The sequence below is a fragment of the Petromyzon marinus genome, unplaced genomic scaffold, assembly GCF_048934315.1.
Source record: "Petromyzon marinus isolate PM22_M1 ecotype Great Lakes invasive population unplaced genomic scaffold, UKy_Petmar_22M1.pri1.0 PM_Scaffold_96, whole genome shotgun sequence".
NCBI lineage: Eukaryota > Metazoa > Chordata > Hyperoartia > Petromyzontiformes > Petromyzontidae > Petromyzon > Petromyzon marinus.
Genome location: NW_027423706.1, coordinates 1 through 112,211, shown reverse-complemented (window position 1 = coordinate 112,211; position 112,211 = coordinate 1). Strand labels below are relative to the sequence as shown.

General features: G+C 52.3%; 3 protein-coding genes across 3 annotated transcripts; all 3 read left to right on the top strand.

The window, feature by feature from the left end:
- The first annotated feature begins 784 nt into the window (after positions 1 to 784).
- LOC116938354 (uncharacterized) lies at positions 785 to 85,312 on the top strand. Its single transcript, XM_076064983.1, has 11 exons — positions 785 to 812; positions 1,113 to 2,488; positions 2,525 to 2,754; positions 23,608 to 23,732; positions 26,979 to 27,335; positions 41,364 to 41,573; positions 43,968 to 44,105; positions 46,293 to 46,394; positions 48,132 to 48,406; positions 58,628 to 58,728; positions 84,975 to 85,312. The coding sequence occupies exons 1-11, from the start codon at positions 785 to 787 to the stop codon at positions 85,084 to 85,086; spliced, it is 3,054 nt and encodes a 1,017-aa protein (XP_075921098.1). The 3' UTR covers positions 85,087 to 85,312.
- Positions 85,313 to 93,490: 8,178 nt separating this feature from the next.
- LOC116938478 (uncharacterized) lies at positions 93,491 to 109,479 on the top strand. The gene is made up of 4 exons (XM_032945594.2): positions 93,491 to 93,684; positions 99,751 to 99,847; positions 105,254 to 105,338; positions 108,733 to 109,479. The coding sequence occupies exons 3-4, from the start codon at positions 105,300 to 105,302 to the stop codon at positions 109,471 to 109,473; spliced, it is 780 nt and encodes a 259-aa protein (XP_032801485.2). The 5' UTR covers positions 93,491 to 93,684; positions 99,751 to 99,847; positions 105,254 to 105,299; the 3' UTR covers positions 109,474 to 109,479.
- On the top strand, positions 109,479 to 112,074 carry LOC116938477 (uncharacterized). The gene has a single exon (XM_076064990.1). It carries the CDS (start codon positions 109,676 to 109,678, stop codon positions 110,471 to 110,473), a length of 798 nt encoding a protein of 265 aa, XP_075921105.1. The 5' UTR covers positions 109,479 to 109,675; the 3' UTR covers positions 110,474 to 112,074.
- Positions 112,075 to 112,211: the final 137 nt, after the last annotated feature.

Here is a 112,211-nt window from a genome sequence, read left to right as displayed (position 1 = left end):
AGTTTCAGAGTGGCGGTGGGTCACGTGGGACACCCAGAATCCACGTGGTCTACTGGGAGTCTTGAGAGAGATCTACAGGTGACAGTGGGAGAGTTTCAGAGTGGTGGTGGGTCACGTGGGACACCCAGAATCCACGTGGTCTACTGGGAGTCTTGAGAGATCTACAGGTGACATTGGGAGAGTTTCAGAGTGGTGGTGGTGGGACACCCAGAATCCACGTGGTCTACTGGGAGTCTTGAGAGAGATCTACAAGTGACAGTGGGAGAGTTTCAGAGTGGTGGTGGGTACGTGGGACACACAGAATCCACGTGGTCTACTGGGAGTCTTGAGAGAGATCTACAGGTGACATTGGGAGAGTTTCAGAGTGGCGGTGGGTCACGTGGGACACCCAGAAACCACGTGGCCTGCTGGGAGTCTTGAGAGAGATCTACACGTGACAGTGGGAGAGTTTCAGAGTGTCGGTGGGTCACGTGGGACACCCAGAAACCACGTGGCCTGCTGGGAGTCTTGAGAGAGATCTACAGGTGACATTGAGAGAGTTTCAGAGTGGCGGTGGGACAGAGAGGGAGCTGGGGAGACTTTCGGCGGGGAGTGGAGGAGGGGTGGTGAGTGGGGGTCACGACACATTTATAAATAACGCGATCTAAGCCAAAAACCTTTATTATGAATAACATTGGTGGCGAAAGCCTACGTGTTAAACTGATTTAAATTATTATTTTTGTTATTTATTATTTTTTTATATTTTTTTTCATTATTTTCCTTTCTCCGTGGACTTGACTTTAGGATGGCGGAAGATATCTTCCGGAAGATAGGTCATTGTTTTATTTAGTAGGTCAATTGGACGTGTTTATGATTCCGGAAGTGTCTTCCGGATTATCTACCGGATCTTCCGGAAGATCGTGCCAACTGGTGCTCTGCCGGAAGATCGTTATTACCGTGGTGCTCTATCTTCCGGAAGAGATCTTCCGGAAGACGTCTTCCGGAAGACTACTTCCGCTTCCGGAAGACGTCTCGCGCTCCCCGAGCGTCACGGCGGCGAGAGTCTCGCGGCGATGACGTCACCGCGATGACGTCACCGTCAACACTCCCCAAGTCGGCGGCTGCGAACTGAGGGGCGCGCGGCGCAAAGTTCCCGCTCGGAGACTTCCTCACCAACACCTCCTCACCCTCACCTCGTCATCATCCTCACCACCTCGTCATCATCCTCACCACCTCGTCATCATCCTCACCAACACCTCCTCACCCTCACCTCGTCATCCTCACCAACACCTCCTCACCTCGTCATCATCCTCACCACCTCGTCATCATCCTCACCACCTCGTCATCATCCTCACCACCTCCTCACCACCACCTCGTCATCATCCTCACCAACACCTCACCACCACCTCGTCATCATCCTCACCAACACCTCACCCTCACCAACACCTCACCCTCACCACCTCATCACCACATCGTCATCCTCACCAACACCTCCTCACCACCTCCTCACCAACACCTCCTCACCCTCACCACCTCCTCACCACCTCGTCATCATCCTCACCAACACCTCACCCTCACCACCTCCTCACCAACACCTCCTCACCCTCACCACCTCGTCATCCTCACCACCTCCTCACCAACACCTCACCACCTCATCCTCACCACCTCACCACCTCCTCACCACCTCCTCATCCTCACCACCTCCTCACCACCTCCTCATCCTCACCACCTCCTCACCACCTCACCCTCACCAGCACCTCACCAACACCTCACCACCTCCTCATCCTCACCAACACCTCATCCTCACCACCTCCTCATCCTCACCAGCACCTCACCCTCACCAGCACCTCACCAACACCTCATCCTCACCACCTCATCCTCACCAACACCTCATCCTCACCAACACCTCATCCTCACCAACACCTCACCAACACCTCATCCTCACCAACACCTCACCAACACCTCATCCTCACCACCTCATCCTCACCACCTCACCAACACCTCACCAACACCTCACCAAAACCTCATCCTCACCAACACCTCATCCTCACCAACACCTCACCATCACCTCACCAACACCTCACCAACACCTCATCCTCACCACCTCCTCATCCTCACCAACACCTCACCAACACCTCACCAACACCTCACCAACACCTCATCCTCACCACCTCCTCATCCTCACCACCTCCTCATCCTCACCAACACCTCACCAACACCTCACCAACACCTCATCCTCACCAACACCTCATCCTCACCAATACCTCATCCTCACCAACACCTCACCAAAACTCCTCACCAACACCTCATCCTCACCAACACCTCACCAAAACTCCTCACCAACACCTCATCCTCACCAACACCTCACCAAAACTCCTCACCAACACCTCATCCTCACCAACACCTCACCAACACCTCCTCACCAACACCTCACCAACACCTCATCCTCACCAACACCTCACCAACACCTCACCAACACCTCATCCTCACCAACACCTCATCCTCACCAACACCTCACCATCACCTCACCAACACCTCACCAACACCTCATCCTCACCAACACCTCACCAACACCTCATCCTCCTCTCCACCTCCTCACCACCACCACCACCTCAATTTCCTCACCTCAAACTCCTCACCTCCTCTGTCTCCTCACCACCGCCTCTTTACCGCTCACCTCCTCACCCCTCACCTCCTCACCCCTCACCTCACCGCTCACCTCCTCACCTCGGCCGATGTCGCCGTTCCTGCGGCGAGCGCTGAGACCCTCCTGAGGTGAGGCCTACAAAGACAGCCTCGCCTGAGGAGCTCAACAACCACCACTACTCACAACAACAACCACCAACAACAACAACCACTCACAACAACAACCATTCACAACAACAACCACCACTACTCACAACAACAAGAACAACCACCAACAACAACAACCACCAACAACAACAACCATTCACAACAACAACCACCACCACTACTCACAACAACAACCACTACTACCAACAACCATTCACAACAACAACCATTGACAACAACAACCACCACTACCAACAACCACCACCACCACTACTCACAACAACAACAACAACCACCACTACTCACAACAACAACAACAACAACCACCACTACTCACAACAACAACAACCACCACCACTACTCACAACAACAACAACCACCAACAACAACCACCACTACTCACAACAACAACCAACAACAACAACCACCACTACTCACAACAACAACAACAACCACCAACAACAACAACCACCACTACTCACAACAACAACAACCAACAACAACAACAACCACCACTACTCACAACAACAACAACCACCAACAACAACCACTACTACCAACAAACACCACTACCAACAACAACAACAACCACCACTACTCACAACAACAACCACCAACAACCACCAACAACAACCACTCACAACAACAACCATTCACAACAACAACCACCACTACTCACAACAACAACAACCACTCACAACAACAACAACCACCAACAACCACTACTCACAACAACAACCACTACCAACAACTACCAACAACAACAACCACCACCACTACCAACCACCACCACCACTACTCACAACAACAACAACCAACAACAACAACCACTCACAACAACAACCATTCACAACAACAACCACCACTACTCACAACAACAACAACCACCACTACTACCAACAACAACCACTCACAACAACAACCACCACTACTCACAACAACAACAACCACTACTCACAACAACCACAACCACCACTACTCACAACAACAACCACCAACAACAACAACCACCACTACTCACAACAACCACCACCAACAACCACTCACAACAACAACAACCACCACCACTACTACCAACAACCACCACTACTCACAACAACAACCACCAACAACAACAACCATTCACAACAACCACTACTACCAACAATAACCACCACCACTACTCACAACAACAACCACCAACAACAACCACCAACAACAACAAACACCACTACCAACAACAACAACCACCACTACTCACAACAACAACAACAACCACCAACAACAACAACCACTACTACCAACAAACACCACTACCAACAACAACCACCACCACTATTCACAACAACAACCAACAACAACCACCACCACTACTCACAACAACAACCACCACCACTACTACTCACAACAACAACCACCACCACTACTACTCACAACAACAACAACCAACAACAACAACCACCACTACTCACAACAACAACCACCAACAACAACAAACACCACTACCAACAACAACCACCACCACTACTCACAACAACAACAACCAACAACAACCACCACCACTACTCACAACAACAACCACCACCACTACTACTCACAACAACAACAACCACCAACAACAACCACCACTACTCACAACAACAACCACCACCAACAACAACCACTCACAACAACAACCATTCACAACAACAACCACCACTACTACCAACAACAACCACCACCACCACTACTCACAACAACAACAACCACCAACCACAACCACCACTACTACCAACACCCACCACTACTCACAACAACACCCACCAACCACAACCACCACTACTACCAACAACAACCACCACTACCAACCACAACCACCACTACTACCAACAACAACCACAACCACCACTACCAACAACAACAACCACTACCACCACTCACAACAACAACCACCACCACTACCAACCACCACCACTCACAACAACAACCACTCACAACAACGACAAACACTCACAACAACAACCACAACCACTCAAAACAACAACCACCAATACCAACCACAACCACCACCACTACTACCAACAACAGCAACAACCACTACTAACAACAACCACCACTAACAACAACCACTACCAACACTCACAACAACAACCACCACCACTACCAACCACAACCACAACCACTCAAAACAACAACCACCACTACCAACAACAACCACCACCACCACTACCAACAACAACCACCCTCACCACTACCAACAACAACCACCACCACTACCAACAACAACAACCACCCTCACCACTAACAACCACAACAACAACCACCCTCACCACTAACAACCACAACCAACACCACTACCAACAACAACCACCCTCACCACTACCAACAACAACAACCACCCTCACCACTACCAACAACAACAACCACCACTCACCACTACCAACAACAACAACCACCACTCACCACTACCAACAACAACAACCACCACTCACCACTACCAACAACAACAACCACCCTCACCACTACCAACAACAACAACCACCCTCACCACTACCAACAACAACCACCACTCACCACTACCAACAACAACCACCACTCACCACTACCAACAACAACCACTACCAACAACAACAACCACCCTCACCACTACCAACAACAACAACCACCCTCACCACTACCAACAACAACAACCACCACTCACCACTACCAACAACAACAACCACCCTCACCACTACCAACAACAACAACCACCACTCACCACTACCAACAACAACCACCCTCACCACTACCAACAACAACAACCACCCTCACCACTACCAACAACAACCACCACCACCACTCACCCCTAACAACAACAACCACCCTCACCACTACCAACAACAACAACAACCACCCTCACCACTACCAACAACAACCACCACCACCACTCACCCCTAACAACAACAACAACCACCGTCACCACTCACCACATTCACTACCAACAACAACCACCCTCACCACATTCCACTACCAACAACAACAGCAACCACCCTCACCACTTACCACTACCACCACCACACTTACCACCACACTCACCACCACCCTCACCACCACTCCCACCACCACCACCCTCACCACTCCCACCACCCTCACCACCACTCTCACCACCACCCTCACCACCACCTTCACCACCACCACCCTCACCACTCCCACCACCGCCACCCTCACCACCACCACTCTCACCACCATCCTCACCACTGCTACCACTACCCTCACCACTACCCTCACCGCCACCACCACCACCCTTACCACTATCACCACCCTCACCACCACCCCTCTCACCACCACCACTCTCACCACCACCACTCTCACCACCACCACCCTCACCACCGCCACCACCCTTACCACTACCACCACCCCTCTCACCACCACCACCCTCACCCTCACCACCACCACCCTCACCAACATCACCACCACCCTCACCACCACCCTCACCACCACTACCACCACCCTCACCACCACTACCACCACCCTCACCACCACTACCTCCACCCTCACCACTAACCACTATCACCACCACCACACTCACCACTTACCACTACCACCACCACCCTCAACACCACCACCACCCTCACCACTACCCTCACTACTACGACCACCACCCTCACCACTACGACCACCACCCTCACCACCACCACCACCACCCTCACCACCACCACCACCCTGACCACCACCACCACCCTCACCACCACCACCACCCTCACCACCCTCACCACCATCACCACCACCCTCACCACCACTACCACCACCCTCACCGCTAACCACTACTACCACCACACTCACCACTCACCACCACACTCACCACTCACCACTACACTTACCACCACCACCACCCTCACCACCACCACCACCCTCACCACCACCCACTTACCACCACCACCCTCACCGCCACCACCACCCTCACCACCACCACTACCCTCACCACTACCACCACCCTCACCACCACCACCATCACCACTACCACCACCCTCACCACCACCACCATCACCACTACCACCACCCTCACCACTACGACCACCCTCACCACCACCATCACCACTACGACGACCACCACCCTCACGTGGAGGGCCTCACGTGGAGGGCCTCGCGCTTTTAAGTTTAAAGTTTTAAACAAAACGAAACAAGGAACAAGTTTACTTGTTAACAATTACGGGAGTGGTTGGTGGTGGTTGTTGTTGTTGTTGTGGTGGTTGTGGTGGTGGTTGTGGTGGTGGTGGTGGTTGTTGTGGTAGTGGTGGTGGTTGTGGTAGTGGTGGTAATTGTGGTAGTGGTGGTAATTGTGGTAGTGGTGGTTGTTGTGGTAGTGGTTGGTGGTGGTTGTTGTTGTGGTGGTTGTTGTGGTTGTGGTGGTAATTGTGGTAGTGGTGGTTGTTGTGGTAGTGGTGGTTGTTGTGGTAGTGGTGGTAATTGTGGTAGTGGTGGTTGTTGTGGTAATGGTTGGTGGTGGTTGTTGTAGTGGTGGTTGTTGTGGTTGTGGTGGTAATTGTGGTAGTGGTGGTTGTTGTTGTGGTGGTTGTTGTGGTTGTGGTGGTGATGGTAGTTGTGGTAATTGTGGTAGTGGTGGTTGTTGTGGTAGTGGTGGTGGTTGTGGTAGTGGTGGTAATTGTGGTAGTGGTAGTTGTTGTGGTAGTGGTTGTTGTTGTAGTGGTGGTTGTGGTGGTAATTGTGGTAGTGGTGGTTGTTGTTGTGGTGGTGGTTGTTGTGGTTGTGGTGGTGATGGTAGTGGTGGTAATTGTGGTAGTGGTGGTGGTTGTCGTGGTTGTGGTGATGGTAGTGGTGGTATTTATGGTTGTGATGGCGGTGGTGGTTGGTGGTTGTTATAGTTATAGTGATGGTGGTGGTAGTTGTGGTCGTAGTTGTGGTAGTGGTGGTAGTTGTAGTGATGGTGGTGGCGGTGGTGGTAGTTGTAGTGATGGTGGTGGTTGGTTGTGGTAATAGTTGTGGTGGTAGTTATAGTGATGGTGGTGGTTGGTTGTGGTGATAGTTGTGGTGGTAGTTGTGGTGGTAGTAATAGTGATGGTGGTGGCAGTTAGTTGTGGTTGTGGTGGTAGTTGTAGTGATGGTGGTGGTTGGTTGTGGTGGTAGTTGTGGTTGTGGTGGTAGTGGTAGTAGTTGTGATGGCGGTGGTGGTAGTGGGTGTGGTTGGTGGTGGTTAGTTGTTGTGGTGGTAGTTGTGATGACGGTGGTGGTAGTGGTAGTAGTTGTGATGGCGGTGGTGGTAGTGGGTGTGGTTGGTGGTGGTAGTTGTGGTAGTGGTTGTGGTGGCGGTGGTGATAGTTGTGAAAGTGGTGATAGTTGTGGTGGTGATAGTTGTGGTGGTGGTAGCTATGGAAGTGGTTGTGGTTTGTATCGTTATAAGTTCAAGTTACAGGCTGTGAAGTTTGGACCTCTGTAAGGGGAGCTGTGTGTCGCATCGTATTACTGTGGTGTGTGTGTGCACCTAGCCTGGCACAGGTGATGTGGTGATGTCATTGGTGTTAAGTGTTGTGTGTGTACCTGTGTGTACCCGTGTGTGTGTGCCTGTGTGTGTGTGTGTACCCGTGTGTGTCTGTGTGTGTGCCTGTGTGTGTACCTGTGTGTGTGTGCCTGTGTGTGTGTGTACCTGTGTGTGTGTACCTGCAGCGCCACACCTATTACCATCATTAGGGGAAAAAACGGTGATCCAATCTCCGACCCCCAGGAACAGGTTCGCAGATTTGCTGAGCATTTCTGTGAGGTCCTGGGGGAGGGAAAATCCCTCAGCCAGGAAAACACCGTGGCACAAAGTGAGGATGACCCTGCTGAGGCTGCGGTGCCTCAAATATTGGAAGAAGTCACCCCCTGTGAGTGGCTGGCTGAGGTGCCATCTGCTGAGGAAGTATTGAAGGCGATCCGGAGTCTGAGACCAGGAAAGGCAGCGGGCAGAGATGATCTCCCAAGCGAAATGCTGAGGGAGGGTGGCGTTTGTGCACAGACTGCCCTATATGACATCATAACAACAGTCTGGACCACTGGACGGGTTCCGCAGGATTGGAAGGATGCCCTGGTGGTCCCCCTTTTTAAGAAGGGGGACCGCACAGACTGTAACAACTACAGGGGCATCTCACTCCTCAGTGTGCCGGGAAAGGTCCTGGCAAGGATTATTCAGCATCGCCTTGCCAGGCACGCTGAGGAGAGGCTTGCGGAGCCCCAATGCGGTTTCAGGAAAGGGCGGTCCTGCACAGATGCCATATTTTCTGTCCGTCTGCTACAGCAGAGGTGTAGGGAATTCCAACAAGACCTACATCTCTGCTTTAATGACCTGGTCAAGGCCTATGATACCATCAGTAGGCCTGGGCTCTGGATCGTTCTTCGTGCTTTTGGAGTACCTGACCCTCTGCTCACGATCATTAAGGACCTTCATGATGGTGAGCGGGCCCGGGTAAAACTACGTGGCCGGGAGTCAGAGTCATTCCCTGTACACCTTGGGGTGCGACAGGGATGTCCTCTGGCTCCCACATTATTTAACATTTATTTTGACCACGTAGTTCGTGAAGCCTTCAATAGCTGTACCGGGGGAATCTCCATATGGTACAGATATAATGGGAGGCTAATCGATGCCCGGGTGCGGTCAAGGGATGGCTCCCTATTGCTCAACCACGTTATGTATGCTGATGATTTGGTAATAGCTGCTCAGTCAGAGGAGGAGTTGGAGACGCTGCTGCTGAGACTGGAGCGTGCCACTAAGAGGTGGGGCCTTACCATCAGCCCCACCAAAACTAAGCACCTGCCTGGGTATTTTGTACCATCGGACACTCTACCCCCACAACTCCCAATCGGTGATGGGGCAGTTGTGGAGAGAGTGGAGAGTTTCCCATACCTGGGCAGTGTGCTTATGACTGGCTCCAGTTTAACAGCAGAGGTCTCACTCCGAATCAGTCGAGCGGCAATATCTTTTCATCGGTTGCGTAACGCTGTGTGGAAGCTACCTGGTCTGTCGCTCCGCACTAAGCTTCAGGTCTTCTCGGCCACGGTCATTCCCTCCCATCTCTACGCTTGCGAAACGTGGACCCCCCTAATGGAACATTTTCCCCGGTTAGAAACATTTAGGCTGGCCTGCTTACGATCCATCCTGGGTTTAACCAGAATGGATTGTGTGAGGAGCTCACAAATCCTTGAAAGATCTGGGCAGGGTCCCATCGGTGAGCTCCTCCGGCAGGCAAGGCTGCGATGGCTGGGTCATGTAGCCCGCATGCCCAGCCACCGCATGCCGAAACAGCTTTTGTTTGGCCGGATTGAGGGGGCTAAGCGGGCGCGGCACGGGCTAGAGAAGAGACGGAGTGATGTGGTACAGGAGGACGTGGAGCTGAGTGGACTTGCCGATGACTGGTACCAGCGGTGTCAAGATCGGCCTCTGTGGAGGAGGCTCGTGAAGGATGCTACTGGGCAGTTGGAGGCAGTCGCCCTCCAACAACAACGGAGGGCGGAGGAGCGATGCTCAGAACAACGAGCGGAGCGCCGGGTGGCTAAAGCACAGCAGGTTGGCACAGTAGGGGGTACAGGTGGTGCATCAGCCAGTCATCTCAGTCAGTCGACCCGTGGCACCTGGGTCTGCCCCGTGACCTCCTGCCGGCGGGCGTTCGACACTTCACGTGGCCTCAGGGTGCACATAGCCTGGCACAAGCGTCGTGGTGACGTCACCGCCACTTAGTGGCGAATGGCGGTTGTTGTTTGTGTGATTTTGTGTCTGTGTGAGTGTGTGTATGAGTGTGTGAGTGTCTTGAGTGTGTGTGTCTGATTGTGTGTGTCTGAGAGTGTGTCTGAGTGTGTGTGTCTGAGAGTGTCTGTGTCTGAGTGTGAATGTCTGTGTGTGTGTCTGTCTGTGTGAGTGTGTGTCTGAGTGTGCGAGAGTGTGTGTGTTTGTGTGAGTGTGTGTCTGTGTGTGTGAGAGTGTCTGAGTGCATCTGTGGGCAGAGCGCCGGGTGGCTGAGGCACAGCGATCTGGCACATCAGGGGGGGTCACAGGTGGTGCATCTGACGGTCGTGGATATCTCGGTCGGTCAAACCCACGGATGCCCTCCGGCTCCCGAGTGACTTGAGCGGTCATCTCGTTAGTCCGCGCAGTTCGTGAAGCCTTCAGTGGCTGCACCCGGAGGAATTTCCATCGGGTACACATACAAACGGGAGGCCGGTCGATGCCCTATTGCTCAACCACGTTACGTACGCCGATGATCCGGTAATTTGCCGCTCACTCGGGAGGGCGGAGGAGCTTGGGGCGCCGCCGCTCAACGTGGAGCGTGCCACTGAGAGTTGTGGGGCTTTTGCACGGCAGCTCCGCCGGGCGTTTGAAGTCGTCAAACACCCCACCCAATTAATGAGCCGTGCAGCTGCCACACCTTTGCGGTGTGAGAATGAACAGCTCCGGGGTTTGGATGCCGAGTCGGCGTTAGATCGTCACTCGCTGCTTGCCCACCCATTCGCCCACTCGCCCATTCATCCATCCACACACCCAATCAATCACTCACCCACTCACCTACTCACCCACTCATCTCACCCATCCACTAACACACCCATTCACTCACTCGCCCATTCATCCATCCACACACCCAATCAATCACTCACCCACTCACCTACTCACCCACTCACCAACTCACCCATCCACGAACCCACCCATTCACTCACTCACCCATTCATCCACCCACCCAATCAATCACTCACTCACCCACTCACCTACTCACCTACTCACCAACTCACCCATCCACGAACCCACCCATTCACTCACTCACCCATTCATCCACCCACCCAATCAATCACTCACTCACCCACTCACCTACTCACCTACTCACCAACTCACCCATCCACTAACCCACCCATTCGCTCACTCGCCCATTCATCCATCCACCCACCCACCCAATCACTCATCCACTCACCTACTCACCCACTCACCAACTCACCCATCCACGAACCCACCCATTCACTCACTCACCCATTCATCCACCCACCCAATCAATCACTCACTCACCCACTCACCTACTCACCTACTCACCAACTCACCCATCCACGAACCCACCCATTCACTCACTCACCCATTCATCCACCCACCCAATCAATCACTCACTCACCCACTCACCTACTCACCTACTCACCAACTCACCCATCCACTAACCCACCCATTCGCTCACTCGCCCATTCATCCATCCACCCACCCACCCAATCACTCATCCACTCACCTACTCACCCACTCACCAACTCACCCATCCACGAACCCACCCATTCACTCACTCACCCATTCATCCACCCACCCAATCAATCACTCACTCACCCACTCACCTACTCACCTACTCACCAACGCACCCATCCACTAACCCACCCATTCACTCACTCACCCATTCATCCACCCACCCACCCAATCACTCACTCACCCACTCACCTACTCACCCACTCACCAACTCACCCATCCACGAACCCACCCATTCACTCACTCACCCATTCATCCACCCACCCACCCAATCAATCACCCACTCACCTACTCACCCACTCACCTACTCACCCATCCACTAACCCACCCATTCACTCACTCACCCATTCATCCACCCACCCACCCAATCACTCACCCACTCACCTATTCACCCACTCACCTACTCACCCATCCACTAACCCACCCACCCATCCACTCACTCACCCACACATTCATCCACTCACCCACCCAATCACTCACCCACTCATTTACCCACCCATTTACCCACCCATGCACCCACCCATTCACCCACCCATTCACCCACCCACCCATTCACCCATTCACCCACCCACTCACCCAACCACCCATTTACCCACCCACACATTCACCCACCCACACATTTACCCACCCACCGATTCACCCACCCACCTAACCACTCACTCACCCAACCACCCATTTACCCACCCACCCACACATTCACCCACCCATTCACCCACCCACCCATTCACCCACCCACACATTCACCCACCCACACATTCACCCACCCACCCATTCACCCACCCACCCACCCATTCACTCACCCACCCAGCCGCAGGCCCAGCAGGTGCCCACGGGGTCGACTGACTGAGATGAGTTGGGTCGATGCACCGTCAGCTGTGCCCCCGACTGTGCCAAACTCGCTGCGCTTTAGCCGCCCCGGCGCTCAGCTCGTTGTTGTGAGCAGCGTCTCTCTGTGGGGCTGGACGATTTTTGGTGAAAACAGCCGATTGCGATTTTTTTTTCTGACAGATATTGCAATTTGATTTGCGAGCACATTTTTTTTAAGTCAAGCCTCAGTTCAACATTCGCTGTGTAAATAGATTTAAGACGGCGTGTTTGGAGCATTGCCACGTGATACCATCAACATACGAACTCCTCTGTATAATCCAAATGCAAGCGTAACGGTGTTATTGGGCCAAGATGCGCCGTTCCCCGTGCAGTTGCCCGCAGTACCGGCCAAACGCCGATAGGGGGCAACGGAGGGGCTGAGCCCCGGGACTGAGAGACTATGGGCCATAGGGCCCAGCGGCTAGGGGATCACATCACCCCCGGATCGTTCTCGAAGGCATGGCCGGAGACGGGGGGCGAAACACGGGCCTGCATACAAGCCGGACCCCTGAACGGTCCGGGTGAAGATTGACGGGGAGAGCCCTGGGGGCAGAGAGGCGCCCCCCCCCCCCCCCCCCGGCTAGGGACGGCTCTAAGCTCTGGCGGCGAAGACTGAAGGGGAGAGAGAGCCCTGAGGGCAGAGACACGCCCCTGGCTGGGGACGGCTCTAAGCTCTGGCGGCGAAGACTGAAGGGGAGAGAGAGCCCTGGGGGCAGAGAGGCGCCCCTGGCTGGGGACGGCTCTAAGCTCTAGCGGCGAAGATTGAAGGGGAGAGCCCTGGGGGCAGAGAGGCGCCCCCTGGCTGGGGTCGGCTCTAAGCTCTGGCGGCGAAGATTGACGGGAAGAGCCCTGAGGGCAGAGAGGCGCCCCTGGCTGGGGACGGCTCTAAGCTCTGGCGGCGAAGATTGACAGGAAGAGCCCTGAGGGCAGAGACACGCCCCTGGCTAGGGACGGCTCTAAGCTCTAGCGGTGAAGATTGACGGGAAGTGCCCTGGGGGCAGAGAGGCGCCCCTGGCTGGGGACGGCTCTAAGCTCTGGCGGTGAAGATTGAAGGGAAGAGAGAGCCCTGGGGGCAGAGAGGCGCCCCCTGGCTGGGGACGGCTCTAAGCTCTAGCGGTGAAGACTTAAGGGGACAGCCCTGGGGGCAGAGAGGCGCCCCCTGGCTGGGGACGGCTCTAAGCTCTGGCGGTGAAGACTGCAGGGGAGAGCCCTGGGGGCAGAGACGTACCCCCTGGCTGGGGACGGCTCTAAGCTCTAGCGGTGAAGATTGACGGGGAGAGCCCTGAGGGCAGAGACACGCCCCTGGCTAGGGACGGCTCTAAGCTCTAGCGGTGAAGATTGACGGGGAGAGCCCTGAGGGCAGAGACGTGCCCCTGGCTGGGGACGGCTCTAAGCTCTAGCGGTGAAGATTGACGGGGAGAGCCCTGAGGGCAGAGACGTGCCCCTGGCTGGGGACGGCTCTAAGCTCTGGCGGTGAAGGCTGAAGGGGAGAGCCCTGAGGGCAGAGACGTGCCCCTGGCTGGGGACGGCTCTAAGCTCTAGCGGTGAAGATTGACGGGGAGAGCCCTGAGGGCAGAGACGTGCCCCTGGCTGGGGACGGCTCTAAGCTCTGGCGGCGAAGGCTGAAGGGAAGAGCCCTGAGGGCAGAGAGGCGCTCCTGGCTGGGGACGGCTCTAAGCTCTGGCGGCGAAGACTGAAGGGAAGAGCCCTGGGGGCAGAGACACGCCCCCTGGCTAGAGACAGCTCTAAGCTGTAGCGGTGAAGACTTAAGGGGACAGCCCTGGGGGCAGAGAGGCGCCCCCTGGCTGGGGACGGCTCTAAGCTCTAGCGGCGAAGACTGACGGGGAGAGCCCTGGGGGCAGAGAGGCGCCGCTTGCTGGGGACGGCTCTAAGCTCTGGCGGTGAAGACTGACGGGAAGAGCCCTGAGGGCAGAGACGTACCCCCTGGCTAGAGACGGCTCTAAGCTCTGGTGGCGAAGACTGAAGGGAAGAGCCCTGGGGGCAGAGACACGCCCCCCCGGCTGGGGACGGCTCTAAGCTCTGGCGGCGGAGACTGAAGGGAAGAGCCCTGAGGGCAGAGAGACTCCCCCGGCTAGGGACGGCTCTTAGCTCTAGCGGTGAAGACTGAAGGTCAAGAGCCCTGGGGGCAGAGAGGCGCCCCCCTGGCCGGGGACGGCTCTAAGCTCTAGCGGTAAAGATCCCAAGTTTCACTCATCAAGGTGGACTCGTAGATTGGCCAGTGAGAGGCGTATTAGTCTGGAGGAGCCACCCCTCCATAGCGTGTCGGGGTTTGACGGGCCGTTACCACCTCTGTGTGCAGTGTTCATTGTTAAATAAAAACTGCGTTGCCTCATGGAAGTTCTCTTCAAGTAATTCAACCGACTGCGCAAGGATGATAACTTGTATTTATTAAAATGTTTTAATTGAAACTGAACAATCAGACATTAAACGATTGTTAAGTTAAATGCAGTTAAAACCTCGGATTGCGAGCATAATTCGTTCCCGGAAACTTGTGTGTAATCCAAAGCACTCGTATATCAAAGCACTCGCATATCAAAGCACTCGCATATCAAAGCACTCATACATCAAAGCACTCGCATATCAAAGCACTCGCATATCAAAGCACTCATACATCAAAGCACTCGCATATCAAAGCACTCGCATATCAAAGCACTCGCATATCAAAGCACTCGCATATCAAAGCACTCATACATCAAAGCACTCGCATATCAAAGCACTCGCATATCAAAGCACTCATACATCAAAGCACTCGCATATGAAAGCACTCGTATATCAAAGCACTCGCATATCAAAGCACTCGCATATCAAAGCACTCGCATATCAAAGCACTCGCATATCAAAGCACTCACAATATCAAAGCACTCGTACATCAAAGCACTCGCACATCAAAGCACTCGCATATCAAAGCACTCGTATATCAAAGCACTCGCATATCAAAGCACTCGCATATCAAAGCACTCGCATATCAAAGCACTCGCATATCAAAGCACTCGCATATCAAAGCACTCGCATATCAAAGCACTCGCATATCAAAGCACTCGTATATCAAAGCACTCGTGTATCAAAGCACTCGCATATCAAAGCACTCGTACGTCAAAGCACTCGCATATCAAAGCACTCGCATATCAAAGCACTCGCATATCAAAGCACTCGTATATCAAAGCACTCGCATATCAAAGCACTCGCATATCAAAGCACTCGCATATCAAAGCACTCGTACGTCAAAGCACTTGCACATCAAAGCACTCATACATCAAAGCACTCGTATATCAAAGCACTCGTGTATCAAAGCACTCGCATATCAAAGCACTCGTACGTCAAAGCACTCGCATATCAAAGCACTCGCATATCAAAGCACTCGCATATCAAAGCACTCGTATATCAAAGCACTCGCATATCAAAGCACTCGCATATCAAAGCACTCGCATATCAAAGCACTCGTACGTCAAAGCACTTGCACATCAAAGCACTCGTATATCGAAGCACTTGCACATCAAAGCACTCGCATATCAAAGCACTCGCATATCAAAGCACTCGTACGTCAAAGCACTCGTATATCAAAGCACTCGTATATCAAAGCACTCGCATATCAAAGCACTCGCATATCAAAGCACTCGCATATCAAAGCACTCGCACGTCAAAGCACTCGTACGTCAAAGCACTCGTACGTCAAAGCACTCGCATATCAAAGCACTCGTACGTCAAAGCACTCGCATATCAAGCACTCGTACATCAAAGCACTCGCATATCAAAGCACTCGTATATCAAAGCACTCGCGTATCAAAGCACTCGCATATCAAAGCACTCTTATATCAAAGCACTCGTACATCAAAGCACTCGCACATCAAAGCACTCGCATATCAAAGCACTCGTATATCAAAGCACTCGTACATCAAAGCACTCGCATATCAAAGCACTCGCATATCAAAGCACTCGTATATCAAAGCACTCGCATATCAAAGCACTCGCATATCAAAGCACTCGCATATCAAAGCACTCGTACGTCAAAGCACTCGCATATCAAAGCACTCGCATATCAAAGCACTCGCATATCAAAGCATATCAAAGCACTCGCATATCAAAGCACTCGCATATCAAAGCACTTGCATATCAAAGCACTCGCATATCAAAGCACTCGTATATCAAAACACTCGCATATCAAAACACTCGTATATCAAAACACTGGTATATCAAAGCACTCGTATGTCAAAGCACTCGTATGTCAAAGCATATCAAAGCACTCGCATATCAAAGCACTCGTATATCAAAGCACTCGTAATATCAAAGCACTCGTATATCAAAGCATATCAAAGCACTCGCATATCAAAGCACTCGCATATCAAAGCACTCGTAATATCAAAGCACTCGTACGTCAAAGCACTCGCATATCAAAGCACTCGCATATCAAAGCACTCGTATATCAAAGCACTCGCATATCAAAGCACTCGCATATCAAAGCACTCGTATATCAAAGCACTCGTATATCAAAGCACTCGTAATATCAAAGCACTCGTATATCAAAGCATATCAAAGCACTCGCATATCAAAGCACTCGTACGTCAAAGCACTCGCGTATCAAAGCACTCGTACGTCAAAGCACTCGCATATCAAAGCACTCGCGTATCAACGCACTCGTATGTCAAAGCATATCAAAGCACTCGTATGTCAAAGCATATCAAAGCACTCGTATGTCAAAGCATATCAAAGCACTCGCATATCAAAGCACTCGTAATATCAAAGCACTCGTACGTCAAAGCACTCGCATATCAAAGCACTCGTAATATCAAAGCACTCGTATGTCAAAGCACTCGCATATCAAAGCACTCGTATATCAAAGCACTCGTATATCAAAGCACTCGCATATCAAAGCACTCGTATATCAAAGCATATCAAAGCACTCGCATATCAAAGCACTCGCATATCAAAGCACTCGTATGTCAAAGCATATCAAAGCACTCGCACATCAAAACACTCGCATATCAAAACACTTGTACGTCAAAGCACTCATATGTCAAAGCATATCAAAGCACTCGTATGTCAAAGCATATCAAAGCACTCGCATATCAAAGCACTCGCACATCAAAACACTCGCATATCAAAACACTCGTACGTCAAAGCACTCGTATGTCAAAGCATATCAAAGCACTCGCATATCAAAGCACTCGCATATCAAAGCACTCGTATGTCAAAGCATATCAAAGCACTCGCATATCAAAGCACTCGTAATATCAAAGCACTCGTACGTCAAAGCACTCGCATATCAAAGCACTCGTATATCAAAGCACTCGTATATCAAAGCACTCGCATATCAAAGCACTCGTATATCAAAGCATATCAAAGCACTCGGATATCAAAGCACTCGCATATCAAAGCACTCGTATGTCAAAGCATATCAAAGCACTCGCACATCAAAACACTCGCATATCAAAACACTCGTACGTCAAAGCACTCGTATGTCAAAGCATATCAAAGCACTCGTATGTCAAAGCATATCAAAGCACTCGCACATCAAAACACTCGCATATCAAAACACTCGTACGTCAAAGCACTCGTATGTCAAAGCATATCAAAGCACTCGTATGTCAAAGCATATCAAAGCACTCGCATATCAAAACACTCGTACGTCAGAGCACTCGTATGTCAAAGCATATCAAAGCACTCGTATGTCAAAGCATATCAAAGCACTCGCATATCAAAGCACTCGCATATCAAAGCACTCGTATGTCAAAGCATATCAAAGCACTCGCATATCAAAGCACTCGCGTGTCAAAGCGAAATAATGGAAACTCAGATGACTCGTTTCCACAACCCACAGACATTCGTGTGAAAACGATGAAAGCAAAATAACTTTTCAGTATTTTTATTATTTCAGTTTAATAGAAAGTAATCAAATTCATGAATTAAATGTAACCTTGGCTGGTGTGAGGGAGACGAGAGGGAGCAGAGGAGGAGGAGGAGGGTTATTGTATAGGACGACTTTCACTTGCAGTACAGTTACTAAAGAACAGTCACTGCAAGAATAATAGGGGCTTTCCCCCTTCTTATCTGGCAACGAAACTGAAACATTTTTACTACGAGGATTCACATTCGCCGCATTAACCACAATACCTGCAGTCAAAATGCAAACAAAAACACACACACTATGATAATATGTACGTGGCATTGTCCTTGAAACTGATTGGCCCACGCCAAGGGACGGCTTTCTTTTGAGCCTCATCTGGTCGAGCACCAATTTGGGGTCGAGGCTCAATTAAGAAAGCCGTCTCTTGGTGTGGACCAATCAGTTTCAAGGACAATGCATCAATTATTATCATAGTATGTGTGTGTTTTTTTGTTTGCATTTCGACTGCAGGTATTGTGGTTAATGCAGTAACATGAATCCTTTTAAAAAAAGGTTTCAATTTTGTTGCCAGAAAAAAGGGGAACAACCCTATTATGATTATGATTACATTTTGGTAGTGGCAAAGGTAGGTGTAATGATGATGTAGATACTCACCCCGAGGCCCTCATTACTGTTATAGCGGCGTTGTCTTTGAGCTGTGTGGACGTCTATTGGCGTCGTCTGGTCGAGCACCAATTTGGGTCAAGGCTCAAATAAGAAAGCCGTTTCTTGGTGTGGACCAATCAGTTTCAAGGACAATGCATCAATTATTCTCATAGTGTGTGTGTGTGTTTTTGTTTGCATTTTGACTGCAGGTATTGTGGTTAATGCAGTAAACATGAATCCTTTTAAAAAAGGTTTCAATTTTTTTGCCAGAAAAAAGGGGAACAACCCTATTATTATGATTATTACATTTTGGTAGTGGCAAAGGAGGTCACAACACTATAGTACTGTAGTAAACAGTACACACGTGGTCACAACACTATAGTACTATAGTAAAGTACACACGTGGTCACAACACTATAGTACTATAGTAAACAGTATACACGTGGTCACAACACTATAGTACTGTAGTAAACAGTATACACGTGGTCACAACACTATAGTACTATAGTAAACAGTATACACGTGGTCACAACACTATAGTACTATAGTAAACAGTATACACGTGGTCACAACACTATAGTACTATAGTAAACAGTACACACGTGGTCACAACACTATAGTACTGTAGTAAACAGTATACACGTGGTCACAACACTATAGTACTATAGTAAACAGTTTACACGTGGTCACAACACTATAGTACTATAGTAAACAGTACACACGTGGTCACAACACTATAGTACTGTAGTAAACAGTATACACGTGGTCACAACACTATAGTACTATAGTAAACAGTTTACACGTGGTCACAACACTATAGTACTATAGTAAACAGTATACACGTGGTCACAACACTATAGTACTGTAGTAAACAGTATACACGTGGTCACAACACTATAGTACTATAGTAAACATTACACACGTGGTCACAACACTATAGTACTATAGTAAACATTACACACGTGGTCACAACACTATAGTACTATAGTAAACAGTACACACGTGGTCACAACACTATAGTACTATAGTAAACATTACACACGTGGTCACAACACTATAGTACTATAGTAAACAGTATACACGTGGTCACAACACTATAGTACTATAGTAAACAGTATACACGTGGTCACAACACTATAGTACTGTAGTAAACATTATACACGTGGTCACAACACTATAGTACTATAGTAAACAGTATACACGTGGTCACAACACTATAATACTATAGTAAACATTACACACGTGGTCACAACACTATAGTACTATAGTAAACAGTATACACGTGGTCACAACACTATAGTACTATAGTAAACAGTACACACGTGGTCACAACACTATAGTACTATAGTAAACATTACGCACGTGGTCACAACACTCTAGAACTATAGTAAACATTACACACGTGGTCACAACACTATAGTACTATAGTAAACAGTATACACGTGGTCACAACACTATAGTACTATAGTAAACAGTATACACGTGGTCACAACACTATAGTACTATAGTAAACAGTACACACGTGGTCACAACACTATAGTACTATAGTAAACAGTATACACGTGGTCACAACACTATAGTACTATAGTAAACAGTATACACGTGGTCACAACACTATAGTACTATAGTAAACAGTATACACGTGGTCACAACACTATAGTACTGTAGTAAACAGTATACACGTGGTCACAACACTATACTGTAGTAAACAGTATACACGTGGTCACAACACTAGTACTGTAGTAAATAGTATACACGTGGTCACAACACTGTAGTACTGTAGTAAATAGTATACACGTGCTCACAACACTATAGTACTGTAGTAAATAGTATACACGTGGTCACAACACTATAGTAAACAGTAAACGCTCACACAGACCCACAGACTCGTCACACAGAGACCCACAGACTCACACAGAGACCCACAGACTCATCACACAGATCCCCACAGACTCACACACACAGACCCACAGACTCACACACAGAGACCCACAGACTCACACACACAGAGACCCACAGACTCACACACACAGAGACCCACAGACTCACCCCACATAGACCCACAGACTCACCACACATAGACACAGACTCACACACACAGAGACCCACAGACTCACACACAGAGACCCACAGACTCGTCACACACACACCCACAGCCTCACACACAGAGACCCACAGCCTCACACACAGACTCACACACACAAACCCACAGACCCACAGCCTCACACACACAAACTCCCACACACAGAGACCCACAGCCTCACACACAGAGACCCACTGACTCACACACACAGAGCCCCACAGACTCACCACACAGAGAGACCCACAGACTCACACACACAGAGACCCACAGACTCACGCACACAGAGACCCACAGACTCGTCACACACAGACTCACACACACAGAGACCCACAGACTCACCACACACAGAGACCCACAGACTCACACACACAGAGACTCATAGACTCACACACACAGAGACCCACAGACTCATCACACAGAGACCCACAGACTCACACACAGAGAGACCCACAGACTCACACACACAGAGACCCACAGACTCACACACACAGTCCCACAGACTCACACACACAGAGACCCACAGACTCATCACACAGAGACCCACAGACTCACACACAGAGAGACCCACAGACTCACACACACAGAGACCCACAGACTCACACACACAGAGACCCACAGACTCACACACACAGTCCCACAGACTCACACACACAGACCCACAGACTCACACACACAGAGACCCACCGACTCACCACACAGACACCCACAGTCTCACCACACAGAGACCCACAGACTCACCACCACACAGATACCCATGGACTCACCACACAGAGACCCACAGACTCGTCACACAGAGCCGCACAGACTCACACACACAGAGACCCATAGACTCACACAGAGACCCACAGACTCACACATAGAGAGACCCACAGACTCGTCACACAGAGACCCACAGACTAACACACAGAGACCCACAGACTCACACACAGAGACCCACAGACTAACACAGAGACCCACAGACTCACCACACAGAGACCCACAGACTCACACACAGAGACCCACAGACTCACCACACAGAGACCCACAGACTCACACACACAGAGACCCACAGACTCACACACAGAGACCCACAGCCTCACACACACACAGACCCACAGACTCACACACACAGAGACCCACAGACTCACACACACAGAGACCCACAGACTCACACACACAGAGACCCACAGACTCACACACACACAGATACCCACAGACTCACACACACAGACTCACACACACAGAGACCCACAGACTCATCACACAGAGACCCACAGACTCACACACAGAGAGACCCACAGACTCACACACACAGAGACCCACAGACTCACACACACAGAGACCCACAGACTCACACACACAGTCCCACAGACTCACACACACAGACCCACAGACTCACACACACAGAGACCCACCGACTCACCACACAGACACCCACAGTCTCACCACACAGAGAACCACAGACTCACACACACAGAGACCCACAGACTCACACACACAGTCCCACAGACTCACACACACAGACCCACAGTCTCACACACACAGAGACCCACAGACTCACACACACAGACTCGCACACACAGACCCACAGACTCACACACAGAGAGACCCACAGACTCACACACACAGAGACCCACAGACTCACACACACAGTCCCACAGCCTCACACACACAGACCCACAGACTCACCACACAGAGACCCACAGACTCACACACACAGAGACCCACAGACTCGTCACACAGAGACCCACAGACTCACACACACAGACCCACAGCCTCACACACAGACTCACACACACAGACCCACAGACTCACCACACATAGACCCACAGACTCACACACAGAGAGACCCACAGACTCACACACACAGAGACACACAGACTCACCACACAGACACCCACAGACTCACACACACAGACACCCACAGACTCACACACACAGACCCACAGACTCACACACAGACTCACACACACACAGACCCACAGCCTCACACACACACAGACCCACAGACTCACACACAGACTCACACACACAGAGACCCACAGACTCACCACCACACAGAGCCCCACAGACTCACCGACGATCACCTCAGCGTGCGTACTAAGCGTGTCTCCCGGACCTCTGTTTCTGTGACCCCGGTGCGTCTCCCGTCCCCGTGTCTCTAACCGGACGGTGCCGCGGTGTTTCACCGGCGTCTTTGACCAGGAGGAGGAGAGGCGAACGGACAGGGGGGGAGAGGTGGGACACGCGGAGTGAGATGGACGCCGTGCTTTCAGATTTTGTGATCGCAACTGGAGCTGATCCGGGCTTGGCGCGGGACCTTCTGGAAGGTTCGGCATGCCCCACCATCACCACGAACATCACCAGCATGGCCACTAACATCACCACTGTGGTCACTAACATCACCACTAACATCACCACTAACATCACCACTGACATCGCCACTAACATCACCACTAACATCACCACTAACATCACCAGCATGGCCACTAACATCACCACTAACATCACCACTAACATCGCCACTGACATCACCACTGACATCACCACTAACATCGCCAATGACATCACCACTAACATCACCACTGACATCACCACTAACATCACCACTAACATCACCACTAACACCATCACCATGGCCACTAACATCGCCACTAACATCACCACTAACATCACCACTAACACCATCACCATGGCCACTAACATCGCCACTAACATCACCACTAACATCACCACTAACACCATCACCATGGCCACTAACATCGCCACTAACATCACCACTAACATCACCACTAACATCACCACTAACATCACCACTAACATCACCACTAACACCACCACCATGGCCACTAACATCACCACCATGGTCACTAACATCACCACTAACATCGCCACTAACATCACCACTAACATCGCCACTAACATCACCACTAACATCACCACTGACATCGCCACTGACATCACCACTAACATCACCACTGACATCACCACTAACATCACCACTGACATCACCACTAACATCGCCACTAACATCACCAGTAACATCGCCACTAACATCACCACTAACATCGCCACTGACATCACCACTAACATCACCACTAACATCACCACTGACATCACCACTAACATCACCACCATGGCCACTAACATCACCACTAACATCACCACTAACATCGCCACTAACATCACCACTAACATCGCCACTAACATCACCACCATGGTCACTAACATCATCACTAATACCATCACTAATACCACCATCGTCACCGTCACTACCACCATCATCACTACCACCATCATTAACATCACCAGCATGGCCACTAACATCACCACTAACATCACCACTGACATCACCACTAACATCACCACTAACATCACTACCATGGTCACTAACATCACCACTAACATCACCACTAACATCATCACTAACATCACCACTAACATCGCCACTAACATCACCACTGACATCGCCACTAACATCACCACTAACATCACCACTAACATCACCACTAACATCACCACTAACATCACCACTAACATCGCCACTAACATCACCACTAACATCGCCACTAACATCACCACCATGGTCACTAACATCATCACTAATACCATCACTAATACCACCATCGTCACCGTCACTACCACCATAATCACTACCACCATCATTAACATCACCACCATGGTCACTAACATCACCACTAACATCGCCACTAACATCACCACTGACATCACCACCATGGTCACTAACATCACCACTAACATCACCACTAACATCGCCACTAACATCACCACTGACATCACCACTAACATCACCACCATGGTCACTAACATCACTAATACCACCATCGTCACCATCATCGTCACCATCACCACTACCACCATCACCACTACCACCATCATCACTACCACCATCACCACTAACATCACCACTAACATCACCACTAACATCACCTCCATGGTCACTAACACCATCACTAATACCACCATCGTCACCGTCACCACCACCATCATCACTATCACCATCATTAACATCACCATCATTAACATCACCATCATTAACATCACTAACATCACCACTAACATCACCACCATCGTCACTAACATCATCACTAATACCACCATCGTCACCGTCACTACCACCATCATCACTACCACCATCATTAACATCACCATCATTAACATCACCATCATTAACATCACCATCATTAACATCACCATCATTAACATCATCACTAACATCACCACTAACATCACCACTAACATCACCACCATGGTCACTAACATCGTCAATAATACCACCATCGTCACCGTCACCACCACCATCATCACTATCACCATCATTAACATCACCATCATTATCATCATCACTAACATCACCACCATCGTCACTAACATCATCACTAATACCACCACCGTCACCACCACCATCATCACTACCACCATCATCACCAATACCATCACCATCATCACGAACATCCACCATCATCACCACTACCGCCATCACTAACACACACATACAGACACACAGATACAAAGACACAGACATACACACAGACACACAAACACATACTCAGACACATACACAGACACATACACAGACATACACACCGACATACATACATACAGATACATACACACACAGACACATAGATACATACACACACAGACACACATATACACGTACAGACACACATATACACTCAAAAAGACACACACATAGACAAAAAAAACCACACACAGACACGTCAGCTACCCCTGTGCATTAGCCTGCTGCTAGTAGTAAAGGCTGTGTGGGGAGTTGTCACCCCCCCCAGTGGCAGCTGTCCCTGTCCTCATCCATCTTTCACCCCACATCCCACTCACCCACCCACTCACTCACCCACCCACTCACCCACCAACCCACTCACCCACCAACCCACTCACCCATTCACTCACTCGCCCACCCACCCACTCGCCCACCCACCCATTCACCCACCCACCCACCCACTCACTCACCAAACCACCCACCCACTCACCCACTCACTCACCCAATCACTCACCCACCCACTCACCCACACACCCACACACCCACTCACCCACCCACTCACCCACCCACTCACTCACCCACTCACACCCCCACTCACTCACCCACTCACCCACCCACCCACTCAACCACTCACTCACCCACTCACCCACTCACTTACCCACTCACTCACCCAATCACTCACCCACCCACTCACCCACCCACTCACCCACCCACTCACTCACCCACCCACTCACCCACTCACTCACTCACCCCCCCACTCACTCACTCACCCCCCCACTCACTCACTCACTCACCCACCCACCCACTCGCTCACCCACTCACTCACTCACCCCCCCCACTCACTCACTCACCCACTCACTCACCCACCCACTCACTCACCCACTCACCCACCCACCCACCCACTCACCCACCCACCCACTCACCCACCCACTCACCCACCCACTCACCCCCCCACTCACTCACTCACTTACTTACTCACCCACCCACTCACCCCCCCACTCACTCACCCACCCACCCACCCACTCACCCACCCACCCCGTTGCCGCTGCAGGGAAGGGCTGGGACATGCGCGCGGCGCTGAAGTACTACGAGCAGCTCCACTCCCCCTCCTCCGCCACCTTCGCCCCATCCTCGTCGGCTTCGGCATCGACGTTTGCACTCACGGAGGTTGCCCGCGGCCCCGTCCCGAGGGGGGCCGCCGGGGTGGCTGCGGTGGGGCGGGCGTCGGCGTCGTCGTCGGCCCCGCCCACGGGGTCGGCCCCGCCCACGGCGGCGGCGACGCCCACGGGGGCGGCGACGCCCACATGGTCGGCCCCGCCCACGGGGGTGGCGACGGCAGCGGCGTGGGGGAGAGGCGGAGCCAAGGCGGAGAGGCCTCCGCTGACACGGCAGAACGACCTGACCACGGGTGTGTGTGTGTGTCACTGTGTGTGTCACTGTGTGTGTGTGTGTCACTGTGTGTGTGTGTGTGACTGTGTGTGTGTGTGTGTCACTGTGTGTGTGTGTCACTGTGTGTGTGTGACTGTGTGTGTGTGTGACTGTGTGTGTGTGTCACTGTGTCACTGTGTGTGTGTGTCTGTGTGTGCGTGTGTCAGTGTGTGTGTGTCTTTGTGTGTGTGTGTGTCAGTGTGTGTGTCACTGTGTGTGTGTGACTGTGTGTGTCACTGTGTCACTGTGTATGTGTGTCAGTGTGTGTGTGTGTCACTGTGTGTGTGTGTGACTGTGTGTGTGTCACTGTGTCACTGTGTGTGTGTGTGTCTGTGTGTGTGTGTCACTGTGTGTGTGTGACTGTGTGTGTCACTGTGTCACTGTGTATGTGTGTCAGTGTGTGTGTGTGTCACTGTGTGTGTGTGTGACTGTGTGTGTGTCACTGTGTCACTGTGTGTGTGTGTGTCTGTGTGTGTGTGTCACTGTGTGTGTGTGACTGTGTGTGTGTGTCACTGTGTCACTGTGTGTGTGTGTCAGTGTGTGTGTGTCAGTGTGTGTGTTTGTGTGTGTGCTTATGACTGGCTCCAGTTTAACAGCAGAGGTCTCACTCCGAATCAGTCGAGCGGCAATATCTTTTCATCGGTTGCGTAACGCTGTGTGGAAGCTACCTGGTCTGTCGCTCCGCACTAAGCTTCAGGTCTTCTCGGCCACGGTCATTCCCTCCCTTCTCTACGCTTGCGAAACGTGGACCCCCCTAATGGAACATCTTCGCCGGTTAGAAACATTTAGGCTGGCCTGCCTACGATCCATCCTGGGTTTAACCAGACTGGATTGTGTGAGGAGCTCACAAATCCTTGAAAGATCTGGGCAGGGTCCCATCGGTGAGCTCCTCCGGCAGGCAAGGCTGCGATAGCTGGGTCATGTAGCCCGCATGCCCAGCCACCGCATGCCGAAACAGCTTTTGTTTGGCCGGATTGAGGGGGCTAAGCGGGCGCGGCACGGGCTAGAGAAGAGATGGAGTGATGTGGTACAGGAGGACGTGGAGCTGAGTGGACTTGCCGATGACTGGTACCAGCGGTGTCAAGATCGGCCTCTGTGGAGGAGGCTCGTGAAGGATGCTACTGGGCAGTTGGAGGCAGTCGCCCTCCAACAACAACGGAGGGCGGAGGAGCGACGCTCACAACAGCGAGCGGAGCGCCGGGTGGCTAAAGCACAGCAGGTTGGCACAGTAGGGGGCACAGGTGGTGCATCAGCCAGTCATCTCAGTCAGTCGACCCGTGGCACCTGGGTCTGCCCCGTGACCTCCTGCCAGCGGGCGTTCGACACTTCACGTGGCCTCAGGGTGCACATAGCCTGGCACAAGCGTCGTGGTGACGTCACCGCCACTTAGTGGCGAATGGCGGTTGTTGTTGTTGTGTGTGTGTGTGTGTCAGTGTGTGTGTGTGTGTGACTTATTAGTTACATATTTCAGTTTAACTCGTGGTTTCGTGGTAATTAATTGAAGGTGGAGGGGTTACCAGCCCCTCACACCCGTCCAGAGCCCCCGTTTAGCCCCTGTGGTGGACACATATGCCATGAGGGGAGGAGCCAATCAAGATTGGATCTCCCCCCACAGCACTGTCCACGACAGAGTTGCCCGTCCGGCACTGCGAGGAGGTAGGGGGTTGTTTTGGGCTCGCCTTCCCATCAACCGGAGGCGAGGAATGGTGGTCGTGGTTACTTATGCCCCCACCGAAGATGAACATCCGTGGAGGGATGCAGGCAAAGCCGATGAGTCAGATGCCTTCTATGACCTCCTGTCACAGGTGCTGGCTAAAGTGGCCCCTCGGGATAGAGTCATCATGTTGGGTGACTTTAATGCCCGAGTTGGTCATGATACTGGCACCTGGTCTGGAGTGATTGGAGGGCATGGGCCAGATCAGCTCAATAACAACGGTAGGAGGCTGCTAGATTTTTGTGCAGCCCATGGGCTTGTAATTACCAACACGCTGTTCCAGCATCGGCGCATCCACACAACATCATGGATGCATGCCGGGTCCAAGCAAGAACATCTGCTGGACTACATAGTGACGGACCAGCGGATGCGAGCCCATGTCCTTGACACCAGGACCTACCGTGGAGCTGATCTGCCCTCTGACCATCGACTAGTCATCTATAAGATGCGCCTGCCATTCTTCCACTCCGGTGGTGGGTGTACACCCAGGACCCCATTCTGACCTAAAGTGGCCTGGTCTCAGTTATCTGATGAAAGTTGCAAGCGAGAATTTCATCATCGCTTGCGGCTGGGATTGGCATCGTCCCCGACTCCTCCTGATGTCGATGGTAAATGGGCGAGGTTTAGGACTGTGACTCATGCAGCTGCAATGGCTGCTTTGGGTACGCGGTCCAGACCTCCCCAGAGACCCTGGCTGACAGAGGAGGTGTTCAGGATGGTTGAGAAAAAGCGACAGGCCCACTGTCATCGGCTACAGAATCCCACGTCAGAGAATGAGGAGGCTTACCGCAGCCTTCTCTCGGAGGTTCGGAGAGCCGTGAGGCGCTGCACGGATGGGTGGTGGTCGCGGGTTGCTGAGGAGATGGAGTCTGCCTCAGTGGCCCATGATCACAAATCTCTATTTAACTCCAAAAAAGTAACCTGCAGCGCCACACCTATTACCATCATTAGGGGAAAAAACGGTGATCCAATCTCCGACCCCCAGGAACAGGTTTGCAGATTTGCTGAGCATTTCTGTGAGGTCCTGGGGGAGGGAAAATCCCTCAGCCAGGAAAACATCGTGGCACAAAGTGAGGATGACCCTGCTGAGGCTGCGGTGCCTCAAATATTGGAAGAAGTCACCCCCTGTGAGTGGCTGGCTGAGGTGCCATCTGTTGAGGAAGTACTGAAGGCGATCCAGAGTCTGAGACCAGGAAAGGCAGCGGGCAGAGATGATCTCCCAAGCGAAATGCTGAGGGAGGGTGGCGTTTGTGCACAGACTGCCCTATATGACATCATAGCAACGGTCTGGGCCACTGGACGGGTTCCGCAGGATTGGAAGGATGCCCTGGTGGTCCCCCTCTTTAAGAAGGGGGACCGCACAGACTGTAACAACTACAGGGGCATCTCACTCCTCAGTGTGCCGGGAAATGTCCTGGCAAGGATTATTCAGCATCGCCTTGCCAGGCACGCTGAGGAGAGGCTTGCGGAGCCCCAATGCGGTTTCAGGAAAGGGCGGTCCTGCACAGATGCCATATTTTCTTTCCGTCTGCTACAGCAGAGGTGTAGGGAATTCCAACAAGACCTACATCCCTGCTTTATTGACCTGGTCAAGGCCTATGATACCATCAGTAGGCCTGGGCTCTGGGTCATTCTTCGTGCTTTTGGAGTACCTGACCCTCTGCTCACGATCATTAAGGACCTTCATGATGGTGAGCGGACCCGGGTAAAACTACGTGGCCGGGAGTCAGAGCCATTCCCTGTACACCTTGGGGTGCGACAGGGATGTCCTCTGGCTCCCACATTATTTAACATCTATTTTGACCACGTAGTTCGTGAAGCCTTCAATATCTGTACCGGGGGAATTTCCATATGGTACAGATATAATGGGAGGCTGATCGATGCCCGGGTGTGGTCAAGGGATGGCTCCCTATTGCTCAACCACGTCATGTATGCTGATGATTTGGTAATAGCTGCTCAGTCAGAGGAGGAGTTGGAGACGCTGCTGCTGAGACTGGAGCGTGCCACTAAGAGGTGGGGCCTTACCATCAGCCCCACCAAAACTAAGCACCTGCCTGGGTTTTGTACCATCGGACACTCCACCCCCACAACTCCCAATCGGTGATGGGGCAGTTGTGGAGAGAGTGGAGAGTTTCCCATACCTGGGCAGTGTGCTTATGACCGGCTCCAGTTCAACAGCAGAGGTCTCACTCTGAATCAGTCGAGCGGCAATATCTTTTCATCGGTTACGTAACGCTGTGTGGAAGCTACCTGGTCTGTCGCTCCGCACTAAGCTTCAGGTCTTCTCGGCCACGGTCATTCCCTCCCTTCTCTACGCTTGCGAAACGTGGACCCCCCCTAATGGAACATCTTCGCCGGTTAGAAACATTTAGGCTGGCCTGCCTACGATCCATCCTGGGTTTAACCAGACTGGATTGTGTGAGGAGCTCACAAATCCTTGAAAGATCTGGGCAGGGTCCCATCGGTGAGCTCCTCCAGCAGGCAAGGTTGCGATGGCTGGGTCATGTAGCCCGCATGCCCAGCCACCGCATGCCGAAACAGCTTTTGTTTGGCCGGATTGAGGGGGCTAAGCAGGCGCGGCACGGGCTAGAGAAGAGATGGAGTGATGTGGTACAGGAGGACGTGGAGCTGAGTGGACTTGCCGATGACTGGTACCAGCGGTGTCAAGATCGGCCTCTGTGGAGGAGGCTCGTGAAGGACGCTACTGGGCAGTTGGAGGCAGTCGCCCTCCAACAATAATGGAGGGTGGAGGAGCGACGCTCAGAACAACGAGCGGAGCGCCGGGTGGCTAAAGCACAGCAGGTTGGCACAGTAGGGGGCACAGGTGGTGCATCAGCCAGTCATCTCAGTCAGTCGACCCGTGGCACCTGGGTCTGCCCCGTGACCTCCTGCCAGCGGGCATTCGACACTTCACGTGGCCTCAGGGTGCACATAGCCTGGCACAAGCGTCGTGGTGACGTCACCGCCACTTAGTGGCGAATGGCGGTTGTTGTTGTTGTGTGTGTGTGTGTCAGTGTGTGTGTGTGTCAGTGTGTGTGTGTGTGTCACTGTGTGTGTCTGTCACTGTGTGTGTGTGTGTGTCACTGTGTGTGTGTGTCACTGTGTGTGTGTGTGACTGTGTGTGTGTGTCACTGTGTCACTGTGTGTGTGTGTCACTGTGTGTGTGTGTCACTGTGTCACTGTGTGTGTGTGTCACTGTGTGTGTGTGTCACTGTGTGTGTGTGTCACTGTGTGTGTGTGTCACTGTGTGTGTGTGTCACTGTGTCACTGTGTGTGTGTGTCACTGTGTGTGTGTGTCACTGTGTGTGTGTGTCACTGTGTCACTGTGTGTGTGTGTCACTGTGTGTGTGTGTCACTGTGTGTGTGTGTCACTGTGTGTGTGTGTCACTGTGTGTGTCACTGTGTCACTGTGTGTGTGTGTCACTGTGTGTGTGTGTCACTGTGTGTGTGTGTGTGTGTCACTGTGTGTGTGTGTCAGTGTGTGTGTGTCACTGTGTGTGTGTGTCACTGTGTGTGTGTGTGACTGTGTGTGTCACTGTGTGTGTGTGTGTCACTGTGTGTGTGTGTGTCACTGTGTGTGTGTGTCAGTGTGTGTGTGTGTCAGTGTGTGTGTGTCAGTATGTGTGTGTCAGTGTGTGTGTGTGACTGTGTGTGTGTGTCACTGTGTCACTGTGTGTGTGTGTGTCAGTGTGTGTGTGTGTGTGTCAGTGTGTGTGTGTCAGTGTGTGTGTGTGTGTCAGTGTGTGTGTGTGTGACTGTGTGTGTCACTGTGTGTGTGTGTCACTGTGTGTGTGTGTCACTGTGTGTGTGTGTCACTGTGTGTGTGTGTGTCACTGTGTGTCACTGTGTGTGTGTGTCAGTGTGTGTGTGTGTGTCAGTGTGTGTGTGTGTGTCACTGTGTGTGTGTCACTGTGTGTGTCACTGTGTGTGTCACTGTGTCACTGTGTGTGTGTGTCACTGTGTGTGTCACTGTGTGTGTGTGTCACTGTGTCACTGTGTGTGTGTGTCAGTGTGTGTGTGACTGTGTGTGTGTGTCACCGTGTCACTGTGTGTGTGTGTCAGTGTGTGTGTGTGTGTCACTGTGTGTGTGTCAGTGTGTGTGACTGTGTGTGTGTGTGACTGTGTCACTGTGTGTATGTGTCAGTGTGTGTGTGTGTGTCACTGTGTGTGTGTGTCACTGTGTGTGTGTGTGACTGTGTGTGTGTCACTGTGTCACTGTGTGTGTTTGACTGTGTGTGTGTGTCACTGTGTCACTGTGTGTGTGTGTCAGTGTGTGTGTGTCAGTGTATGTGTGTGTGTCACTGTGTCACTGTGTGTGTGTGTCACTGTGTGTGTGTGTCACTGTGTGTGTGTGTCACTGTGTGTGTGTGTCACTGTGTGTGTGTGTCCACCACAGGGGCTAAACGGGGGCTCTGGACAGGTACGAGGGGCTGGTAACCCCTCCACCTTCAATTAATTACCACGAAACCACGAATTAAACTGAAATATGTAACTAATAAGCTTGTGCCGGAGGCCCCGGGGGGCCAAGCGTCTATGACGTCTCCTGGCCAAACCCCAATTGGCGGAGCCAGGAGATTGAATACCTACCCTCGGGGCTACTCCAGAAACAACGAAAAGCCACTACGGGTGGCCACGTGGAATATTCGAACGCTCACTGCAGAGGAGAGGCTGCCACTCCTCTGTCGGGAGCTGGACCGGTACCGCCTGGATCTATGTGGCATTCAGGAGGTCCGGTGGACCGGCTCTGGCTCCTGCCACCATGAGGGGTGGACAGTCCTCTACTCGGGGCAGCAGACTGCCAAACAACAGGGTGTGGCTCTTCTTTTGAACAAAAGAATGAAGGGGGCGTGGGAACATGGCGGTGAGGTGTGGGAAGCTGTAAGCCCCAGGCTACTTTGGGCTCGCCTTCCCATCAACCGGAGGAGAGGAATGGTGGTCGTGGTTACTTATGCCCCCACCGAAGATGAACAGCCGTGGAGGGATGCAGGCAAAGCCGATGAGTCAGATGCCTTCTATGACCTCCTGTCACAGGTGCTGGCTAAAGTGGCCCCTCGGGATAGTCATCATGTTGGGTGACTTCAATGCCCGAGTTGGTCATGATACTGGCACCTGGTCTGGAGTGATTGGAGGGCATGGGCCAGATCAGCTCAATAACAACGGTAGGAGGCTGCTAGATTTTTGTGCAGCCCATGGGCTTGTAATTACCAACACACTGTTCCGGCATTGGCGCATCCACACAACATCATGGATGCATGCCGGGTCCAAGCAAGAACATCTGCTGGACTACATAGTGACGGACCAGCGAATGCGAGCCCATGTCCTTGACACCAGGACCTACCGTGGAGCTGATCTGCCCTCTGACCATCGTCTAGTCATCTGTAAGATGCGCCTGCCATTCTTCCACTCCGGTGGTGGGTGTACACCCAGGACCCCATTCCGACCTAAAGTGGCCTGGTCTCAGTTATCTGATGAAAGTTGCAAGCGAGAATTTCATCATCGCTTGCGGCTGGGATTGGCATCGTCCCCGACTCCTCCTGATGTCGAGGGTAAATGGGCGAGGTTTAGGACTGTGACTCATGCAGCTGCAATGGCTGCTTTAGGTACGCGGTCCAGACCTGCCCAGAGACCTTGGCTGACAGAGGAGGTGTTCAGGATGGTTGAGAAAAAGCGACAGGCCCACTGTCATCGGCTACAGAATCCCACGTCAGAGAATGAGGAGGCTTACCGCAGCCTTCTCTCGGAGGTTCGGAGAGCCGTGAGGCGCTGCACGGATGGGTGGTGGTCGCGGGTTGCTGAGGAGATGGAGTCTGCCTCAGTGGCCCGTAATCACAAATCTCTATTTAATTCCATCAAAAAAGTAACCTGCAGCGCCACACCTATTACCATCATTAGGGGAAAAAAACGGTGATCCAATCTCCGACCCCCAGGAACAGGTTTGCAGATTTGCTGAGCATTTCTGTGAGGTCCTGGGGGAGGGAAAATCCCTCAGCCAGGAAAACATCGTGACACAAAGTGAGGATGACCCTGCTGAGGCTGCGGTGCCTCAAATATTGGAAGAAGTCACCCCCTGTGAGTGGCTGGCTGAGGTGCCATCTGTTGAGGAAGTACTGAAGGCGATCCGGAGTCTGAGACCAGGAAAGGCAGCGGGCAGAGATGATCTCCCAAGCGAAATGCTGAGGGAGGGTGGCGTTTGTGCACAGACTGCCCTATATGACATCATAGCAACAGTCTGGACCACTGGACGGGTTCCGCAGGATTGGAAGGATGCCCTGGTGGTCCCCCTTTTTAAGAAGAGGGACCGCACAGACTGTAACAACTACAGGGGCATCTCACTCCTCAGTGTGCCGGGAAAGGTCCTGGCAAGGATTATTCAGCATCGCCTTGCCAAGCACGCTGAGGAGAGGCTTGCGGAGCCCCAATGCAGTTTCAGTAAAGGGCGGTCCTACACAGATGCCATATCTTCTGTCCGTCTGCTACAGCAGAGGTGTAGGGAATTCCAACAAGACCTACATCTCTGCTTTATTGACCTAGTCAAGGCCTATGATACCATCAGTAGGCCTGGGCTCTGGGTCGTTCTTCGTGCTTTTGGAGTACCTGACCCTCTGCTCACGATCATTAAGGACCTTCATGATGGTGAGCGGACCCGGGTAAAACTACGTGGCCGGGAGTCAGAGCCATTCCCTGTACACCTTGGGGTGCGACAGGGATGTCCTCTGGCTCCCACATTATTTAACATCTATTTTGACCACGTAGTTCGTGAAGCCTTCAATATCTGTACCGGGGGAATTTCCATATGGTACAGATATAATGGGAGGCTGATCGATGCCCGGGTGTGGTCAAGGGATGGCTCCCTATTGCTCAACCACGTCATGTATGCTGATGATTTGGTAATAGCTGCTCAGTCAGAGGAGGAGTTGGAGACGCTGCTGCTGAGACTGGAGCGTGCCACTAAGAGGTGGGGCCTTACCATCAGCCCCACCAAAACTAAGCACCTGCCTGGGTATTTTGAACCATCGGACACTCCACCCCCACAACTCACAATCGGTGATGGGGCAGTTGTGGAGAGAGTGGAGAGTTTCCCATACCTGGGCAGTGTGCTTATGACTGGCTCCAGTTTAACAGCAGAGGTCTCACTCCGAATCAGTCGAGCGGCAATATCTTTTCATCGGTTGCATAACGCTGTGTGGAAGCTACCTGATCTGTCGCTCCGCACTAAGCTTCAGGTCTTCTCGGCCACGGTCATTCCCTCCCTTCTCTACGCTTGCGAAACGTGGACCCCCCTAATGGAACATCTTCGCCGGTTAGAAACATTTAGGCTGGCCTGCCTACGATCCATCCTGGGTTTAACCAGACTGGATTGTGTGAGGAGCTCACAAATCCTTGAAAGATCTGGGCAAGGTCCCATCGGTGAGCTCCTCCGGCGGGCAAGGCTGCGATGGCTGGGTCATGTAGCCCGCATGCCCAGCCACCGCATGCCGAAACAGATTTTGTTCGGCCGGATTGAGGGGGCTAAGCGGGCGCGGCACGGGCTAGAGAAGAGATGGAGTGATGTGGTACGGGAGGACGTGGAGCTGAGTGGACTTGCCGATGACTGGTACCAGCGGTGTCAAGAATGTCCTCTGTGGAGGAGGCTCGTGAAGGATGCTACTGGGCAGTTGGAGGTAGTCGCCCTCCAACAACAACGGAGGGCGGAGGAGCGACGCTCACAACAACGAGCGGAGTGCCGGGTGGCTAAAGCACAGCAGGTTGGCACAGTAGGGGGCACAGGTGGTGCATCAGCCAGTCATCTCAGTCAGTCGACCCGTGGCACCTGGGTCTGCCCCGTGACCTCCTGCCAGCGGGTGTTCGACACTTCACGTGGCCTCAGGGTGCACATAGCCTGGCACAAGCGTCGTGGTGACGTCACCGCCACTTAGTGGTGAATGGCGGTTGTTGTTGTCACTGTGTGTGTGTGTCACTGTGTGTGTGTGTCAGTGTGTGTGTGTGTGTCACTGTGTGTGTCTGTCACTGTGTGTGTGTGTCAGTGTGTGTGTCTCCGTGTCTCACCGCTGTAGACAAGCCGCTGTGCCGTGTGTCTCTGTGTCTCTGTCTCACCGTGTGTCTGTCTCACCGTGTCTCTGTCTCACCGTGTCTCACCGTCTCACCGCTGTAGACAAACCGCTGTGCCGTGTGTCTCCGTATCTCACCGTGTCTCTGTGTCTCTGCCTCACCGTGTCTCTGTGTCTCTGCCTCACCGTGTCTCTGTGTCTCTGCCTCACCGTGGCTCTGTCTCACCGTGTCTCTGTGTCTCACCGTGTCTCACCGTGTCTCACCGTGTCTCTGTCTCACCGTGTCTCTGTCTCACCGTGTCTCTGTCTCACCGTGTCTCACCGTGTCTCACCGTGTCTCTGCGTCTCTGTCTCACCGTGTCTCTGTCTCACCGTGTCTCACCGTGTCTCACCGTGTCTCTGCGTCTCTGTCTCACCGTGTCTCTGTGTCTCTGTCTCACCGTGTCTCACCGTGTCTCTGTGTCTCTGTCTCACCGTGTGTCTGTCTCACCGTGTCTCTGTCTCACCGTGTCTCACCGTGTCTCAACGTGTCTCACCGTGTCTCACCGTGTCTCACCGTCTCACCGCTGTAGACAAACCGCTGTGCCGTGTGTCTCTGTCTCACCGTGTCTCTGTGTCTTTGTCTCACCGTGTCTTTGTCTCACCGTGTCTCTGTCTCACCGTGTCTCTGTGTCTCTGTCTCACCGTGTGTCTGTCTCACCGTGTCTCTGTCTCACCGTGTCTCACCGTGTCTCACCGTGTCTCTGTGTCTCTGCCTCACCGTGTCTCTGTCTCACCGTGTGTCTGTCTCACCGTGTCTCACCGTGTCTCACCGCTGTAGACAAACCGCTGTGCCGTGTGTCTCCGTGTCTCTGCGTCTCTGTCTCACCGTATCTCTGTCTCACCGTGTCTCACCGTGTCTCACCGTCTCACCGCTGTAGACAAACCGCTGTGCCGTGTGTCTCTGTCTCACTGTGTCTCTGTCTCACCGTGTCTCTCTGTCTCACCGTGTCTCACCGTGTCTCCGTGTCTCACCGTGTCTCACCGCTGTAGACAAACCGCTGTGCCGTGTGTCTCCGTGTCTCTGCGTCTCTGTCTCACCGTGTCTCTGTCTCACCGTGTCTCACCGTGTCTCACCGTGTCTCAACGTGTCTCACCGTGTCTCACCGTGTCTCACCGTCTCACCGCTGTAGACAAACCGCTGTGCCGTGTGTCTCTGCCTCACCGTGTCTCTGTGTCTCTGCCTCACCGTGTCTCTGTGTCTCTGCCTCACCGTGTCTCTGTCTCACCGTGTGTCTGTCTCACCGTGTCTCACCGTGTCTCACCGCTGTAGACAAACCGCTGTGCCGTGTGTCTCCGTGTCTCTGCGTCTCTGTCTCACCGTATCTCTGTCTCACCGTGTCTCACCGTGTCTCACCGTCTCACCGCTGTAGACAAACCGCTGTGCCGTGTGTCTCTGTCTCACTGTGTCTCTGTCTCACCGTGTCTCTCTGTCTCACCGTGTCTCACCGTGTCTCCGTGTCTCACCGTGTCTCACCGCTGTAGACAAACCGCTGTGCCGTGTGTCTCCGTGTCTCTGCGTCTCTGTCTCACCGTGTCTCTGTCTCACCGTGTCTCACCGTGTCTCACCGTGTCTCAACGTGTCTCACCGTGTCTCACCGTGTCTCACCGTCTCACCGCTGTAGACAAACCGCTGTGCCGTGTGTCTCTGCCTCACCGTGTCTCTGTGTCTCTGCCTCACCGTGTCTCTGTGTCTCTGCCTCACCGTGTCTCTGTCTCACCGTGTGTCTGTCTCACCGTGTCTCACCGTGTCTCACCGCTGTAGACAAACCGCTGTGCCGTGTGTCTCCGTGTCTCTGCGTCTCTGTCTCACCGTATCTCTGTCTCACCGTGTCTCACCGTGTCTCACCGTCTCACCGCTGTAGACAAACCGCTGTGCCGTGTGTCTCTGTCTCACTGTGTCTCTGTCTCACCGTGTCTCTCTGTCTCACCGTGTCTCACCGTGTCTCCGTGTCTCACCGTGTCTCACCGCTGTAGACAAACCGCTGTGCCGTGTGTCTCCGTGTCTCTGCGTCTCTGTCTCACCGTGTCTCTGTCTCACCGTGTCTCACCGTGTCTCACCGTGTCTCAACGTGTCTCACCGTGTCTCACCGTGTCTCACCGTCTCACCGCTGTAGACAAACCGCTGTGCCGTGTGTCTCTGCCTCACCGTGTCTCTGTGTCTCTGCCTCACCGTGTCTCTGTGTCTCTGCCTCACCGTGTCTCTGTCTCACCGTGTGTCTGTCTCACCGTGTCTCACCGTGTCTCACCGCTGTAGACAAACCGCTGTGCCGTGTGTCTCCGTGTCTCTGCGTCTCTGTCTCACCGTATCTCTGTCTCACCGTGTCTCACCGTGTCTCACCGTCTCACCGCTGTAGACAAACCGCTGTGCCGTGTGTCTCTGTCTCACTGTGTCTCTGTCTCACCGTGTCTCTCTGTCTCACCGTGTCTCACCGTGTCTCCGTGTCTCACCGTGTCTCACCGCTGTAGACAAACCGCTGTGCCGTGTGTCTCCGTGTCTCTGCGTCTCTGTCTCACCGTGTCTCTGTCTCACCGTGTCTCACCGTGTCTCACCGTGTCTCACCGTGTCTCTGTGTCTCTGCCTCACCGTGTCTCTGTGTCTCTGCCTCACCGTGTCTCTGTGTCTCTGCCTCACCGTGTCTCTGCCTCACCGTATCTCTGTCTCACCGTGTCTCTCTGTCTCACCGTGTCTCACCGTGTGTCTCACCGTGTCTCACCGTGTCTCCGTGTCTCACCGTCTCACCGTGTCTCTGTCTCACCGTGTCTCACCGCTGTAGACAAACCGCTGTGCCGTGTGTCTCCGTGTCTCTGCGTCTCTGTCTCACCGTGTCTCACCGTGTCTCACCGTGTCTCACCGTGTCTCACCGTGTCTCTGTCTCACCGTGTCTCACCGTGTCTCTGTCTCACCGTGTCTCACCGCTGTAGACAAACCGCTGTGCCGTGTGTCTCCGTGTCTCTGCGTCTCTGTCTCACCGTGTCTCTGTCTCACCGTGTCTCACCGTGTCTCACCGTGTCTCACCGTGTCTCACCGTGTCTCACCGCTGTAGACAAACCGCTGTGCCGTGTGTCTCCGTGTCTCTGCGTCTCTGTCTCACCGTGTCTCACCGTGTCTCACCGTGTCTCACCGTGTCTCTTTCTCACCGTGTCTCTGTCTCACCGTGTCTCACCGTGTCTCACCGTGTCTCACCGTGTCTCACCGTGTCTCTGTCTCACCGTGTCTCACCGTGTCTCACCGTGTCTCACCGTGTCTCACCGTGTCTCACCGTGTCTCACCGTGTCTCTGTCTCACCGTGTCTCACCGTGTCTCTGTCTCACCGTGTCTCACCGCTGTAGACAAACCGCTGTGCCGTGTGTCTCCGTGTCTCTGCGTCTCTGTCTCACCGTGTCTCTGTCTCACCGTGTCTCACCGTGTCTCACCGTGTCTCACCGTGTCTCACCGTGTCTCACCGCTGTAGACAAACCGCTGTGCCGTGTGTCTCCGTGTCTCTGCGTCTCTGTCTCACCGTGTCTCACCGTGTCTCACCGTGTCTCACCGTGTCTCTTTCTCACCGTGTCTCTGTCTCACCGTGTCTCACCGTGTCTCACCGTGTCTCACCGTGTCTCACCGTGTCTCTGTCTCACCGTGTCTCACCGTGTCTCACCGTGTCTCACCGTGTCTCACCGTGTCTCTGTCTCACCGTGTCTCACCGTGTCTCACCGTGTCTCTCTGTCTCACCGTGTCTCACCGTGTCTCCGTGTCTCACCGTGTCTCTGTCTCACCGTGTCTCACCGTGTCTCACCGTGTCTCACCGTGTCTCACCGTGTCTCACCGCTGTAGACAAACCGCTGTGCCGTGTGTCTCCGTGTCTCTGCGTCTCTGTCTCACCGTGTCTCACCGTGTCTCACCGTGTCTCACCGTGTCTCTTTCTCACCGTGTCTCTGTCTCACCGTGTCTCACCGTGTCTCACCGTGTCTCACCGTGTCTCACCGTGTCTCTCTGTCTCACCGTGTCTCACCGTGTCTCTGTGTCTCTGTCTCACCGTGTCTCTGTCTCACCGTGTCTCACCGTGTCTCACCGTGTCTCACCGTGTCTCACCGTGTCTCACCGTGTCTCACCGTGTCTCACCGTGTCTCTCTGTCTCACCGTGTCTCTGTCTCACCGTGTCTCTCCGTGTCTCACCGTGTCTCACCGTGTCTCACCGTGTCTCACCGTGTCTCACCGCTGTAGACAAGCCGCTGTGCCGTGGAATCTCCCACGCCAACGCCTCCATTGTGCAGCTCGCTCGGCAGCAGCTTTCGGGCACCGATGCTCGCTCGGCACTCGCCACCACCGGCACCACCGCCGGCACCGCCACCGGCACCGCCGCCGGCACCGCCACCACCGGCATCACCGCCGGCGCCGGCACCGGCACCAGCGGCACGCACGAAGAGCAGCCCGGTGCGTGATCGGGGATCGAGTGTCTCCCCTTCTGTGTGTGTGTCTGCGTGTGTGTGTGTGTCTGTCTGTGTGTGTGTGTGTGTGTCTGTGTGTGTGCGTGTCTGTCTGTGTGTGTGTGTCTGTGTGTGTGTCTGTGTGTGTGTGTCTGTGTGTGTCTGTGTGTGTGTCTGTGTGCGTGTCTGTGTGTGTCTGTGTGTGTCTATGTCTGTGTGTGTGTGTGTCTGTGTGTGTGTGTGTGTCTGTGTGTCTGTGTGTCTGTGTGTATGTGTGTCTGTGTGTGTGTGTCTGTGTGTGTGTGTCTGTGTGTCTGTGTGTGTCTGTGTGTGTGTCTGTGTGTGTGTGTGTCTGTGTGTGTGTGTCTGTGTGTCTGTGTGTGTCTGTGTGTGTGTGTCTGTGTGTGTGTGTCTGTGTGTGTGTCTGTGTGTGTCTGTGTGTGTGTGTCTGTGTGTGTCTGTGTGTGTGTCTGTGTGTGTGTCTGTGTGTGTGTGTGTCTGTGTGTGTGTGTGTGTCTCTGTGTGTGTGTGTCTGTGTGTGTGTGTCTGTGTGTGTGTGTCTGTGTGTGTGTGTGTGTGTGTCTGTGTGTGTGTGTGTGTCTGTGTGTGTGTGTGTGTCTGTGTGTGTGTGTGTGTCTGTGTGTGTGTGTGTCTGTGTGTGTGTGTCTGTGTGTGTGTGTCTGTGTGTGTGTGTGTCTGTGTGTGTGTGTCTGTGTGTCTGTGTGTGTGTGTGTGTGTCTGTGTGTCTGTGTGTCTGTGTGTGTGTGTCTGTGTGTGTGTCTGTGTGTGTCTGTGTGTGTGTGTCTGTGTGTCTGTGTCTGTGTGTGTCTGTGTGTGTGTGTCTATGTGTGTGTCTGTGTGTGTGTGTCTGTGTGTGTGTCTCCCTGTATGTGTGTGTCTGTGTGTGTCTCCGTGTGTCTCCGTGTCTCCGTGTGTGACTCCTCGTGTCTCCGTGTGTCTCCCCGTGTCTCCGCGTGTCTCCCCGTGTCTCCGTGTGACTCTCCGTGTCTCCGTGTCTCTCCGTGTGTCTCCGTGTGACACCCCGTGTCTCCGTGTCTCCGCGTGTCTCCCCGCGTGTCTCCAGCGAGTGAGGACGTGGTGATGGAGCTCCCCGTGTGACTCCCCGTGTCTCTCCGTGTCCCCTTGTCTCCCCGTGTCTCCGTGTCTCCGTGTGTCTCCGTGTGTGTCTCCGTGTCTCCCCGTGTCTCCGTGTCTCCCCGTGTCTCCCCGTGTCTCCGTGTCTCCGTGTGTCTCCGTGTGTGTCTCCGTGTCTCCCCGTGTCTCCGTGTCTCCCCGTGTCTCCCCGTGTCTCCGTGTCTCCCCGTGTGTCCCCGTGTCTCCCCGCGTGTCTCCGTGTGTCTCCGTGTGTCTCCGTGTGTCTCCGCGTGTCTCCGCGTGTCTCCAGCGAGTGAGGACGTGGTGATGGAGCTCCCAGTCTGCACGTTCCAGCTGCCTGACATGGCCCTGTCTCCGTGTGTCTCCGTGTGTCTCCGTGTGTCTCCGTGTGTCTCTCCGTGTGTCTCCGTGTGTCTCCGTGTGTCTCTCCGTGTGTCTCTCCGTGTGTCTCCGTGTGTCTCCGCGTGTCTCCAGCGAGTGAGGACGTGGTGATGGAGCTCCCAGTCTGCACGTTCCAGCTGCCCGACATGGCCGTGTCTCCGTGTGTCTCCGTGTCTCCGTGTGTCTCCGTGTGTGTCTCCGCGTGTCTCCGTGTCTCCGCGTGTCTCCAGCGAGTGAGGACGTGGTGATGGAGCTCCCAGTCTGCACGTTCCAGCTGCCTGACATGGCCGTGTCTCCGTGTCCCCGTGTGACTCCGTGTCTCCCCGTGTGTCTCCGTGTGACTCTCCGTGTGTCTCCGTGTGTCTCCGTGTCTCCGCGTGTCTCCAGCGAGTGAGGACGTGGTGATGGAGCTCCCAGTCTGCACGTTCCAGCTGCCTGACATGGCCGTGTCTCCGTGTCCCCGTGTGACTCTGTGTCTCCGTGTGACTCTCCGTGTGACACCCCGTGTGTCTCCGTGTCTCCCCGTGTCTCCGTGTGTCTCCGTGTGTCTCCGTGTCTCTCCGCGTGTCTCCAGCGAGTGAGGACGTGGTGATGGAGCTCCCAGTCTGCACGTTCCAGCTGCCTGACATGTCCCTGTCTCCGTGTGTCTCCCCGTGTCTCCCCGTGTGTCTCCGTGTCTCCCCGTGTGTCTCCGTGTGTCTCCGTGTGTCTCCGCGTGTCTCCGCGTGTCTCCAGCGAGTGAGGACGTGGTGATGGAGCTCCCAGTCTGCACGTTCCAGCTGCCTGACATGGCCGTGTCTCCGTGTCCCCGTGTGACTCCGTGTCTCCCCGTGTGTCTCTGTGTGTCTCCGTGTGACTCCGCGTGTGTCTCCGTGTGTCTCCGCGTGTCTCCGCGTGTCTCCAGCGAGTGAGGACGTGGTGATGGAGCTCCCAGTCTGCACGTTCCAGCTGCCTGACATGGCCGTGTACAGCGAGGACTTCCGCTCCTTCCTGGAGAGAGACCTCATCGAGATGGCCACACTGCTCGCTCTTGAGAACTCTGGTGGGGCTGCGTGCACCTAGCCTGGCACGGAGAGAGAGAGAGAGAGAGAGACGGGGTGTACCTAGCCTGGCACGGAGAGAGAGAGAGAGACGGGGTGTACCTAGCCTGGCACGGAGAGAGAGAGAGAGAGACGGAGACGGGGTGTACCTAGCCTGGCACGGAGAGAGAGAGACGGGGTGTACCTAGCCTGGCACGGAGAGAGAGAGAGAGACGGGGTGTACCTAGCCTGGCACGGAGAGAGAGTCGCAGCGTGTTGCCCAGCCTGGCACGGTCACTGAGTGTGCCTCTGTGTGAGTGGTGTAGTGGCGGTGTGTAGTGAACATCGTCGTTGGGGGAGAGACAAAGGCGGCCGGGCGTGGTGGTGGTGCTGGTGGCCACCCCCCCCCCTCGCTCTGTGTGTGTAGCCACAGTGCCGGTAGCCTTCATAGGTGCAGCACTTGCCCCTACAGGCCTGCTAGAGGCTACCTGGGGGAGCTTTGTCTGTGTGTGTCTAACACTGCACTTGCCCCTACAGGCCTGCTAGAGGCTACCTGGGGGAGCTTTCTCACTGTCTCCCACCCGTGTCTCCCTCTCCCCCCGTGTCTCCCACCCGTGTCTCTCCCCCCGTGTCTCTCCCCCCGTGTCTCTCCCCCCGTGTCTCTCCCCCCGTGTCTCTCTCCCCGTGTCTCTCTCCCCATGTCTCTCTCTCCCCCCGTGTCTCTCCCCCCGTGTCTCTCTCCCCGTGTCTCTCTCTCCGTGTCTCTCTCTCCCCCCGTGTCTCTCCCCCCGTGTCTCTCCCCCCGTGTCTCTCTCCCCGTGTCTCTCTCTCCGTGTCTCTCTCTCCCCCCGTGTCTCTCCCCCCGTGTCTCTCCCCCCGTGTCTCTCTCCCCGTGTCTCTCTCTCCGTGTCTCTCTCTCCCCCCGTGTGTCTCCCCCCGTGTCTCCCTGTCTCCCCCCGTGTCTCCCCGTGTCTCCCCCCCGTGTCTCACCCCCCGTGTCTCTCCCCCCGTGTCTCTCCCCCCGTGTCTCTCCCCCCGTGTCTCTCCCCCCGTGTCTCCCCCCCGTGTCTCACCCCCCGTGTCTCTCCCCCCGTGTCTCTCCCCCCGTGTCTCTCCCCCCGTGTCTCTCCCCCCGTGTCTCTCCCTCCCCGTGTCTCCCCCCCCCGTGTCTCTCCCTCCCCGTGTCTCTCCCCCCGTGTCTCCCCCCCATGTCTCTCCCCCCGTGTCTCTCCCCCCGTGTCTCCCCCCCCCGTGTCTCTCCCTCCCCGTGTCTCTCCCCCCGTGTCTCTCTCCCCCCGTGTCTCTCCCTCCCCGTGTCTCCCCCCCCCGTGTCTCTCCCTCCCCGTGTCTCTCCCCCCGTGTCTCTCCCCCCGTGTCTCCCCCCCCGTGTCTCCCCCCCCGTGTCTCTCCCCCCCCGTGTCTCCCCCCCCGTGTCTCTCCCCCCGTGTCTCTCTCCGTGTCTCTCCCCCCGTGTCTCTCCCCCCGTGTCTCCCCCCCCGTGTCTCTCCCCCTGTGTCTCTCTCCGTGTCTCTCCCCCCGTGTCTCTCCCCCCGTGTCTCTCCCCCTGTCTCCCCCCCGTGTCTCCCCCCCCGTGTCTCTCCCCCCGTGTCTCTCCCCCCGTGTCTCTCCCCCGTGTCTCCCCGTGTCTCCCCCCCCCGTGTCTCCCCCCCCGTGTCTCCCCCCTGTCTCCCCCCCCGTGTCTCCCCGTGTCTCTCCCCCCGTGTCGCTCTCCCCGTGTCTCTCTCCCCGTGTCTCTCCCCCCGTGTCTCTCCCCCCGTGTCTCCCCCCCCGTGTCTCTCCCCCTGTGTCTCTCTCCGTGTCTCTCCCCCCGTGTCTCTCCCCCCGTGTCTCTCCCCCTGTCTCCCCCCCGTGTCTCCCCCCCCGTGTCTCTCCCCCCGTGTCTCTCCCCCCGTGTCTCTCCCCCGTGTCTCCCCGTGTCTCCCCCCCCCGTGTCTCCCCCCCCGTGTCTCCCCCCTGTCTCCCCCCCCGTGTCTCCCCGTGTCTCTCCCCCCGTGTCGCTCTCCCCGTGTCTCTCTCCCCGTGTCTCTCCCCTCCCCCGTGTCTCTCCCGCCCCCCCCGTGTCTCCCCGTGTCTCTCCCCCCGTGTCTCTCCCCCCGTGTCTCTCTCCGTGTCTCTCCCCCGTGTCTCCCCGTGTCTCCCCCGTGTCTCTCCCCGTGTCTCCCCCCGTGTCTCCCCCCCCGTGTCTCCAGGCCGGCTCAACTGGTGGACCAAGGTGGGAGTGAATCTCCAGCGGTTGCTACCGTTAGCCACCACTGGTGATGGGAACTGTCTACTGCACGCAGCGTCTCTCGGTGAGACACGGGGAGACACGGGGAGACACGGGGAGACACGGGGAGACACAGGGGGAGAGACACGGGGAGACACGGGGAGACAGGGGGAGACACGGGGAGAGACACGGGGGGACACGGGGAGACACGGGGAGACACGGGGAGACACAGGGAGAGACACGGGTGGACACGGGGAGACACGGGGAGACACGGGGAGACACGGGGAGACACGGGGAGACACGGGGAGAGACACGGGGGGAGACACGGGGAGACACGGGGGGAGACACGGGGAGACACGGGGAGACACGGGGAGAGACACGGGGGGACACGGGGGGGGAGACACGGGGAGACACGGGGAGACACGGGGGGAGACACGGGGAGACAGGGGGGAGACACGGGGGGAGACAGGGGGGAGACACGGGGAGACACGGGGGGAGAGACACGGGGAGACACGGGGGGAGAGACACGGGGAGACACGGGGGGGAGACACCGGGGGAGACACGGGGAGACAGGGGGAGACAGGGGGAGACACGGGGAGACACGGGGGGGGGAGACACGGGGAGACACGGGGGGGAGACACCGGGGGAGACACGGGGAGACACGGGGAGACACGGGGGGACACGGGGAGACACGGGGAGACACGGGGAGACACGGGGAGACACGGGGGGACACGGGGAGACACGGGGAGACACGGGGGGACACGGGGAGACACGGGGGGACACGGGGGGAGACAGGGGGGAGACACGGGGAGACACGGGGAGACACGGGGAGACACGGGGGGGAGACACCGGGGGAGACACGGGGAGACACGGGGAGAGACACGGGGGGACACGGGGGGGGAGACACGGGGAGACACGGGGAGACAGGGGGGAGACACGGGGAGACACGGGGAGACACGGGGGGAGACACGGGGGGAGACACGGGGAGAGACACGGGGGGACACGGGGGGGGAGACACGGGGAGACACGGGGAGACAGGGGGGAGACACGGGGAGACACGGGGAGACACGGGGAGACACGGGGGGAGACAGGGGGGAGACACGGGGAGACGGGGGGAGACACGGGGAGACAGGGGGGAGACACGGGGGGAGACAGGGGGGAGACACGGGGAGACACGGGGGGAGAGACACGGGGAGACACGGGGGGAGAGACACGGGGAGACACGGGGAGACACGGGGAGACAGGGGGGAGAGACACGGGGGGGGAGACACGGGGGGAGAGACACGGGGGGAGAGACACGGGGGGGGACACGGGGGGAGAGACACGAGGGGAGAGACACGGGGGGAGAGACACGGGGGGGGAGACACAGGGGGAGACACGGGGAGACAGGGGGGAGACACAGGGAGACACGGGGAGACAGGGGGAGACACGGGGGGAGAGACACGGGGGGAGACACGGGGGGAGAGACACGGGGGGAGACACGGGGAGACACGGGGAGACAGGGGGAGACACGGGGGGGAGACACGGGGGAGAGACACGGGGGGAGAGACACGGGGGGAGACACGGGGGGAGAGACACGGGGGGAGACACGGGGAGACACGGGGAGACAGGGGGAGACACGGGGGGAGAGACACGGGGGGAGACACGGGGAGACAGGGGGGAGACACGGGGGAGAGACACGGGGAGACACGGGGGAGAGACACGGGGAGGGAGACACGGGGGAGAGTGACACGGGGTAGACAATTTAGAGACATAACGTCCCACTCAATGTGCTCCTCCCTCCCTCCCCTCTCACCCCCTCCCCCCCTCCCCCCCACCCCAGGGATGTGGGGCTTCCACGACCGTAACCTGGCCCTGAGGAAGGCTTTGCACGGCCTGGTGCATGGCACGGCACCGCCAGACTCCGGCGACAACCACAACCACCACCAGCAGCACCACAACCACCACCACCAGCACCAGCAGCACCACAACCACCACCAGCAGCAGCAGCACCACAACCACCAGCAGCAGCAGCGTGAAGCTGGCGACTGGCAGCGCTGGCGAGTGAGGGCGCTCAAGTCCCGCTGGAGGTGGCAGCAGGCGATGCAGAACGAGGAGGTGGGACTAGCGGCAGCGGTGTGGTCATCATCATCATCAGTAGTAGTAGTAGTAGCGGTGTCATCATCATCAGTAGTAGCGGTGTCATCATCAGTAGTAGTAGCGGTGTCATCATCAGTAGTAGTAGCGGTGTCATCATCAGTAGTAGTAGCGGTGTCATCATCATCAGTAGTAGCGGTGTCATCATCAGTAGTAGTAGTGGTGTCATCATCATCAGTAGTAGTAGCGGTGTCATCATCATCAGTAGTAGCGGTGTCATCATCAGTAGTAGTAGCGGTGTCATCATCATCAGTAGTAGCGGTGTCATCATCAGTAGTAGTAGCGGTGTCATCATCATCAGTAGTAGTAGCGGTGTCATCATCATCATCAGTAGTAGTAGCGGTGTCATCATCAGTAGTAGTAGCGGTGTCATCATCATCATCAGTAGTAGTAGCGGTGTCATCATCAGTAGTAGTAGCGGTGTCATCATCATCAGTAGTAGTGTCATCATCATCAGTTGTAGCGGTGTCATCATCATCAGTAGTAGCGGTGTCATCATCATCAGTAGTAGCGGTGTCATCATCATCAGTAGTAGTAGCGGTGTCATCATCAGTAGTAGTAGCGGTGTCATCATCAGTAGTAGTAGCGGTGTCATCATCATCAGTAGTAGCGGTGTCATCATCATCAGTAGTAGCGGTGTCATCATCATCAGTAGTAGCGGTGTCATCATCATCAGTAGTAGTAGCGGTGTCATCATCATCAGTAGTAGCGGTGTGGTCATCATCATCAGTAGTAGCGGTGTCATCATCATCAGTAGTAGCGGTGTGGTCATCATCATCAGTAGTAGCGGTGTGGTCATCATCAGTAGTAGCGGTGTCATCATCATCAGTAGTAGTAGTAGTGTCGTCATCATCAGTAGTAGCGGTGTCATCATCATCAGTAGTAGTAGCGGTGTCATCATCATCAGTAGTAGTAGCGGTGTCATCATCATCATCAGTAGTAGCGGTGTCATCATCATCAGTAGTAGTAGCGGTGTCATCATCATCAGTAGTAGTAGCGGTGTCATCATCATCAGTAGTAGCGGTGTCATCATCATCAGTAGTAGCGGTGTCATCATCATCAGTAGCGGTGTCATCATCAGTAGTAGTGGTGTCATCATCATTAGTAGTAGCGGTGTCATCATCAGTAGTAGCGGTGTCATCATCATCATCAGTAGTAGCGGTGTCATCATCAGTAGTAGTAGCGGTGTCATCATCATCATCAGTAGTAGCGGTGTCGTCATCATCAGTAGTAGCGGTGTCATCATCAGTAGTAGCGGTGTCATCATCATCAGTAGTAGCGGTGTCATCATCATCAGTAGTAGCGGTGTCATCATCATCAGTAGTAGCGGTGTCATCATCATCAGTAGTAGCGGTGTCATCATCAGTAGTAGCGGTGTCATCATCATCAGTAGTAGCGGTGTCATCATCATCAGTAGTAGCGGTGTCATCATCATCAGTAGTAGCGGTGTCATCATCATCAGTAGTAGTAGCGGTGTCATCATCAGTAGTAGCGGTGTCATCATCATCATCAGTAGTAGCGGTGTCATCATCATTAGTAGTAGCGGTGTCATCATCATCAGTAGTAGCGGTGTCATCATCATCAGTAGCGGTGTCGTCATCATCATCAGCAGTGTCATCATAATCATCATCAGTAGTGTCATCATCATCATCATCAGTAGTGTCATCATCATCATCAGTAGTATCATCATCAGTAGTGTCATCATCATCAGTAGCAGTGTCATCATCATTAGTAGTGTCATCATCATCATCAGTAGTGTCATCATCATCGTCAGTAGTGTCATCATCATCAGTAGCAGTGTCATCAGTAGCAGTGTCATCATCATCAACAGTAGTGTCATCATCATCATCAGTAGTGTCATCATCATCATCAGTAGTGTCATCATCATCAGTAGTGTCATCATCATCATCAGTGTCATCATCATCATCATCAGTAGTGTCATCATCATCAGTACTGTCATCATCATCATCATCAGTAGTGTCATCATCATCATTAGTAGTGTCATCATCATCGTCAGTAGTGTCATCATCATCAGTAGCAGTGTCATCAGTAGCAGTGTCATCATCATCAACAGTAGTGTCATCATCATCACCATCAGTAGTGTCATCATCACCATCAGTAGTGTCATCATCATCATCACCATCAGTAGTGTCATCATCATCAACAGTAGTGTCATCATCATCAGTAGTGTCATCATCATCATCAATAGTGTCATCATCATCAACAGTAGTGTCATCATCATCATCATCACCATCAGTAGTGTCATCATCATCAGTAGTGTCATCATCATCATCAGTAGTGTCATCATCATCATCATCAGTAGTGTCATCATCACCATCAGTAGTGTCATCATCATGAGTAGTGTCATCATCATCATCAACAGTAGTATCATCATCATCAGTAGTGTCATCATCATCATTAGTGTCATCATCATCAACAGTAGTGTCATCATCATCATCAGTAGTATCATCATCACCATCAGTAGTGTCATCATCATCAGTAGCGGTGTCGTCATCGTCATCATCAGTAGTGTCATCATCAGTAGCAGTGTCATCATCATCAGTAGTGTCATCATCATCGTCAGTAGTGTCATCATCATCATCAGTAGTGTCATCATCATCAGTAGCAGTGTCATCAGTAGCAGTGTCATCATCATCAACAGTAGTGTCTTCATCATCATCAGTAGTGTCATCATCATCATCAGTAGTGTCATCATCATCAGTAGTGTCATCATCATCAACAGTAGTGTCATCATCATCATCAGTAGTGTCATCATCATCAGTAGTGTCATCATCATCAGTAGTGTCATCATCATCAGTAGTGTCATCATCATCACTAGTGTCATCATCATCAGTAGTGTCATCATCATCACTAGTGTCATCATCATCAACAGTAGTGTCATCATCATCATCATCAGTAGTGTCATCATCATCATCATCAGTAGTGTCATCATCATCAGTAGTGTCATCATCAGTAGTGTCATCATCATCAGTGGTGGCATCATCATCAGTAGTGTCATCATCATCATCAGTAGTGTCATCATCATCATCAGTAGTGTCATCACCATCAGTAGTGTCATCATCATCAGTAGTGTCATCACCATCAGTAGTGTCATCATCATCAGTAGTGTCATCATCATCATCAGTAGTATCATCATCAGTAGTGTCATCATCATCATCAGTAGTTTCATCATCATCAACAGTAGTGTCATCATCATCATCATCAGTAGTGTCATCATCATCATCATCAGTAGTGTCATCATCAGTAGTATCATCATCAGTAGTGTCATCATCATCAACAGTAGTGTCATCATCATCAACAGTAGTGTCACCATCATCAGTAGTGTCATCATCAGTAGTGTCATCATCATCAACAGTAGTGTCATCATCATCATCATCAGTAGTGTCATCATCATCATCAGTAGTGTTATCATCATCAGTGTCATCATCACCATCAGTAGTGTCATCATCATCATCAGTAGTGTCACCATCAGTAGCGTCATCATCATCATCATCATCAGTAGTGTCATCATCATCAGTAGTGTCATCATCACCATCAGTAGTGTCATCATCATCAGTAGTGTCATCATCATCATCAGTAGTGTCACCATCAGTAGTGTCATCATCATCATCAATAGTGTCATCATTATCATCATCAGTAGTGTCATCATTATCATCATCAGTAGTGTCATCATCATCATCAGTAGTGTCATCATCATCATCAGTAGTGTCATCATCATCATCATCAGTAGTGTCATCATCAACAGTAGTGTCATCATCATCAGTAGTGTCGTCATCATCAACAGTAGTGTCATCATCATCATCAGTAGTGTCATCATCATCATCAGTAGTGTCATCATCATCATCAGTAGTGTCATCATCATCATCATCAGTAGTGTCATCATCATCAACAGTAGTGTCATCATCATCATCAGTAGTGTCATCATCATCATCAGTAGTGTCATCATCATCAACAGTAGTGTCATCATCATCATCAGTAGTGTCATCATCACCATCAGTAGTGTCATCATCATCAGTAGTGTCATGTGTGTGACTGTGTGTGTGTGTGTGTCTGTGTGTGTGTGTGACTGTGAGTCTGTGTGTGTGTGACTGTGAGTCTGTGAGTCTGTGTGACTGTGTGTGTGTCACTGTGTGTGTGTGTGTCACTGTGTGTGTGTCACTGTGTGTGTCACTGTGTGTGTGTGTCACTGTGGGGAGCGATAGTGTAGCGGTTAGCGCTACGCTGCGCTATGAACCTGGCGACCCGGGTTCGATTCCCGCTCACGGCCAACACCGGTGACGATAATCTGAACCGGTCCCGGGCCTCCCCTAGGTCGACTCAGCCTCAAATGAGTACCTGGTGCGGTGTGTAAACATTGCCACTAGGGAGACAAAGGCGGTCGGGCGTGGTGCTGGCCACCCACCCCCTCGTGTACCGTTCCGGCCTTCATAGGTGCTCGCTAACAGCACTTGCCCCTACAGTCTGTTAAGGCTATACGGGGGATCTTTGTCTTTTGTCACTGTGTGTGTCACTGTGTGTGTGTGTCACTGTGTGTGACTGTGTGTGTGTGAGTGTGTGTGAGTGTGTGTCACTGTGTGTGTGTGTCACTGTGTGTGTGTCACTGTGTGTGTGTGTCACTGTGTGTGACTGTGTGTGTGTGAGTGTGTGTCACTGTGTGTGTGTCACTGTGTGTGTGTGTCACTGTGTGTGTGTCACTGTGTGTGTCACTGTGTGTGTCACTGTGTGTGTCACTGTGTGTGTGTCACTGTGTGTGTGTCACTGTGTGTGTGTCACTGTGTGTGTGTGTGTCACTGTGTGTGTGTCACTGTGTGTGTGTGTCACTGTGTGTGTGTCACTGTGTGTGTGTCACTGTGTGTGACTGTGTGTGTGTGAGTGTGTGTCACTGTGTGTGTGTGTCACTGTGTGTGTGTGTCACTGTGTGTGTGTGTCACTGTGTGTGTGTGTCACTGTGTGTGTGTGTCACTGTGTGTGACTGTGTGTGTGTGAGTGTGTGTCACTGTGTGTGTGTGTCACTGTGTGTGTGTCACTGTGTGTGTGTGTCACTGTGTGTGTGTCACTGTGTGTGTGTCACTGTGTGTGTGTCACTGTGTGTGTCACTGTGTGTGTCACTGTGTGTGTGTGTCACTGTGTGTGTGTGTCACTGTGTGTGTGTCACTGTGTGTGTGTGACTGTGTGTGTGTGTCACTGTGTGTGTGTGTGTCACTGTGTGTGTGTCACTGTGTGTGTGTCACTGCGTGTGTCACTGTGTGTGTGTGACTGTGTGACTGTGTGTGTGACTGTGTGTGTGACTGTGTGTGTGTGTCACTGTGTGTGTCACTGTGTGTGTGTGTCACTGTGTGTGTCACTGTGTGTGTGTGTGTCACTGTGTGTGTGTCACTGTGTGTGTGTGACTGTGTGTGTGTGTCACTGTGTGTGTGTGTCACTGTGTGTGTCACTGTGTGTGTGTCACTGTGTGTGTGACTGTGTGTGTGTCTCACTGTGTGTGTGTGTCACTGTGTGTGTGTCACTGTGTGTGTGTCACTGTGTGTGACTGTGTGACTGTGTGTGTGTCACTGTGTGTGTGTGTGTGACTGTGTGTGTCACTGTGTGTGTGTGACTGTGTGTCACTGTGTGTGTGACTGTGTGTCACTGTGTGTGTGTCACTGTGTGTGTGTGACTGTGTGTGTGTGTCACTGTGTGTATGTGTCACTGTGTGTGTCTGTGTCTGTGTGACTGTGTGTGTGTCACTGTGTGTGACTGTGTGACTGTGTGTGTCACTGTGTGTGACTGTGTGTGTGTGACTGTGTGTGTGTGAGACTGTGTGTGTCACTGTGTGTGACTGTGTGTGTCACTGTGTGTGACTGTGTGTGTGTGTGTCACTGTGTGTGTGTGTCACTGTGTGTGTGTGACTGTGTGTGTGTCACTGTGTGTGTGTGTCACTGTGTGTGTGTGTGTGTCACTGTGTGTGTGTCACTGTGTGTGTGTGTCACTGTGTGTGACTGTGTGACTGTGTGTGTCACTGTGTGTCACTGTGTGTGTGTGTGACTGTGTGTGTGTGTCACTGTGTGTGTGTGTCACTGTGTGTGTGTGTGTGACTGTGTGTGTGTCACTGTGTGTGTGTGTCACTGTGTGTGACTGTGTCACTGTGTGTGTGTGACTGTGTGTCACTGTGTGTGTGTCACTGTGTGTGTGTCACTGTGTGTGTGTGTCACTGTGTGTGTCACTGTGTGTGTGTCTGTGTGTGTCACTGTGTGTGTCACTGTGTGTGTGTGACTGTGTGACTGTGTGTGTGACTGTGTGTGTGACTGTGTGTGTCACTGTGTGTGTCACTGTGTGTGTCACTGTGTGTGTGTGACTGCTGGACTACATAGTGACGGACCAGCGAATGCGAGCCCATGTCCTTGACACCAGGACCTACCGTGGAGCTGATCTGCCCTCTGACCATCGACTAGTCATCTGTAAGATGCGCCTGCCATTCTTCCACTCCGGTGGTGGGTGTACACCCAGGACCCCATTCCAACCTAAAGTGGCCTGGTCTCAGTTATCTGATGAAAGTTGCAAGCGAGAATTTCATCATCGCTTGCGGCTGGGATTGGCATCGTCCCCGACTCCTCCTGATGTCGAGGGTAAATGGGCGAGGTTTAGGACTGTGACTCATGCAGCTGCAATGGCTGCTTTGGGTACGCGGTCCAGACCTCCCCAGACACCCTGGATGACAGAGGAGTTGTTCAGGATGGTTGAGAAAAAGCGACAGGCCCACTGTCATCGGCTACAGAATCCCACGTCAGAGAATGAGGAGGCTTACCGCAGCCTTCGCTCGGAGGTTCGGAGAGCCGTGAGGCGCTGCAAGGATGGGTGGTGGTCGCGGGTTGCTGAGGAGATGGAGTCTGCCTCAGTGGCCCGTGATCACAAATCTCTATTTAACTCCATCAAAAAAGTAACCTGCAGCGCCACACCTATTACCATCATTAGGGGAAAAAACGGTGATCCAATTTCCGACCCCCAGGAACAGGTTCGCAGATTTGCTGAGCATTTCTGTGAGGTCCTGGGGGAGGGAAAATCCCTCAGCCAGGAAAACATCGTGGCACAAAGTGAGGATGACCCTGCTGAGGCTGCGGTGCCTCGAATATTGGATGAAGTGACCCCCTGTGAGTGGCTGGCTGAGGTGCCATCTGCTGAGGAAGTATTGAAGGCGATCCGGAGTCTGAGACCAGGAAAGGCAGCGGGCAGAGATGATCTCCCAAGCGAAATGCTGAGGGAGGGTGGCGTTTGTGCACAGACTGCCCTATATGACATCATAACAACAGTCTGGACCACTGGACGGGTTCCGCAGGATTGGAAGGATGCCCTGGTGGTCCCCCTTTTTAAGAAGGGGGACCGCACAGACTGTAACAACTACAGGGGCATCTCACTCCTCAGTGTGCCGGGAAAGGTCCTGGCAAGGATTATTCAGCATCGCCTTGCCAGGCACGCTGAGGAGAGGCTTGCGGAGCCCCAATGCGGTTTCAGGAAAGGGCGGTCCTGCACAGATGCCATATTTTCTGTCCGTCTGCTACAGCAGAGGTGTAGGGAATTCCAACAAGACCTACATCTCTGCTTTATTGACCTGGTCAAGGCCTATGATACCATCAGTAGGCCTGGGCTCTGGGTCGTTCTTCGTGCTTTTGGAGTACCTGACCCTCTGCTCACGATCATTAAGGACCTTCATGATGGTGAGCGGGCCCGGGTAAAACTACGTGGCCGGGAGTCAGAGCCATTCCCTGTACACCTTGGGGTGCGACAGGGATGTCCTCTGGCTCCCACATTATTTAACATCTATTTTGACCACGTAGTTCGTGAAGCCTTCAATAGCTGTACCGGGGGAATCTCCATATGGTACAGATATAATGGGAGGCTAATCGATGCCCGGGTGCGGTCAAGGGATGGCTCCCTATTGCTCAACCACGTTATGTATGCTGATGACTTGGTAATAGCTGCTCAGTCAGAGGAGGAGTTGGAGACGCTGCTGCTGAGACTGGAGCGTGCCACTAAGAGGTGGGGCCTTACCATCAGCCCCACCAAAACTAAGCACCTGCCTGGGTATTTTGTACCATCGGACACTCCACCCCCACAACTCCCAATCGGTGATGGGGCAGTTGTGGAGAGAGTGGAGAGTTTCCCATACCTGGGCAGTGTGCTCATGACTGGCTCCAGTTTAACAGCAGAGGTCTCACTCCGAATCAGTCGAGCGGCAATATCTTTTCATCGGTTGCGTAACGCTGTGTGGAAGCTACCTGGTCTGTCGCTCCGCACTAAGCTTCAGGTCTTCTCGGCCACGGTCATTCCCTCCCTTCTCTACGCTTGCGAAACGTGGACCCCCCTAATGGAACATCTTCGCCGGTTAGAAACATTTAGGCTGACCTGCCTACGATCCATCCTGGGTTTAACCAGACTGGATTGTGTGAGGAGCTCACAAATCCTTGAAAGATCTGGGCAGGGTCCCATCGGTGAGCTCCTCCGGCAGGCAAGGCTGCGATGGCTGGGTCATGTAGCCCGCATGCCCAGCCACCGCATGCCGAAACAGCTTTTGTTTGGCCGGATTGAGGGGGCTAAGCGGGCGCGGCACGGGCTAGAGAAGAGATGGAGTGATGTGGTACAGGAGGACGTGGAGCTGAGTGGACTTGCCGATGACTGGTACCAGCGGTGTCAAGATCGGCCTCTGTGGAGGAGGCTCGTGAAGGATGCTACTGGGCAGTTGGAGGCAGTCGCCCTCCAACAACAACGGAGGGCGGAGGAGCGACGCTCACAACAGCGAGCGGAGCGCCGGGTGGCTAAAGCACAGCAGGTTGGCACAGTAGGGGGCACAGGTGGTGCATCAGCCAGTCATCTCAGTCAGTCGACCCGTGGCACCTGGGTCTGCCCCGTGACCTCCTGCCAGCGGGCGTTCGACACTTCACGTGGCCTCAGGGTGCACATAGCCTGGCACAAGCGTCGTGGTGACGTCACCGCCACTTAGTGGCGAATGGCGGTTGTTGTTGTTGTTGTGTGACTGTGTGACTGTGTGTGTGACTGTGTGTGTGTGACTGTGTGTGTGTGTGACTGTGTGTGTGTGACTGTGTGTGTGTGTCACTGTGTGTGTCACTGTGTGTGACTGTGTGTGACTGTGTGTGTCACTGTGTGTGACTGTGTGTGTCACTGTGTGTGACTGTGTGTGTGTGTCACTGTGTGTATGTGTCACTGTGTGTGTGTCACTGTGTGTGACTGTGTGTGTCACTTTGTGTGTGTGTGTCACTGTGTGTGTGTCTGTGTCTGTGTGACTGTGTGTGTGTCTGTGTCTGTGTGACTGTGTGTGTGTGACTGTGTGTCACTGTGTGACTGTGTGACTGTGTGTGTGTCTGTGTCTGTGTGACTGTGTGTGTGTGACTGTGTGTGTGTGTGTGTGACTGTGTGTGTGTCACTGTGTGTGACTGTGTGACTGTGTGTGTGTCACTGTGTGTGTGTGTGTGACTGTGTGTGTGTGTGACTGTGTGACTGTGTGTGTGTCACTGTGTGTCACTGTGTGTGTGACTGTGTGTGACTGTGTGTGTCACTTTGTGTGTGTGTGTCACTGTGTGTGTGTCTGTGTCTGTGTGACTGTGTGTGTGTGTGACTGTGTGTCACTGTGTGTGTGTGTGACTGTGTGTGTGTCTGTGTCTGTGTGACTGTGTGTGTGTGACTGTGTGTGTGTGTGTGACTGTGTGTGTGTGTCACTGTGTGTATGTGTCACTGTGTGTGTGTCACTGTGTGTGACTGTGTGTGTCACTGTGTGTGTGTGTCACTTTGTGTGTGTGTGTCACTGTGTGTGTGTCTGTGTGACTGTGTGTGTGTGACTGTGTGTCACTGTGTGACTGTGTGTGTGTCAATGTGTGTGTCACTGTGTGTGTGTGACTGTGTGTGTGTGTGACTGTGTGACTGTGTGTGTGTGACTGTGTGTGTGTGACTGTGTGTGTCACTGTGTGTGTGTTACTGTGTGTGTGTGTCACTGTGTGTGTCACTGTGTGTGTGTCACTGTGTGTCACTGTGTGTGTCACTGTGTGTGTGACTGTGTGTGTGTGTCACTGTGTGACTGTGTGACTGTGTGTGTGTGTCACTGTGTGTGTGACTGTGTGTGACTGTGTGTGTGTGTGACTGTGTGTGACTGTGTGTGACTGTGTGTGTGTGTAGTCTGGCCTGGTGTTCTCTGACGAGGAGTGGGAGCGTGAGTGGGAGGAGCTGCTGCAGCTGGCGTCCAGCGAGCCTCGGGGCTCCTCACTCAGCGCCCCACGGTGCGTGTCTCACTCTGTCTGTGTCTCACTGTGTGTCTCACTGTGTGTGTGTCTCACTGTGTGTGTCTCACTGTGTGTGTCTGTCTAACTCTGTGTCTCACTGTGTGTGTCTGTGTGTCTCACTGTGTGTGTCTCACTGTGTGTGTCTGTGTGTGTCTGTCTAACTCTGTGTGTGTGTGTATCACTGTGTGTGTGTCTCACTGTGTGTGTCTCACTGTGTGTCTGTGTCTCTGTCTCACTGTGTGTGTGTGTATCACTGTGTGTGTCTCACTGTGTGTGTCTCACTCTGTGTCTCACTGTGTGTGTCTGTGTGTCTCACTGTGTGTCTCACTGTGTGTGTCTCACTGTGTCTCACTGTGTGTGTCTCACTGTGTGTGTGTGTCTTACTGTGTGTGTCTCACTGTGTCTCACTGTGCGTGTCTCACTGTGTGTGTCTCACTGTGTGTGTGTGTCTCACTGTGTGTCTCTGTGTGTGTGTCTCTGTGTCTCACTCTGTATGTCTGTGTGTCTCACTGTGTGTCTCACTGTGTGTCTCTGTCTCACTGTGTGTCTCACTGTGTGTGTCTGTGTCTCTGTCTCACTCTGTGTGTCTCACTCTGTGTCTCACTGTGTGTGTCTCACTGTGTGTGTCTCACTGTGTGTGTCTCACTCTGTGTCTCACTGTGTGTGTCTGTGTGTCTCACTGTGTGTCTCACTGTGTGTGTCTCACTGTGTCTCACTGTGTGTGTCTCACTGTGTGTGTGTGTCTTACTGTGTGTGTCTCACTGTGTCTCACTGTGCGTGTCTCACTGTGTGTGTCTCACTGTGTGTGTGTGTCTCACTGTGTGTCTCTGTGTGTGTGTCTCTGTGTCTCACTCTGTATGTCTGTGTGTCTCACTGTGTGTCTCACTGTGTGTCTCTGTCTCACTGTGTGTCTCACTGTGTGTGTCTGTGTCTCTGTCTCACTCTGTGTGTCTCACTCTGTGTCTCACTGTGTGTGTCTCACTGTGTGTGTCTCACTGTGTGTGTCTCACTCTGTGTCTCACTGTGTGTGTCTGTGTGTCTCACTGTGTGTCTCACTGTGTGTGTCTCACTGTGTCTCACTGTGTGTGTCTCACTGTGTGTGTGTGTCTTACTGTGTGTGTCTCACTGTGTCTCACTGTGCGTGTCTCACTGTGTGTGTCTCACTGTGTGTGTGTGTCTCACTGTGTGTCTCTGTGTGTGTGTCTCACTCTGTGTGTCTGTGTGTCTCACTGTGTGTCTCACTGTGTGTCTCTGTCTCACTGTGTGTCTCACTGTGTGTGTCTGTGTCTCTGTCTCACTCTGTGTGTCTCACTCTGTGTCTCACTGTGTGTGTCTCACTGTGTGTGTCTCACTGTGTGTGTCTCACTGTGTGTGTCTCACTGTGTGTGTCTGTGTGTCTCACTGTGTGTCTCACTGTGTGTCTCACTGTGTGTGTCTCACTGTGTCTCACTGTGTGTGTCTCACTGTGTGTGTGTGTCTTACTGTGTGTGTCTCACTGTGTCTCACTGTGCGTGTCTCACTGTGTGTGTCTCACTGTGTGTGTGTGTCTCACTGTGTGTCTCTGTGTGTGTGTCTCACTCTGTGTCTCACTCTGTGTGTCTGTGTGTCTCACTGTGTGTCTCACTGTGTGTCTCTGTCTCACTGTGTGTCTCACTGTGTGTGTCTGTGTCTCTGTCTCACTCTGTGTGTCTCACTCTGTGTCTCACTGTGTGTGTCTCACTGTGTGTGTCTCACTGTGTGTGTCTCACTGTGTGTGTCTCACTCTGTGTCTCACTGTGTGTGTCTCACTGTGTGTGTCTCACTGTGTGTGTCTCACTGTGTGTGTCTCACTGTGTCTCTGTCTAACTCTGTGTGTGTCTCACTGTGTGTGTCTCACTGTGTGTGTGTCTGTGTCTCTGTCTCACTGTGTGTGTGTGTCTCACTGTGTGTGTCTCACTGTGTGTGTCTCACTGTGTCTCACTGTGTGTCTCACTGTGTCTCACTGTGTGTGTCTCACTGTGTGTGTCTCTGTGTGTGTCTCACTGTGTGTGTCTCACTGTGTGTGTCTCACTGTGTGTGTGTCACTCTGTGTGTCTCTGTCTCACTGTGTGTGTCTCACTGTGTGTGTCTCTGTCTCACTGTGTGTGTCTCTGTCTCACTGTGTGTGTCTCACTGTGTGTGTCTCACTGTGTGTGTCTCTGTCTCACTCTGTGTGTGTCTCACTGTGTGTGTCTCACTGTGTGTGTCTCTGTCTCACTGTGTGTGTCTCACTGTGTGTGTCTCACTGTGTGTGTCTCACTGTGTGTGTCTCACTGTGTGTGTCTCACTCTGTGTCTCACTGTGTGTGTCTCACTGTGTGTGTCTCACTCTGTCTGTGTGTCTCACTGTGTGTGTGTCACTCTGTGTGTGTGTCTCACTGTGTGTGTCTCACTGTGTGTGTCTCACTCTGTGTCTCACTGTGTGTGTCTCACTGTGTGTGTCTCACTCTGTCTGTGTGTCTCACTGTGTGTGTGTCACTCTGTGTGTGTGTGTCACTGTGTGTCTCACTGTGTGTCTCACTGTGTGTGTCTCACTGTGTGTGTCTCACTGTGTGTGTCTCACTGTGTGTGTCTCACTGTGTGTCTCACTGTGTGTGTCTGTGTGTCTCACTGTGTGTCTCACTGTGTGTGTCTCACTGTGTCTCACTGTGTGTGTCTCACTGTGTGTGTGTGTCTCACTGTGTGTGTGTGTCTTACTGTGTGTGTCTCACTGTGTCTCACTGTGCGTGTCTCACTGTGTGTGTCTCACTGTGTGTGTGTGTCTCACTGTGTGTGTCTCACTGTGTGTGTGTGTCTCACTGTGTGTCTCACTCTGTGTGTCTGTGTGTCTCACTCTGTGTCTCACTCTGTGTGTCTGTGTGTCTCACTGTGTGTCTCACTGTGTGTCTCTGTCTCACTGTGTGTCTCACTGTGTGTGTCTGTGTCTCTGTCTCACTCTGTGTGTCTCACTCTGTGTCTCACTGTGTGTGTCTCACTGTGTGTGTCTCACTGTGTGTGTCTCACTGTGTGTGTCTCACTGTGTGTATCTCACTGTGTGTGTCTGTGTGTCTCACTGTGTGTCTCACTGTGTGTGTCTCACTGTGTCTCACTGTGCGTGTCTCACTGTGTGTGTCTCACTGTGTGTGTGTGTCTCACTGTGTGTCTCTGTGTGTGTGTCTCACTCTGTGTCTCACTCTGTGTGTCTGTGTGTCTCACTGTGTGTCTCACTGTGTGTCTCTGTCTCACTGTGTGTCTCACTGTGTGTGTCTGTGTCTCTGTCTCACTCTGTGTGTCTCACTCTGTGTCTCACTGTGTGTGTCTCACTGTGTGTGTCTCACTGTGTGTGTCTCACTGTGTGTGTCTCACTCTGTGTCTCACTGTGTGTGTCTCACTGTGTGTGTCTCACTGTGTGTGTCTCACTGTGTGTGTCTCACTGTGTCTCTGTCTAACTCTGTGTGTGTCTCACTGTGTGTGTCTCACTGTGTGTGTGTCTGTGTCTCTGTCTCACTGTGTGTGTGTGTCTCACTGTGTGTGTCTCACTGTGTGTGTCTCACTGTGTCTCACTGTGTGTCTCACTGTGTCTCACTGTGTGTGTCTCACTGTGTGTGTCTCACTGTGTGTGTCTCTGTGTGTGTCTCACTGTGTGTGTCTCACTGTGTGTGTGTCACTCTGTGTGTCTCTGTCTCACTGTGTGTGTCTTACTGTGTGTGTCTCTGTCTCACTGTGTGTGTCTCTGTCTCACTGTGTGTGTCTCACTGTGTGTGTCTCACTGTGTGTGTCTCTGTCTCACTCTGTGTGTGTCTCACTGTGTGTGTCTCACTGTGTGTGTCTCACTGTGTGTGTCTCACTGTGTGTGTCTCACTGTGTGTGTCTCACTGTGTGTGTCTCACTGTGTGTGTCTCACTGTGTGTGTCTCACTGTGTGTGTCTCACTGTGTGTGTCTCACTCTGTCTGTGTGTCTCACTGTGTGTGTGTCTCACTGTGTGTGTGTCACTCTGTGTGTGTGTCTCACTGTGTGTCTCACTGTGTGTGTCTCACTGTGTGTGTATCACTGTGTCTCTGTGTGTCTGTGTCTCACTGTGTGTCTGTGTGTGTCTCACTCTGTGTCTCACTGTGTTTCTGTCTCACTCTGTGTCTCACTCTGTGTCTCACTCTGTGTCTGTGTGTCTCACTGTGTGTCTCTGTCTCACTGTGTGTGTCTCACTGTGTGTGTCTCACTGTGTGTGTCTCTGTCTCACTCTGTGTGTTTCTGTCTCACTCTGTGTGTCTCACTGTGTGTGTCTCACTGTGTGTGTCTGTGTCTCACTGTGTGTGTCTCTGTCTCACTGTGTGTGTCTCACTGTGTGTGTCTCACTGTGTGTGTCTCTGTCTCACTCTGTGTGTGTCTCACTGTGTGTGTCTCACTGTGTGTGTCTCACTGTGTGTGTCTCACTCTGTGTGTCTCACTCTGTGTGTCTCACTGTGTGTGTCTCACTGTGTGTGTCTCACGGTGTGTGTCTCACTGTGTGTCTCACTGTGTCTCTGTGTGTGTCTCTGTGTGTCTCACTGTGTGTGTCTCTGTCTCACTGTGTGTCTCACTCTGTGTCTGTGTGTGTGTCTCACTGTGTGTGTGTGTGTGTCTCACTGTGTGTGTCTCACTGTGTGTGTCTCACTGTGTGTGTCTCACTCTGTGTGTCTCACTCTGTGTGTCTCACTGTGTGTGTCTCACTGTGTGTGTCTCACGGTGTGTGTCTCACTGTGTGTCTCACTGTGTCTCTGTGTGTGTCTCTGTGTGTCTCACTGTGTGTGTCTCTGTCTCACTGTGTGTCTCACTCTGTGTCTGTGTGTGTGTCTCACTGTGTGTGTGTGTGTCTCACTGTGTGTGTCTCACTGTGTGTGTCTCACTGTGTGTGTCACTGTGTGTGTCTCACTGTGTGTGTCTCACTGTGTGTCTCACTGTGTGTGTCTCACTGTGTGTGTCTCACTCTGTGTGTCTCACTCTGTGTGTCTCACTGTGTGTGTCTCACTGTGTGTGTCTCACTGTGTGTCTCACTGTGTGTGTCTCTGTGTCTCACTGTGTGTCTCTGTCTCACTGTGTGTCTCACTCTGTGTCTCACTGTGTGTGTCTCACTGTGTGTCTCACTGTGTCTCACTGTGTCTCACTGTGTGTCTCTGTGTGTCTCACTGTGTCTCTGTCTCACTCTGTGTCTCACTGTGTGTCTCACTGTGTGTGTCTCACTGTGTCTCACTGTGTGTCTCACTGTGTGTGTCTCACTGTGTCTCACTGTGTGTGTCTCACTGTGTCTCACTGTGTATCTCACTGTGTGTGTCTCACTGTGTGTGTCTCACTGTGTGTCTCTGTCTCACTGTGTGTGTCTCTGTCTCACTGTGTGTGTCTCTGTCTCACTGTGTGTGTCTCACTGTGTCTCTGTCTCACTGTGTGTGTCTCACTCTGTGTCTCACTGTGTCTCTGTCTCACTCTGTGTGTCTCACTGTGTCTCACTGTGTCTCACTCTGTGTCTCACTGTGTCTCTGTGTGTCTGTGTCTCACTGTGTGTCTGTGTGTGTCTCACTCTGGGTCTCACTGTGTCTCTGTGTGTCTCACTCTGTGTGTCTCACTGTGTGTGTCTCAATGTGTGTGTCTCACTGTGTATGTCTCACTGTGTGTCTCACTGTGTGTGTCTCTGTCTCACTGTGTGTGTCTCACTGTGTGTCTCACTGTGTGTGTCTCACTGTGTGTGTCTCACTCTGTGTCTCACTGTGTGTGTCTCACTCTGTGTGTCTCTGTGTCTCTGTGTCTCACTCTGTGTGTCTGTGTCTCACTCTGTGTGTCTCACTGTGTGTCTCACTGTGTGTCTCTGTGTGTGTCTCACTGTGTCTCACTGTGTGTGTCTCACTGTGTGTGTCTCACTGTGTGTCTCACTGTGTGTGTCTCACTCTGTGTCTCACTGTGTGTGTCTCACTCTGTGTGTCTCACTGTGTGTGTCTCACTCTGTGTCTCACTGTGTGTGTCTCACTCTGTGTGTCTCTGTGTCTCTGTGTCTCACTCTGTGTGTCTGTGTCTCACTCTGTGTGTCTCACTGTGTGTCTCACTGTGTGTCTCTGTGTGTGTCTCACTGTGTCTCACTGTGTGTGTCTCACTGTGTGTCTCTGTGTGTCTCACTGTGTGTCTCACTCTGTGTCTGTGTGTCTCACTCTGTGTGTGTCTCACTGTGTGTGTCTCACTGTGTGTGTCTCACGGTGCGTGTCTCACTCTGTGTCTGTGTGTCTCATTGTGTCTCACTGTGTCTGTGTGTCTCACTCTGTGTGTGTCTCACTGTGTGTCTCACTGTGTGTGTCTCACTGTGTGTGTCTCACTCTGTGTGTCTCACTCTGTGTGTCTCACTCTGTGTGTCTCACTCTGTGTCTGTGTGTCTCACTCTGTGTGTCTCACGGTGTGTCTCACTGTGTCTCACTCTGTGTGTCTCACGGTGTGTGTCTCACTGTGTGTCTCACTCTGTGTGTCTCACTGTGTGTCTGTGTGTCTCACTCTGTGTGTCTCACTGTGTGTGTCTCACTGTGTCTCACTGTGTCTCACTCTGTGTGTCTCACTCTGTGTGTCTCACTCTGTGTGTCTCACTCTGTGTCTGTGTGTCTCACTGTGTGTGTCTCACGGTGTGTGTCTGTGTCTCACTGTGTGTGTCTCTGTCTCACTGTGTGTGTCTGTGTCTCACTCTGTGTGTCTCTGTGTCTCTGTGTCTCACTGTGTGTGTCTCACTCTGTGTGTCTCACTGTGTGTGTCTGTGTGTCTCTGTGTGTCTCACTCTGTGTGTCTCACTCTGTGTCTGTGTGTCTCACTGTGTGTGTCTCTGTGTGTCTCACTGTGTGTCTCACTCTGTGTCTCACTCTGTCTCTGTCTCACTGTGTGTGTCTCACTCTGTCTCTGTGTCTCTGTCTCACTGTGCGTGTCTCACTGTGTGTATCTCACTGTGTGTCTCTGTCTCACTGTGTGTGTCTCACTCTGTGTGTCTCACTGTGTGTGTCTCTGTCTCACTCTGTGTGTCTCACTCTGTGTGTCTCACTGTGTGTGTCTCACTGTGTGTTTCACTGTGTCTCACTGTGTCTCACTGTGTGTCTCTGTCTCACTGTGTGTCTCACTCTGTGTCTCACTGTGTGTGTCTCACTGTGTCTCACTGTGTCTCACTGTGTGTCTCACTCTGTGTGTCTCTGTGTCTCACTCTGTGTGTCTCACGGTGCGTGTCTCACTCTGTGTCTCACTGTGTGTGTCTCTGTGTGTCTCACTGTGTGTGTCTCACTGTGTGTGTCTCACGGTGCGTGTCTCACTCTGTGTCTGTGTGTCTCACTGTGTCTCACTGTGTGTGTGTGTGTGTCTCACTCTGTCTCTGTGTGTCTCTGTGTCTCACTGTGTGTGTCTCACTGTGTGTGTCTCACTGTGTGTGTCTCACGGTGCGTGTCTCACTCTGTGTCTGTGTGTCTCACTGTGTCTCACTGTGTGTGTGTGTGTCTCACTCTGTCTCTGTGTGTCTCTGTGTCTCACTATGTGTGTCTCTGTCTCACTGTGTGTGTGTCTCACTGTGTGTCTCACTGTGTGTCTCACTCTGTGTGTGTCTCTGTATCACTGTGTGTGTCTCACTCTGTGTCTCTGTGTCTCTGTGTGTCTCACTCTGTGTCTCACTGTGTGTCTCACTGTGTGTGTCTCACTCTGTCTGTGTGTCTCTGTCTCACTGTGTGTGTCTCACTGTGTGTCTCACTGTGTGTCTCACTCTGTCTCTGTGTCTCTGTCTCACTGTGTGTGTCTCACTCTGTGTCTCACTGTGTGTCTCTGTGTGTCTCACTCTGTGTCTCACTGTGTGTCTCTGTCTCACTGTGTGTCTCTGGCTCACTCTGTGTGTCTCTGTCTCACTGTTTGTGTCTCACTCTGTGTGTCTCACTGTGTGTCTCACTGCGTGTCTCTGTGTCTCACTGTGTGTCTCACTGTGTGTCTCTGTCTCACTGTGTGTGTCTCTGTCTCACTGTGTGTGTCTCACTCTGTGTGTCTCACTGTGTGTGTCTCACTGTGTGTCTCACTGTGTCTCTGTCTCACTGTGTGTGTCTGTGTCTCACTGTGTCTCACTGTGTCTCTGTGTGTCTGTGTGTCTCTGTGTGTCTCTGTGTTTCTCTGTGTGTCTCTCTGTGTCTCTGTGTGTCTCACTGTGTCTCTGTGTCTCACTGTGTGTCTCTGTGTGTCTCACTGTGTGTGTCTCACTGTGTCTCTGTCTCACTCTGTGTCTCACTGTGTGTCTCACTGTGTCTCACTGTGTGTGTCTCACTGTGTCTCACTGTGTGTCTCACTGTGTCTCACTGTGTGTCTCACTGTGTGTGTCTCACTGTGTGTCTCTGTCTCACTGTGTGTGTCTCTGTCTCACTGTGTGTGTCTCTGTCTCACTGTGTGTGTCTCACTGTGTCTCTGTCTCACTGTGTGTGTCTCATTCTGTGTCTCACTGTGTCTCTGTCTCACTCTGTGTGTCTCACTGTGTCTCACTGTGTCTCACTCTGTGTCTCACTGTGTCTCTGTCTCACTGTGTGTGTCTCACTGTGTCTCTGTGTGTCTGTGTCTCACTGTGTGTCTGTGTGTGTCTCACTCTGGGTCTCACTGTGTCTCTGTGTGTCTCACTCTGTGTGTCTCACTGTGTGTGTCTCAATGTGTGTGTCTCACTGTGTGTGTCTCACTGTGTGTGTCTCACTGTGTGTCTCACTGTGTGTGTCTCTGTCTCACTGTGTGTGTCTCACTGTGTGTCTCACTGTGTGTGTCTCACTCTGTGTCTCACTGTGTGTGTCTCACTCTGTGTGTCTCTGTGTCTCTGTGTCTCACTCTGTGTGTCTGTGTCTCACTCTGTGTGTCTCACTGTGTGTCTCACTGTGTGTCTCTGTGTGTGTCTCACTGTGTCTCACTGTGTGTGTCTCACTGTGTGTCTCTGTGTGTCTCACTGTGTGTCTCACTGTGTGTGTCTCACTCTGTGTCTCACTGTGTGTGTCTCACTCTGTGTGTCTCACTGTGTGTGTCTCACTCTGTGTCTCACTGTGTGTGTCTCACTCTGTGTGTCTCTGTGTCTCTGTGTCTCACTCTGTGTGTCTGTGTCTCACTCTGTGTGTCTCACTGTGTGTCTCACTGTGTGTCTCTGTGTTTCTCTGTGTGTCTCTCTGTGTCTCTGTGTGTCTCACTGTGTCTCTGTGTCTCACTGTGTGTCTCTGTGTGTCTCTGTGTGTCTCACTGTGTCTCTGTGTCTCACTGTGTGTCTCACTGTGTCTCTGTGTCTCACTGTGTGTCTCTGTGTGTCTCTGTGTGTCACTGTGTGTGTCTCACTGTGTGTGTCTCACTGTGTGTGTCTCACTGTGTGTGTCTCACTGTGTGTGTCTCACTCTGTTTGTGTCTCTGTCTCACGGTGAGTGTCTTACTGTGTGTCTGTGTGTGTCTCTGTGTGTGTCTCACTGTGTGTCTCACTCTGTCTCTGTGTCTCTGTCTCACTCTGTGTGTCTCACTGTGTATGTCTCACTGTGTGTCTCTGTCTCACTCTGTGTGTCTCACTGTGTCTCTGTGTGTGTCTCACTGTGTGTGTCTCACTGTGTGTCTCACTCTGTGTCTCTGTGTCTCTGTGTGTCTCACTCTGTGTGTCTCACTGTGTCTCTGTGTGTATCTCACTGTGTGTGTCTCACTGTGTGTGTCTCACCCTGTGTGTGTCTCACTGTGTGTCTCACTGTGTGTGTCTCACTCTGTCTCTGTGTCTCTGTCTCATTGTGTGTGTCTCACTCTGTGTCTCACTGTGTCTCACTCTGTGTCTCACTGTGTGTGTCTCACTCTGTGTCTCACTGTGTCTCACTCTGTGTGTGTCTCACTGTGTGTCTCACTGTGTGTCTCACTGTGTCTCTGTGTGTCTCACTCTGTCTCTGTGTCTCTGTATCACTCTGTGTGTCTCACTGTGTGTGTCTCACTGTGTGTGTCTCACTGTGTATCTCACTCTGTCTGTGTGTCTCACTGTGTGTGTCTCACTGTGTGTGTCTCACTCTGTCTCTGTGTCTTTGTGTGTCTGTGTGTGTCTCACTGTGTCTCACTGTGTGTGTCTCACTGTGTCTCGGTGTGTCTGTGTGTGTCTGTGTGTGTCTCACTGTGTGGTGTGTGTGTGTGTCTGTGTGTGTCTCACTGTGTGTGTCTCACTGTGTGTCTCACTCTGTCTCTGTGTGTCTCACTCTGTCTCACTCTGTCTCAGTGTGTCTCACTGTGTGTCTCACTCTGTCTCACTGTGTCTCTGTCTCACTCTGTGTCTCACTGTGTCTCTGTGTGTCTCTGTCTCACTGTGTGTGTCTCACTCTGTCTCTGTGTCTCACTCTGTCTCACTGTGTGTCTCACTCTGTGTGTCTCACTGTGTGTCTCACTGTGTCTCTGTGTCTCACTGTGTGTGTCTCACTCTGTCGCTATCTGTGTCTCACTCTGTGTCTCGCTGTGTGTGTCTCACTGTGTGTGTCTCACTGTGTGTGTGTCTCACTGTGTGTGTCTCAATGTGTGTGTCTCACTCTGTGTGTGTCTCACTGTGTCTCTGTGTGTCTCTGTGTGCCTGTGTGTGTCTCACTCCGTCTCACTGTGTGTCTCTGTGTCTCTGTGTGTGTCTCTGTCTCACTGTGTGTGTCTCACTGTGTCTCTGTGTGTGTCTCACTGTGTGTGTCTCACTGTGTCTCACTGTGTGTGTCTGTGTGTCTCACTGTGTTGTCTCCCTCTGTGTCTCACTGTGTGTGTCTCACTGTCTGTATCTGTGTGTCTCACTCTGTCTCACTGTGTGTCTCACTGTGTGTGTCTCACTGTGTGTGTCTCACTGTGTGTGTCTCTGTGTCTCACTGTGTGTGTCTCACTCTGTGTGTCTCTCTGTGTGTGTCTCACTGTGTGTGTCTCTGTGTCTCACTGTGTGTGTCTCCCTCTGTGTCTCACTGTGTGTGTCTCACTGTGTGTGTCTCACTGTGTGTGTCTCACTCTGTGTGTCTCACTGTGTGTGTCTGTGTGTCTCACTCTGTCTCACTGTGTCTCTCACTGTGTGTGTCTCACTGTGTGTGTCTCACTGTGTGTGTCTCACTGTGTGTGTCTGTGTGTCTCACTGTGTGTGTCTCACTGTGTGTGTCTCACTGTGTGTGTCTCACTGTGTGTGTCTCACTGTGTGTGTCTGTGTGTCTCCCTCTGTCTCACTGTGTCTCTCACTGTGTGTGTCTCACTGTGTGTGTCTCACTGTGTGTGTCTCACTGTGTGTGTCTGTGTGTCTCACTCTGTCTCACTGTGTCTCTCACTGTGTGTGTCTCACTGTGTGTGTCTCTGTGTCTCACTGTGTGTGTCTCCCTCTGTGTCTCACTGTGTGTGTCTCACTGTATGTGTCTCACTCTGTGTGTCTCACTGTGTGTGTCTCACTCTGTGTGTCTCACTGTGTGTGTCTCACTCTGTGTGTGTCACTCTGTGTGTCTCACTGTGTGTGTGTCTCTCTGTGTGTGTCTCACTCTGTGTGTCTCACTCTGTGTGTGTCACTCTGTGTGTGTCACTCTGTGTGTCTCTGTGTGTCTCACTGTGTGTGTCTCTGTGTCTCACTGTGTGTGTCTCACTCTGTGTGTGTGTCTCACTGTGTGTGTCTCTGTGTCTCACTGTGTGTGTGTCTCTCTGTGTGTGTCTCACTCTGTGTGTCTCACTCTGTGTCTCTGTGTGTCTCACTGTGTGTGTCTGTGTGTCTCACTCTGTGTGTGTCTCACTGTGTGTGTCTTACTGTGTGTGTCTCTGTGTGTCTCTCTTTCTGTGTCTCACTGTGTTTCTCACAGTGTGTGTCTCTGTGTGTCTCTCTGTGTGTGTCTGTGTGTGTCTCACTGTGTGTGTCTCACTGTGTCTCTGTTTGTGTCTCACTGTGTGTGTCTCACTGTGTCTCACTGTGTCTCACTGTGTGTGTCTGTGTGTCTCACTGTGTTGTCTCACTGTGTGTGTCTCACTGTGTGTGTCTCACTGTGTGTGTCTCACTGTGTCTCTGTGTGTGTCTCACTGTGTGTGTCTCACTGTGTCTCACTGTGTCTCACTGTGTGTGTCTCACTGTGTCTCACTGTGTGTGTCTGTGTGTCTCACTGTGTTGTCTCCCTCTGTGTCTCACTGTGTGTGTCTCACTGTCTGTATCTGTGTGTCTCACTCTGTCTCACTGTGTGTCTCACTGTGTGTGTCTCACTGTGTGTGTCTCACTGTGTGTGTCTCTGTGTCTCACTGTGTGTGTCTCACTCTGTGTGTCTCGCTGTGTGTGTCTCACTGTGTGTGTCTCTGTGTCTCACTGTGTGTGTCTCACTCTGTGTGTGTCACTCTGTGTGTCTGTGTGTCTCACCGTGTGTGTCTCACTGTGTGTGTCTGTGTGTCTCTGTGTCTCACTGTGTGTGTCTCACTCTGTGTGTCTCTCTGTGTGTGTCTCACTGTGTGTGTCTCTGTGTCTCACTGTGTGTGTCTCCCTCTGTGTCTCACTGTGTGTGTCTCACTGTGTGTGTCTCACTGTGTGTGTCACTGTGTGTCTCACTGTGTGTGTCTCACTGTGTGTCTCACTGTGTGTGTCTCACTGTGTGTGTCTGTGTGTCTCCCTCTGTCTCACTGTGTCTCTCACTGTGTGTGTCTCACTGTGTGTGTCTCACTGTGTGTGTCTCACTGTGTGTGTCTGTGTGTCTCACTCTGTCTCACTGTGTCTCTCACTGTGTGTGTCTCTCTGTGTGTGTCTCACTGTGTGTGTCTCTGTGTCTCACTGTGTGTGTCTCCCTCTGTGTCTCACTGTGTGTGTCTCACTGTATGTGTCTCACTCTGTGTGTCTCACTGTGTGTGTCTCACTCTGTGTGTCTCACTGTGTGTGTCTCACTCTGTGTGTGTCACTCTGTGTGTCTCACTGTGTGTGTGTCTCTCTGTGTGTGTCTCACTCTGTGTGTCTCACTCTGTGTGTGTCACTCTGTGTGTGTCACTCTGTGTGTCTCTGTGTGTCTCACTGTGTGTGTCTCTGTGTCTCACTGTGTGTGTCTCACTCTGTGTGTGTCTCACTGTGTGTGTCTCTGTGTCTCACTGTGTGTGTGTCTCTCTGTGTGTGTCTCACTCTGTGTGTCTCACTCTGTGTCTCTGTGTGTCTCACTGTGTGTGTCTGTGTGTCTCACTCTGTGTGTGTCTCACTGTGTGTGTCTCTGTGTGTCTCTCTGTCTGTGTCTCACTGTGTTTCTCACAGTGTGTGTCTCTGTGTGTCTCTCTGTGTGTGTCTGTGTGTGTCTCACTGTGTGTGTCTCACTGTGTCTCTGTTTGTGTCTCACTGTGTGTGTCTCACTGTGTCTCACTGTGTCTCACTGTGTGTGTCTCACTGTGTGTGTCTGTGTGTCTCACTGTGTTGTCTCACTGTGTGTGTCTCACTGTGTGTGTCTCACTGTGTGTGTCTCACTGTGTCTCTGTGTGTGTCTCACTGTGTGTGTCTCACTGTGTCTCACTGTGTCTCACTGTGTGTGTCTCACTGTGTCTCACTGTGTGTGTCTGTGTGTCTCACTGTGTTGTCTCCCTCTGTGTCTCACTGTGTGTGTCTCACTGTCTGTATCTGTGTGTCTCACTCTGTCTCACTGTGTGTCTCACTGTGTGTATCTCACTGTGTGTGTCTCACTGTGTGTGTCTCTGTGTCTCACTGTGTGTGTCTCACTCTGTGTGTCTCGCTGTGTGTGTCTCACTGTGTGTGTCTCTGTGTCTCACTGTGTGTGTCTCACTCTGTGTGTGTCACTCTGTGTGTCTGTGTGTCTCACCGTGTGTGTCTCACTGTGTGTGTCTGTATGTCTCTGTGTCTCACTGTGTGTGTCTCACTCTGTGTGTCTCTCTGTGTGTGTCTCACTGTGTGTGTCTCTGTGTCTCACTGTGTGTGTCTCCCTCTGTGTCTCACTGTGTGTGTCTCACTGTGTGTGTCTCACTGTGTGTGTCTCACTGTGTGTGTCACTGTGTGTCTCACTGTGTGTGTCTCACTGTGTGTGTCTCACTGTGTGTGTCTCACTGTGTGTGTCTGTGTGTCTCCCTCTGTCTCACTGTGTCTCTCACTGTGTGTGTCTCACTGTGTGTGTCTCACTCTGTGTGTCTCACTGTGTGTGTCTCACTGTGTGTCTCTGTCTCACTCTGTGTGTCTCACTGTGTCTCTGTGTGTGTCTCACTGTGTGTGTCTCACTGTGTGTCTCACTCTGTGTCTCTGTGTCTCTGTGTGTCTCACTCTGTGTGTCTCACTGTGTCTCTGTGTGTGTCTCCCTCTGTGTCTCACTGTGTGTGTCTCACTGTGTGTGTCTCACTGTGTGTGTCTCACTGTGTGTGTCACTGTGTGTCTCACTGTGTGTGTCTCACTGTGTGTGTCTCACTGTGTGTGTCTCACTGTGTGTGTCTGTTTGTCTCCCTCTGTCTCACTGTGTCTCTCACTGTGTGTGTCTCACTGTGTGTGTCTCACTGTGTGTGTCTCACTGTGTGTGTCTGTGTGTCTCACTCTGTCTCACTGTGTCTCTCACTGTGTGTGTCTCTCTGTGTGTGTCTCACTGTGTGTGTCTCTGTGTCTCACTGTGTGTGTCTCCCTCTGTGTCTCACTGTGTGTGTCTCACTGTATGTGTCTCACTCTGTGTGTCTCACTGTGTGTGTCTCACTCTGTGTGTCTCACTGTGTGTGTCTCACTCTGTGTGTGTCACTCTGTGTGTCTCACTGTGTGTGTGTCTCTCTGTGTGTGTCTCACTCTGTGTGTCTCACTCTGTGTGTGTCACTCTGTGTGTGTCACTCTGTGTGTCTCTGTGTGTCTCACTGTGTGTGTCTCTGTGTCTCACTGTGTGTGTCTCACTCTGTGTGTGTCTCACTGTGTGTGTCTCTGTGTCTCACTGTGTGTGTGTCTCTCTGTGTGTGTCTCACTCTGTGTGTCTCACTCTGTGTCTCTGTGTGTCTCACTGTGTGTGTCTGTGTGTCTCACTCTGTGTGTGTCTCACTGTGTGTGTCTCTGTGTGTCTCTCTGTCTGTGTCTCACTGTGTTTCTCACAGTGTGTGTCTCTGTGTGTCTCTCTGTGTGTGTCTGTGTGTGTCTCACTGTGTGTGTCTCACTGTGTCTCTGTTTGTGTCTCACTGTGTGTGTCTCACTGTGTCTCACTGTGTCTCACTGTGTGTGTCTCACTGTGTGTGTCTGTGTGTCTCACTGTGTTGTCTCACTGTGTGTGTCTCACTGTGTGTGTCTCACTGTGTGTGTCTCACTGTGTCTCTGTGTGTGTCTCACTGTGTGTGTCTCACTGTGTCTCACTGTGTCTCACTGTGTGTGTCTCACTGTGTCTCACTGTGTGTGTCTGTGTGTCTCACTGTGTTGTCTCCCTCTGTGTCTCACTGTGTGTGTCTCACTGTCTGTATCTGTGTGTCTCACTCTGTCTCACTGTGTGTCTCACTGTGTGTGTCTCACTGTGTGTGTCTCACTGTGTGTGTCTCTGTGTCTCACTGTGTGTGTCTCACTCTGTGTGTCTCGCTGTGTGTGTCTCACTGTGTGTGTCTCTGTGTCTCACTGTGTGTGTCTCACTCTGTGTGTGTCACTCTGTGTGTCTGTGTGTCTCACCGTGTGTGTCTCACTGTGTGTGTCTGTATGTCTCTGTGTCTCACTGTGTGTGTCTCACTCTGTGTGTCTCTCTGTGTGTGTCTCACTGTGTGTTTCTCTGTGTCTCACTGTGTGTGTCTCCCTCTGTGTCTCACTGTGTGTGTCTCACTGTGTGTGTCTCACTGTGTGTGTCACTGTGTGTGTCTCACTGTGTGTGTCTCACTCTGTGTGTCTCACTGTGTGTGTCTGTGTGTCTCACTCTGTCTCACTGTGTCTCTCACTGTGTGTGTCTCACTGTGTGTGTCTCACTGTGTGTGTCTCACTGTGTGTGTCTGTGTGTCTCACTGTGTGTGTCTCACTGTGTGTGTCTCACTGTGTGTGTCTCACTGTGTGTGTCTCACTGTGTGTGTCTCACTGTGTGTGTCTGTGTGTCTCCCTGTGTCTCACTGTGTCTCTCACTGTGTGTGTCTCACTGTGTGTGTCTCACTGTGTGTGTCTGTGTGTCTCACTCTGTCTCACTGTGTCTCTCACTGTGTGTGTCTCTCTGTGTGTGTCTCACTGTGTGTGTCTCTGTGTCTCACTGTGTGTGTCTCCCTCTGTGTCTCACTGTGTGTGTCTCACTCTGTGTGTCTCACTGTGTGTGTCTCACTCTGTGTGTGTCACTCTGTGTGTCTCACTGTGTGTGTCTCTCTGTGTGTCTCTGTGTGTCTCACTGTGTGTGTCTCTGTGTCTCACTGTGTGTGTCTCACTCTGTGTGTGTGTCTCACTGTGTGTGTCTCTGTGTCTCACTGTGTGTGTGTCTCTCTGTGTGTGTCTCACTCTGTGTGTCTCACTCTGTGTCTCTGTGTGTCTCACTGTGTGTGTCTGTGTGTCTCACTCTGTGTGTGTCTCACTGTGTGTGTCTTACTGTGTGTGTCTCTGTGTGTCTCTCTTTCTGTGTCTCACTGTGTTTCTCACAGTGTGTGTCTCTGTGTGTCTCTCTGTGTGTGTCTGTGTGTGTCTCACTGTGTGTGTCTCACTGTGTCTCTGTTTGTGTCTCACTGTGTGTGTCTCACTGTGTCTCACTGTGTCTCACTGTGTGTGTCTGTGTGTCTCACTGTGTTGTCTCACTGTGTGTGTCTCACTGTGTGTGTCTCACTGTGTGTGTCTCACTGTGTCTCTGTGTGTGTCTCACTGTGTGTGTCTCACTGTGTCTCACTGTGTCTCACTGTGTGTGTCTCACTGTGTCTCACTGTGTGTGTCTGTGTGTCTCACTGTGTTGTCTCCCTCTGTGTCTCACTGTGTGTGTCTCACTGTCTGTATCTGTGTGTCTCACTCTGTCTCACTGTGTGTCTCACTGTGTGTGTCTCACTGTGTGTGTCTCACTGTGTGTGTCTCTGTGTCTCACTGTGTGTGTCTCACTCTGTGTGTCTCGCTGTGTGTGTCTCACTGTGTGTGTCTCTGTGTCTCACTGTGTGTGTCTCACTCTGTGTGTGTCACTCTGTGTGTCTGTGTGTCTCACCGTGTGTGTCTCACTGTGTGTGTCTGTGTGTCTCTGTGTCTCACTGTGTGTGTCTCACTCTGTGTGTCTCTCTGTGTGTGTCTCACTGTGTGTGTCTCTGTGTCTCACTGTGTGTGTCTCCCTCTGTGTCTCACTGTGTGTGTCTCACTGTGTGTGTCTCACTGTGTGTGTCTCACTGTGTGTGTCACTGTGTGTCTCACTGTGTGTGTCTCACTGTGTGTGTCTCACTGTGTGTGTCTCACTGTGTGTGTCTGTGTGTCTCCCTCTGTCTCACTGTGTCTCTCACTGTGTGTGTCTCACTGTGTGTGTCTCACTGTGTGTGTCTCACTGTGTGTGTCTGTGTGTCTCACTCTGTCTCACTGTGTCTCTCACTGTGTGTGTCTCTCTGTGTGTGTCTCACTGTGTGTGTCTCTGTGTCTCACTGTGTGTGTCTCCCTCTGTGTCTCACTGTGTGTGTCTCACTGTATGTGTCTCACTCTGTGTGTCTCACTGTGTGTGTCTCACTCTGTGTGTCTCACTGTGTGTGTCTCACTCTGTGTGTGTCACTCTGTGTGTCTCACTGTGTGTGTGTCTCTCTGTGTGTGTCTCACTCTGTGTGTCTCACTCTGTGTGTGTCACTTTGTGTGTGTCACTCTGTGTGTCTCTGTGTGTCTCACTGTGTGTGTCTCTGTGTCTCACTGTGTGTGTCTCACTCTGTGTGTGTCTCACTGTGTGTGTCTCTGTGTCTCACTGTGTGTGTGTCTCTCTGTGTGTGTCTCACTCTGTGTGTCTCACTCTGTGTCTCTGTGTGTCTCACTGTGTGTGTCTGTGTGTCTCACTCTGTGTGTGTCTCACTGTGTGTGTCTCTGTGTGTCTCTCTGTCTGTGTCTCACTGTGTTTCTCACAGTGTGTGTCTCTGTGTGTCTCTCTGTGTGTGTCTGTGTGTGTCTCACTGTGTGTGTCTCACTGTGTCTCTGTTTGTGTCTCACTGTGTGTGTCTCACTGTGTCTCACTGTGTCTCACTGTGTGTGTCTCACTGTGTGTGTCTGTGTGTCTCACTGTGTTGTCTCACTGTGTGTGTCTCACTGTGTGTGTCTCACTGTGTGTGTCTCACTGTGTCTCTGTGTGTGTCTCACTGTGTGTGTCTCACTGTGTCTCACTGTGTCTCACTGTGTGTGTCTCACTGTGTCTCACTGTGTGTGTCTGTGTGTCTCACTGTGTTGTCTCCCTCTGTGTCTCACTGTGTGTGTCTCACTGTCTGTATCTGTGTGTCTCACTCTGTCTCACTGTGTGTCTCACTGTGTGTGTCTCACTGTGTGTGTCTCACTGTGTGTGTCTCTGTGTCTCACTGTGTGTGTCTCACTCTGTGTGTCTCGCTGTGTGTGTCTCACTGTGTGTGTCTCTGTGTCTCACTGTGTGTGTCTCACTCTGTGTGTGTCACTCTGTGTGTCTGTGTGTCTCACCGTGTGTGTCTCACTGTGTGTGTCTGTATGTCTCTGTGTCTCACTGTGTGTGTCTCACTCTGTGTGTCTCTCTGTGTGTGTCTCACTGTGTGTGTCTCTGTGTCTCACTGTGTGTGTCTCCCTCTGTGTCTCACTGTGTGTGTCTCACTGTGTGTGTCTCACTGTGTGTGTCACTGTGTGTGTCTCACTGTGTGTGTCTCACTCTGTGTGTCTCACTGTGTGTGTCTGTGTGTCTCACTCTGTCTCACTGTGTCTCTCACTGTGTGTGTCTCACTGTGTGTGTCTCACTGTGTGTGTCTCACTGTGTGTGTCTGTGTGTCTCACTGTGTGTGTCTCACTGTGTGTGTCTCACTGTGTGTGTCTCACTGTGTGTGTCTCACTGTGTGTGTCTCACTGTGTGTGTCTGTGTGTCTCCCTCTGTCTCACTGTGTCTCTCACTGTGTGTGTCTCACTGTGTGTGTCTCACTGTGTGTGTCTCACTGTGTGTGTCTGTGTGTCTCACTCTGTCTCACTGTGTCTCTCACTGTGTGTGTCTCTCTGTGTGTGTCTCACTGTGTGTGTCTCTGTGTCTCACTGTGTGTGTCTCCCTCTGTGTCTCACTGTGTGTGTCTCACTCTGTGTGTCTCACTGTGTGTGTCTCACTCTGTGTGTGTCACTCTGTGTGTCTCACTGTGTGTGTGTCTCTCTGTGTGTGTCTCACTCTGTGTGTCTCACTCTGTGTGTGTCACTCTGTGTGTGTCACTCTGTGTGTCTCTGTGTGTCTCACTGTGTGTGTCTCTGTGTCTCACTGTGTGTCTCACTCTGTGTGTGTCTCACTGTGTGTGTCTCTGTGTCTCACTGTGTGTGTGTCTCTCTGTGTGTGTCTCACTCTGTGTGTCTCACTCTGTGTCTCTGTGTGTCTCACTGTGTGTGTCTGTGTGTCTCACTCTGTGTGTGTCTCACTGTGTGTGTCTCACAGTGTGTGTCTCTGTGTGTCTCTCTGTCTGTGTCTCACTGTGTTTCTCACAGTGTGTGTCTCTGTGTGTCTCTCTGTGTGTGTCTGTGTGTGTCTCACTGTGTGTGTCTCACTGTGTCTCTGTTTGTGTCTCACTGTGTGTGTCTCACTGTGTCTCACTGTGTGTGTCTCACTGTGTGTGTCTCACTGTGTGTGTCTGTGTGTCTCACTGTGTTGTCTCACTGTGTGTGTCTCACTGTGTGTGTCTCACTGTGTGTGTCTGTGTGTGTCTCACTGTGTGTGTCTCACTGTGTCTCACTGTGTCTCACTGTGTGTGTCTCACTGTGTCTCACTGTGTGTGTCTGTGTGTCTCACTGTGTTGTCTCCCTCTGTGTCTCACTGTGTGTCTCACTGTGTGTGTCTCACTGTGTGTGTCTCTGTGTCTCACTGTGTGTGTCTCACTCTGTGTGTCTCGCTGTGTGTGTCTCACTGTGTGTGTCTCTGTGTCTCACTGTGTGTGTCTCACTCTGTGTGTGTCACTCTGTGTGTCTGTGTGTCTCACCGTGTGTGTCTCACTGTGTGTGTCTGTGTGTCTCTGTGTCTCACTGTGTGTGTCTCACTCTGTGTGTCTCTCTGTGTGTGTCTCACTGTGTGTGTCTCTGTGTCTCACTGTGTGTGTCTCACTGTGTGTGTCTCACTGTGTGTGTCACTGTGTGTCTCACTGTGTGTGTCTCACTGTGTGTGTCTCACTCTGTGTGTCTCACTGTGTGTGTCTGTGTGTCTCACTCTGTCTCACTGTGTCTCTCACTGTGTGTGTCTCACTGTGTGTGTCTCACTGTGTGTGTCTCACTGTGTGTGTCTGTGTGTCTCACTGTGTGTGTCTCACTGTGTGTGTCTCACTGTGTGTGTCTGTGTGTCTCCCTCTGTCTCACTGTGTCTCTCACTGTGTGTCTCACTGTGTGTGTCTCACTGTGTGTCTCACTGTGTGTGTCTCACTGTGTGTGTCTCACTGTGTGTGTCTGTGTGTCTCACTCTGTCTCACTGTGTCTCTCACTGTGTGTGTCTCTCTGTGTGTGTCTCACTGTGTGTGTCTCTGTGTCTCACTGTGTGTGTCTCCCTCTGTGTCTCACTGTGTGTGTCTCACTGTATGTGTCTCACTCTGTGTGTCTCACTGTGTGTGTCTCACTCTGTGTGTCTCACTGTGTGTGTCTCACTGTGTGTGTCTCACTCTGTGTGTGTCACTCTGTGTGTCTCACTGTGTGTGTGTCTCTCTGTGTGTGTCTCACTCTGTGTGTCTCACTCTGTGTGTGTCACTCTGTGTGTCTCTGTGTGTCTCACTGTGTGTGTCTCTGTGTCTCACTGTGTGTGTCTCACTCTGTGTGTGTCTCACTGTGTGTGTCTCTGTGTCTCACTGTGTGTGTGTCTCTCTGTGTGTGTCTTACTCTGTGTGTCTCACTCTGTGTCTCTGTGTGTCTCACTGTGTGTGTCTGTGTGTCTCACTCTGTGTGTGTCTCACTGTGTGTGTCTCTGTGTGTCTCTCTGTCTGTGTCTCACTGTGTTTCTCACAGTGTGTGTCTCTGTGTGTCTCTCTGTGTGTGTCTGTGTGTGTCTCACTGTGTGTGTCTCACTGTGTCTCTGTTTGTGTCTCACTGTGTGTGTCTCACTGTGTCTCACTGTGTGTGTCTCACTGTGTGTGTCTGTGTGTCTCACTGTGTTGTCTCACTGTGTGTGTCTCACTGTGTGTGTCTCACTGTGTGTGTCTCACTGTGTGTGTCTGTGTGTCTCACTCTGTCTCACTGTGTGTCTCACTGTGTGTGTCTCACTGTGTGTGTCTCACTGTGTGTGTCTCTGTGTCTCACTGTGTGTGTCTCCCTCTGTGTCTCACTGTGTGTGTCTCACTGTATGTGTCTCACTCTGTGTGTCTCACTGTGTGTGTCTCACTCTGTGTGTCTCACTCTGTGTGTCTCACTGTGTGTGTCTCACTCTGTGTGTGTCACTCTGTGTGTCTCACGCTGTGTGTCTGTGTGTCTCACTGTGTGTGTGTGTCTCTCTCTGTGTGTCTCACTCTGTGTGTCTCACTCTGTGTGTCTCACTCTGTGTGTGTCACTCTGTGTGTGTCACTCTGTGTGTCTCTGTGTGTCTCACTGTGTGTGTCTGTGTGTCTCACTCTGTGTGTGTCTCACTGTGTGTCTCACTGTGTGTGTGTCTCTCTGTGTGTCTCACTGTGTGTGTCTCACTCTGTGTGTCTGTGTGTCTCACTGTGTGTGTGTCTCTCTGTGTGTGTCTCACTCTGTGTGTCTCACTCTGTGTGTGTCACTCTGTGTGTGTCACTCTGTGTGTCTCTGTGTGTCTCACTGTGTGTGTCTCTGTGTCTCACTGTGTGTGTCTCACTGTGTGTGTCTCTGTGTCTCACTGTGTGTGTGTCTCTCTGTGTGTGTCTCACTCTGTGTGTCTCACTCTGTGTGTCTTTGTGTGTCTCACTGTGTGTGTCTGTGTGTCTCACTCTGTGTGTGTCTCACTGTGTGTGTCTCACTGTGTGTGTCTCACTGTGTGTGTCTCTGTGTGTCTCTCTGTCTGTGTCTCACTGTGTTTCTCACAGTGTGTGTCTCTGTGTGTCTCTCTGTGTGTGTCTGTGTGTCTCACTATGTGTGTGTCTCTCTGTGTGTGTCACTCTGTGTGTGTCACTCTGTGTGTCTCACTGTGTGTGTCTGTGTGTCTCACTCTGTGTGTGTCTCACTGTGTGTGTCTCACTCTGTGTGTGTCACTCTGTGTGTCTCACTGTGTGTGTCTGTGTGTCTCACTCTGTGTGTGTCTCTCTGTGTGTGTCTCTCTGTGTGTGTCTCACTGTGTGTGTCTCACTGTGTTTCTCACAGTGTGTGTCTCTGTGTGTCTCACTGTGTCTGTCTGTGTGTCTCACTGTGTGTGTCTCACTGTGTGTGTCTCACTGTGTGTGTCTCACTGTGTGTGTCTGTGTGTCTCACTCTGTCTCACTGTGTGTCTCACTGTGTGTGTCTCACTGTGTGTGTCTCACTGTGTGTGCCTCACTGTGTGTGTCTCACTGTGTGTGTCTCATTGTGTGTGTCTGTGTGTCTCACTGTGTGTGTCTCACTGTGTGTGTCTCACTGTGTGTGTCTCACTGTGTGTGTCTCTGTGTCTCACTGTGTGTGTCTTTATGTCTCACTGTGTGTGTTTCACTGTGTGTGTCTCAGTGTGTGTCACTGTGTGTCTCACTGTGTGTGTCTCACTGTGTGTGTCTCACTCTGTGTCTCACTGTGTGTGTCACTGTGTGTCTCACTGTGTGTGTCTCACTGTGTGTGTCAGTGTGTGTCTCACTGTGTGTGTCTCACTGTGTGTGTCTCACTCTGTGTGTCTTTGTGTTTCACTGTGTGTGTCTCACTGTGTGTGTCACTGTGTGTCTCACTGTGTGTGTCTCACTGTGTGTGTCTCACTCTGTGTCTCACTGTGTGTGTCACTGTGTGTCTCACTGTGTGTGTCTCACTGTGTGTGTCTCACTCTGTGTGTCTCACTCTGTGTGTCTCTGTGTGTCTCACTGTGTGTGTCTGTGTGTCTCACTCTGTGTGTGTCTCACTGTGTGTGTCTCACTGTGTGTGTCTCTGTGTGTCTCTCTGTCTGTGTCTCTGTGTCTCACTGTGTGTATCTCACTGTGTGTGTCTCACTCTGTGTGTGTCTCACTGTGTGTGTCTCACTGTGTGTGTCTCTGTGTGTCTCTCTGTCTGTGTCTCTGTGTCTCACTGTGTGTATCTCACTGTGTGTGTCTCACTCTGTGTGTCTCACTGTGTGTGTCTCTCTGTGTGTGTATCTGTGTCTCTCTCTGTGTGTGTCTCACTGTGTCTGTCTGTGTGTCTCACTGTGTGTGTCTCACTGTGTGTGTCTCACTGTGTGTCTCACTCTGTGTGTCTCACTCTGTGTGTCTCATTGTGTGTGTCTGTGTGTCTCACTGTGTGTGTCTCACTGTGTGTGTCTGTGTGTCTCACTGTGTGTGTCTCTCTGTGTGTGTCTCACTGTGTGTGTCTCTCTGTTTGTGTGTCTCTGTGTGTGTCTCACTGTGTGTGTGTCTCACTGTGTGTGTCTCTGTGTCTCTGTGTCTCACTGTGTGTGTCTCACTGTGTGTGTCAGTGTGTGTCTCACTGTGTGTGTCTCACTGTGTGTGTCTCACTCTGTGTGTCTTTGTGTTTCACTGTGTGTGTCTCACTGTGTGTGTCACTGTGTGTCTCACTGTGTGTGTCTCACTGTGTGTGTCTCACTCTGTGTCTCACTGTGTGTGTCACTGTGTGTCTCACTGTGTGTGTCTCACTGTGTGTGTCTCACTCTGTGTGTCTCACTCTGTGTGTCTCTGTGTGTCTCACTGTGTGTGTCTGTGTGTCTCACTCTGTGTGTGTCTCACTGTGTGTGTCTCACTGTGTGTGTCTCTGTGTGTCTCTCTGTCTGTGTCTCTGTGTCTCACTGTGTGTATCTCACTGTGTGTGTCTCACTCTGTGTGTGTCTCACTGTGTGTGTCTCACTGTGTGTGTCTCTGTGTGTCTCTCTGTCTGTGTCTCTGTGTCTCACTGTGTGTATCTCACTGTGTGTGTCTCACTCTGTGTGTCTCACTGTGTGTGTCTCTCTGTGTGTGTATCTGTGTCTCTCTCTGTGTGTGTCTCACTGTGTCTGTCTGTGTGTCTCACTGTGTGTGTCTCACTGTGTGTGTCTCACTGTGTGTCTCACTGTGTGTGTCTCACTCTGTGTGTCTCACTGTGTGTGTCTCACTGTGTGTGTCTCACTGTGTGTGTCTGTGTGTCTCACTGTGTGTGTCTCTCTGTGTGTGTCTCACTGTGTGTGTCTCTCTGTTTGTGTGTCTCTGTGTGTGTCTCACTGTGTGTGTGTCTCACTGTGTGTGTCTCTGTGTCTCTGTGCCTCACTGTGTGTGTCTCACTGTGTGTGTCTCTGTGTCTCAATGTGTGTGGCTCACTGTGTGTGTCTCTGTGTCTCACTGTGTGTGTCTCACTGTGTGTGTCTCAGTGTGTGTGTCTCACTGTGTGTGTCTCTCTGTGTGTGTCTCACTGTGTGTGTCTCTCCGTGTGTGTCTCTCTGTGTGTGTCTCACTGTGTGTGTCTCACTGTGTGTGTCTCTGTCTCACTGTGTGTGTCTCACTGTGTGTCTCACTGTGTGTGTCTCTGTCTCACTGTGTGTGTCTCACTGTCTCTGTCTCACTGTGTGTCTCACTGTGTGTCTCACTGTGTGTGTCTCTGTGTGTGTCTCACTGTGTGTGTCTCACTGTGTGTGTCTCTGTGTGTGTCTCACTCTGTGTGTCTCACTGTGTGTGTCTCTGTCTCACTGTCTCTGTCTCACTGTGTGTGTCTCACTGTGTGTGTCTCTGTGTGTGTCTCACTGTGTGTGTCTCTGTGCCTCACTGTGTGTGTCTCACTGTGTGTGTCTCTGTGTGTGTCTCACTGTGTGTGTCTCTGTGTCTCTCTGTGTGTGTCTCACTGTGTGTCTCTGTGTCTCTCTTTGTGTGTCTCTGTGTGTGTCTCTGTGTCTCTGCGTGTGTAGTGGTGAGAGTGACGACCCTGTGTACGAGTCTCTGTCTCACTGTGTGTGTCTCTGTCTCATTGTGTGTGTCTCTGTGTCTCTGTGTGTGTAGTAGTGAGAGTGACGACCCTGTGTACGAGTCTCTGTCTCACTGTGTGTGTCTCTGTCTCACTGTGTGTCTCACTGTGTGTGTCTCTGTTTGTGTCTCTGTCTCACTGTGTGTGTCTCTGTCTCACTGTGTGTCTCACTGTGTGTCTCTGTGTCTCTGCGTGTGTCTCTGTCTCACTGTGTGTGTCTCTGTGTGCCTCTCTGTGTCTCTGTGTGTGTAGTGGTGAGAGTGACGACCCTGTGTACGAGTCTCTGTCTCACTGTGTGTGTCTCACTGTGTGTGTCTCACTGTGTGTGTCTCTGTCTCACTGTGTGTGTCTCACTGTGTGTCTCACTCTGTGTCTCACTGTGTGTGTCTCTGCGTGTGTAGTGGTGAGAGTGACGACCCTGTGTACGAGTCTCTGTGTCTCACTGTGTGTGTCTCTGTCTCACTGTGTGTGTCTCTGTCTCACTGTGTGTGTCTCTGTCTCACTGTGTGTCTCTCTGTCTCTCTGTGTCTCTCCGTGTGTGTCTCTCTGTGTGTGTCTCTGTCTCACTGTGTGTGTCTCACTGTGTGTGTCTCTGTGTCTCTGCGTGTGTAGTGGTGAGAGTGACGACCCTGTGTACGAGTCTCTGTCTCACTGTGTGTGTCTCACTGTGTGTGTCTCTGTCTCACTGTGTGTCTCTGTGTGTGTAGTGGTGAGAGTGACGACCCTGTGTACGAGTCTCTGTCTCACTGTGTGTGTCTCTGTCTCACTGTGTGTGTCTCTGTGTCTCTGTGTCTCTGTGTGTGTAGTGGTGAGAGTGACGACCCTGTGTACGAGTCTCTGTCTCACTGTGTGTGTCTCACTGTGTGTGTCTCTGTCTCACTGTGTGTGTCTCACTGTGTGTGTCTCTGTCTCACTGTGTGTGTCTCACTGTGTGTGTCTCACTGTGTGTGTCTCTGTCTCTGTGTGTGTAGTGGTGAGAGTGACGACTCTGTGTACGAGTCTCTGTCTCACTGTGTGTGTCTCACTGTGTGTGTCTCTGTCTCACTGTGTGTGTCTCTGTCTCACTGTGTGTGTCTCACTGTGTGTGTCTCTGTCTCACTGTGTGTGTCTCTGTGTGTGTAGTGGTGAGAGTGACGACCCTGTGTACGAGTCTCTGTCTCACTGTGTGTGTCTCACTGTGTGTGTCTCTGTGACTCTGTGTGTGTAGTGGTGAGAGTGACGACCCTGTGTACGAGTCTCTGGAGGAGTTCCACGTCTTTGCCCTGACCCACGTCCTCAAGAGGCACACACTGTGTGTCTCTGTGTCTGTGTGTGTGTAGTGGTGAGAGTGACGACCCTGTGTACGAGTCTCTGTCTCACTGTGTGTGTCTCACTGTGTGTGTCTCACTGTGTGTGTCTCACTGTGTGTGTCTGTGTGTGTAGTGGTGAGAGTGACGACCCTGTGTACGAGTCTCTGGAGGAGTTCCACGTCTTTGCCCTGACCCACGTTCTCAAGAGGCCGATCATCGTCATTGCTGACACGGTGCTCAGGGATTCGGGCGGAGAAGGTCTGTCTCACTGTCTCACTGTGTGTGTGTCTCTCTGTGTCTGTCTCACTGTGCGTGTCTCTCTGTGTCTCACTGTGTGTGTCTCTCTGTGTGTGTATCACTGTGTGTGTCTCGCTGTCTCACTGTGTGTGTCTCTCTGTGTGTGTCTCGCTGTCTCACTGTGTGTGTGTCTCTCTGTGTGTGTCTCTCTGTGTGTGTCTCGCTGTCTCACTGTGTGTGTGTCTCTCTGTGTCTCTGTGTGTCTCTCTGTGTGTCTCACTGTCTCACTGTGTGTGTCTCTCTGTGTCTGTCTCACTGTCTCACTGTGTGTGTCTGTCTCACTGTCTCACTGTGTGTGTGTCTCGCTGTCTCACTGTGTGTGTGTCTCTCTGTGTCTCTGTGTGTCTCTCTGTGTCTCTGTGTGTCTCACTGTGTGTCTCTCTCTGTGTCTCTGTGTGTGTGTCTCTCTGTGTCTCTGTGTGTCTCACTGTGTCTCTGTGTGTGTGTCTCACTGTCTCACTGTGTGTGTCTGTCTCACTGTCTCTCTGTGTGTGTCTGTTTCACTGTCTCACTGTGTGTGTCTCACTGTGTGTGTCTCACTGTGTGTGTGTCTCGCTGTGTGTGTCTCACTGTCTCACTGTGTGTGTCTCTGTCTCACTGTGTGTGTCTCTCTGTGTCTCTGTGTGTCTCACTGTGTGTGTCTCACTGTGTGTGTCTCTCTGTGTCTCTGTGTGTGTGTCTCACTGTGTGTGTGTCTCACTGTGTGTGTGTCTCACTGTGTGTGTGTCTCACTGTCTCACTGTGCGTGTCTCTCTCTGTGTGTGTCTCGCTGTCTCACTGTGTGTGTCTCACTGTGCGTGTCTCTCTGTGTGTCTCACTGTGTGTCTCTCTGTGTATGTATCACTGTGTGTGTCTCGCTGTCTCACTGTGTGTGTCTCTCTGTGTGTGTCTCTCTGTGTGTGTCTCGCTGTCTCACTGTGTGTGTGTCTCTCTGTGTCTCTGTGTGTCTCACTGTGTGTGTCTCTCTGTGTCTCTGTGTGTGTCTGTCTCACTGTCTCACTGTGTGTGTCTGTCTCACTGTCTCACTGTGTGTCTCTGTGTGTCTCTGTGTGTGTGTCTCACTGTGTTTGTCTCACAGTCTCACTGTGTGTGTCTCTGTCTCACTGTGTGTGTCTTTCTGTGTGTGTGTCACTGTCTCACTGTGTGTGTCTCACTGTGTGTGTCTCACTGTGTGTGTCTCTGTGTGTCTCACTGTGTGTGTCTCTCTGTGTCTCTGTGTGTGTCTCTCTGTGTGTGTCTCACTGTCTCACTGTGTGTGTCTCACTGTGTGTGTCTCACTGTGTGTGTGTCTCGCTGTCTCACTGTGTGTGTCTCTGTGTGTCTCACTGTGTGTCTCTGTGTGTGTCTCTCTGTGTCTCTGTGTGTGTCTCTGTGTCACTGTGTGTGTCTCTCTGTCTCACTGTGCGTGTCTCTCTGTGTCTCTGTGTGTCTCACTGTCTCACTGTGTGTGTCTCTCTGTGTGTGTTTCACTGTCTCACTGTGTGTATCTCTCTGTGTCTCACTGTGTGTGTCTCTCTGTGTGTGTCTCACTGTCTCACTGTGTGTGTCTATGTGTGTGTGTCTCTCTGTGTGTGTCTCACTGTGTGCCTCTCTGTGTGTCTCTCTGTGTGTGTCTCACTGTGTGTCTCTCTGTGTGTGTCTCTCTGTGTGTGTCTCTCTGTGTGTCTCTGTGTGTCTCACTGTCTCTCTGTGTGTGTCTCACTGCCTCACTGTGTGTGTGTCTCTCTGTGTCTCTGTGTGTCTCACTGTGTGTGTCTCTCTGTGTCTCTGTGTGTGTGTCTCTCTGTGTCTCTGTGTGTCTCACTGTGTGTGTCTCTCTGTGTGTCTCTGTGTCTCACTGTGTGTGTGTCTCACTGTCTCACTGTGTGTGTCTCACTGTCTCACTGTGTGTTTCTCACTGTCTCACTGTGTGTGTCTCTCTGTGTCTCTGTGTGTCTCACTGTGTGTGTCTCACTGTGTGTCTCTATGTGTCTCTGTGTGTGTGTCTCTGTGTCTCACTGTGTCTGTCTCACTGTCTCACTGTGTGTGTCTCTCTGTGTCTCACTGTGTGTCTCTGTGTGTGTGTCTCTCTGTGTCTCTGTGTGTGTCTCTGTGTCTCTGTGTGTGTCTCTCTGTCTCACTGTGTCTGTCTCACTGTCTCACTGTGTGTCTCTCTGTGTCTCTGTGTGTGTGTCACTGTGTGTCTCTGTGTGTTTCTCCGTGTGTATGTGTCTCACTGTCTCACTGTGTGTCTCTCTGTGTCTGTCTCACTGTGTGTGTCTCTCTGTGTCTGTGTGTGTCTCTCTGTGTGTCTCTCTGTGTCTCTCTGTGTCTCTCTGTGTCTCTGTGTGTGTCTCTCTTTGTCTCTGCGTGTGTCTCTGTGTCTCTCTATGTGTCTCTCTGTGTCTCTCTGTGTGTCTCTCTGTGTCTCTGTGTGTGTCTCTCTGTCTCACTGTGTGTGTCTCTCTGTGTGTCTGTATGTCTCACTGTCTCACTGTGTTTGTCTCACTTTGTGTGTCTCTCTGTCTCTGTATGTGTGTATCTGTGTGCGTCTCACTATCTCTCTGTGTCTCACTGTGTGTGTCTCTCTGTGTGTGTCTCACTGTGTCTCGGTGTGTGTCTCTGTGTCTCACTGTGTGTGTCTCACTGTGTCTCACTGTGTCTCTGTGTGTGTCTCTCTGTGTGTGTCTCACTGTGTCTCGGTGTGTGTCTCTGTGTGTCTCACTGTGTGTGTCTCACTGCGTCTCACTGTGTCTCTGTGTGTGTCACTGTGTGTTTCTCTGTGTGTGTCTCACTGTGTCTCACTGTGTGTCTCTCTGTGTGTGTGTCTCACTGTCTCTCCGTGTGTCTCTCTTTGTGTCTCACTGTGTGTGTCTCTCTGTGTCTCTGTGTGTGTCTCTCTATGTGTGTATCTGTGTCTCACTGTCTCGCTGTGTGTCTCTCTCTCACTGTGTCTCACTATCTCTCTGTGTGTCTTTCTGTGTGTGTCTCTCTGTGTTTCTGCGTGTCTTACTCTCTCTCTGTGTGTGTCTCTCTCACTGTCTCACTATCTCTCTGTGTGCTTTTGTGTTTCTCTGTGTATCACTGTGTGTCTCTGTGTGTCTCACTGTGTGTCTCTCTGTGTGTGCGTGTGTCTCACTGTCTCTCCGTGTGTCTCTCTGTCTCACTGTGTGTGTCTGTCTGTGTGTGTCTCTCTGTGTGTGTCTCACTATCTCTCTCTGTGTTTCACTGCCTCATTGTCTCTCTGTCTCACTGTGTCTCCGTCTGTGTGTCTCTGTCTGTGTGTCTCACTGTGCGTCTCTGTCTCACTGTCTCTCACTGTCTCACTAGCTCTCTCTGTGTCTCTCTGTGTCTCACTGTCTCACTGTCTCTCTTTGTCTCTGTCTGTGTGTCTCTGTCTATGTGTCTCACTGTTCGTCTCTGTCTCACTGTCTCTCACTGACTCACTGTCTGTGTGTCTCACTGTGTCTCTGTCTGTGTGTCTCTGTCTATGTGTCTCACTGTTCGTCTCTGTCTCACTGTCTCTCACTGTCTCTCACTGACTCACTATCTCTCTCTGTGTCTCTCTGTTTCTCACTGTCTCACTGTCTGTGTGTCTCACTGTGTCTCTGTCTGTGTGTCTCACTGTGTCTCACTATCTCTCTCTGTGTCTCACTGTCTCATTGTCTCTCTGTGTCTCACTGTGTCTCTGTCTGTGTGTCTCACTGTGCATCTCTGTCTCTCACTGTCTCACTAGCTCTATCTGTGTCTCTCTGTGTCTCACTGTCTCACTGTCTGTGTGTCTCACTGTGTCTCTGTCTGTGTGTCTCACTGTTCGTCTCTGTCTCACTGTCTCTCACTGTCTCACTAGCTCTCTCTGTGTCTCTCTGTGTCTCACTGTCTCACTGTCTGTGTGTCTCTGTCTGTGTGTCTCACTGTTCGTCTCTGTCTCACTGTCTCTCACTGACTCACTGTCTGTGTGTCTCACTGTGTCTCTGTCTATGTGTCTCACTGTGCGTCTCTGTCTCACTGTCTCTCACTGACTCACTATCTCTCTCCGTGTCTCTCTGTTCCTCACTGTCTCACTGTCTGTCTGTGTGTCTCACTGTGTCTCTGTCTATGTGTCTCACTGTGCGTCTCTGTCTCTCTGTGTCTCTCTGTCTCACTGTGTCTCTCTGTGTCTCTGTCTGTGTGTCTCTGTCTGTGTGTCTCACTGTGCGTCTCTGTCTCACTGTCTCTCACTGTCTCACTAGCTCTATCTGTGTCTCTCTGTGTCTCACTGTCTCACTGTCTCTCTGTGTCTCTGTCTGTGTGTCTCTGTCTATGTGTCTCACTGTTCGTCTCTGTCTCACTGTCTCTCACTGACTCGCTGTCTGTGTGTCTCACTGTGTCTCTGTCTGTGTGTCTCTGTCTGTGTGTCTCTGTCTCACTGTCTCTCACTGTCTCACTAGCTCTATCTGTGTCTCTCTGTGTCTCACTGTCTCTCTGTGTCTCTGTCTGTGTGTCTCTGTCTGTGTGTCTCACTGTTCGTCTCTGTCTCACTGTCTCTCACTGACTCACTGTCTGTGTGTCTAACTGTGTCTAACTGTGTCTCTGTCTGTGTGTCTCACTGTGTGTCTCTGTCTCACTGTCTCTCACTGTCTCACTATCTCTCTCTGTGTCTCTCTGTGTCTCACTGTCTCTCTGTGTGTCTGTCTGTGTGTCTCTGTCTGTGTGTCTCACTGTGTGTCTCTGTCTCACTGTCTCTCACTGACTCACTGTCTGTGTGTCTCACTGTCTCTCACTGTCTCTCACTGACTCACTGTCTGTGTGTCTCACTGTGTCTCTGTCTATGTGTCTCACTGTTCGTCTCTGTCTCACTGTCTCTCACTGTCTGTCTGTGTGTCTCTGTCTGTGTGTCTCACTGTGCGTCTCTGTCTCACTGTCTCTCACTGTGTCTCACTGTCTCACTATCTCTCTCTGTGTCTCTCTGTGTCTCTCTGTGTCACTGTCTCTCTGTGTCTCTGTCTGTGTGTCTCTGTCTATGTGTCTCACTGTTCGTCTCTGTCTCAATGTCTCTCACTGACTCACTATCTCTCTCTGTGTCTCTCTGTGTCTCTCTGTGTCACTGTCTCTCTGTGTCTCTGTCTGTGTGTCTCTGTCTATTTGTCTCACTGTTCGTCTCTGTCTCACTGTCTCTCACTGTCTCACTAGCTCTATCTGTGTCTCTCTGTGTCTCTCTGTCTCACTGTCTCTCTGTGTCTCTGTCTGTGTGTCTCTGTCTATTTGTCTCACTGTTCGTCTCTGTCTCACTGTCTCTCACTGACTCACTGTCTGTGTGTCTCACTGTGTCTCTGTCTGTGTGTCTCACTGCGTCTCTGTCTCACTGTCTCTCACTGTCTCACTAGCTCTCTCTGTGTCTCTCTGTGTCTCACTGTCTCACTGTCTCTCTCTGTGTCTCTCTGTGTCTCTCTGTGTCTCTCTATCTCACCGTCTCTCTGTGTCTCTGTCTGTGTGTCTCTGTCTATGTGTCTCACTGTTCGTCTCTGTCTCACTGTCTCTCACTGTCTCACTATCTCTCTCTGTGTCTCTCTGTGTCTCTCTGTGTCACTGTCTCTCTGTGTCTCACTGTGTCTCTGTCTATGTGTCTCAATGTGCGTCTCTGTCTCACTGTCTCTCACTGTCTCGCTATCTCTCTCTGTGTCTCTCTGTGTCTCTCTGTGTCTCTCTGTGTCACTGTCTCTCTGTGTCTCTGTCTGTGTGTCTCTGTCTGTGTGTCTCACTGTTCGTCTCTGTCTCACTGTCTCTCACTGACTCACTGTCTGTGTGTCTCACTGTGTCTCTGTCTGTGTGTCTCACTGTGCATCTCTGTCTCACTGTCTCTCACTGACTCACTATCTCTCTCTGTGTCTCTCTGTTTCTCACTGACTCACTGTCTGTGTGTCTCACTGTCTCTCTGTGTGTGTCTCACTGTGTCTCACTATCTCTCTCTGTGTCTCACTGTCTCATTGTCTCTCTGTGTCTCACTGTGTCTCTCCGTGTGTCTCACTGTGTGTGTCTGTCTGTGTGTGTCTCTCTGTGTGTGTCTCACTGTGTCTCACTATCTCTCTCTGTGTCTCACTGTCTCATTGTCTCTCTGTGTCTCTGTGTGTCTCTGTCTGTGTGTCTCACTGTGTCACTGTCTGTGTGTCTCACTGTGCGTCTCTGTCTCACTGTCTCTCACTGACTCGCTGTCTATGTGTCTCACTGTGTCTCTGTCTGTGTGTCTCACTGTGTGTCTCTGTCTCACTGTCTCTCACTGACTCACTATCTCTCTCTGTGTCTCACTGTCTCTCACTGACTCACTGTCTGTGTGTCTCACTGTGTCTCTGTCTGTGTGTCTCACTGACTCACTATCTCTCTCTGTGTCTCACTGTCTCACTGTCTCTCGCTGTCTCTCACTGTCTCACTGTGTCTCTGTCTGTGTGTCTCTGTCTATTTGTCTCACTGTTCATCTCTGTCTCACTGTCTCTCACTGACTCGCTGTCTCTGTGTCTCACTGTGTCTCTGTCTGTGTGTCTCACTGTGCGTCTCTGTCTCACTGTCTCTCACTGTCTCGCTATCTCTCTCTGTGTCTCTCTGTGTCTCTCTGTGTCACTGTCTCTCTGTGTCTCTGTCTGTGTGTCTCTGTCTATGTGTCTCACTGTTCGTCTCTGTCTCACTGTCTCTCACTGACTCACTATCTCTCTCTGTGTCTCTCTGTGTCTCTCTGTGTCACTGTCTCTCTGTGTCTCTGTCTGTGTGTCTCTGTCTATGTGTCTCACTGTTCGTCTCTGTCTCACTGTCTCTCACTGACTCGCTGTCTGTGTGTCTCACTGTGTCTCTGTCTGTGTCTCACTATCTCTCTCTGTGTCTCACTGTCTCATTGTCTCTCTGTGTCTCTGTCTGTGTGTCTCTGTCTATGTGTCTCACTGTTCGTCTCTGTCTCAATGTCTCTCACTGACTCACTGTCTGTGTGTCTCACTGTGTCTCTGTCTGTGTGTCTCACTGTGTCTCACTATCTCTCTCTGTGTCTCACTGTCTCACTGTCTCTCTGTGTCTCTGTCTGTGTGTCTCTGTCTATGTGTCTCACTGTTCGTCTCTGTCTCACTGTCTCTCACTGACTCACTGTCTGTGTGTCTAACTGTGTCTCTGTCTGTGTGTCTCACTGTTCGTCTCTGTCTCACTGTCTCTCACTGTCTCACTAGCTCTATCTGTGTCTCTCTGTGTCTCACTGTCTCACTGTCTCTCTGTGTCTCTGTCTGTGTGTCTCTGCCTATGTGTCTCACTGTTCGTCTCTGTCTCACTGTCTCTCGCTGTCTCTCACTGTCTCTCTGTGTGTCTGTCTGTGTGTCTCGCTGTGCGTCTCTGTCTCACTGTCTCTCACTGTGTCACTGTATCTCTCTGTCTCTATGTGTGTCCCTGTGTCTCCTTGTCTCCCCGAGTCTCCCTCCCAGTGTCTCTCTCTCTCACCGTGTCTCTCTCACCGTGTCTCTCTCCCTCACCGTGTCTCTCTCACCGTGTCTCTCTCACCGTGTCTCTCTCACCGTGTCTCTCTCTCTCACCGTGCCTCTCTCTCTCACTGTGTCTCTCTCACCGTGTCTCTCTCCCTCACCGTGTCTCTCTCACCGTGTCTCTCTCACCGTGTCTCTCTCACCATGTCTCTCTCTCTCACCGTGTCTCTCTCTCTCACTGTGTCTCTCTCTCTCACCGTGTCTCTCTCTCTCTCTCACCGTGTCTCTCTCTCTCACCGTGTCTCTCTCTCACCGTGTCTCTCTCTCTCTCTCACCATGTCTCTCTCTCTCACCGTGTCTCTCTCACCGTGTCTCTCTCACCGTGTCTCTCTCACCGTGTCTCTCTCTCACCGTGTCTCTCTCTCTCTCTCACCATGTCTCTCTCTCTCTCTCACCGTGTCTCTCTCACCATATCTCTCTCACCGTGACTCTCTCTCTCACCGTGTCTCTCTCACCGTGTCTCTCTCACCGTGTCTCTCTCACCATGTCTCTCTCTCTCACCGTGTCTCTCTCTCTCACTGTGTCTCTCTCTCTCACCGTGTCTCTCTCTCTCTCTCACCATGTCTCTCTCACTGTGTCTCTCTCACCGTGTCTCTCTCTCTCTCACCGTGTCTCTCTCTCCCTCTCACCGTGTCTCTCTCCCTCTCACCGTGTCTCTGCGGTGCAGCGTTTGCTCCGATCCCCTTTGGCGGTGTCTACCTCCCGGTGGAGATTCCCCCATCCCGGTGTCACCGGACTCCGCTGGTCCTGGCCTATGACCAGGCTCACTTCTCCGCCCTCGTCTCCACGGAGACGCGGAGACACGGAGACACGGAGACGCGGAGACACGGAGACACGGAGACACGGCCTGGGGCGCAGGACGGTGAGACGCACACACAGAGAGACGCGCGCACAGAGAGACACACGCAGAGAGACACGCAGAGAGACACACAGACACACACAGAGACACACAGACAGAGACACACACAGAGACACACACACACACAGAGACACACACACAGAGACACACACAGAGACACTGAGACACACACACAGAGACACACACACAGAGACACACAGACAGAGACACAGAGACACACACAGAGACACACACACAGAGACACACACACAGAGACACACACAGAGACACACACACACAGACACACACACAGAGACACACACACAGTGACACACACAGACACACACACAGAGACACACACAGTGACACACAGAGACACACACACAGACACACACACAGAGACACCCACAGAGACACACACACAGAGACACACACAGTGACACACGCAGAGACACACACAGAGACACACGCAGAGACACACGCAGAGACACACACAGAGACACACAGACACACACACAGAGACACACACAGAGACATACAGAGACACTGACAGAGACACACACAGAGACACACACACAAACACACACACAGAGAAACACACACACAGAGACACACACAGAGACACACACACACAGAGACACACACAGAGACACACACACACAGACACACACAGTGACACACAGAGACACACACAGAGACACACACAGTGACACACACAGAGACACACTCAGAGACACACAGAGACACACACAGAGACACACACAGAGACATACACAGACACACACAGAGACACACACACAGACACACACACACAGAGACACACACAGACACACACACAGAGACACACACAGAGACACACAGAGACACACACAGAGACACACACACAGAGACACACACAGACACACACACAGAGACACACACAGAGACACACACAGAGACACACACACAGAGACACACACACAGAGACACACACAGAGACACACACACAGACACACACAGAGACACGCACAGAGACACACACAGAGACATACACAGAGAGAGACACACACACAGAGACACACACACAGAGACACACATACAGAGACACACACACACATACACACACAGAGAGACACACACAGACACACACAGACACACACAGACACATACACAGACACACACACAGACATACACACAGAGACACACACACAGAGACACACACACAGAGACACACACACAGAGACACACAGACAGACACACACACAGAGACATACACAGAGAGAGACACACACACACATACACACACAGAGACACACACACAGAGACACAGACACACACAGAGACACACACAGAGACACGCACAGAGACACACACAGAGACATACACTGAGAGAGACACACACACAGAGACACACACAGAGACACACATACAGAGACACACACACACATACACACACAGAGACACACACACAGAGACACAGACACACACAGAGACACACACAGAGACACGCACAGAGACACACACAGAGACATACACAGAGAGAGACACACACACAGAGACACACACACAGAGACACACATACAGAGACACACACACACATACACACACAGAGAGACACACACAGACACACACAGACACACACACAGACACACACACAGACATACACACAGAGACACACACAGAGACACACACACAGAGACACACAGACAGAGACACACACAGAGACACACACAGAGACACACACAGAGACACACACAGAGACACACACAGAGACACACACAGAGACACACACAGAGACACACACACAGAGACACACACACAGAGACACACACAGAGATACACACAGAGACACACACGCAGAGACACACACACAGACACACACAGAGACACACACAGAGACACAACAACAACAACAACAACCGCCATTCGCCACTAAGTGGCGGTGACGTCACCACGACGCTTGTGCCAGGCTATGTGCACCCTGAGGCCACGTGAAGTGTCGAACGCCCGCTGGCAGGAGGTCACGGGGCAGACCCAGGTGCCACGGGTCGACTGACTGAGATGACTGGCTGATGCACCACCTGTGCCCCCTACTGTGCCAACCTGCTGTGCTTTAGCCACCCGGCGCTCCGCTCGCTGTTGTGAGCGTCGCTCCTCCGCCCTCCGTTGTTGTTGGAGGGCGACTGCGTCCAACTGCCCAGTAGCATCCTTCACGAGCCTCCTCCACAGAGGCCGATCTTGACACCGCTGGTACCAGTCATCGGCAAGTCCACTCAGCTCCACGTCCTCCTGTACCACATCACTCCATCTCTTCTCTAGCCCGTGCCGCGCCCGCTTAGCCCCCTCAATCCGGCCAAACAAAAGCTGTTTCGGCATGCGGTGGCTGGGCATGCGGGCTACATGACCCAGCCATCGCAGCCTTGCCTGCCGGAGGAGCTCACCGATGGGACCCTGCCCAGATCTTTCAAGGATTTGTGAGCTCCTCACACAATCCAGTCTGGTTAAACCCAGGATGGATCGTAGGCAGGTCAGCCTAAATGTTTCTAACCGGCGAAGATGTTCCATTAGGGGGGTCCACGTTTCGCAAGCGTAGAGAAGGGAGGGAATGACCGTGGCCGAGAAGACCTGAAGCTTAGTGCGGAGCGACAGACCAGGTAGCTTCCACACAGCGTTACGCAACCGATGAAAAGATATTGCCGCTCGACTGATTCGGAGTGAGACCTCTGCTGTTAAACTGGAGCCAGTCATAAGCACACTGCCCAGGTATGGGAAACTCTCCACTCTCTCCACAACTGCCCCATCACCGATTGGGAGTTGTGGGGGTGGAGTGTCCGATGGTACAAAACACCCAGGCAGGTGCTTAGTTTTGGTGGGGCTGATGGTAAGGCCCCACCTCTTAGTGGCACGCTCCAGTCTCAGCAGCAGCGTCTCCAACTCCTCCTCTGACTGAGCAGCTATTACCAAGTCATCAGCATACATAACGTGGTTGAGCAATAGGGAGCCATCCCTTGACCGCACCCGGGCATCGATTAGCCTCCCATTATATCTGTACCATATGGAGATTCCCCCGGTACAGCAATTGAAGGCTTCACGAACTACGTGGTCAAAATAGATGTTAAATAATGTGGGAGCCAGAGGACATCCCTGTCGCACCCCAAGGTGTACAGGGAATGGCTCTGACTCCCGGCCACGTAGTTTTACCCGGGCCCGCTCACCATCATGAAGGTCCTTAATGATCGTGAGCAGAGGGTCAGGTACTCCAAAAGCACGAAGAACGACCCAGAGCCCAGGCCTACTGATGGTATCATAGGCCTTGACCAGGTCAATAAAGCAGAGATGTAGGTCTTGTTGGAATTCCCTACACCTCTGCTGTAGGAGACGGACAGAAAATATGGCATCTGTGCAGGACCGCCCTTTCCTGAAACCGCATTGGGGCTCCGCAAGCCTCTCCTCAGCGTGCCTGGCAAGGCGATGCTGAATAATCCTTGCCAGGACCTTTCCCGGCACACTGAGGAGTGAGATGCCCCTGTAGTTGTTACAGTCTGTGCGGTCCCCCTTCTTAAAAAGGGGGACCACCAGGGCATCCTTCCAATCCTGCGGAACCCGTCCAGTGGTCCAGACTGTTGTTATGATGTCATATAGGGCAGTCTGTGCACAAACGCCACCCTCCCTCAGCATTTCGCTTGGGAGATCATCTCTGCCCGCTGCCTTTCCTGGTCTCAGACTCCGGATCGCCTTCAATACTTCCTCAGCAGATGGCACCTCAGCCAGCCACTCACAGGGGGTGACTTCATCCAATATTTGAGGCACCGCAGCCTCAGCACAGAGACACACACACACAGACACACACACAGACACACACACAGAGACACACACACAGAGACACACACAGAGACACACACACAGAGACACTGAGGCACACACAGAGACACACACACTCACACAGACACACACACTGAGATACATACACACACACTGAGAGACACACATACACAGAGACACACACACACAGAGACACACACACACACACAGAGACACACAGAGACACACACAGAGACACACACAGAGACACACACAGACAGAGAGACACACAGAGAGACACACACAGAGACACACACAGAGACACACACAGAGACACACACAGACAGAGAGACACACAGAGAGAGAGACACACAGAGACACACACAGACAGAGAGACACACAGAGACACAGACAGAGACACACACAGAGACACGGAGACACGGCCTGGGGCACAGGACGGTGAGACACGGGGACACACACAGAGACATGGTGGTTGTGGTTAATGTTGTGGTGGTTGTGGTTAATGTTGTGGTGGTTGTGGTTAATGTTGTGGTGGTTGTGGTTAATGTTGTGGTGGTTGTGGTTAATGTTGTGGTGATGATGATGGTTGTGGTTAATGTTGTGGTGGTGTTGTGGTTAATATTGTGGTGGTGTTGTGGTTAATGTTGTGGTGGTAGTTGTTGTTGTGGTTAATGTTGTGGTGGTGTTGTGGTTAATATTGTGGTGGTGTTGTGGTTAATGTTGTGGTGGTGGTGGTTGTTGTGGTTAATGTTGTGGTGGTTGTTGTGGTTAATGTTGTGGTGGTGTTGTGGTTAATGTTGTGGTGGTGGTTGTTGTGGTTAACGTGGTGGTTAATGTTGTGGTGGTTGTGGTGCTGGTGGCTAATGTCGTGGTGGTTGTGGTTAATGTTGTGGTGGTGTTGTGGTTAATATTGTGGTTAATGGTGTGGTTGTTGTTGTGGTGGTGGTTGTTGATGTGGTGGTTAATGTTGTGGTGGTGTTGTGGTTAATGTTGTGGTTAATGTTGTGGTGGTGGTTAATGTTGTGGTTAATGTTGTGGTTAATGTTGTGGTGGTGTTGTTGTGGTGGTTAATGTTGTGGTTAATGTTGTGGTTGGTGTTGTGGTGGTGGTGTTGTTGTGGTGGTTAATGTTGTTATTAATGTTGTGGTTAATATTGTGGTTGTTGTTGTGGTGGTGGTTGTTGATGTGGTGGTTAATGTTGTGGTTAATGTTGTGGTTTTTGTGTTGGTTGTTGTGGTGGTGGTGGTTAATGTTGTGGTTAATGTTGTGGTTGTTGTGTTGGTTGTTGTGGTGGTGGTTAATGTTGTGGTTAATGTTGTGGTTGTTGTTGTGGTGGTGGTTGTTGTGGTGGTGGTTAATGTTGTGGTTAATATTGTGGTTAATGTTGTGGTTAATGTCGTGGTGGTGGTTAATGTTGTGGTTAATGTTGTGGTTAATGTTGTGGTGGTGGTTGTTGTGGTGGTGGTTAATGTTGTGGTGGTGGTTAATGTTGTGGTGGTGGTTAATGTTGTTGTGGTGGTTGTTGTGGTGGTGGTGGTTAATGTTGTGGTTAATGTTGTGGTGGTGGTGTTGTTGTGGTGGTTAATGTTGTGGTTGTTGTTGTGGTTAATGTTGTGGTGGTGGTGTTGTTGTGGTGGTTAATGTTGTGGTTAATGTTGTGGTTGTTGTTGTGGTTGTTGTGGTGGTGGTGGTTGTTGTGGTGGTGGTTAATGTTGTGGTGGTGGTTAATGTTGTTGTGGTGGTTGTTGTTGTGGTGGTGGTGGTTAATGTTGTGGTTGTTGTTGTTGTGGTGGTGGTGTTGTTGTGGTGGTTAATGTTGTGGTTAATGTTGTGGTTGTTGTTGTTGTGGTTGTTGTGGTGGTGGTGGTTGTTGTGGTGGTGGTTAATGTTGTGGTGGTGGTTAATGTTGTTGTGGTGGTTGTTGTGGTGGTGGTGGTTAATGTTGTGGTTAATGTTGTGGTGGTGGTGTTGTTGTGGTGGTTAATGTTGTGGTTGTTGTTGTGGTTAATGTTGTGGTGGTGGTGTTGTTGTGGTGGTTAATGTTGTGGTTAATGTTGTTGTGGTGGTTAATGTTGTGGTTAATGTTGTGGTTGTTGTTGTGGTGGTGGTGTTGTTGTGGTGGTTAATGTTGTGGTTGTTGTTGTTGTGGTTGTTGTGGTGGTTGTTGTGGTGGTGGTTAATGTTGTGGTGGTGGTTAATGTTGTTGTGGTGGTTGTTGTGGTGGTGGTGGTTAATGTTGTGGTTGTTGTTGTGGTTGTTGTGGTGGTGGTGGTGGTGGTGTTGAGTCAGCGTTGGTGCCGCTGACTGATGCTCTGCACGAGCTGCTTCCTCTACACTTCGCTGTCGACCCTGGGGACAGCTGGGACGGAGACATCTCCAGCTGCAGGTCACTCGCTGTCTCTCTGTCTCGCTGTCTCTCTGCTGTGTCTGTCTCTCTGTCTCTCTGTGTCTCTGTCTCTCTCTGTGTCTGTCTCTCTGTCTCTCTGTGTCTCTCTGTGTCTCTGTCTCTCTCTGTGTCTGTCTCTCTGTCTCTCTGTGTCTCTCTGTGTCTCTGTGTCTCTCTGTGTCTCTGTCTCTCTGCTGTGTCTGTCTCTCTGTCTCTGTCTCTCTGTGTCTCTGTGTCTCTCTGTGTCTCTCTGCTGTGTCTCTGTGTGCCTCTGTGTCTCTGTGTCTCTCTGTGTCTCTGTGTCTCTGTCTGTGTCTCTGTGTCTCTTTGTGTCTCTCTGCTGTGTCGCTGTGTGTCTCTCTGTGTGTCTCTGTGTCTCTGTGTCTCTCTGTCTCTGTCTCTCTGTGTCTCTGTGTGTCTCTCTCCGTCTCTCTCTGTGTCTCTCTGTCTCTCTGTCTCTCTGCTGTGTCTGTGTCTCTGTCTCTCTGTGTCTGTCTCTCTGTGTCTCTGTGTCTCTCTGTGTCTCTGTCTCTCTCTGTGTCTCTCTGCTGTGTCTCTGTGTGCCTCTCTGTGTGTGTCTCTGTGTCTCTCTGTCTCTCTGCTGTGTCTGTCTCTCTGTCTCTGTCTCTCTGTGTCTCTGTGTCTCTGTGTCTCTCTGTGTCTCTGTCTCTCTGCTGTGTCTGTCTCTCTGTCTCTCTGCTGTGTCTGTCTCTCTGTCTCTGTCTCTCTGTGTCTGTCTCTCTGTGTCTCTCTGTGTCTCTCTCTGTGTCTCTCTGCTGTGTCTCTGTGTGTCTCTGTGTCTCTGTCTCTCTCTGTGTCTCTCTGTGTCTCTCTGTGTCTCTGTGTCTCTGTCTGTGTGTCTCTGTGTCTCTCTGTGTCTCTCTGTCTGTGCCTCTGTGTCTCTGTGTGTCTCTGTCTCTCTGCTGTGTCTGTCTCTCTGTCTCTGTCTCTCTGTGTCTGTCTCTCTGTGTCTCTCTGTGTCTGTGTCTCTCTCTGTGTCTCTCTGCTGTGTCTCTGTGTGTCTCTCTGTGTCTCTCTGTCTGTGCCTCTGTGTCTCTGTGTGTCTCTCTCCGTCTCTCTCTGTGTTTCTCTGTGTCTCTGTGTCTCTGTCTGTGTCTCTGTGTCTCTTTGTGTCTCCCTGCTGTGTCTCTCTGTGTCTCTCTGTGTGTCTCTGTGTGTCTCTGTGTCTCTGTCTCTATGTGTCTCTGTGTGTCTCTCCGTCTCTCTCTGTGTCTCTCTGCTGTGTCTCTCTGTGTCTCTGTGTGTCTCTCTGTGTCTCTGTCTCTCTCTGTGTCTCTCTGCTGTGTCTCTGTGTGCCTCTCTGTGTGTGTCTCTGTGTCTCTGTGTCTCTGTGTCTCTCTGTGTCTCTGTCTGTGTCTCTTTGTGTCTCTCTGCTGTGTCTCTGTGTGTCTCTCTGTGTGTCTCTGTGTCTCTGTGTCTCTCTGTCTCTGTCTCTCTGTGTCTCTGTGTGTCTCTCTCCGTCTCTCTCTGTGTCTCTCTGTCTCTCTGTCTCTCTGCTGTGTCTGTCTCTCTGTCTCTCTGTGTCTGTCTCTCTGTGTCTCTGTGTCTCTCTGTGTCTCTGTCTCTCTCTGTGTCTCTCTGCTGTGTCTCTGTGTGCCTCTCTGTGTGTGTCTCTGTGTCTCTTTGTCTCTCTGCTGTGTCTGTCTCTCTGTCTCTGTCTCTCTGTGTCTGTCTCTCTGTGTCTCTGTGTCTCTCTGTGTCTCTGTCTCTCTCTGTGTCTCTCTGCTGTGTCTCTGTGTGCCTCTCTGTGTGTGTCTCTGTGTCTCTCTGTCTCTCTGCTGTGTCTGTCTCTCTGTCTCTGTCTCTCTGTGTCTGTCTCTCTGTGTCTCTGTGTCTCTCTGTGTCTCTGTCTCTCTCTGTGTCTCTCTGCTGTGTCTCTGTGTGCCTCTGTGTGTGGGTCTCTGTGTCTCTGTGTCTCTCTGTGTCTCTGTGTCTCTGTCTGTGTCTCTGTGTCTCTTTGTGTCTCTCTGCTGTGTCTCTGTGTGTCTCTCTGTGTGTCTCTGTGTCTCTCTGTCTCTGTCTCTCTGTGTCTCTGTGTGTCTCTCTCCGTCTCTCTCTGTGTCTCTCTGTCTCTCTGTCTCTCTGCTGTGTCTGTGTCTCTGTCTCTCTGTGTCTGTCTCTCTGTGTCTCTGTGTCTCTCTGTGTCTCTGTCTCTCTCTGTGTCTCTCTGCTGTGTCTCTGTGTGCCTCTCTGTGTGTGTCCCTGTGTCTCTGTGTCTCTCTGTGTCTCTGTGTCTCTGTCTGTGTCTCTGTGTCTCTTTGTGTCTCTCTGCTGTGTCTCTGTGTGTCTCTCTGTGTGTCTCTGTGTCTCTGTGTGTCTCTCTCCGTCTCTCTCTGTGTCTCTCTGCTGTGTCTCTCTGTGTCTCTGTGTGTCTCTCTGCTGTGTCTCTGAGTCTCTCTACTGTGTCTGTGTGTCTCTGTGTCTCTCTGTGTCTCTCTGTGTCACTGTCTCTCTGTGTCTCTTTGTCTCTGCTGTGTCTCTCTACTGTGTCTGTGTGTCTCTGTGTGTCTCTCTCCATCTCTCTCTGTGTCTCTCTGCTGTGTCTGTGTCTCTCTACTGTGTCTCTCTGTGTGTGTCTCTCTCTGTCTAACTGTGTGTCTCTCTGTGTCTCTGTGTGTCTCTCTGCTGTGTCTGTGTGTCTCTGTGTCTCTCTGTGTCTCTCTGTGTCACTGTCTCTCTGTGTCTCTGTGTCTCTCTACTGTGTCTCTCTACTGTGTCTGTGTGTCTCTGTGTCTCTCTGTGTGTCTCTCTGTCTCTGTGTGTCTCTCTGCTGTGTCTCTGTGTCTCTCTACTGTGTCTCTCAGTGTGTCTCTGTGTCTCTCTGCTGTGTCTCTCTGTGTCTTTCTCTGTGTGTCTCTGTGTCTCTCTCTCTGTGTATCTGTCTCTCTCTGTGTCTCTGTGTCTCTCTGTGTGTCTCTGTGTCTCTCTCTGTCTAACTGTGTGTCTGTGTCTCTCTCTGTGTCTCTGTGTGTCTCTCTGCTGTGTTTCTGTGTCTCTGTGTCTCTCTACTGTGTCTCTCTGTGTGTCTCTGTGTCTCTCTGAGTCTCTCTACTGTATCTGTGTGTCTCTGTTTCTCTCTGTGTCTCTCTCTGTCTAACTGTGTGTCTCTGTCTCTCTGTGTCTCTGTGTCTCTCTGTGTGTCTCTGTGTCTCTCTACTGTGTCTCTCTGTGTGTCTCTGTGTCTCTCTCTGTGTCTCTGTGTCTGTGTCTCTCAGTGTCTCTGTCTCTCTGTGTCTCTCTGTCTCTGTGTCTCTGTGTCTCTCTCTGTGTCTCTGTGTCTCTCTCTGTCTAACTGTGTGTCTCTGTGTCTCTGTGTGTCTCTCTGCTGTGTCTCTGTGTCTCTGTGTCTCTCTACTGTGTCTCTCTGTGTGTCTCTGTGTCTCTCTGAGTCTCTCTACTCTGTCTGTGTGTCTCTGTTTCTCTCTGTGTCTCTCTCTGTCTAACTGTGTGTCTCTGTCTCTGTCTCTCTGTGTCTCTGTGTCTCTCTGTGTGTCTCTGTGTCTCTCTACTGTGTCTCTCTGTGTGTCTCTGTGTCTCTCTCTGTGTCTCTGTGTCTGTGTCTCTCTGTGTCTCTGTCTCTCTGTGTCTCTCTGTCTCTGTGTCTCTCTCTGTGTCTCTGTGTCTCTCTCTGTCTAACTGTGTGTCTCTGTGTCTCTGTGTGTCTCTCTGCTGTGTCTCTGTGTCTCTGTGTCTCTCTACTGTGTCTCTCTGTGTGTCTCTGTGTCTCTCTGAGTCTCTCTACTCTGTCTGTGTGTCTCTGTCTCTCTGTGTCTCTGTGTGTCTCTGTGTCTCTCTGTGTGTCTCTGTCTCTCTCTGTGTCTATCGCTGTGTTTCTCTGTGTCTCTGTGTCTCTCTACTGTGTCTCTGTGTCTCTCTGCTGTGTCTCTCTGTATCTCTCTCTGTCTCTGTCTCTCTGGTTCTGTCTCTCTGCTGTATCTCTCTGTCTAACTGTGTGTCTCTGTCTCTCTCTATGTCTCTCTGCTGTGTCTCTCTGTCTCTCTCTGTCTCTGGCTCTGTCTCTGTCTCTCTGGTTCTGTCTCTCTGCTGTGTCTCTCTGTCTAACTGTGTGTCTCTGTCCCTCTCGCTGCGTCTATCCGTGTGGCTGTCTCCCTGCTGTGTCTCCCTGCTGTGTTTTTTGTGTTTGTGTCTCTGTGTCTCTCGCTGTGTCTCTGTGTCTCTCTGCTGTGTCTCTCTGTGTCTCTCTGTGTCTCTCTGCTGTGTCTCTCTGTGTCTCTCTGTCTCTCTGTGTCTCTCTCTGTGTCTTTCTGTGTCTCTCTGTGTCTTTCTGTGTCTCTCTGTGTCTCTCTGCTGTGTCTCTCTGTGTCTCTCTGTCTCTCTGTGTCTCTCTCTGTGTCTTTCTGTGTCTCTCTGTGTCTTTCTGTGTCTTTCTGTGTCTCTATGTGTCTCCGTGTCTCTCTGTGTCTCTCTGTATCTCCCTCTGTCTCTGTCTCTCTCCGTCTCTCTCTGTGTCTCTCTGCTGTGTCTCTGTCTAACTGTGTGTCTCTGTCTCTCTCTGTGTCTCTCTGCTGTGTCTCTGTGTCTCTCTGTGTCTCTCTCTGTGTCTCTGTGTCTCTCTGTATCTCTCTCTGTCTCTCTCCGTCTCTCTCTGTGTTTCTCTGCTGTGTCTCTCTGTCTAACTGTGTGTCTCTGTCTCTCTCCGTCTCTCTCTGTGTCTCTCTACTGTGTCTGTGTGTCTCCATTTGTGTCTCTGTCTCTCTGTCTCTGTCTCTCTGCTGTGTCTCTGTGTCTCTCTGTGTCTCTCTACTGTGTCTGTGTGTCTCCATGTGTGTCTCTGTCTCTCTGTCTCTCTGCTGTGTCTCTATGTCTCTCTGTGTCTCTCTGTATCTCTCTCTGTCTCTGTCTCTCTCCGTCTCTCTCTGTGTCTCTCTGCTGTGTTTCTCTGTCTAACTGTGTGTCTCTGTCTCTCTCCGTCTCTCTCTGTGTCTCTGTGTGTGTCTATCTGTGTCTCTCTCTGTGTCTCTGTGTCTCTCTGTGTCTCTCTGTATCTCTCTGTCTCTGTCTCTCTCCGTCTCTCTCTGTGTCTCTCTGCTGTGTCTCTCTGTCTAACTGTGTGTCTCTGTCCCTCTCTGTCTCTGTCTCTCTGTGTCTCTCTGTGTGTCTCTGTGTCTCTCTGTGTCTCTCCCCGTGTCTCTCCCCGTGTCTCACCCCGTGTCTCTCCCCGTGTCTCTCCCCGTGTCTCACCCCGTGTCTCTCCCCGTGTCTCTCCCCGCGTGTCTCCGTGTCTCTCCCCGCGTCTCTCCCTGCGTGTCTCCGTGTCTTACCCTGTGTCTCACTCCGTGTGTCCCCGTGTCTCCCTGCGTGTCTCCGTGTCTTACCCTGTGTCTCACCCCATGTGTCCCCGTGTCTCCCTGCGTGTCTCCGCAGGCTGTCTCTGTCTCTGGAGCAGCGTCTGGAGCTGCTGCACTCCTACATGGACGTCGTCTGTGTCCCTTACCCTGACGAGGGGCAGGTAAACAACATCAACAACAACATCAACAACAACATCAACAACATCAACAACAACATCAACATCAACAACAACATCAACAACATCAACAACAACATAAGCGTCAACATTAACGTCATCAACATCGTCAACAACAACATCAACAACAACATCAACAACATCAACAACAACGTCAACATCATTAACGTCATCAACATCATCGTCGTCAACATCGTCAACATCATCAACAACAACATCAACAAGAACATGAACATCCACAACATCATCATCAACATCATCACTATACACTACACTATACACTACACTACTATACACTATACTGTACACTACACTATACACTACACTACTATACACTACACTATACACTACACTACTATACACTATACTGTACACTACACTATACACTACACTACTATACACTACACTACTATACACTACACTACTATACACTGCACTATACACTACACTACTATACACTACACCACTATACACTACACTACTATACACTGCACTATACACTCCACTATACACTACATTACTATACACTACACTACTATACTAAACACTACACTACTCTACACTACACTATACACTACACTATACGCTACACTACTATACACTACACACTACACTATACACTACACACTGCACCACTATACACTACACTACTATACACTACACTATACACTACACTACTACACACTACACTATACACTACACTACTATACACTACACTATACACTACGACACACTACACTACTATACACTACACTATACACTACACTATACACTACACTATACACTACACTACTATACACTACACTACTATACACTACACTATACACTACACTACTATACACTACACTACACACTACACTACAACACACTACACTACTATACACTACACTAATATACACTACACTATACACTACACTACTATACACTACACTACTACACACTACACTACTATACACTACACACTACACTATACACTACACTACTATACACTACACTACTATACACTACACTACTATACACTACACACTACACTACATTACTATACACTACACTACTACACACTACATTACTATACACTACAGACTACACTACTATACACTATACACTACACTACTATACACTACACACTACACTACACTACTATACACTACACTACTATACACTACACCACTATACACTACACATTACACACTACACTATACACTACTACACACTACACTACTACACACTACACTACTACACACTACACTACTATACACTATACACTACACTACTATACACTACACTACTATACACTACACTACTATACACTACACTATACACTACACTATACACTACACTACTATACACTACACTACACACTACACTACAACACACTACACTACTATACACTACACTAATATACACTACACTATACACTACACTACTATACACTACACTACTATACACTACACTACTACACACTACACTACTATACACTACACACTACACTATACACTACACTACTATACACTACACTACTATACACTACACTACTATACACTACACACTACACTACATTACTATACACTACACTACTACACACTACATTACTATACACTACAGACTACACTACTATACACTATACACTACACTACTATACACTACACACTACACTACACTACTATACACTACACTACTATACACTACACCACTATACACTACACATTACACACTACACTATACACTACTACACACTACACTACTACACACTACACTACTACACACTACACTACTATACACTACACACTACACTACTACACACTACACTACTACACACTACACTACTATACACTACACTACTATACACTACACACTACACTACTATACACTACACACTACACTACACTACTACACAGTACACTACACACTACACTACTACACACTACACTACACTACTACACAGTACACTACACAGTACACTACTACACACTACACTATACACACTACACTACACACTACACTACACACTACACTACTATACACTACACTACACACTACACTACTACACAGTACACTACACACTACACTACACTGTACTCTACACTGTACTCTACGATGTGACGATGATGAACGTCGTCAATGCGATCGGTCCCAAGTGCAGTCTGGGGGTGGTGGTGGAGGGGCGTGAGGCGTCCCACGATCCTGTCCGATGGTGATGTTGTCCGATGGTGATCCTGTCCGATGGTGATCCTGTCCGATGGTGATCCTGTCCGATGGTGATCCTGTCCGATGATGATGTCCGATGGTGATCCTGTCCGATGGTGATCCTGTCCGATGGTGATCCTGTCCGATGGTGATCTTGTCCTATGGTGATCTTGTCCCATGATGATGTCCGATGGTGATCCTGTCCGATGGTGATCTTGTCCGATGGTGATCCTGTCCGATGGTGATGTTGTCCGATGGTGATCTTGTCCGATGGTGATCCTGTCCGATGGTGATGTTGTCCCATGATGATGTCCGATGGTGATCTTGTCCGATGGTGATCTTGTCCGATGGTGATCTTGTCCCATGATGATGTCCGATGGCGATGTCATCCGATGGTGATCTTGTCCGATGGTGATGTCCGATGGTGATCCTGTCCGATGGTGATCCTGTCCGATGGTGATGTTGTCCCATGATGATGTCCGATGGTGATCTTGTCCGATGGTGATCTTGTCCGATGGTGATCTTGTCCGATGGTGATCTTGTCCCATGATAATGTCCGATGGTGATCCTGTTCAATGGTGATCTTGTCCGATGGTGATCCTGTCCGATGGTGATCTTGTCCGATGGTGATCTTGTCCGATGGTGATCTTGTCCCATGATGATGTCCGATGGTGATCCTGTCCAATGGTGATCTTGTCCGATGGTGATCCTGTCCGATGGTGATGTTGTCCCATGATGATGTCTGATGGTGATCTTGTCCGATGGTGATCTTGTCCGATGGTGATCTTGTCCGATGGTGATCTTGTCCCATGATGATGTCCGATGGTGATCCTGTCCGATGGTGATCTTGTCCGATGGTGATCCTGTCCGATGGTGATGTTGTCCCATGATGATGTCTGATGGTGATCTTGTCCGATGGTGATCTTGTCCGATGGTGATCCTGTCTGATGGTGAACTTGTCCGATGGTGATCTTGTCCGATGGTGATCCTGTCCGTTGGTGATGTCGTCCGTTGGTGATACTGTCCGATGGTGATCTTGTCCAATGGTGATGTCATCCGATGGTAATCTTGTCCGATGGTGATGTCATCCGATGGTAATCTTGTCCGATGGTGATGTCCGATGGTGATGCTGTCCGATGGTGATCCTGTCCGATGGTGATCTTGTCCGATGGTGATCTTGTCCGCCTTCCAGGCTACCTCCGAATCGCCATCAAAATCCCTCGACCCATCACCACCTCCTCAACCTCCTCCTCCTCCCACCACCTCCTGCTCCTCCTCCTCATCATCCTCCTCCTCCTCGGCGGACGCCACCGACGCCGTCACCGCCGTCGCCTCCTCCTCCTCCTCCTCCTCGTCACGGCCCAACGCTTCGGCCAGCGTCGGCTCCTCCCCTGCCTCCTCCTCATCATCCTCATCATCCTCGTCGGCGACATCCGGCACCACCGACATTGCTCCTCCTCATCCTCCTCCTCCTCCGTCGTCGTCGACCAAACCCAGGCCGTCCAAATCGTCCGGCAAGCGCGGCGTCGGCGCCGCTGACAGGGAGCGGAGCGCCGCCTCCGCCGCCTCCACCGCCTCCGCCGCCTCCGCCGCCTCCGCCGGTGCCTCCGCCGCCTCCGCCGCCTCCGCCGGCGGAGGCGGCGCCGGTGACTCTGTGGCGTCGAAGCTCGGCCACTTGGGGCGAACCATCGGCCACCGTCTGCGCCGAAACGTCGGCGGGCTGATGCACGCCTCCGGCGGCGGCGGCAAGACGGCCGCCGCCGGAGGCGACAACGCCGGGGCCGGTAAGACGGCCGCGGCGAGGAAACGCCGCGGCCACGAGCCACCGCCACCGGCGGCACCACCGGCGGTGGCGCGGCGGTGGTGCCGGCGGTGCCCGCCGTGGCCGCCGCCGCCGGTGGTGCCGGCGGCCCCGCCGAGGACGTGCGGCTGAGCCTGGCCATCCTGCGGGCGTCGGCGCAGGGCGAGCGGAAGTTCCTGCTGGCGGCGTCGCTCTCTGGCGGCGCCAAACACCGCTACCACGACGAGATGATCCGCAACTACGTCGCCGACGCCCAGCGGCGCTTCAACGCCGAGGTGGAGGCCCGCCGGGGGCCGCGGCCGCGGCCGCGGCCGCGGCCGGCGAGCGGCCGGCGATGACGGCCGGCGACGGCGGTGGCGGTGGTCGCGGTGCCGGCCGTGTCGGCGGCGGCGGTAGCGGCACGGCGACGTCTCCGTCTCGCTCTCAGGCCCAGCCCGCCGCCGGCCCGTCGCTCAGGAAGACCGCCAACTGGCTGAGCGGGGCGGCCGTCCGGGACAATCCCTACGCCGGCTACCAGCCGGCGGCCCAGCAGCTGACGCAGCAGCAGCAGCAACAGCATCAGCAGCAGCAACAGCAGCAGCAGCAGCAACAGCAGCAGCAGCAGCAACAGCAGCAGCAGCAGCTCACACAGCTCAACGCGTACGACACCACCGACACCACCGCCTACAGCGGCATTCCACGTCCGCAGCTCATGGGCTCCTCCTCGTCCCTGTCCTCATCGCCTTTTCGGCAGCAGCAGCAGCAGCAGCATCATCAGCATCATCATCAGCATCATCAGCAGCAGCTCCCCGCGGGCCCCTCCTCGCTGCCGCCCTCCCTGGAGGGGGGGCCGAGGACGCGCGACCGCGGAGGCGGCCGGGGCGGACCCGGCGGGGACGACTGCGACCGTCGCTCCGCCTGGCGCGACCGGCCGCCGTCCCCGACGTCCTACGGCCCAGCCGGCGCCTACGGCGGGGCCGGCGGGGCCTTGGGGAGGGCGGCGTTCGCGGGGACGCCCGGCGGGCCCGCCGAGTTCCGGGTCTTCTCGGGCCCCACGGAGGACGAGGTGAGCGGCACGTGGCTGAGCCACCGCGCGTCGCCCTCGGCCTACAGCATGGCCGGCAAGTCGCTGCCCCGGCACGCCGACTACTGAGCACCGCGTCGGGCGTCACCGCCGAGGGCGGGCGTCACCGCCGAGGGCGGGAGAGGGGGGATAGGAGGATGTTGGGCGATGGTGGTGTGGCGGGGAGGGAGGAGGTGGACGAGGTGTGAAGAGGAGGAGACGATTGATGGAGGGGGAGGATGCGGAGGCGACGAGGGCGATGACGGAGGAGGGAGTTGCTCCGTCCGTTGCGTCCGTGCGTGACAGACGCCGTGGTTTGGTTGTGGAGTGGTCGTGGCCTGGTTGAGGAGTGGTGGACGTGGCCTGGTTGAGGAGTGGTCGTGGCCTGGTTGGGGAGTGGTGGACGTGGCCTGGTTGAGGAGTGGTCGTGGCCTGGTTGGGGAGTGGACGTGGCCTGGTTGAGGGTGGACGTGGCCTGGTTGTGGAGTGGTCGTGGCCTGGTTGAGGAGTGGTGGACGTGGCCTGGTTGAGGAGTGGTCGTGGCCTGGTTGGTGAGTGGTCGTGGCCTGGTTGAGTGGTGGACGTGGCCTGGTTGAGGAGTGGTCGTGGCCTGGTTGAGGAGTGGGCGTGGCCTGGTTGAGGAGTGGTCGTGGCCTGGTTGTGGAGTGGTCGTGGCCTGGTTGAGGAGTGGTCGTGGCCTGGTTGTGGAGTGGTCGTGGCCTGGTTGGTGAGTGGATGTGGCCTGGTTGAGGAGTGGTCGTGGCCTGGTTGAGGAGTGGTCGTGGCCTGGTTGAGGAGTGGTCGTGGCCTGGTGGTGAGTGGTCGTGGCCTGGTTGAGGGGTGGATGTGGCCTGGTTGAGGAGTGGTCGTGCCTGGTTGTGGAGTGGTCGTGGCCTGGTTGAGGAGTGGATGTGGCCTGGTTGGGGAGTGGTCGTGGCCTGGTTGAGGAGTGGTCGTGGCCTGGTTGAGGAGTGGTGGTTGCTTGGTTTTCGTTTTTTCCTTTGTTGCTTCATTTCAGTTCCATTCGCCATCGGCACATTTCAGTTTGTCGAGGAGGTCCGACGGATCCGTCTCTCTCGTGTGTCTCTCATGCGTCTCTCTCTCTCGCCGCACGTGTCTCTCTCACCACAGAGGGACGAGGGAGAGAGAGAGAGAGACTTTTTGACTTTTAAACCGAGTTCATCGCCACCAGTGCGAAACGACAACCAGACAAAAACGTTCAAGGGGACCGCGCGAGTTCCCCGGCGCACGGAGTGGCACGCCTGCTCCAGTCGGAGCCCCCCGCCTCGAGCGAGGCCCTCCAGCGTAGCCACCGCTGAGCAGCCTGCCACTTTTCCCCCGCGGGTTTTGAAAATTTGCCACCTTGGCCTGGGGCGCCGCGCGCCGAGTTCACGAGGCCCCGCGGTGGTTTATTCGCCACGCGGGGGTGGCGTACCCCACGCACACAAACCGAGAGATGGACCCCCCCCCCCCCCCGCAAAGAGCCGGCAACGGCGGCCACAACGTTGAACGCTCCAGGCGGCGTCCGGTGTGCACCGGCCTCCGCCAGGCGTCCACCACCACGGGAGAGTCCCGGGAGGGGAGGGCCGCTTGGCGAGGCAGCGCCTCGACGCACAGCGCCCTCGGCAGAGCCCCCTCCCCGAGTCGCCGGAGGAGGAGGGGAGTGGGGAGGGGAGTGGGGGGGGGGGGGGGGGGTGCTGTAGGCCGCCGCCGTCCAGGCCCACGTCAGGGGCGAGGGTCGGCGCCGTCCAGGGCCGCCGCTGCTCCGCCTATCCGTGCGGCGGCCGCCCCCCTCGCAGCCCGCAGCCTGGAGGCCATCGCCCTGGCG

Coding starts and splice junctions, on each gene's coding strand:
- LOC116938354 (XM_076064983.1), top strand. CDS start 785: ATGGCGGAAGATATCTTCCGGAAGATAG. Junction 2,489..2,524: donor CCAACACCTCATCCTCACCA/ACACCTCACCAT, acceptor ACCTCACCAACA/CCTCATCCTCACCAACACCT. Junction 58,729..84,974: donor TCCTCACTCAGCGCCCCACG/GTGCGTGTCTCA, acceptor CTGTGTGTGTAG/TGGTGAGAGTGACGACCCTG.
- LOC116938478 (XM_032945594.2), top strand. CDS start 105,300: ATGGACGTCGTCTGTGTCCCTTACCCTGACGAGGGGCAG. Junction 105,339..108,732: donor CTTACCCTGACGAGGGGCAG/GTAAACAACATC, acceptor TCCGCCTTCCAG/GCTACCTCCGAATCGCCATC.
- LOC116938477 (XM_076064990.1), top strand. CDS start 109,676: ATGACGGCCGGCGACGGCGGTGGCGGTGGTCGCGGTGCCGGCCGTGTC.